Source organism: Peromyscus maniculatus, chromosome 21 (genome assembly GCF_049852395.1).
Source record: "Peromyscus maniculatus bairdii isolate BWxNUB_F1_BW_parent chromosome 21, HU_Pman_BW_mat_3.1, whole genome shotgun sequence".
Taxonomy (NCBI): domain Eukaryota; kingdom Metazoa; phylum Chordata; class Mammalia; order Rodentia; family Cricetidae; genus Peromyscus; species Peromyscus maniculatus.
This window is the reverse complement of record NC_134872.1, coordinates 36,651,536-36,770,003: the sequence shown is the minus strand read 5'-3', so window position 1 is coordinate 36,770,003 and position 118,468 is coordinate 36,651,536. Positions and strand designations below refer to the sequence as shown.

The window sequence follows — 118,468 nt, the reverse complement described above, 5'->3', positions numbered from 1 at the left end:
TCACTGTGACTGAATTACCTGACATACACAGATGGAGGGAGGAGAGGTCTGTCTTGGCTCCTGATATCATAGGGGTTGGCCCATCATGGTGGGAAGCGCATGAGGAATAGAGAAGTTCATGTCGTGGTGCATCAGGAAGCAGAGGAAGGAGAATTCCAGTGTGCTCCAGTGTTAGCCTGTCCCTGTTTGCTCCTTCACAGACACACTCAGAGCCGTGCTCCGCCATCTTCTAGACTATTCTAAATCCACTCAAGTTGACAGTTAAGATCGTACCAATGGAGCAGGTCATTTTTCTGTTTAGGAACCAGCATGATGTCCTTTGTGAAATGCCCGTTCAGGATGTTGGCTCACCCCCACCCCCCCACACCTCCCATTGTAAAAGCCACAGCATCAAGTCTCTCATGCATGTGTGAGAGTTCAGCACAACCTCGTCTACACTGTGTGCCTTTCTGTAGAGGGATCTGTAGAACGTTTGCGTCTTGCCTGGGATTCTGCATCCTCTGAACAGCAACTTCCTGTTTCCTTTGCCCAGCCTCTGGCAGGCACCACTCTGCCTTCCGTTTTGATGAATTTGATCATTTTCATACTGCAGACAAATTGGGTCTTGCAGAATTGGTTCTTTGACTGGTTAATTTCCTTCAGTGTAATGTTCTCAATCTCTCCTGGATGTGTTGTAGTATCTCACAAGTTTCTCTCTTTTCAAGACTAATATTCTGCTTCATCTGTGTACTCCATCCACTTGTCCATCAGTGAGCATTTAGTTTGTTTCCACTCGGTGGCTATTATGAGCTGCGTTGCAATGAACTGAGGGGTGTGGGTATATGGGGGCATTATCCATTCTCTCGGATAAATACTCAAAAGTGGGATTAACGGATCTTATGGCGGTTTTGTTTTAAAGATGTTTTTGTGTGTGTTTTTTGTTTTTGAGACGGGGTCTCTCTACATAGCCCTGACTGTTTTCATTTTTTCCCCTTTTACATTAAAGAACTAAGTAAAATATATTTACATCATTTACCTCCTTCCCTTTTCTCCCCTCTGATGCTTCCCAGGCTCCTTCCGACCCCTCCCGTCTTTCCCTCACTCCCTCTCAAATACGTGGCCTCGTTTTCTTTGATTATTATTGGTACATATGTATACCTAAACATGTGAATGCAACCTGCTCAGTCCACTTAGTGTTGCTTGTGTGTCTATGACTTCAGGTCTGACAGTTGGTATTGCATAACCAATTAGCAGGCTTATCCCTAAGGCAGACCAACTGCCCCCCCCCCCCCCCCCTTACGGCAGTCTTTAGTTGACTGAAGTTCTCTGTCTATGGATGGAGTCCCCATGAGATTTTCCCTTCCATGTTAGCATGTCCACGCTAGCTGGTGTGCTTCTTCAGGTCCTGTTTAGAGAGCCGTGTTGTTGCGGTAGCATGGGGGAGCCGCCCTCACGTTCTAGGAGACACAATCTCACAGCAAACTTCTCGGTCCCCCGGCGGTTACAAGTTAACTCTTTGTAGTATCTCCAGCACTGCTTATTTTCTGGTTCTGTTTGTGTTTGTTCTTAAGCAATGCCATGCTCGCAGGTGGGAGGCGATACATCACTGCATTTTCCGTTTGTTCTTCCCCGACGGTTAGCTGTGTCAGCATCTTCTCATGGTCACTCCAGCCGTCTCTGTATCTTCTCTGTAGGAAAGCGTAGTTAGGTTCTTTGCTCCTTTGAAAAGGAGGTCTGTTGGTTTGTTGTTGGATTGTAGGGGTCCCTGATGTATTTCAGATGTTAAGACTTTGCCCCGGGGTGCTCTCTGTTGCTGTGATAAAACACTTGGACCAAACACAACTTGAGGGGGTTGTTAGTTTAGGTTCTGTTGCTGTGATAAAACCCTGACCAACAGCGGCTTGCGGAAGAAAGAGTTCATTTCCTCTCAAAACTCCCGGGTCACCATCTGTCACCAAGGGAAGCCAAGGCAGGAATCTAGAGGCAGAAACTGAGGCTGGGACCATGGAGAAAACTGTTCTCTGGCCTGATTCCAGGCTCACAGTCAGATTCCTCTCTTACACAACTCAGCACCACCTGGCCAGGGGTGGCGCGGCCCGCTGTGGGCTAGGCCTTATCCTATCAATTAGCCATCAAGAAAATGCCCCAGAGATATGCCCACGAGCCGATTTGATGTTGGCAAGTCCTCAGTCGACGTTCCTTCTTCCCAGGTGTCTCCAGTGTGTGCCAAACTTTGAGAAAACTAACCAGCACAGAGAGGAAAGGGTTTAGTCCAGTGTGTAGGCTATGGACCGATAGTGAAGGAACCGAAGGCAGGAACGGAAGCAGAAACCAAGGAGGATCTCTGCTTGCTGGCTCACTCCCCAGCTCATGGCCAGCCAGCTTGTTTGTATAACCCAGTGAAAGGACCAAGCAGACACCGTAACAGGCTGCTCAGTCTTCTCTCAGAGATCAGGCCTCGATTTCAGTTTCCTGAGACTGAGCAAGCAGTCTCTGGGAGGGCTGTGAACAAAAGACATAGTCCTTGCAGTAGCTCCCTTTCTGCACGTACTCTGACTGCTCAAGGTTCAGCCAATTGTTTACGGTCTGGGACCCCTCACCCACTTACAGCTACGTGCGAGAGTCAAGGACAGAGCCTGGGCCACGGAGTCAGCCCCTACAATCAGTACATGTTAGGCCAGCCAGCCCCCATGGCAGCTCAAGGACAAAGCCTGGGACTTGTCCTGCTCAAAAATGGTAGCTGTAACCCGCCCCTCCCCCCAACTAACCCTAGCCAATTAAAAATGACTAACACGATTGCCACTCGCATAAACCAATCCTGAGTCTGTTCCTATGTAGTCTGTAGACCCCAAGACCCCTTTGCTTTAAAAACCCTGCCCCATTGCTACTTGGGGTCTCTCCTGCTCTGCTGCTGTGTCAGATGGACGGAGAATCCGGAGTTAACTTGCAGTAAAAAGACTCTTTGCTTTTGCATCGGATTCCATCTCTTGATGGTCTTTGGGGGACTCTAGGTACAACACCAGGACCACCTATCTAGAGATGGCGGCAGCCACCATGGACTGGGGCCTCCCACATCAATCATAATCCAGACGATTTCTCCCAGACATGGCCTCAGGGCAATCTGACTGAAGCAATTCTTGAGTTCCTTCCTCCCAGGTGGAGAGGAAGTCAAGTTGGCAGCAAGAACGAGCCAGTGTGACACCTTGTCAGAGACGCCATTTACAACTCCTTCCTCATTCTGTAGCTTGTGTTTCCTTCTGCTCAGGTGTCATCCACCGCGTTGGGGCCTTTTGATATGCCCGGGTTTGCTCTCACTGCCTGTGCGTTTGGTGTCATTTCCAATACGTCCTTGTCGAGACCAAGCTGAGGAGCTTTCTTTTCTCCTGTGTTCTCCTCTGTGAGTTTTACCTGGATTTCATGGCTAAGTCTTCAGCCCATTCTGAGTTGATTTTGTATGTGGTGTAAGATCAAGGTATGCAGACACACAGCTTTAAAAAGAGATTTGCGGATGAGACTGTCCTGTCCCATTGTGCCGTTTCAGTGAACCTGCTGGAGACTAGTTGACATATGTGAGCGTCTCTGTCAAAGCCAAACTAATTTTTCCTCTTCTCTTTGTTTCTACTCTAATCTTTTAATTCCCATCTTTCTAGTAACTGTGGGCTTAATTTCTTCTTTTTGGTAATTTGCTGTGGTGTAGTCTTGGGTTATGTATTTGTTCGTTTGTTTGTTTATTAATGGAGACAGTGTTTCAGTGTGTAGTCTAGGCTGGCCTTGAACTCACTGCATAGCCCAGGTTAGTCTCAAACTCACACAGCATGCCTCCTGCCTCGAGTGCTGGGATTACAGGCACCACCACCACACCTGGTATTCTTGGTACCCGATGCTGCAAATTTCCTTTGTTACTACTTTTTCTGAGTTCAGTAAGTTTTGATGGGTGTCCTGGTTGGTTTTCTTTTTTTCTTTTTCTTTTTCTTTTTCTTTTTCTTTTCTTTTCTTTTCTTTTCTTTTCTTTTCTTTTCTTTTCTTTTCTTTTCTTTTCTTTTCTTTTCTTTTCTTTTCTTTTCTTTTCTTTTCTTTCTTTCTTTCTTTCTTTCTTTCTTTCTTTCTTTCTTTCTTTCTTTCTTTCTTTCTTTCTTTCTTTCTTTCTTTCTTTCTTTCTTTCTTTTGACACAGGCTAGAGCCATCTGGGGAGAGGAATCTCAGTTGGGAAAATGCCTCCAATAGATTGACCTGTAGGCAAACTGCAGTGCATATTTTTGAGTAATGGTTGGTGTGGAAGGGCCCAGCCTATGGTGGATGTCCCCCCCCCCCCCCCCCCCCCCCGCGCGCTTCCCAGGCAAGTGACCCTGGGTTCTATAAGAAAGCAGGCTGAACAAGACACAGGGAGCAAGCCAGTGAGCAGCACTCCTCTATGGCCCGTGCTTCAGTTCCTGCCTCCAGGTTCCTGCCTTGATTTCCCTTCATGGTGGACTACAACTGTTAGATGAAATAACTTGTTACCACCCCCCCCCCAGCTGCTTTTGGCCAGTGTTTATCATAGCAACAGAAATCTGACTAAGACAGTGTGTTGTGTTTACTTTTTGTATGTTTTAAAGTGTTTTCTAAATTGTCTTTTGGTTTCTTCTTTGGCTCATCGGTTGTTCAAGAGTGTATGATTTCCATATATTTTCAAATTTTCTAGTTTCCCCCGCCCCCCGATTTTGATTTCTAGTTTCGTGTCATTATGATCAAAAGATACTTGATATAACTTCAATCTTCTGAATTTTTGTATTATTTTTCTTCCTTTATTTAAAATAGCTTTTATATATGGTACTATATTTACATCATTCCCCTCACCCCCTCCACCTCCTCATGTATCTCCACCCTGCTTCCTCTCAAGTTCATGGCCTCCTTCTCTTAATTATTATTGTTTTACACACACACACACACACACACACACACACACACACACACACACACACTAATACATAAGTACAACCTGCTGAGTCCACTCAGCATTGCTCATATATGTGTGTGTGTGTGTGTGTGTGTGTGTGTGTGTGTGTATTTATACACAACACACATACACACACAAATATGTATATATACATAGATGGGCTGATTATGTGATACTGGATAACCAATTAGGAGACTCATCTCTGGAGAAGTCTGATTCCCTTTTGGCAGTCATTTAATTGCCATAGCTCTTCATCTAGGTCAATCTTGTGAATGTTTCTGTCTTTTTGAAAATACGATACATTGTGGAGAAGATTCTGTGTTTGCTTGGGAAAAGTACATCTTCTTCTATTACTGGTAGGTAGAATGTTCTGGAATTTTCTATGTAGACCAGGCTGGCCTTGAACTAACAGAGGTCTACTTGCCTCTGCTTCCTGAGTGCTAGGGTTAAAAGCATGTATCACCACACCTGGCTTATTTGTCTTTGAGACAATGTCTCATGTAGCCCAACCTGGCCTCAAGCTTGCAATGTAGCTGAGGATGATCTTGACTTTCTCATCCCCCTGCTTCTACTTTCTGAGTATTGGGAGTATAGGCATGGGCCAACATGTGAGGTTTTATGAGTTTCTGGGGAACAAACCCAGGGCTTCATGCATGCTCTGAAAGTTCTACTACCAGTCTAAACTTGTATTTTAATTTTAAAACATTTATTATTACTTCTATCAGTGTGCATGTGAGTGTGTGTGTGTGTGTGTGTGTGTGTGTGTGTGTGTGTGTGTGTGTGTAGGGGGGCGATGTAGGTGAGGATGGCTGTGTACATGCCATGGTGAACATGTGGAGGTCATAGGACAGAATTAGGAGTTGATTGTCTTTTTCCACCATGGGATCTGAGGAATCAAAACCACGTCCTTGGCTTTATACAACAAGTGGTCTCAGCTGCTGAGCCATCTTGCTGTTCCCAAAGTCATACTTTAAAATGACATCACCCACTGTGATTGTGTTGCTGTTTTGTCTCTCTTCTTTTTTTTTTTTTTTTTTTGTGCTGTTGAGGATGGTACCCAGGGCTTTCTATGCTAAGCATGTGCTATCACTAAAGCATTGCCAGATGCTTCTCCAACTTTACACCTGTTATCTGGCCGCTTCGATGTTAAGTGCATATGTGCTTAAATGTTTTCCTGTGTTCCTAGTGTGTACTTCCTTTTATGTTGCGGTGATGAAATACCATGAACATGTCCATTTTTGAAAGAAAGGGTTTATTTTGGCTTATAGTCCTGGAAGACTAGGAGTCCGTTATGGCAGAGGGCGCAGCAGCAAGTAGCAGGCATGGCGGCAGGAACAGGAAGCTGAGAGATCACATCCGGAAGCCTAAACAGGAAGCAGAGAGAGCTACTTGGAAGGTGGACCAGGTTATGAATTCGCACAGCTCCACCCCAGTGATGTCCTTCCTCCAGCAGGGTAGCACCAGATACCTGGGCCTATGAGGACGTTCCCATTCAAACCACCACACCTGCTCACTGATCCTTTCAACATCACAGACTGCCTTTCCTTGTATCTTCTCAGGTGTTGATCTCAGTCAGGACTCCCGTCTCCTTCAGCCACTGTTTGCCCAGGGCATCTTCCTCCATCTTTCTACAAGTCTGTGCATGTCCTGGAGTCTAAAGATACCGTGGATGGACAGTGGAGTTTGATTTTCCCCCGGAAGTGTTTTGCTCACTCCATGTCTTCCCACTGGATAGTGTAAACCAATTACATCTAAAGCTCTTTCTGATCGGGAAAGACTTAAGGTGCTTTCAGTCTTGGAGCTTCTGTCCTTCTGTCCTTCTCTTGCTTACTTTTGTGCTTCACTGATTGTTTCCCCAGTGCTGACATACTTTGATTCTTTTTATACCTTCCTTTGTAGGTCAATCCCTTTCAAACCAATGGCAACTTTGCCTTGATTGCACACACCCATCTCACTCATTTGCACCCTCTGACCTTGTGTAATTAATGTCACCCATTATATCTTTTGGTATTGTATAGACACCACTGTTTTCTTGGCTCTGGTTATTTGTTCTTGTCTTTTAATTTCTTTTTAAAAAGATTTATTATTATTATTTTATTCCTGTCTTTGGGAGTTTACATGCACCATGTGTTGTTCTGGTGCTTATAGAAGCCAGAAGAGGATATGAGATCCCTCTGGGACAGTTACAGGTACTTGTCAGTTGCATGCTATGGATGCTGGGAACTGGACTCAGGTCTTCTGTAAGAGCAGCCAGTGTTCTTAACAAGCAAGCCATTTGCCTGGGCCTCCTTGTTAACATCTATAACTGAATTAAATGTGATTTTTGCACTATACCAGTATCATAATATTTATAGTTGTCTGTGTGTTTACATTATTGTCTTACTCACTGTTCTATTGCTGTGAAGAGACACTGTGACCATGGCAACTCTTATAAAAGAAAACATTTGATTAGGGCAGGCTTACAGTTCAGAGGTTCAGTCCCTTATCATTATGGCAGGGAGCATAGTGGCATGCAGGTAGACACAGGGCTGAAGAGTAGCTGAGAGGTCCACATCCAGACCCACAGGCACCAGGAAGAGAGAGAGCCACTGGGCCTGACTTGAGCTTTTGAAATCCCAAAGCCCACCCCAACTTTCCCCAACTTTCTCCAACAATGCCACAACTCCTAATCCTTCACCATTCCCTAATGACCAAATCTGTGAGCCTATGGGGGCCATTCCTATTCAAACTACCACACTTAGCTATCAAGCTTTATACTTTGGTCTGATTTCCTGTGGCTGTCCAGTGTCTTTGTTTGAACTCACTTTAGCATTTCTTGTAACCCGGTGTAGTGGTGACACCATCTTTTGCTTTGTTTATTCTGGAAACTCTTTTTTTCCCCCTTTATTTTTGAAGGGCAGTTTTCCAGATGTGGTATCCCTTTTCAATTATATCCCTTATTATTCTGAATATCACCTCTCTCCTTTTTGACCTGGGATGGTTCCTGAGAATCTTCTGATAGTTCTATGGGGGTCTCCCCTGTGCGTGATGAGTCATTTTTTATTTAATTCAATTGATTTTACTGCTTCCAAAATTTTTTGTCTTTTGACAGTTCAACTCTAATGTGTTCTGGAGTGAGCTTCTTTAGGCTCATGATGTCAGAGTCTGTTGCTGAAAGTTTTCCTGTGTCCCGCCCAGTCTGTAGCCACTCAGACCCAAGTAAACACACAGAGGCTTATATTAATTAAAACTGTTTGGCCATTAGCTCAGGCCCACCACTGACTAGCTCTTACACTTAAACTCAGCCCATTTCTGTTCATCTATATGTCATCACATGTTCTATGGCTTTACTTCTATGCCATTACATGCTGCTCCCTGGACAGCAGGATGGCGTCTCCTGACTCAGCCTTCCTCTTCCCAGAATTCTCCTTGTCTGCTTATCCCGCCTATAATTCCTGCCTAGCTACTGGCCAATCAGCATTTTATTAAACCAGTGTACAAAAGTATTATCCCACAGCAAGAGTCCACTGGGCATCTTAAAGTGGGGTGTTCATTTCCTTTTGCAGATCTGGGGAGTCCACAGCTATCTTTTAAGTAAGCTTTGCACACACCTCTTTTTCTCTTTTCTTTCTGGGGTCCCTACCGTGCATTTACTGTTGCCTCTTACGGTGTCAAATGAGTCTCCATCTCTTTTTTCTTGTCATTTATTTGTCTCTTGTCCATCTTGGTTGGTCCTCAAGTATGCTTATCATTCCATGTTCTTGATCAAGTCTGATGAACTTCTCTGGCACATTTTTTAATTATTTAGTTACTATGCTTTCAGCTCTAAATATTCTGATTTTTGTTCTCTCTTTGTTAATACAGGCTTATTTGATGATATTGCTTCTTTTATGATTTTTGATTATATAGAAATTCGGTTACATAGGTATATTAAAATACTTACTGTTATTACATATCTGATAACAGACTCACATCCATAGTGTGAAAAGATCATTTGTCATTCAGCAACAGACATCTTCCCACGGAGATAGGCAAATGGCCACCGAGTACTCGAGAAGGTGCTCAGCATTAGTCCTTAGAGAAATGCAACTCGAACTGTGATAGGCTACTACGTTCCTTCCCTAGGGCGGCTGCAATCGAACAGGCAGGACACACATGTGAGGAACACGCAAGTAAATTGGATTCTTCATCTATTGCTGATGGTTGTGTAAAACGGCACTGCCACTAGGAAATCGGTTTGGTAGTTCTTCTAATGGTTAGACACAGATGTCACCAGGTGAGCCAGAAATTCCACAGCTGAGCTTACGCTGAAGACAAAATGGTCACACGATTGTTGATAGAAGTGTCACTCATCACAGCCTGAACTGGGAGCTACTTAAATGATCATTGTGTGATAACTACAAAGATATATCCATACAATGGAATGTATTTGTCAGTGAATGGCTGTGAGAGGCTGGAAGAAAAGAAGGAACAGTTGTAGTGGGTAGCCATTCCAACCTTTTTATCTGGAAGTTCCAACCCCCATTGAGGCTTCGATAACTGTCACGCCTACAAGGCGGGGCCAAGAGAGGACCCTGAAGACGCGAGATCCGGATGTGCCTGCTCTCTTGGTTCCTGGACCTTGGATGCTGGAGGTAGACCGAGCAGAGTTCTCCAGAGAGAACACCGCTGGACTGTGTTATGTCTTTCCCAGACCCTGCAACCTACCTATCCCTTCATTTGTAAGTTACGCCACTAAATAAACCTCCCTTTTAACTATGTGGAGTGGCCTTAATAATTTCACCAATAAACAATTGCCAGTGCATTTGAGTTTCTTTTCAGGGAAATGGACATGTTCTAAAATTAGATCATGGTAGTAATGAACTATTTTATGTGTTCCAAAGTTCACTGGTTGCACGTGTTCAATAGAAGAATTTTATTGAATATATGTTATGTCTCCAAATTTTGCTTAAAAACTGCTCTGGTGCAGACGCTTTGCAAGACTTCTCAGGACAGCCAGCCCATCCTTTCCTCTGATCCATTGGCTTTCCTTGTCTCCTTCGGAGCAGAGTTAGAGAGGCTTACATCCGATTCCCCTGTCCTCAGACAGGCAGGGTGTTCCAACAGAGTATGCGGAGGGTCTGCTTTTAGCCTCCACACCCAGGTGGGTCCTGACATTTGGACAGTTGCCCCGTTTATCCTGAGGTCATCAAGACTGAAACTCAGGTTTACCTGGATTGGTGCAAACAGATGCTCCGCCTTCAGCTGCTTTGATTAATCCCTGGATTCTTCTGTCAATTCAATTGAAGTCTTTTAAGAAAGAATGTGTTGTGGTGTGTGTGTGTGTGTGTGTGTGTGTGTGTGTGTGTGTTATAATGCATGTGTCAATGTATTTGGCACTTGCACACACATATAACAGTGTAATATCAGATATCACATTGTGCCAAGTAAGCTAGGTGTCTTAGCCCTAGAATTTTTATTTACTGGGGATTGAATGCAGGCTCTTGTGTGTAGAGGACAAGAGCTCTACTGCCAAGCTACTTCTCCCTTAGAAAACAATATTGATTTGATATCCAAGAATCACTTTAAATTCGGAGCTCCTGACTCCAAGGGTGGCCCCGGACTGTAAGGCAGGGCTACCCACCCCATTCCACTCTTCCTCCTTTCTAGAACCCAGCCTTTCCTTTGTTTTTACCTTCCTCACATCTGTTTTCAAATGGAGGCTCTGCTCCAGTGTCCTTCAGGAAGCCTCTTGTCGCCGCTGGCCTCCTCTGTGGTATTTTAACTCTAACACTTACCACCGAGTAAGTTCTCTGGCTTTGTTTATTGATTCATTGTCTGCCTTTCCTTACCTGGCACATAAGCTTCATTGGACCAGAGGCTTGCTTATTTATTCATGGTACCTGGGAAAAGAATCAATCTATGACAAATACTTAATTTTGGAACATATTGCCATAAATTTTAAATCAAATATCCCTTTCTGGGAAATCTGTCTGCTGCCAGAATGTTAGTGGGTTTCTAACTTATCATCATGAGGGAAAATTTATGTTCCAAGATGTCTGTGGGTGTAGCTATTATTAACCCGGGGAGAGATGTGATATGTCTCTCTTTCTGTAAGCTCCACATTGACAAACGGCGCTGTGCCTTGGGGGAGATTCCTGTCTGTGCAGGGTCTCATCATTATTCCTATTTCCAATTATTGCTCAAGAAAGTACTGTGGCTAGTGTGCATTCCTAGGGAGCCTGTATTTTTGCTGCATCCTGAGTTTAGTAACCCCCAGCAGACACACAGGGTCTGCAGAAACTCAGGGTCTTCCCTCTCTTCTGATATTCTTGAGCGGCAGTTCAGGCTGTCCTAACGACAACGATTGGGGAAATTGTCTAGCCGTTAGTTGGAGTGAGTTGAAGTCCATAAAGTGTATGGTGGAATGACCTGTGGCAGTTCCAGAGGGTGGGTGACCCCTGTGCTCACATCTGTTAATGCCGCTTTCTCTTTGGCTCTGAGCTCAGCAATATGACTCACTTGGGCCAATGGCACAGGTATAAAACAAAGGTACTCCGCCACCCATGGACCTTGAGGAATGCTAAGTGAACGGTGGCTGTGTCGGAACTGGAGGGTCGTTCATGGCGTTACAGCTGCAAAGCAATGCACAGAGACGGCAGAGAACAAGCTTTGAGCCTCCTCTGCAGATTATTTCTGGCCCTTGGGTCAAAACCCCAAACTGAGGAGTGAGATAGAGAGGTTTCTTGCTTCTGTGTGTGATCAAACAGCAGGAGGCTTCTGTAGTGGGTAGCCATTCCAGCTGTGACCTGGAAGTTCCAACCCCCAATGAGGCTTCGGTAATGGTCACGCCTACAACTTAGTATGTATATATAATACTTTAGATAGAACATATTAAGTATTAGATTCAGGTTCTTTAGGATAGGACACCTTTTGAAATGATCTTTATAGCATGCCATTTACCTACACTCTAGACTTCTCTGGATTTTAGTATGTGTTTCTTGCTTGATATTGTTCGCATTGATTGTAGTTCCATCTTATCTAGGTCATCATCCTTTATTACTCCTGGACAATATTTGATAACCATTCCTTTGTATATAGTCTTGTATTAGGTTAGAACCTTCTTATTTAGACAAAAGGGGGAGATGTAGTGGGTAGCCATTCCAGCTTTGATCTGGAAGTTCCAACCCCCACTGAGGCTTCGGTAACTGTCACACCTACAAGGCAGGGCCAAGAGAGGACCCTGAAGACCCGAGATCCAGATGTGCAGGCTCTCTTGGTTCCTGTACCCTGGTTGCTGGAGGTAGACCAAGCAGAGTTCTCCAGAGAACACCACCAGACTGCGCTACGTCTTCCCCAGACCCTGCAACCTACTTATCCCTTCATTTGTAAGTTACCCCACAAAATAAACCTCCCTTTTATCTATGTGGAGTGGCCTTAATAATTTCACCAATAGGCTTCCGTATTCCACACTTACTTCCGTATCCCACACTTAGTGTCCAGTGGCGAATTGGACTCCAAGTGTCATCCTGCTAGACCAACAAGGACAGGGCTGTCTGTCCTCTCCTGCTGAGAACAGCTGCAGGCATGAGGCCAGTGGAGAGAGGTTGATATGACTGCACGGCACCCCCAACCTCCTGCCTGGCTCCACAGAAAGGCGCACTGGGAGTTAAACTATGACACTCCTCTGCGGTGGGGTACTTCTGCCCACACTCCAAGGCATGTGGCCCTAGTGGCTTGGCAAACCTAGCTACTGTCTCTAGGAATCCTTCTGGGTGCCTTTTGGTCCCACTCTCCGGGAACCTCCAGTCCAATTCCCATCATGTGGACAACCCATCTTAGTAACTGGTCATTTAATTTCCGGTACTGGAGACAGAGCCCAGGATCTTGCACATGCCACACAAGTGCTGCATCACCAGCCACATCCCCAGCGCCTCAATTTCTCTGTTCATTATTATTTTTAAATTTTATTTTATTATTATTTTTTACATTACATTCATTAATTAATTGTGCATGTTGGGGTAGTCAGAAGAGAACTTGTGGGGGTCAGTTCTCTTCTCCCACCATGTGGGTTCCAGGGATTGAACTCAGCCCCTCAGGCATGGCAGCCAGTGCCTTTACCTGCTCAGCCATCTCACCAGCCCTTATTGTAGCCCCACCCCCATCCCTGATGACTCAGCTGCCAACTGTCTGTTTCCATGTGAGCAAACAAGAGACAGGCAGAGCCTCTGGATAGCAAGGAGAGCATCGGTGTCTGAATTTGCCTCTAAGAACTTCTGCTTCCAGAGAGCTTAAGAACAGAGATGATGTAGTTACAATGGGGTCTAAAATAGGATTACTTCTAAAACTACTATGATGAATGTTTTTAAACAATCTTTATTTGAAATTTTAACTTGTGTGCTTATACATACGCACATGAGTGTAGTGAACGTAGAAGCCAAAAGAGGGTGCTGGATCCCCAGAACTTGAGCTACACGTGGTTGCAAGCGGTCTGACATGGGTGCTGGGAATAGAACTTGGGTCCTCTAAAAAAGCAGCAAGCATGCCCACCTGCTGAGCCATCTCTCCAGCCCCAAGGACAGAAAATTCTAGTGTGACCCAGTTCCTATTTCTTAACATTACTACGCATATAGGAAAATTAAATTCATTTTGTAGGTAAATCTAATTCACTTCATATGTGGAACTAAATGAAATTTAAATCATTTTGCATGTAATAAGAGACCAGTAAAATTTCTCAAGTCATTTCATTTGCTCCAGAAACCATGCAAATCATGAACTCTAAAATTCATTTTAAACATCATAATCAGTTGCAGAAAATATATCTGTATGGCAATGATACACAAAATTTCAACAACTTTTAAGATTCTGCTTCACAAAAGGAACATGGGTGCCTGTCATAGACATTTTTGAATTTACAGTTCTACCTCATGTTTTAAAAACTGGGGTAATGAACCAGGCATTTAGTCATTCCAGGGAGTACCAGGAGAACTCAGTGAGCTTCCTTTTGCCTGATGGAGTTTTCTACAAGTTCTGTTTGGATTGGGTCACAACAAAGGGAAAGAGAAACACCAACTTGTAGTCCTCAAACTGTATCTTTCTCTGGAAACAGCCAATCCTCACTCCTAATGAGATCTCTTCCATTGGTCTTCTGTTCTGTCCCCAAAGAGAACTGTCCAACAGGACCCAAAGGAAAAACAAGAGGCAAAAAGAATTATTCTCCAAATTAGTTTATAGTTTGATCAAAAGCAATTCCTCAAAATACATACAAACATAAAGTGCTTCATCTATTATATACATAAAATCTCTCAGATCAATACAAAACTTTAGGATTTAATACATATTTTAAGAATTCAAGCCTGTCTCCTCACGACCTATTCCAACAAACCACCTGGCATATTCGTGTTGATTTTTCTGCAGTAAGTATTTTCCGAGCTTTGGGGCACGTCAGATATGTGAATTACAAATCTCTGTCCATTGCTGAGGGTGATGAGGGCTTCTTGTCCCACGGGAAGGCTGAGTTTAACCGTGCTCTCGGTGGCCTTGTCTTCTAGCAATACCTGGATGAGCTGCAAGGCAGAAGTGTTTGAAAGGACACAATGTTTGTTACTCTAGTCCTGGTTGCAGAAGCCACCCACACGGGGACATATAGAAAGTGTGTGTATTTACTTTGCTCCTGCTAGGGGATCCTAATTTCTCAGGGGAGTCCTTGAGGTGGAGATTTCATGGGAGGACACCCAGTCAGGGGAAAAGGCAAGAAAGACTCATTGTCAAATGGATTGCCCTTAGGAAAGGGGTGACGGTCTGTAGTTTTCGAGAAACACCCAGGAGCTGACAATTTCCCATAAAGACCCCCTTCCACTATTCCACAAACATACAATTAGATGTGTGTGTGTGTGGGGGGGCTGTGAAACATTTGCCCTCCACTGGTTGAGATGACACTAGATTGAGAAGTAAGGGATTACAGGGGTTCACGGGCTCTAATTTAGCCCTTGTACCCTCTGTCACTGACCTGCCTACACCAGGGGAACAGGGAACGGGTGGGGGTGGGGAGGTGAGGGTGGGGTGGGGTGGAGGGTGGGGGTGGGGGGGAGCCGGTTGTGAGCCCCTCAGCTCTGGAGGGCTTGGAAAATTTGCAAAGCTCTGAGCATGACTTTAAGAGTAGAAATGAGTCTCTTCTTGGTCTGATTTCATCAGCAAATTCCCCGTAAGTGAATATACTTTTACAGAGATGTGCATGAGATAAACGTTAGATGCCAAGACTCACCAAAGTATCTCCTCTCCAGCTGCAACAATAACTCCCCTCCCCACACTGCACCTCAAAAATCTGTCTTTGGGCTAGTGAGATGGCTCAGCAGGTAAAGGCAGTTGCTACCAAGAGCCTCTGAGTTTGATCCCCGAGACCCACATGGTGGAAGGAGAGAACCAACTCCCTCAAGTTGTCCTCTGACCTGCGCATGAGCACAAGTCCGCCCCTCCCCCCACCACACATACAGGAAAATAAATGTAACAGAACAACCCTCCTTTATCTTTGCTCCCAGCATTGATACAACAGCCTCTCTCTCTCTCTCACTCTCTCACTCTCTCACTCTCTCACTCTCTCTGCTTTAAATCTGAGAACGTGAAAGTAAAAAACGAAATTTGTCTTTAAAAAAAGATTTTCCTTATTTGACGTCATCCGTACTTTTGATTTCTCTCTTAAACATGCCTCGGCATCTTAGACTCTTTGGAATGCCGCCACAGGACTGGCAGGTGGACGTGTCAGTCTGGAATGCTGACTTAGTTCTTATCCTAGGTGCAGGGCAGCGCTAAACTGTTCTGAGAAGGAGGCTGTCACAGATGTGCAGTGCACGGGGCGTTAACTCTCAGCAGATGAGTACAGATGGGACGCGTGGCGGCAGGGGAGGGGGAGGGGGCTTTTTTTTGTTGTCGATGATGAGCGCACATGCCGAATAATGAACGCAATGAAAATTAGAGGCGTGTAACTTTTCCGTGTTAGCTTGTTGAAGTCATTACAGCTAATTCAGCAGGCGTGGAGAAACAGAGAGGCTTTAATTAATCTCTAATGCATATTACCTTGGATTATCTGTCATTCATCTGCTTGTACTGCTTTATTACCAAGTTCAATTAAGTTTTTAATATCTTCTCTATTGTTTCCGCCAATTAAACATAAGTCAAACCTCATTGTAATGAACTTCCGGGGAGCTATGGGATTGGGTGGCGTGTTAAGGATGGGCGCTCAGAGCAGGAAGCTAGATGGGAAAATGACAATTAATAACTAGTGGTTGGTTGGACTGCAGTCTAAGGAATTTTCTAAGCATTTTCCAGTGATTGGCTTATTGAAACTTTATAGTCCTATGGAATAAAGCTGCTTGCTCTGGTTTCTCAGGTAACAGGTGAAGAGGCGAAATTCTGGAATTTATGTGCACGAATCACACACTTATCAAGTCACTGAATTTAGAATTAATCCCATCAGTGGAAGGCTCAGCCTGGGAAAGGGTGTGAACCCTGCACTCTACCAGTTCTCAGTGAGGTGACCTTGGGAAAAATCTCTCCTCCATTCACACGCCTCAGTTATCTCACATGTAACACACAGCTGGTGACATCATCTTTCTCATACAGCTGAGTGATTATCCATGCCTGTTCTCCATTCTGTTCAATGGTGGCTCAGGAGGTGAAAGGTCACCGTTCACCTTGCTGGCTAAGAGTGAGCAGCCAAACTTTGACATGATTCTTCTCTGCCTGGCCAAACTTAACTTTGAAACTACTTCTAGAACCATCTATGCACTTAAAATTTGGGGGAGATCCTACCACCCTTGATACTCTATCACCCTCTATATATGGTTCCTCACCCTTCACCATTCCCCGGAATAAAGAGGGTCGCCATGGTCTATCTTCAGGGACAATCCTACCAAGCTGATCTACCCAGAACCCTTCTGACGTCTGATGTCCCCTCTTAGTGATTTCCATTCACTGACTGCTCCTTGATCCTCATCTATTGTCTCCATGCTTTTGGAGTTGAGCAAGACCCTGTTCAGTGGTCCTTGTACCCACCACAGTGGTTTTGAACAAGGTGTTCCTCATCACTTTTTAATCAATATCACTGAATGATCCATTTTTTCTTTAACAAATTCTCATGCTGCAGCACACACTCTTCCCGGAAGCTGACTACTACAGCCCAGCACTAATGCTGGTGGTCCCACTGGGTTCTACAGAATCTCTAGAATAGGCTCAGATGGGCCTGCATAGACTTTCCAGAAGGTCATTGTCCAGGGAGAGTCATTCTCTTGGTATAGCCTTCTTCACAGAGGTCTGGGGCTCCTTTCTGTTGATGCTCCTGGGACACTGGTTCTAGAGCTTCCTCATCTGAGGCCCAGCTTCCACGGTAGTCAGGTGTCTGACTTGGGTCTATATTCATTACTTCTTGGCTCTCTGATTACATTCACTCACACAGGAGAAGGCTGCTCTCTTAGGGACACACATTGCATCAGGCTGACTCCTTTAACCACTGTTATGAATTGTAATAGAAATATCTGATATTTCTGATGGGCTTAGGTGAGTCCTATGAAAGGATCAGTGGCACACTGTTGTAATTCTAGGCATGGGGAGGTGGAGACAGGAGGACACACCCCCCCCCCCCCCCCCCCCCCCCCCCCCCGCCAGCCTAGCTGAATCAGCAAGACCCAGGTCTCAATGAGATACCCTGTCTCAAAATAAAGGTAGACAGCTCTGAGAAACGTCACCTGAAGTTAACTTGTGGCACACACACACACACACACACACACACACACACACCTGTGCACATGTACCCATCCATAAGAACATGCAAACATACACACATTCATACACATACATACACCAGGATAATAACTATCATCATCATCATCATCAATATTATTAAGGGGTAGATTTCAAGTGCCACAATGGGAAATCTCCAGCGCTGGCCTTCCATAGCTAGATTATAAATTAGAATAAACTCTGCACCAGCCTGTCTGCAAATGATAAAGATCCACAGACTGCCTGTACCTAATGGCAACATTAAAGACGGGCCAATGGCAGGGGCTTCATACCTGATACAGAGCTTAAGGGTAAATATGACTAGTGAGTCCTTCCTGGTGCTGAGCAACCAAGGCTAAAAGGTAAAGTTAGACATTATTCACCCCTGTCTTAGACACACTCTGGGTTCTAGGCCACACAGGCTAAAACAAAAAATACTGTGGTGAAATACTTCCTCCGTGGCTGGTCGGAATGATGGAATCCATTTTCATGCCCAAGCCCCACACCACCTGGGAGGAAGGGAATCCTCTGCTCCCTTAATAAAAACGACGACGACGAGGGACCAGTCTATGGGCCGCGGTCCTTTCTCTGCCTCGGGAAGCTGTATTGCTCCCTGCGGCATCTTTTCTACTTTTTTTTTTTTTTAATAGAATATATGTTTCAGACCTCGAGACTCCCACCCCCCATCTTACCACCGAGCTCAGAACGCCCTCATTCCTTGTAACTGCAATACAGTCTCCATTTCCCATCTCTGTCTCGAAATCCCTTCATCAGTGAGATGGAAGACGGACAGTGGGGGGGCTCGGGGAGACAACGGCACTCACAGCTTAGTCACACCGTGTGAGCACTGTGGAGGCAGACCCACCTTTCTCCTAACACCAGGCATGCCACTGCCGTCACGCCTGGGCTGACCAGCAAGAGCCAGACAGGCTGTCACAACTGCCCTTGACAAAACGACCACAACTGAGAGAGAGTTCTGGAACCCCTCGGCACTGTTCAGTCTGTGTGATCTTTATGAGTTTCCGAAGTATTATGTATTTTTACTAACTCAGTCTGCCTGTCTGCCTGCCCCCTCCTCTCTCTCTCTCTCTCTCTCTCTCTCTCTCTCTCTCTCTCTCTCTCTCTCTCTCTCTCTCTCTCTCTCTGTGTGTCTACCTTATTGCCTGTGGCGGTGTCCACCAGGAAGCCCAGCACCTGGAGAACCATGCTGCTCACACCCATGGGACTGCAGCTCTGGCTCATGTGTTTCAGCGTCACCTGAGGTGACTCCACACTCCGGCTCGTGCATTCCGACGTTGGCAAAGTATCCAGAGGGTGGAAAAGGGCCTGGTCCGGCTGGGCGAGAAACTGGTCATCTGACAGCAAGTCCTGGAGACTCCCCAGGTCCTCTTCTTCCTCTTCTTCCTCTACGCACGACTCCAGTATGTGAATCACATATTCCAAAAGCAGCAAGTGAAACAGATGCCAGGCGCCTACATTTAAAAAACATCATAAAATTTAAAAATGAATACATATGATAGACGGCGGACAGACAGGCATTAGTCAATCTCCACCAAACAGATGGCTTTTAATTCCTTGCTGCCAGAGAATCAACTGAATGGCTGGGGTGGCTGGTGGCAAAGGACCTTTGATTCTAGCAACAATCCACAGGCAAGGAACCCTGCAGGTCAGCCCTCAGAGAGAGAGAGACGAAGGCTAGAGCTGACTTCATAAGAAAGAACTTAAAACCCATGTGGTGTGAGGCAGGAGAAAAGTACTCCACAGAGGGGTGGGTGCTATCCCTTCTGCTCTCCCAGAGAGAAGTCTGCCCTTGATGTCTGCCCAAGAAACAGAATGGGAGATCTGGCCTGTGCAATCTTTAAAGATACTTCTTAAACAAAGGCAAAACTGTGGCTCGGATGTGATTTATTTAAGTCGTTGGGGAGAGAGAGGATGAGGGAGATGTTGCAGATGGATGGAAGGAGAATGGGGATTACTAAGCACAGGGCAGCAGAGGGGACTGGTGATGAGGTGTTTCACAAATAGACGCAGATGTGATCTGTTCTCTGGGCGGTGGTCAGTTTCACACGAGGACACCATCAATGCGCGCCTGTGTGAGTGGGAATCATTAGGGGTTTCAGCTGACTGCAGTTGACAGAGGTGAAAAATGGTGAAAGTATATTCCAGAAGCATGGACTCCATCTTCTTAGATCTTCTGTCCACATCAGGTAAGGCTTTTGTCCGTTTCAAAGCTTCCACGATTCTCCCTATCCAGTGTTCACCCATCCTTGGTGGATGCAGGGGGTTGGACACTGCCCGTGGGACAGTTGCTGACTTGTCTATATTAAACTTGTTCTGCGATGCCCAGCCTAACAAACCTTGAAGAGACTACAGTCTACAGGAAGAGGGGAAACAGCTGGTGTGAATGCTCTGACTCTGAATGACAGGCAGGGAGGGGAGACAGGGAGAGGGTCAGAACTGGGCATTCTTCTGGACTCACACATTGGCCTTATGCTACCTCTTTGCTTGGGATGAGTGTTTGCATAAAGTCTGGAGCTCATTAGAAGGGAGTGCCTCATTAAAAATGGGTGTCACCCACATGGCTACCTCCAGCAGCAATCTTCCAAAGAGCTACAGGGTGTTTGCAAGTGGACCTGGAAAACGGGTTGCCTTCTCCCTGCTCTGTCTATGTGGGGGCCAGGGCACCTGGCAGCTATGTGGGGCAAGGCCAGCTCTGCCTATTGCGTGGGTTGTAAGAGTGGCTTAGTCTGTTGTGTTAGTTATCCACAGCGGGCCTAAGCACCTGGCAGAGGCAGCCTAGGGGAGGGAGGGTTTGGCTCCCGGTTTCAGAGGGGTCACTCCATCATGCTAGGAAAGGCATGGTGGAGCAGTTCACACCATAACGCACAGACTCCCCTCTCCCCTCTGCTCAGTCAAACCCTCAGTGGTGGGAGACACACCACACGCTTTTAAGGTGAGTCATCCTCCCTCAGGTAGTTTACTCTGGAAACGTCTCCACAGACACACCAGGAGGTGCACCTCATCAATCTCCTAGGAGACTCTAAATCCACGGAAGTTGATATGCCATCTGCCCAGTGCCCATGAAAGTGCCCTGGACGTTGCAGGCAGAGGGGAAAAAAGAGATACCCTTTCACTGATTTCATCCCAGGAAACTGAAAAACAAAAAGCCCTTCCCCAAAACTCCTATATGTTCATCCTCATCAGTGACGCGGCTGGCTTCCTCGATGGAGGAAGACCAGTTATCGACCAGGAAATCTGCAGCGGCACTCCGTTCTTCTGTCACTGGCACACAATGGTGGCTTCATCAGTGGCTCTTCCTAACAGTTAAAAACAGTGCTCCAAAGAACGCGTTTCCCCTCCATCTCTGAGCACTTAGAATGTCCCAGTTTATGACCCAAAAGCAGGGATAGTCTTTCTCCGTGTCCAGCTGGGAGGGAACGAGAATGACACACAGTCCATTTACTCAATGGACAATCTCCTCGCCATCAGTGAACGGATAGCCACGGTTTTCTGTGTCTATGCTGCACGTTATTTAAAATATTAAGATTAGGATGAGTAGATTCCACACGGCAACCGTCAAATTTGTACCATGGTAACATTCCTCTTATTTATTATTTATCTTATCACTTATCTATTTATTAACATTTATCTAATAAAACATTTATCTACAGCCTTATTATGTCTTTGCTTTTCAGTGTTAGGGCTTGAACTCAGGGCCTTGTACACATTAAGCAAGTGTTGTCTCGGGGAGTCTATTCCCACCAGTGCCATACTGACACCTCAAACATGTCTCCAAGTCTTGAACTTACCAAAACTGTCTCTGTGGCTCAAGGTCATGGCTTTGCTCACAGCGGTGAGAAGGAAATTCCATCTTAGCTGGAAGCCGGCAGCCAGCCTGACAAACTTCTCTTTGCTTTTGCTTGGCTATTATTTTTGTGTGAGAGAGAAAAAAAATCTTGGCATTTATGATAAAATTAAAACAAAACAAAAAACCACCACCAAACCTCATGTTTCCAAATGCACATATTTGTCACGAGCAGACATTTTAAAAAGGAGAAAGACGAAGAGGGAGATGGGAGACAGCTGGGTAAGAACGGAGGCGGACTCGGTGTGAGGGCTGTTGACGTGTCTTACCGTGTTCTGTTTTATCATGTTTGGTTGCGGTCTCTTGGAGGCCTGCTCTTTTCTGAAGGGACGTGGAAGAGGAGTGGATGGGGGAGAGGGGAGGCGGGGGAGCAGGCTGGGAGGAGTGGAGGGAGGGGACTGTGGTCGGGATGTATTATACGAGAGAAGACTCTGTTTTCGATTAAAAACAATAAAAGAAAAATCAGAGGGAAGCAGGGGACCTATTTCCAGTCTTGTAAGGAGGACATACTGGCTGCTTTTGCTGTTCGTCCTGACCTTTCACTTGGACCTACAGATAGCCGATGAGTCCTAAAATTAGGCTTAAAGTTAGGCTCAGAAGCCAGCTGTTGGTAGAGTGCTTGCCTCATAAACAAGGGGACCTCAGTTGGGTTCCCAGAACACATGTGAGAAAAAAAGAGTCCAGCCAGCCTAGCCTACTGGTGAGTTCTTGGCCACTGGAGGACCCTATCTCAAGGAATTACCAGGGATGTCCAGGGCCAGATAGCAGCAGCAGACACAAAAGAGACCCTGCCTCAAACACAAGACAGAAGGAGAACCAACTCCTAAAACATTGACCTCTGACCTCCCCACACAGGCTGCATACTCACCTGCCACCTCCTCCCACCCTGCCATAACTTGTTTACAGTGTTTTCAGGGAAGTGGTGAGGTGTGGGGGAGAACGGGGGGGAGGGGGGTTACTCTGTCTCAAGAATAAAAAGGTGGACAGTGTCCGAGGCACCTGACCAACGCTGTCCTTTGGCCCGTACACACATGTAAACACACTGTCCCATCCACACACAAGTTTGCAGCCTCACATCTCTGCCTCCATTTGTCTCCTCTGCACTGAATCACGTTTTGAGGGAGTCCCCTTTGATTCCAGAAGCAACATGTGAGGTCGGGTAGCCTCTGTGACAAGAAAGACTCCCTCTCTGCCAGCAGGCGGTAGCAGCCATCTTATGACTGACGAAGCCCTGCCTGACTAACTCTGACCAAACCACAGTTTGATCAAGGCTGATTAATTATGCATATTTCTTAGCCACCCCCCCCCACATCCTTACCCCACCCAGTTCTGTTCTTTCCCTATATAATCTAGGAGTTCATGTCAGTAATCCAAAAATGGGCTGAGAAGGCTCGTTCCATCTCTCTCTCTCTCTCTCCTCCCCCCCGCCCCCGTGTGCACATGCACGTGTGTGTGTGTGTGTGTGTGTGTGTGTGTGTGTGTGTGTGTGTGTGCATGCGTGCGCAGTGCCTGTGGAGGCCGGAAGGTGGCACTGGATTCATTGGTGCTGGAGTTACCGGCATGTATTGCCCCATACATATTGCGCTAGGAACTGCACTTGAGTCCTCTGGAAGAGCAGCAAGTACTCTTAACCACTGAGCATCTCTCCAGGCCCTATTTCTCTCATTTGTTTTGTGGGATGCGTGGCAGGACCTGATTTGTTAGGACCACTGGAGTCAGGCCTAGGTCTAGGACTCTAGCAACAAGCTTCCTTCGTTTTCTGTGCAGATGGTTTTCTGGGGCAGAGCCCATTGAAAAGGTGGAGAGAAGCAGGGAGGTAGGAAATTGGCCTGTTTTATTTCCAGTCCCCACACCATTAGTAAAGCCAGGCCAGCTGTGAAGTGTGTTAAGTAAGTTTATGGGGGGGGGACACTGACTTGAACTGAGTCTTGCGCTGAGTCCCAACAGGTTCCTATGGATTAACTCAGGCTGACACTCTGTCACCGAAAGGAAACTAAGGTTTTTATCTGACCTGAGAAATCAGGAGAGAGGACTGGACAGAGGAGAGGAGGAGGCTAGAGAGGAAGGAAGGGGAAACTAGCCAAGGTCCAGAACCCCTGGCATGATCCGACTCTGCCTGAACCTTAATGGCCCATTGACTTTCCGTCCCGATTCCATCTTTCTTTAGCCTTTTTCTATCTACAGACACTGCCGACATGACAGAGGGGACCGTCTCTGGCTTTTGGGGGTTGCCCAATGCAGGAACCATTCTTTGCTCAAGTCAACTTTGTTCAGTTCATTTGCTTCAGCGGGTACCACAGAGAAGGGCTGCAGCACTGAAGTGCCCTGGAGGAGCGCCGCTGGTATCCAGGTCTGACTGACAGAGGGGCACAGAACCCCAGCACTAGAACACGAGGGCGCCTGTGTGGGAAACACAGCTCTGGCTGCTAGGGGTGTGAGCATCTAGGTTGGTGAGTCCCTGTCCTTGTGCCCAGCAGAACTCTGCCCATCTGGTGGCCCAGGTGGCTGGCACTAGCCTGGCTGTCAATAGGATGCTGCCACATGTAACTACGATGTCCTTTGTGTAGATGAGGAGCGGCATTGGGTCACATGTGACCCACAACCATGGAAGGCTAGGAACTTTCAATGTGTCTACTCTGGGAGTGTGCCCAAGCCCCTCCTAAGTCTCAGTCACACGCCATGTGGTCCAGGCATGACTGGCCACTACATGCCTTTGAAGAAGAGAGGGAAAGCTTGGCTGGAGATGGTGAAATGTCTTTTCTTCTTACTGCATTTCTTCCTGGCCCCCCACAGAAAACCTACATCTGCCAAAGCGTTTCTCTGAGTCTTACCATCTTCCTGACCACATCTCTCGCTGCTGCGTGGGCTCCCACTGGTGATCGAGAGTGGTAGAGTGAGAGTGAGGTTGAAGGATATTGTGACTGCGAAAACATGGGAGCACTTGATTGATCGATTTTTGAGGCAGAGTCTCATGTAACCGCACCTGGCCTCAAGCTGGACGATGAATTTCTGGTCTTCCCACCTCCACCTTGAAGGCCCGGATTATGGGGGTTGCATCACTGTGTGTAGTTTTTATGAGACGCTGGGGGATGAGACCTCATCTCTCCTAGGCAGGCACTCCCCCAACTGAGCCACATTCTCAGGCCACAGGGGTGGGGGTGCTCCCCCTAAAGGCACCTGGGAGGGAGCTCTGGGTGGCCATCAGCACCAGGGAGTATCTGTCCCCACTGCTGGGGCCCCAAGGCACTTCTTGTCTCTACATTTGGTAAGTATTCTTGGGTCCAAACTGAACAAGGTGAGAACCACACTGGACATTTTCCTCCGCTAGCATCCTGCCAGATGCTAACAACCAGAGGCCATTAGTCATCTTGGACAGGTCCAGGGCTCTGCACGGGCTGTTTCATGGACAGTCCATCTGTTTGTTTGTTTGTTTGTTTTAAACCAGCTAAACTATTTTATAGTAACGAGCCCTTCCAAGGCATTCTCTTGCAAAAACACCGTTTTTCTTAGCACGCCTCACTGGCGAAGGCTGCCGAGAGGGTGGTAGAGACGGGCAACACGTGGTGTTACACGGTGTCGTGTGGCTTGCCACGTGAATGAGTCAGTCTGGCTGCTGAGAGGCACGACTGGCGTTAAAGATTTCTAGGTTAAAGATGGAGACTGAGCGAATATACGGAAATACGGACAGACCCCAGAAAGCCTGCATCATTGACATGGTACAAGCCTTCAGCTGCCCAGCCCATCCATGTTCAGTACAGAATCTGGAACAATTATTATTACTTTTTTTTTTTTTTTTTACACAGGGCCTGGCTATGTAGCACAGGCTAGTCTTGAATCCACAATTGCTCCTGCCTCAGTTTCTTAGTCATAGGTGTGTACCCTCCTCACATGGCTTGGGGTGATTATCTTTTAAGAAGTAAAGAATGAGAAGAATAGTTGGAAAGGACTTCCAGGCTCTTTCCTTGGGCATTTTTTTCTGGCTCACCTTTTGGAGGTGCAGACCCTGGTCAGGGTTACCAAGAAGGCTGGTGGGGAGGGACAGGGAGGTGGTGGTGGGAGAATGCCTGAAGCCCTTTTCCAGTTCCCAGGCCCCAGGCTCCTGGCTATGACCTGCGGTGTCTCTTCCCGATTCCCCATGCACTCATCTCTGCCAGTGTTTCCTCACCAAACCTTTGCCCCTCTCTCTCAGCTGATATTCGTGCTGTGCCCCTTTCACACGTCACTTCAAGTCCCATGCTTTCTCCAAGGACCTCTTTGTCACCTTGAAGGTGAGTCCTGGATTCCATCTAAGTTCGGGTCCAAAGCCCTGAGCTGCCCTGCTCAACGGGGACCACGGGCATGGTGCTAGAACTTCTCTTTTGGCGTTCTTGGCTCTTCAGGGCTTGCTGTCCACTTGATTGGTGATGGAAGTCAAGCCCAGAACCCCAGCGAAAGGAGTCCCTAGAGGCACACCTGCCAGAAGAAGCAACCCACTCACATCCATTGGCAATCCATCTTGTGTGTGTGTTGTGTGTGTGTGTGTGTGGGGGGGGTGGCGGTCCTGGGAGTGGAAACCTCAACTTCACACATGTGTGTAGGTTCATACAACCTACACACAGCTGCAGCCCACCTTCCAGTTCATTTGTTCATCCTTCCTTCCTCCCTCCTTCCCTTCCCTTCCCTTTCTTCTCCTCTTCCTCGTACTCCTTCACCTCCTTGTCCTCCTTGTCCTCCACCTTCTCCCTTCTTTGTTATTTTTGTTGTTGTTTGTTATTTCTTGAGACAGGGTCTCTTTATGTAGTCCTAGCTGTCCTGGAGCTTGCTATGTAGACCAGGCTGGCTTTGGACTCATAGAGCTACTCCTGCCTCTGCCTCCTGAATGCTGGGATTAAAGGTGTGCGCCACCATGCTCACCCTTTGAGATTTTTCAAACTTTATTGGGACATGTCTGTAAAACACCCAGATGGACACTGCTATTCCCAAAGGCAGACCTTTCTTCTTCAACAGTCCCCTGGTGCTCACACCCCCTCAACAGTCCCCTCGGTGCTCACCCCTCACCACCTCTTTCTCTCTTTCAAATGTTTATGTGCACACCTACCTACATTCATTTCAAGACACATTCCTTATTCTCACATACATCTGTTTACCCAAACACATACATAACCATATATATATACCTTACATCCTCCTATCTCACACTTCCACTCACAGACATATATGCTACCCTACATTCACTCAAACACAGTATACACACACACACACACACACACACACACACACACACACACACACACACACACACAGACACACACACACACACACTGTGACATGCCACCTCCTCATTTTGTGCCTTGTCAGAGAGGTGAGAGGCCATGTCCCTATCCTAACACCCACACTACCCCAACATACTTAGGACCATCAGAGAGCCTCTTTCTCATGCCCTCAGGACAGCCAGTACATCAAAGGGATTCATTCTCCCAAGGCCTACTCTCTTTGGAAACAAAGGATGAGTTCTGAGCGAGTTTACCACCTCTATGGCCGTCAAGGCCAGAATCGTACAGGTAAAGTGGTGGGTACTTGAGGCTATAATTTAGCTAGAAGCATCAACACCCACTCCTTTTTTGTAAAAATGCAGAGTTTTGTACCTGGAAGACAAGCGCTTGGAGGTTTGAAGACACACAGTTCAGGAGTTCGGCAAGATCTGTGGAGGTTTCCAGCAAAGAAATCAGACAGCCCAAGCCTGCAAGGAGACAGAGCAGACTGCATGAACTAGGTACTCATGTCCCAGCAACCAAGGGGACAGACCAGAACAACCGTCCAGAGGGGATTCCCAGGACCTCATACTCATCGTGAACACAAAAGATCAGCCCTCTGGCTGGAACTGTCATTTTTGGGGGCCACCTTCTTGGTCATCACAGTCCTACCACCTCTGCCACTTGTTGGAATGGAAAGACGGGTTTTTGAGACAATAGCTCCTCCACCTTGCAATTACACAGAGTCTGGCTTCGGATGAGCTCATTGCGCGGTACAGACATGACCTCACCTATCCCTGACAGTTTCACAAATGAGCTAGTTTATTAGTGTCGCTGAAATGATGGGGGCATCAAAGGCAGTAAGCGCCTTGCCTGGGGTTATGTACTCACACAAGTGGAACCCCCCACCCCCTGTGTGTGACCTCAGGTCTGAGTGTCCCAGGTAGCATGGGTGGAGGAAGGGCTCCCCTTCCTTTCTGGGGCAACTACCCAGCCAGCGGAGTTTAGGTAAGCAGCAGGGTGCTGTGGCCCTGGATTCCAGAAACTCTGGGCCTGCAGACACCAACAGTAGCTAGTAATGTGCTGGCTGGACTCTGCAACCTCTTTGAGAGACACAAAGGGATGCCAGCAGGCACACATGTGCCCTCGGCAGGCCAAGAGGAAGTTTGTAGGATTCTGGGGCCCATGTGCCTTCACTGGGCACATAGATAAGTTGGGACTTGGCACAGTGTATGGATGCCCACCTGGGTTTTCTGGGGAAGCCAGTGCCCTTGGAGGGAGACCTTTAAAGCTCCTATTATTGGGAATTGATGCCCAGAGCTCTGAAGCTTGCTGGGCTAAGGGAATTGGGGCATTCCAGGGGCATCTGGATTGGGGACAGCCAGGGTCTTAGGGACAGGGGACGTAAGCGACTATTAACAAAAGCATGGATTATTTCCGTAGCTTAGTAACTAGCACAATCTAAGCAAGGTCACCTCTACTTCAAGGTCAAAGAAAAGATTATTTGGCAGGTGGTTTCTATGTTGCCGAATCCATGTGTCCATCTGGTCCCAGAAACTGAAGTGCTGCTGTGTGGCAGCGGCACTCTGGGTGGCCCACCCTGAGCACAGCTGACATCTTTGCAGGCAGCTTCAGCCACGGTTGGGGGGCTGGGAATTATGCCTTCAGAGGGAGAAGCTCCTAGATCTCCCTGGGGCATTCTGGCTGGAAGTGGAGGCTGGCACCCCTTGCCACCTTCTGTTAGCTATCAGTTCCCCTCCTGAAAGGTCCTCTGGGATGTTTCTCCGATCACTCTATCTTTCCCTGCCCTCCCCTCCCCCTCAAAAACAAAAACAAAACAAAACAAAACAAAACAAAACAAAACAAAACAAAACAAAACAACAAAACCAGTGTGCCACCAGCCACTGGGCCTCTTTATAGAAAAAAAAATCCCTTTCTTGGAAATGATTACAATTACCAAATGTCAAGTGGGAGGAATCTGGCTCTCTGTACTGGCTGTTTGTGGCGTAGTGCCGTGGTGAGCAGCCGGACCCCTACACTACGTTCGCATTGTTAGAATTCTACCAGGCTAGCAGCAGGTTAGCGGAACCTGGTGAGGCCCAGAGCTAACTCCATCCCATCACACAGGATGGGTTTGTGTGGATACGAGACAGATGCAGAAATGACCCCACCCCCTTGTTCCCCTGAGGAGGACATCTACAAAGAAAGGCTCATCTCTCTTGCACTCTCTCCCCAAACATGCATTGGCACTGACACCCTCTCTGACCCTCAGGAAGGCCCCTGGAGCAGATGCCATGGGGGACTTCCTGGGTTGTCTGTCGCCCCCTACAGGAAGACATGCGTTGAGCACATTCAACAAGGTAAACAGTACTCCGCTGTCCTGAGCCCTTCCTAGTGCCGGCCATGCTCGCCCCAAAGGGAGAGTGCTGTGAAGGAGGGTTACATTTCATCTCTGTGTGGCTCTCCAGATCCTCTTCATGGTCTGAGTCACCTGCCAGGACCTTCTTCGAAATATCCAAAGTGCCTTCGCTGATGATGGCACGCAGATCTGACTTCAAGAGGCCCACTCTCCTGCTGTTCTTCAGGACCATCTTCATCGTCTAAGGATGCAGAGGGAGAAGAACAGTTAATTCGCATCCTGCTACTGTGACAAATCCCCCTGGACATCACAGAGCTTCCTATTGCTGTTGAGGGAAGGAAACGTGGCCATGGGAACATCCATTAACATCAGATCTCAAGCCAGACCTCCCAAACTTCCTCTCTTCCTTTTCCTCGGCACCCCAAATCCAGGCCCAAGTTACCCAAGAAAGGAAACTGGAGGGTAATTGATCAATGTTGTCCTTGATACTAAGCAGATGGCTGCAGGGTTTCGGGAGTCTGCTTTTTTCCCCTCTCCCTTCTTCTGGGCGACAGATTCTGCGTCTTGTACACACCAAGGAATCACTCTGTCCCTGAGCTGCATTTCCAGCCCTGTCTCTGTGCTTTCTCTTGGGAACCTTCAAACATGAATGGAACCTTTAAGAGCTGGTTTACTGAGCTATCAGGCGGGGACTATAGAAACCTTTACATTTCATGATTTCATAGTATAGGTTGGCCGGCCTTCAACTGCACCAATCTCCATTTCCCAGAGGAGGAAGCAGCATTAGGCTGTTGAGTAAATATCCTCAAGGAGTCATACAAACAGAGATAAGGTTCGGAGAAGGACTCACTTTAGAATTCAAACATGCCACCCTGACTGGGGTGAAATCAAGGCCATACTACATCGTCACTGCCAGGCAGACCCATGAATGTGCATGTGCAGCAGAGCAGTGAGCCCAGGGAGGGCTGTGTGCTAGTCGGATGGGCTGGTTCACAGAGAACCCGTTAAGTTTCTCTCCAGCTCAGATGGACTTGGGGCACAGCGCCCAAGCTCTATCTAGATCTGCTGCTTGCAGGATTTCAGGCTCACGTCCAGAGGGCTGGCGTTATACCACTGTCCCTTGGTATCAAGCTGGGGTTGGTCCCTAGATGCTGTGTATGCCAGCGTACAGAGAGAGCGGAGGTGACTGGAACCTGTCAGTGCGTGGGGCGGGGGTGAGCTTCTTGCTGAGCACCATGAGACCTGGAGGCCTTCCCCAGCCAGTAGCCAGCAGGCGGGCTTTCCTGTCTACCTTCTGCTTGTGGGTGGGATGGAATGGATGCCAAGCTTTGTAGACGTTCAAGTCCTTACATACGTAGCGTTTGTGTGCAGTCCATACCGTGTTCCATACAGCTTAGACCACCTCTAGGGGACCTGGAACACCCGGTACAGCGAGTGCTGCGTTGCACGGTACAGTTGAGGGAACAGTGACAAGGAATGTCTGTCCACACTCAGTACAGGTGCAGCTGTCAGGGCCTTTGAATCCTTTTCAGTCTGATGTGAGTTGAGCCTGTGCGAAGGAACCTACGGACCCAGGAGGATCGAACTGCATCGCCATCCTCTAGCAAGTACCGCCAGCTACATAATCACCACGGAAGGCAAACGCTCTGTGCTGAGGAGACTGCAACCCCAGACACACAGAGCCCAGAGGCTGCATGTAGAGGGGGAGAGGCCTGTCTGTCTGCCCATCTGTCTGTCACAGGGTCTGCTGTGATGCCTTTCACCTTTCACCTCTCACCTCTGACACCAGCTGGTCCAGGTCTGCACCCCTGCGGGGCATCCCTCCCACGTCTGTTAAATGCTGATCTATTTTCTCTCCTGTGCAGAGAGATCAGAGGTGACCGGAGCCTTTCAGTACGAGGGGCAGGGCGGGTTTCTTGCATGGCACCATGGGACCTGGGGGCCTCCACAGCCAATGGCCAGCAGGCTCCCCTATCTGCCCTCTGACTATGGGTGGGATGAAATGGTCTCCCTCTTTCATGGAAGATGTGGAGCTTCACCGTGTGCCTTAGGAACATGCAGGGATGTTGAGTGCGACTTACCTTCGCCATGTTGGAAAGGTATGTCTTCCTTCTGAGTCTTTTGACAAATCCAGTGACTTCTGTGAAGAACAACACACGAGGCCATTATTGGTACTGCACATTCTAGCTCCTCCGTGCAGGAGGTGGGGGAGGGAGGCATCCATGGCTAAGCAGGAAAGCTGGGCCGCCTGAGTCTGGGACTCCATCACCCATCTGCTCACTCTTTCCTCAATGGCTCAGGAATTCTGGTAGGGGCAGCATGGCCAACAGAAGCCCATTGTGGCAGAGACTTCTATAATCTTAGCATCTGGACTGGGCTGCTACAGGCTGGCTTGCGTCCCCCTTATTCACCTGGTGAAGTATCACTCCACAGTGATGGTACTGAGAAGAGATGCCTCTGTGAGCGAATTAGTCATGAACATGGAACTTTCCCGAAGGGACTGGTGCTTTTAAGAGAAGAGAACTCAGGCAGAGTCCTCATCTCTTTCCCAACGTGAGGGCAAAGCAGACAGACTGCGTATGAAACAGAAAACAAGTCCTAACTAGACCAGATCTGCCACTGTCCTCATGCTGGACTTTGCAGCCTGTACAGCATCCACTCCTCACAAGCAACTGAGGAATGAATCTGAGCTGCCCGTGAGCACCTAGGGCATGATGTATGACCGCAATCTGAGCTAACTAGGACAGGCATTCTGAGAAGTCCAGAATTTTCACCAAGATCTCCAAATACCCCAACATTCTCATCTCTTTGGAAAAACTATTAAAGGGAAGGGTGGGAAGGGTGTCGGTGGTGGTGGTGGGGGGGCAGGTGCTCTTTTCCCTCTCCTCCTGAATGAACTCAGCTATTCATTGACAGCTCTTGAGGAGAGCACACCCAGGCAGTGTTGTGTGGTTCAGTCCGGGAACCCATCAGAAGCGCCAATGACAAAATCACCCAGGCAGACCGGGCTCTGCCTCCATTCCATCAGTGAGGGGCAAAGGGTTGTTGTGTACAACTGACCTCTGCATGGAGTTGCCCTAGTGGCAACATTCAGTTCTTCATCTTGCAGAATCTGCGTTTTGTGTGGAACCCTACCTTTGAGTTTGGAGATCTGTAAGATGGCCGGGAAACCTTCGAGAGCCCTGAGAAGCCACAGTTTAAATCTCTTACTAAACAGCCGGACGGATTTCAGGTACTGGATACTGACGTCCTCCAGGAAGTCAGGGAGGAGGATTTCCTCCAGGCCCTGCAGAGAAAGAATCCAACAGTATGACCTGGCCTGCTGCGGCAGGTGCTGCCAACACCCAGGGACCCGGTAGGCACGGCAGGTCTGAGCGAGGTCACTAATGCAGCTGCTGCTTCTTGTACAGGACACCCTGCCACCCTGGTGTGCCGGGACCGGAATCTGGATTTTCAAGTATTGATACTGGAATCTTTTTTTTTTTCTTTCTGATCCTGGGGATGGATTGTGCATACCAGGCAAATACTATGCCATGGAGATCCACCCTAGCCCCCGATTCAACTAAAGCAAACACACAAAAACCCAAAGCCAAGCCAAACCAAACCAAACCACAAGACCACCACCACTCTGGTTAATCCCAGGAGGGCCAAAATCAACATGTTTAAGGACCGAGTCCACTCCTTTCTTTCTGCTTCTGTGGTGAAAAACTAGAGGCACTAGACCCTGAAAACCTAAATGGAAAGATTTGTGATGAGCAAGACAATTTCACCACAGAAACGATGCCTGTCTGATCTTCAAAACCCAGTGACTGCCCCAGAGACCAGAGCTCCAGGGCAAGGCAAGCCCCTCAGGGGCTGTTCCAGAGTAACCATCTGCACTCAAAAACGTCTTTTCCTTTCTGAAATTGATTTGTTTTTGTTTTGTGTGTACAAGTGTTTCCCTGAATGCAGGCCTGTGTGCTACATGTGTGCAGTGCCTGACGAGACTAGAAGAGGCATTGGATTCCCTGGAATTAGAGTTACAGAAGGTTGTGAGCTGCCGGGCGGGAGATGGGAATCAATCCTGGGTCCTCTGGAAGAGCAGCCAGTGCTCTTAACCTCTAAGTCATCTCTCCGCCTTCCCCCTAAAAAATGCCTTTTTAAAAGATTGGCCTGAGAACACCTATGATCCCAGTACTTCACAGACTGAGGCAGGAGGATTGTGAGTCCAAAGCCAGCTTTGGTTACACAGTGGGATCCTGTCTCCAACCAAACAGCCAACAAGCAAAATAATTAAAAATAAAACATCTTTGGTTGATACATCCAGATATGGAAACTCTAAATTCTGAATCATGGGTCCTTATTTTCTTTGTATGAGAAAATTCAAAAGAGCAAAAGGCTCTGGTTCATCCTGCACTGGTGTGTGTGTGTGTGTGTGTGTGTGTGTGTGTGTGTGTGTGTGTGTGTGTGTGTGTAAGGGTGTGCTGTTCTGGGTTGGTGCATGTACTGGGGGCTGCTGTTCTGGGCTTGTGTGTGTTGGAGGTGTTCTATTCTGTGACGGTGTGTTTTGGGGGTGCTGTTCTAACTCCACCACTGGCATCTGTTTCTGGAAGGGATGTACAGGGGAATCAAGGGTCTGTCCACCTTAAACAGCTGCATGTCGTAGCATCCAAAGAGCTGGCGCACGTCAGGCAGAGACATGAGCATGACTGTGTCTTGCTGCAGAGATTTCCAGAAGGATGTGATTAAGTCTTCCACCTAATGTGACAAAACACATCATCAGAAACCCAGGCTGTGTCTTGTGGCCCTCACCCCCATACAGTCAGTGGTCCTGCAGGCTGTGCCTTGTGGGTCTCACCCCCATACAGTCAGTGACCCTGAAGGCCTGGAATACTTTGTACCAGGGCACACAAAACTTTGTTATCAGCCTCACCAGACATGTTCAAAGACTACTATATTTCATGTGCACTGGTGTTTTGCCTGCATGTGTTTCTGTATGAGGACATCCTGCATGTGTTTCTGTATGAGGGCATCAGATCCCCTGGAGCTGTAGTTATAGACAGTTGAGAGTTGCCATGTGGTTGCTGGGAATTGAACCCAGCTACTCTGGAAGAACAGCCAATGCTCTTAACCACCGAGCCATCTTTCCAGCAGAAACTACTCTTTTTAGCAACCAAAGCAGGCCTGCCAGGCCTTGGTCCCATGCTAGAAAATCTATTTCTCTGAGGGTGCTTCCTAGATGCAAAGCTGTTTCTGACCACCAGGGGGCTCCAGTTGACTATAAGACGATGGCCTTGGGCCCAATCAAGGGTTGAGAATAAAAGTTCACTGACTGACTTGACTAATCACTTTGCTCATTTTCCAGCTCAAAAAGAAAAGTAACAGCATTGCACCTCGGGCCTCCTCCTCAGCACCGACTGTGAAGTCATGGGAGCCTTCTCGGAGAGCAAGTGGACTACACTGGAGGGGCAAAGTGTCAATTTCCTCCTTTTCCTGTTTTATCTGCCCGTTTCCATTTTCTGAACCAAATTGGCTGTTGCTAACTAATAAAGATTGTCCCCTTTAAAGGTTTATTATTGTGTGTGTGTGTGTGTGTGTGTGTGTCTGTCTGTCTGTCTGTCTGTCTGTCTAAGTATGCACATATATGTGTTAAGCCTGCTGAGTCAGGAGAAGGTATCAGATCCCCAGGAGCAGGAGTTACAGGTGGTTGTGAGCCACTGTTGGTGCTGGGACCTGGACTCAGGTCCTCTATGAAAGCAGTGAGTGCTCTTAACCACTGAGCCATCTCTCCAGCCCTAAGATTCTTGTCCTGTGGGGTTTCCATGGGCAGCGATATCCTGAGGCATAACAAAGCCCTCCAAGGACCCCAAGCAGGAAGCAAGTCCCAGTTCAGGCTGTCGAGGGAGTGAGAGCCACGGTGAGGACCTTGACTTGGGATCCTGTTGACAGGAGACTTCTCCAAAGAGAGTCAAGGAAATGCTACGCTGGGAGTCTCCATCGAGTTATAGCTTGGTTGGCGACCCATGCTCCAAGTTCCCTGCTCCTGCTCACTAGTGAGTAACATTCACAAGTGTTTCTCCAACGTGTCCCTCTCTCTTTGATATCTGTTTCTAACCAAGACTGAACACCATCTCTTCTCACCTTGACCTTGATGAAACTTCTATCCAGACACATCCAAAATGGTGGCCTTCCCTATTCTCCCATTGGGTTGGAGCTTTGGGGGAGGGAGGCAGGAACTTGGCTAGTCCAGCCTCCACCATCATCTCCTTTAGGTATGGACTCTTTCATCATCATCTCACGCTGGGGGACATCTTGCCGCCTCTGCCCACAATGTAGGCTCCACCTGGAACCGCTTCTGTCCGGGCTCTGACTGCTGCTCGGCCTCTGCCTTTCCTACCAGCATTGGCAGAAGCATGGCCACCTGCTTTGGGGGTCCTTTCAGCTTTTGCTCTTCCTCTTTGGGCACCCAGAACATTCTAACTATGCAGACTGCTATGGTTTGTCCTCCTCTGAACTTATGTGGTGTGGGGGTGGGGGCCAGAGTTAATACTCATTGTGGAGAATGAAGGCATCAGTGTTTAGAGGCAGGGACTTCAGGGGACTGACCTGGACTATAGAAGGCCATCAGGGTAGAAGCCTGATGACTGGATGCTCATGGCTATATAAGAAGTGGAGGATTACAGGCAGACAGATATGTTCACACACACACACACACACACACACACACACACACACACACACACACACACACGATCTGCTGTGTTGCTCTGGGTTGCCAACAAGAAAGCTATCACCAGATGAAGTCCTTAAGACCTTGAACCTTTAAAACTGTGATCCAAAGTAAACTTTTTTTTTTCCTTCGTAAAGGAGCGCTTCCCAGGTATTTTGTTACAGTAACTGTTAGAGTTTGAATGTGAAATATCTCCCAATGGCCTATAGGCTAAAGACTTGGTCTTGGCTGGTAATGCTATTAGAAGGTGGTAGCGCATTTAAGAGTTAGACCTAGTAGGCAGTATCCCCGCCCCTGGGGGTGTGGCCTTTAAGAGGGTTGTGAGACTTCCTCTCTTCCTCTTTCTCCTAGTGTCTCACCCAGGAGGAACACTTTGTTCTGCCCCGCACTCCCCGCCTTCATATTCTGCCTCCTCACAGATGCAAAATGATGATGAGGCCAATCAAACACAGCCCAAAATTTCCCAAACTGTAAGTGCAAAGAAATGCCCCTTCATTTTTAAGTTTCTTATCTCAGGTATTTTGCCGCAGCTCACGGTCACTGACTAACAGGAAAAGGTGACTAATGAACAGCTCTGGGACTCATCAGACTTATTGGGCAACATTATTCCTTTCATTACCAAATGATACGTTTCTCAAGTTTTGGGGAAAATGCCTTGCTCGTCCCAGAAATGGAGCCTGTCACAGGACATGATTTACGCAAATATCTGCTGAGCGAGCGAGCGAGCGAGGGAAGCTTCCAGAGGCTGCAGGCAGAACAAGGGTGCGCTGGGCCTCTCCTGTGCTGTAATGCTCCACAGCACGTGTGTGCATGCTGGGTGGCTTGTCGCTCAAAGCTGAAGGGCTTAGATCCCAAAAGCATCAGGGAAACTTTCATTCGGGGGCGCCCTGGTTTCCCTGGGCTTTTAATCTCACACTTGGAAAAGCAAAATCTGGGCAGGCAGCATGGCTCGGTGTATGCTGCCAAGCCCGACTTCCTGAGTTCCACCCCTGAGCCACACGGTGGAAGGGCAGAGGTGACGCCTGGAAGTTGTCTTCTGCCCCGCACACATGTCATGCTCACACATAGAAAACGGTAACTTAAAAATTATTAGTGTGTGTGTGTGTGTGTGTGTGTGTGTGTGAGAGAGAGAGAGAGAGAGAGAGAGAGAGAGAGAGAGAGAGAGAGAGAGAGAGAGAGAGAGAGCCAGGCAGTGGTGGCGCACACCTTTAATCCCAGCCAGGGGGATCTCTGTGAGTTCCAGGCCAGCCTGGTCTACAGAGCAAGATCAAAAACTACACAGAGAAATCTTGTCTCAAAAAACCAATAATAATAACTATAACGATAATAATAATAGTAATAGTAATAGTAATAGTAATAATAATAATAATAATAATAATAATAATTGTGTTTTCCACAGGCAGTTCTAAACCCTCCTTCTGTAAAAGGGAGACCCCAGAGCTTCACACTATAGGTAGGGGATGTATCACCAATGCCACACAGACAGTTCTAGAATAAAATCTTCAATACCCATGCCTGATCACTTTCCTCAAAATCCTGTTTCTTTCTTTTTCTTTTTTCTTTTTTGGAGCTGAAGACCGAACCCAGGGCCTTGTGCTTGCTAGGTAAGCGCTCTACCACTGAGTAGTACCCAACCCTTAAGTCCTGTTTCTTTTTCCATGCCCTATGTTGATAAAATGGCTTCAGCATTATTGGAAAACAAGGAGGCTATTGCTACCCATGCTTTACTCGGGCTGAGTTGAAACTGGTTCTTCAAGCATTGTGATACACACATCAGAACCTTGAAGAATTTCCCAACGACTGTGCTGAGGCTAGACTACTTCCCAGACCTCGCCAAGGACCGGACAGTCACGTGATGAGCCGTTTGAGGCAGAGGGACAGCTCTGGGTATCCCTGGAGGGGTCTGATCGAGTTACGTGGTTGACAGCCGATCGTGAGTGCTTGTACGTTATAGATCCAGGCCTACCTTCTCCAGCTCTTGGTTCCTCACACTCTGCAAAACGTCTCGGCAATAGTTGCAGTACTCATCAGCGAGAAAGACCACCTAGGAAAGCAGTGAACGTCAGCTCTGCTGGCAGGGCCACTTCACGAGCAACTGTCCTGAGAGACCCCGTGGACTCTGCTCTCTGAGGCCGTTCTTGTCACCGCTCTGACAAGACTGTAACGGGCTTGTCATCCGGCCTGCGCTCGTTATTTGTATGGAGTCAGCACAACTTACTGACTGACAGCTCATGGAACTTCCGTTTCGGTGCGGCAGCTCTTCCATCACCAGGGTTGGTTCTACCGCTGTAACTTTTGGAGGTGTGTAGTGTGTTTTCTGTGTATGTGCACATATGTGTGTGAACATGCACATGTGTGTGTGAAGGCCAGAGGGTGACATCCAATGTCTTCATCTACAATTGGTTCACTTTAACATTTTTTAAAGAATTTTTATATTTACTTATTCATGCATGTGGGAACATGCATGCCACGGCACAGGTGTGAGGTCATATTCATGTGTGGGGGTGTATATGGGAACATGCATGCCATGGCACAGGTGTGAGGTCATATTCATGTGTGTGGGTGTATATGGGAACATGCATGCCACAGCACAGGTGTGAGGTCATATTCATGTGTGGGGGTGTATATGGGAACATGCATGCCACGGCACAGGTGTGAGGTCATATTCATGTGTGTGGGTGTATATGGGAGCATGCATGCCCCGGCACAGGTGTGAGGTCATATTCATGTGTGTGGGTGTATGTGGGAACATGCATGCCACAGCACAGGTGTGAGGTCAGAGGAGTTGGTTCTCTCCTTCCACTGTGTGAGTTCTAGGAATTGAAGCCAGTTCTTCAGGCTTGGTGGCAGGTGCCACTCTCTGCTGAGCCATCTCACTGACTCCCTCTTTCTGAAGTTTGTTTTTGTTGTTGTTGTTATGTGTGTGTGTGTACCCGTGCACGTTTACATAGGCTCAAGGAGGCCATCGGGTGTCCCTGTCTGTCACTTTTGCCTCATTACCTGAGACAGGGAATCACTGACCCTGGGCTGCTGATTGGCTAGAGTAGCTGGCTGACGATCCCAACGATCCTCCTGTCTGCAGCTCCCCCCCCCCCAGCACTGGGATTACAGACTTGAGCCTCTGTGCCATCTCTTCAAGGCCGCTGGGATCTGAACTCGGATCCTTACGCTTGTGCAGCAGGCTCTTAGCTGACTGAACCGTTTCTCCAAAGGCCACCAATTTTTGACACCTCTCTTCCTAAACACTAGCATCCTGCATTATTTCCCAATTCTCTGCCTCCTTTTTCTGGCCTCCCTTCTTTCATGGGGAAAAGCCCTCACTTTAGACATGAAGGGCATCAGTCCAAAGGAGCCTTGCACTAGCTCTGAGGGGCAGACCCAGGGGGGATGTTGGTCCTTACAGATCTGAGAGGAAGGAGGCGGTATCCCAGGTGACAACCACATCCCAGGCAAAATAGGAAGGCCCTGATGTAAAAACCACACAGCCTGAAAGGTTGATGTCCCGCAGGACACAAACCTACCAGCTTACAGGAGTACTTGTTAGCCAGCTCTTGTTCCCAAAACGGACATCGTCTGAACGGAGACACCGGGGATTCCATCGAGTCCGTCTTAACTGGTGAGTGATTTTCACACTGCAAGTCATTTAGACAACGGTTATTTCTTTAAAATAAAATGTAGTCACAGTCACAGGTATAAGTTACTCTATCCACGGTCTTGGATATGGTACTATTTCTTTAACTCCCCTCATATTCCATCACAATGATAGTGATTCCTATAATACTGTCATCTACGTGGCCACAGGGGAGGGGTTTAAGCTTTAATATTGTCTCAGTTAGGGTTTCTATTGCTGTGAAGAGACACCATGACCACGGCAACTCTTATAAAGGAGAACATTTCATTGGGGTGGCGGCTGACAATTGCAGAGGTTTAGTTATCACCATCATGGCGGGGGGCCTGGTGGCTGGGAGTACGGCAGTGTGCAGTCAGACATGCTGCTGGCGGATTCCACAACTCCATCCAAAGGCAGCAGGAAGTGAACTGTAGTACTGGGTGTGGCTTGAGCATATATGAGACCTCAAAGCCCGCCTCCGTGGTGACACACTTCCTCCAACAAAGCCACACCTCCTAACAGTGCCACTCCCTTTGGGGGCCATTTTCTTTCAAACCGCCACAAATACATTACCCAAACTGATGATGCTTGGGGGGTCCTGTGTTACAGTCAAGAGCTAAATAGTCGTGTTCAGTAAAAATACCCTCTATGAGCAGCCTAACGTCACTACATATTTCTGTAACCGACATCTGTCAAATTGTTGCTCCCTGCAATAACATGGAGTCCTGTCAGGTTCGTGCGTGGAGCTTGAGCTGTGAAGAGAGTTAGCTGTACTGGAGTAAATCCTGGGCTGACAGGAAAATGGCTGTCACGGGCTTCACTTTGGAATAACAAATTTCAGGCTAGAAGGGACGGGGAAAGGGCAGTGGTGGTACACGCCTTTAATTCCAGCACTCAGGATGCAGAGCCAAGGGGAATCTCTGTGAGTTCGAGGCCAGCCTGGGCTATAGAATGAGATCCAGGACAGGCACCAAAAACTACACAGAGAAACCATGTCTCAAAAAACAAAAAACAAAAAAAACCAACCCCCCTGTCAAAAATAAAGAAAGCACATGGGCTGTCCTCACAATGCTGACATCCGGGCAGGGGGTGGGACTGCTGCTGGCCAAAAGACACCAATTTTATTTAAAATGATTTCTTTGAGATTTCTGAAAGCTTTCCTTATAATAGAATGGGCTGAAATGAGTTCCACTAATTGAACTTGGATGCAAGGCCAACCACATGGAATTGAGATTTTTCATCTCTCTCTCTCCATCTTAAGGCTGTGCTCAGTTCTGGATCCGGGTCAGGGTTTCACACCCCACCCCTGGCTTCCTCAGGTCCTACATGCGCATGGCTGAACTCAGCTACTTGCTGCTCTCTGAGGGGTTTGGTATGTTGCTGTCCACCAGGCTCCTGAGGGTCAGTAGCTCCTTTGAACTCCTGGGCACTCTTCCTCAGGGCGGAGGGCTGTGCTCAGCCATCATCTCTCAATGTGCCACACATGACAGCAAACACTCCCTGGGGGCGTCACTTCCCCTTTGTGACACCCCTCGTTACTACTGAGTGTCACACTGAGGACCAGGGAGTTGGACATACCACCCAATGGCCAGTGCTGCTGAATTACTTTGAGCGTCTGGTAAAAAGCAGGTGACCCTGAACTTGGGGAAACGCATTCTGTGAGTTCAGTGTTTCCAACGTCCTGCATCAACACCCCTTCTGGAGTACTCTTGGAAAGCAGCGGGGACATCAGCATCTAGACACACACACACACGCACGCACACACACACACACACACACACACACACACACACACACACACACACACACGGCAGTAATGTAGAGTGGTGACGACGCTCAAGGTTTCTTTCTTCGGGTGCTGCCTGCATCCTGGTCCCAGTGGACACTGCTCTCTGGTTTGTGGGGGATGGGGAGATTGACCATCAGGAAGGGTCTGTTTCCCAAGGCTTAGCCTGACTACCGGTGCTTCTCTTAGGACCCAGGGAGCTCAGTTCCAGCTCTGGGCAGCTTTTCACAGTGAAAACCCCACGTATACCCACCATCTGCTCCAGAGCTCAGACCGACCTGGATAGAGCTGCTCTCTGGCTGCTACTGCTGTTCCCAAAGTCATGTTTCTCAAAGTGTGGTCCTGAAACCACACTTTGGTAACAGGGATCCCCAGTCCCAGTCCCCAGGGGTGATTCAGAGGAGGCCAGAAATCTAGCATTTCAACTACATTTCTAGCACACTCAGGTTGAGAACTATAAATCCGGTAGGTGTATGGGTGTGCACACACATGTGCTCCCGTGTAGGGGCCAGAGCAGGGTGCCCGGCACCTTCCTTCATTGCTGTTGGACTGGAAGCCCGATGTTTTGTCTAGGCTTGCTGGCCACTGAGCCAACCGGATCCACCTGTCTCTGCTCCTTAATGCTGGGTTTATAGGCATGAGCAGCTGTGCCTGGCTGTTTCTACGGGGGCTTGGGATCCAATATCAGATCTTCGTCAAGTACTCTTACTCTCCAAGCCAGCCCAGCCTCTCTAGCCAGACTTTCTCTTCTCTCTGTCTCTGTCTCTGTCTCGCTCTCTCTCGCTCTCTCTCCTTTCCTTTCCTTTCCTTTCCTTTCCTTTCCTTTCCTTTCCTTTCCTTTCCTTTCCTTTCCTTTCCTTTCCTTTCCTTTCCTTTCTTCCTTTCCTTTCCTTTCCTTTCCTTTCCTTTCCTTTCCTTTCCTTTCCTTTCCTTTCCTTTCCTTTCCTTTCCTTTCCTTTCCTTTCCTTTCCTTTCCTTTCCTTTCCTTTCCCTTCCCTCCCCACCTCCCCTCCCCTCCCTCCTCTCCCCTCCCCTCCCCTCCTCCTCCCCTCCCCTTTTCCTCCCCTCCCCTCCCTCCCTCCCTCCCTCCCTCCCTCCCTTCCTTCCTTCCTTCCTTCTCTTGCTTTTTCTTTCTATTCCAAAACCACAGAAGTTCTCTATTTCAACATGAAAAATCACTGTTCCGCCGTCACCCAGAAGTCATGTTAGGATGTAGTATCAGGCCCTGAAGGATTCTCAGTCCTAGCTTGGACTCCTGTATCCACCGCTCCTCGGGCAGGCTCAGGATGTGGAGAGGACATGAGAGCCAGAGGGTGGGGAGGATCACCATGCAATGCTTCCTCCTGGCTGTGACATGCTGCTGCACTCGTGATTTCACAGCAGCTGTGGATGCCTGCATACACCCACACAAGATGAAGCTACCCTAGAGTCCAGCATGGATGGGGAGGGGCTCACAAGGCCCTAGCTAAGGAGCCATTGGCAGCCGATGGCTGCTAGAGGAGGAAGAGTCGCTTTTCCTTGGGGATGTGGCCATTGGCAGGTTGTCCATGTTACGGGGAGTGGCCCCCCAACCTGTGTGCATGTGGGCAGAACAAACTGGACTGGAAAGGACCTGAAGTTTGGAGGGGGTGTGTCGGGAGGCTATCTGGAGGGAGCTGCTGAAAGGGAGTGAGGCAGATGATGAAAATATAATGTGTGCATATATGAAATTCTCAAATAATAGATTATATACAGATATATTATGGTGATTGTAAGAATATAAAAGTACTTCGTTATGAGACATCAAAAGGAAAACTCATGGGTCCCTGAAGGGTAGGACACTGGGTCTCTTCCTCTTCCTCCCCCTTTTTCATGTCACAGCTGCAAGGTGAATAGCTTTGCTTCAGCATACACACCCCACCATGATATGATTCACCTCAGCCCCAGAAGATATGGGGCTGCCCCATGATAGTTTATAAAACTTCCCAAAGTGCAAACCAAAGCAAACCTCTTTAGTTTTTAAGTTGATCAGAGCAGGTCTTTTGTCACAGTGACAGGAAGCTGACCGGTACAATGCTTATGCGTTAACCCTGAGGTTACCATGGGGATGACTTCTTACTCTTGCCGTGGCCCCCAGACACGTTCTGCCTTTCCTGAGTTACTTCATCAGTCCTCTTGCCTTTTCTCTTTCTGTGTCTTTGATCACAACCCCCCCCCCCTTCCCCATATATATATCCTGTTCTCTCTTTGGAGACACTTTGATGGTGCCCCACACTATCTTGAATGAAATCCAAATTCCTCAGCCTGGCGTTAGCAATCTCTTCACATTTGGCTTCTCTCCACCTTCCTCGCCCAAAGCACAAGGCCAGTCCATTCCTCACCGCCTCCAGACTGTTGGCACCATCCCCCAGGTCAAATGCAAGCTACACCCCAAGATGAATACCCTCCCAACAAGGATTCTGGGAATCCCTTCAGAATCAGTGATGTCGTAGTTAAGAGGCAGAGCTCTGGTGCCCCAAGATGCTCCAATCTCCAGATCCCGTGACCCTGCTGCTGTACATGGCATGAGGGTATAGGTGGCCTTGAGAAGCTGGAAGGCAGGAAACTGATTCCCTGGAAGTTAGAGCAGAGCTCTACAGACGCAGTGACCTTAGCCTGGTAGGAACTGATGGGGGACTTACGGTGATATTTTATTTGTACTGAAATGTGATTTTATTTGTATGTTAATAAATAAAGTTGCCTGGGGGTCAGAGCTGATAGCAAGCCATAGCAGAAGCTGGGCTGTGGTGGCGCACACCTTTAATCCCAGCTCTTGGGAGGCAGAGCCAGACGGATCTCTGTGAGTTCACGGATACAGCCAGCATGGAGACACATGCCTTTAATCTCAATACCAACCATAGAAGACCTGGAGGTCTGTACAGACAGGCAGTGACGAGGAGGTCATGTGGTTGGGTTTACAACCAATGAGAAGGCAGAACAGAAAGTCAACAAAAAGACAGATACACAGGAAGTAGGCCTCTTGCGGAGAGGAAGGACAGCAGCGGCAGTGAAGGATAAGGTTTTTAGCTCTCAGCAACTGCTCTGACCTCTTGGGATATTAACTCAGCATTTGGCTCTGTGTTTCTTATTGAATAAGACGGTTACATCTACAGGGACTCATGCCCTCCAGAACACCAGAGAACCGTTTTGTGTTGTTCAAAGCCACTGACTTTGTGTTAATTTGTTACAGCACCCACATCTTCTCTGAGGCTCTCCCTAGTCGGTCCTCATGGCTAAAATGAATGTCACGGCTAGAGCAGGGAGGTAGGGGGGCGGGTACAGAAGGGAGATGACCAAGAGGGCTTGCAGCTGGGTGTGAAATGGCCAAGCTGGCCGGGTAAGAGGATGGACAGGAACCCACTGAAACAAGTTGTCTGTCTCTAGCGACGCCCACCCCTGCCGCACACACACCACCAGCTCCACACGGCACCTTGCCCTCTCCCATAACTTCTCAGTTTTATGAATAGTTACACTTTTTGAAACATGGCTTCTTTATTTTGTTTTATGTGTTTGGGTATTTTGCCTGCACACACTGATAATACGTGCACCGCATGCTTGCCAGGTGCCATGGGTCCCCTGGAACTGGAATTGCAGACAGTTGTGAGCTGCCATGTGGGTGCTGGGAATTGAACCTGGGACCTCTAGAGAAGCAGCAGTGCTCTGAACCACTGAGCCACCTCTCCAGCCCTGGGACAGTTACATTTTTTTTTTTTAAATATATCCTCGCACCTAACTGTAACAGACATTCTGGATTGTGGGTAAGGACGGCTTGGCTCTTAAGAAAGCTTCTGCCTATTCCGTGAAGGGGAGGAGAAAGAGCTCACACACCAAGACTAGGAAGTCCAGATGCGTCTCAGTGCGCTCTCACTGTGGGGAGTGGGCTCGGCTGCTGCTTACCCAGTGGCTGAGCATCCCCCTTGATGGCCTGCTCCATCTACCTGTGTCCCGGGGTGAATCCCTCAGCAGTCCGGGAATTAAGACTACCAGTGTAATTAGGGGATCCATGAGGCGGGGCAGCCCCCATTCATAACCACTCTGACCCACCTCAGCCCCCATTCATAACCACTGTGACACACCTCAGCCCCCATTCATAATCACTCTGACCCACCTCAGCCCCCATTCATAACCACTCTGACCCACCTCAGCCCCCATTCATAACCACTCTGACCCACCTCAGCCCCCATTCATAACCACTCTGACCCACCTCAGCCCCTCCTGCCTTTCCAGACTCACTGCCATTCAGCACTGTCCCAGTCACCCCATGTCAACCGTAGCTCCCTGCCCACAGACAGTGCTTCTCAAGCACGAGGCCCAGGGATTTTGTCTTTATAACTTCCGGGTTATATCCCATGCAGCCCTCAACAGTACTAGTCACAAAATAGATGTTTTTAAAAAATGACTCTTAGTGAGATTGTATTGATTAGGGAGATTAGGGACAATGTCTGTGTCTCTTCAAATCCCTCTGCTGATATCTTAATCAAACTGTGCTAGAGTTTAGAAGTGGGACGTTGGGAGGTGATTAGGTCAGGAGGGTGGGACCTTCATGAACTGGATCACTCACAAGCAAGAGGTCAGAGAAGGTCACCACCCAAGGTCAGGAAGGGGAGCCTGCTGCTTGCACCTAGGCACAGAGCCCTGGCCAGCACCACCCAGAACCATGAGAAATCAGTGTGTTTAAACTGCTCAGTTTAGAGTAATTTGCTTTAGCAAACTGAGCATGCACAATCAAAGTGCTCTCATGATGTCTTGGCCAACTAAAGCAAGGCTCAACTCAGTGTCACCGATTAGCTGTTAAAAGTTCTGACGTCCCGATTCTAAGAGTTGGAAGAATACCACAGAAGCACATTACAGGAAATCCATCACTGACCACCTATGCGTCCTTTAGAATTGTACCTCAAGAAGCACAGCTCGACAGTGAGCACAGCTGGGCAGTGTGGTCTTCTGAGACAGGGCCAGGTCTGTCTTAGCTGAGTATAATGTATGCTGGACACTCAACAGTGAGACCAATGGTGGGTTAAGGGTTGTCCAGAACACCACACACAAAAAACAGTTGTAGCTCCCAGATACAAGCGGGTCCATTGAAACACATCTATTTTATACCATACTCACTCTTTCTTCCTGTTGAATAACGTTGTTATAATCAGTAGATTTTCCAAAGGTGACCACATCACCACTGCGGAAGAACAGACAACAGAGAAATCACGTGACTAAGAGACCTCTCTCCCAACACAAGAACGGAATTTCTTCTGCAGCAAGCTTATCTGTTTAAGGTATAAGTCTTTATCAAAAAACCCCATCCTCCAAGGTCCTATCCACAATATGGTGATTGTCATGTGCTTGGGATTTTTTTTTTAAATCTATTTCTGTATCTGGGACAACCTTGCATTTTAATTTTAAAATTTTTATTCCCTTCAGAAGCAAGGGTATGATACCATCAAGGTTACAACTTCACTCCTGTGGGAAAGGAAAAAACCCACTGTGAAAAAGCGATCTTTACTGCTTTCTGATTCGGGTGCTTTACATTGGCAACCCAGATAGGATAATGTCACCAGGTGATGGAGGTGACAGAGCACTGTCACAGAACAAGGGAACTGGGGGTTGGTAGTAGACTGTAAGCTTCACTTTGCCATGTTCGCTGAGCTGTGTGTTTAAGAGACATACAGCAGATCATAGATATAGTCCTATTGAGTGGCGTGGTATGTTTTCCCTTTAGTTATGGGCATAAGACAAAGTAGGGTACAGGGCCTCCTGCTTGCCCCAGGAAATGTGCCTTCTCTAGGTGTGAGAGAGGACAGCATCTTCCTCCCTGTCTGCCGAGGGCTGTGGCTGAGCTGAGGGGCAGGCATGGCTCGGGAGCTTTGTCTACCCAAGTCATCCTCCTCCTCTTTGCCTCAGAGTGCAAGGCTCTCTCCCCTCAAAGCAGGGAGCCATCATCACGTGGACACTCAGGGATTGAGCCAGCAATGGCTTTCACTGCATCCAAGAAGACTCCATCCCTGCCCAGCCTCCCAAAAAACCCTGAGGGCTCTCTTCTAAAGGTTTGTGTCATGGTGTCGTTCTGTTCTCTTGTCTGAGTCATGAAAACCTGGACAGAGTATTTGATATGTATCTGATAATGTTTCCACACAGTACTCTATTCTCTCCCCAAATGCAGTGGACAGACTGAAAGCCTGGACACCAGCCCTTCAGGGAGGCACACACCCTTCATTCTTTAGCGAGAATTGTTATCAAAACATCGATTTTACTTTGGACATTCCAGATGGTTCATGGGATATAGGTTCCGTTCAACCCAGAGATACAGATGGAGGAACTCTGCACATAAGTAGCTTGCAAATGCTAGAAAATGGAGAATTTGAAGAGTTTTAGGAGTTCCATTTTGGAGATGTATTGTGGACTGAGCTGTGTCCCTGCTTCATATACTGGAGTGTTAGCCTCTAATGTAGCTATATCTGGAGATAGACGTGTGTGTGTGTGTGTGTGTGTGTGTGTGTGTGTGTGTGTGTGTGTGTATGTGTGTGTGTGTGTGTAGTTATATTGTAATTTGCCTTTTATTTTATAAGGGCTCACTCACAGTTGCCTTGAGGCTGGGACAGTTGCCTTGAGGCTGGGCGTGGTGGCACACACCTTTAATCCCAGCACTTGGGAGGCAGAGACAGGCGGATCTCTGTGAGTTCGAGGCCAGCTTGGTCAACAGAGTGAGTTCCAGGATAGGCTCCAAAGCTACACAGAGAAACCCTGTCTGGAAAACAGAGAGAGAGAGAGAGAGAGAGAGAGAGAGAGAGAGAGAGAGAGAGAGAGAGAGAGAGAGAGAGAGAGAGAGAGATTGCCTTGAGGTCTTAGAAAAGACTAAAGTTTTGAACTTGAAACTCCGAAGATTATAGAGGCTGTTGAAGTTGGAATGAATTCATTTTGCATTATGAGACAGCCATGAGCCTGTGGGGCCAAGGGCGCTAGGCTTTGGTATCAAGTTGAAGAGGCTGGGCTCATGAGGGTGAACTTGGATTGTCAACCTGGTTGGCTTTAGGAACACCTGGGCCATTAAGGAACACACCTTTGGGTGCATCTATTGTGGGAATCTGTGGGAGACCAGCTCTGAACTGCTCCCACTTTTTGAAGGGTTTTTAGGTGGGGGAAGAGGGAATTAAGAAATGATAGAAAGAGAGACCTAGCCGACGAGAAGAAAGACAGAAACACAGGAAAGCTTCAGGATGGCCTGGGTCAATACCCAACAGCCTTGAAGTTTATTCAAAAGGGCTTTTTATAATATGCCAAGGGGAGAGGCAAAAGACCTTCCCCTTGCAAGATCAAAGCACACTGTACAGCCAAGTGTAGACCCTTCCAAACACCTGTTAAGGACGCCCGTGACCAAATCATCTCCTTATGCAGCCCTGCTGGGTAAAGCAAGCCCAGATTCTCTGACCCTGAGTAAGTTCTCACTAGGAAGCCTCTGTGGGCTCCCACAATCTGCGAATGTGTTCCCAGAACCACTGACTGAGGAGGGGAAACCCACCCTGGATGTGGTGGCACTATCTCCTGGGATGGGGTCTTGGACTGAATAAAGAGGGGGGAAGCAGAAAGCCAGTTGAGCATTTGGCGGTCCCCATTCTCTGCTTCCTGGCCAGCACCAAAGACAAGCATCCCGCCACTGCCGTGCCTGTGCCTTCCCCTCAGTGAGGGAATGTGTTACTCGGAACTGGGAGCCAAAACAAAGCCTCTCTTGCTTTGCCATTTTGTCGGGTACTTAGCCATGGCCACAAGAAATACAAAGCAATACATATAGATTCTGGAACATTCTATCAATTCAAACAAAGAAACTAATAATATATGAACTGTGAACTGATCCCTAGAATAAAACAAGACAGAAGTAAACATCTGAAGTGAAAATTCACCGAATGTCAGAAAAGGAACTTAGCCAGAAAACTATGGTTGTCTGCCTTTGGGGATGTCTTAAGAATCGTTACTGAAGCCTTTTTTCTTTTTGAGACAGGGTCTCATTATGGAGCTCTGGCTGGCTTGGAACTCTCTTTGTAGACTAGACTTGCTTCAAACTCACAGAGATCCACCTTACCTCTGCCCCTCAAGTGCTGGGACTAAAAGTGTGAGCCATCACACCTGACCCTAGGCTTTTTTTTTTCCAAGTAGGAGGAAATGCAATTTCTCTACAATTCTACATTATGTCAACATAGAATTCCCAGTATCTTTCCTATGAAAAAATAAATACAAGACCACAATGTGAATTTTAGGTCCATTTATCCATCCAACTATCCTTCCCTCTAGTCACCTAATCCACCCATTTATCTGTTCATCTGTCTGTTCAACCATCCATCCACCCATCCACCTATTCGCCATTTATCCATTTGACTATCTATCGATCTGTTTCTCATTCAGTCATCACACACTTGTTAAGTGTCTGCCACATGACAGGCATTTTGTTGGCTTTTGTCAGGCATAGTTGTGATTGAGACACACATCTGTTCTCTTAGAGGCTAATCTACTGAGGAAGGAAAACAAAATGTAAAGATGGTGAACGAGAACCATGGCAGCTGACGTGTGGGGCATCACGATGTATGTCAGAATAGTCCTATGCCTCTGTGAATTCATTGGTTCATAAACATGTCCACCTGCAGCTAGATAAGCTCACATGAGCTTCCTTTGTGATTAGCTAGCCTCATTTGGCTGAAACTTGCATAAGACACTGGGATAGTAAGAGTAAGCTTCACCAGACATTCCTGACGATATTCAGAAATAGGAAAGTGGCAGCTGGCAGATCTGGGTCAGACTGAAGGGAACAATGATGGACACGTCACTCCTCTCTCTCACCCCTCTCCCACCTCTGACTCACAGCCTCAGAGCAACTAGAACTGCTTATTATGGCTGAGTCAGGCCCTCAAGTATTTCCAGCTTTTACATGAAACTCCCCAATTCCTGCCAGGTGATTGGTGTTAGATGTGGGTTTAACTCAAGGATAACTGGAAGGAAAGTGGTAAGACCAAGAGAAGACAGGATCTGTGTGTGGCTGTGATCCTCACTATGGGAGCCATGTTATTCTTTAATGTTAATGAGGGGATTTTATGCATTGAAATTACAATTATCAGAAAGAGAGAATGTTTCAGCTTCACAGAGGGATGCGGCCATCCAAACTAAAATCCACCTCCTCAGACAAAGAAACAGCGGGGCTGTCTCTACCCTGTCTGGGATGCCCAATCAAGAGAATGTGGGTCAATAAATAGGTTTAGTGAGTTTGAACCAGTTTTTCTTCAAAACCACCTCCTTTTAAGAGCAGTGGTTCTCAACCTTCCTAATGCTGTGACCCTTTAAAAATACAGTTCCTCATGTTGTGGGGACCCCCCTCCCCTAGCCATAAAATTACTTTTGTTGTTACTTCATAACTGTCATTTTGCTATGGTTATGAATACCTGTGTTTTCTGATGGTCCTAGGTGACCCCATGAGAGAGTTATTTGACCCCCTCCATGGGGTCGCAACCCATAGGTTGAGAACCTCTGTTTTAGAGCCACATGTAAGCAAAGATGCACAGAAGAATACACGGGAACAGGGGTGTAGATCAGGTTAAAGTGTGTGCCCGAGATGCACAAGAGCCTGAGATGATCTCTATGGGTAGTGCAGATTAAATAAAATATACATCGAAGCGGAGGCGGAGCTATTTCAGGAGAGGAAGGAAGGGAACCAGGCTGGGAGGAAGGTAGTCAAGAGAGGTTAGTGAGGGGGTAAATATGAACAACACACATCATAACCATGTGGGGAAATGCCATAACAAAAACCAGGGTATCACCACTCATTTTGTCTTAGAATTAGTATATGCTAATTAAAAAGTAAAAAGAAACCAGCATGAGTTAGGACGTGAGCTGGAGACGACAATACAGTTGGGCCACAAGGCTGATGGACAGAGAACCTCTGCTCTTAAGGGTCCAGCCTTAAGGCCTGGCGTGGGAGCTTGGAGGTCTCCGCCAAACGACCTGGCGCAGTGAGGATCTGGTGGAGTGGACCTAGAGAGAACTGCAGACGCTTGCTGGGCTTGAACCTGGAAATCTGGGCTAGAAAGTAAGGCTGTGGTAGACCTGAGTCCTGCTTTCCCTGCACTGGAGTCTACCATCACCCAGGGGCCAGCCACAGCGAGAAGAAGGCCAGAGCGGGTCTGTCCAGGCGCCAGCCACAGGGCCTGTGTGTCTCTGGGCTCACTGGCCCCGGCGTCATTTCCCCAGTGCGGTTCTGATTCAGACCACCAGGACATTTATTAGGCTCCAAGCCAAAGCAGAGTCACTGCTAAACTATGGCCCTCGTGAAGCCACACACAATCCCCAGAGCTGGCCTTGCTGAGAAGGAAGGGATCCAGGTCCCCCGCTGGGTGTCGGAGGCCTGAGCAGTTTCCAATCACCAAAGCAGCACCAAAAGCAGTCCTATGGCATAGGAGTGGCCCTGTGTTCGTCTGTCCCATGAGGACGTGGGGTCCTTGTGGGCTGCCCCTCAGCTGCTGCATCCTAACCTAGGCTATTAGGATTTAATAGTAAACACTGGGCAAGGGGAAGGGCAGTTAGACCAGGGAAGACGGGAGGTCAGGGAGGAAAGACGTGGCATCCTGGAGCAGCATCTGATGGCTACGCTTCCTTCAGCAAGACTCTTGGGCTCTGGGGGGTCCTGGACAGGAATGTCGAGGGGTCAGATGACTCTAAGTCCTACTTAAGGCCCAGAGCCTCTAAATATTTGGTAACATGTGACCTCGGACGTCCTTTCCAGGCTCACCTATAGATTCTTCTGAGTCCCCTCAATGGAGAAGACGCAGGGAACCCTTGTTTCTTTGGGGACCAGCAAACGTCTATGTGCTTTATGTAGTAGGAAAATCACATTACTTTAATCAGCTTTCACAATCACTTGGCACGGAAGAGACCAAGACCCACGTCTAGAATACACGGTTAATCTTAAAAACATAGATAAGTAAGTAAATATGCCCACACGTCTTTCAAGTGTGGTGTTAGCTCTGGTTCGCCGCCACATTCTCGGCTTTGGCATCACTGCCGTTAATCTAGACTTCCATTACGTCACTCTGGCACCCCAGTCTCTCTCACACATCGCTCTAACAGTGGGGAAGACACCTTGAAGCAATTACAAAGGGAAGAGGATTAAAATGTAGTAAAATCCAATTCTCAGACCAGGCTGGTCGAGTGGGAGCACCGTCTCCCAGTCCCCGTGGGTCCTCCCGCAGTGCTCTCTCACCACAGGTGAAATAATGGGTTTTGATTGAAAGACGCTCTTCACAGATAGCTTTGGATATAATGTTGAAATGTACACATGGATTCATATAGGGGCATGCCATCACATCACAGCTGCAAAATCTGTGCGGTTTTGATTACACGAAATATGGGCCTCTCTGAAATACGCCAACCAACTTGTGTGGTGCCGTACTTCATTCACCCTAATCCTCAAACCTCCCTGCCAAGGTGGAAGCTAAGGACTGTTGCCCCATTTTATAGATCAGGCGGGAGAAGGAGAATTCAGAGAGGGAGGTTCTGATCTGAGTTCAGAGCGATGCCCTGTCATCCTGGTCTTTTAGGACACACAGGTGCCAGACAAGGTAATAATAATACAGGGGCTGTGGATATAGCTGAGTTGTAGAGACCTTACCTACCATATACAGAGCACAAGGATCATCCCTCCCGGCACACAGACACACACACACACACAAAGACACACAGACACAGACACACAGACACAGACACACATACACACACAGACACAGACACATACACACAGACACACACACACTGGTTCCATCCTTCCCAACACACAAATACAGACAGACAGACAGACACATGCACACACAAATGCACACTAGTTCCATCCTTTCCAGCACACAGACATAGACAGACAGACAGACAGACAGACACATATACACACACACACATTGGTTCTACGCCTCCCAGCACACAGACATACACACAGACACACAGACACACACACACATACACACACACAGCCAACCTATAGTAAGAGTATTTTGAAACTAAAAATGTGCAAGAATTAGGCTACTGGAAAAAAACATGCTGGCATGCTGAGCACCAAAGCTTAGTCATTTTCTTCATGGAGGGAGGTTGCTATTCAACTATTTAACTGTCTCCTGACCCATTAGATTTAATGAACAACTTAATTGCAAAATGACGACCTGTGGGAAAGCCTCTGTGAGTGTTGAAAGTGTAAGTTATCCACGGTTGCTTTCTTGATGCAAATTTCAGCCTCTGGGTGTGTGTGTGGGGGGGGGGGGGTCACATTTCACAGGCAGACAGCAAATAAGACCAGGCCTTGCAGTGGGTGGCTTTCCACGGAGACGGGCCAGGGAGGGGTCCTTGGAGCAAACCATAAGTTCCTGAGGATGTCAGGGGAGCTTGGGGCTGGGATCTGCTTCCAAAGCCTTTGCCGAGCCAGGGTGTCATCCAGGGCCATGATTCCTCATATACAAGCTTTTTTTTTTTTTTTTTTTTTTTTTTTTTTTTTTTTTTTTAAGGCTGCTAGAAAACAACCCGGTAATGCATATGTTTAACCTCAACAAGTTCTAACCAGCCCTGGAAACCATAGGGTGGACAGGGCCAAAAAAGCTGGTTGCAACTTGGACACCTCATTAGTAGGGAGACTCATCCGCGGTCGCGCTGGGGGGTCCTGGCCCAAAGGCTCTGTTTTCGTCTTAGCCCCTTCTTGTACACCCGCTGCCTAAACAGAAGGAAGAGAGGCCCTTCCTGGGTCAGGGACCTTCTGGCAGAGTGGCTGGGATCCTTGGGTGGTGGTGGCCACAACTGCCAGACTGCAGCTAACTTCCAGCGTGGTCGCTCCCCCCCAGGGGCTGGGGGAGGGGGGCTGGAAGAAGAGTGCTCTGCCTGTAGTGCTTTGCTGGTACACAGATCCAGCTGTGGACCCACAGCTGCATTCCACAGGCTCAGGCGGCCACCCCAGGGCAGTCCCCTGAGCTCATGAGCTGGCAAGAGAACAAAGGGACCAAGAACAAAGGCTCAGCGTTTGAAGGACAGCGTAGACACTTTCAAAGGCCTTTAGCTGGAAAAGCTGTGTGTGTGTGTGTGTGTGTGTGTGTGTGTGTGTGTGTGTGTGTGTTGTGTATGTTTGTGTGTGTATATATCTGTGTCTGTGTGCTGGGAGGGATGGAACCCGTGTGTGTATGTGTATCTGTGTGTGTGTGTGTGTACATGCCTGTGCGTGTGTGCTGGGATGTACATAATGTGTGTATGTGTGTGTGGTGTGTGTATGTTTGTGTGTGTACATATCTGTGCCTGTGTGCTGGGATTGATGGAACCTCTGTGTGTGTGTGTATGTGTGTGTGTGTGTCTGTATGTGTGTCTATACACATCTGTGTCTATGTGCTTGCAGGAGTGGAATGTGTGTGTGTGTATGTTTGTGTGTGTATGTGTACATGTCTGTCTGTGTGCTGGGAGAGACAGAACCTGTACCCATGTGCATGCATGTGCGTGTGTGTGTGTGTGTGTGTGTGTGTGTGTGTGTGTGTGTGTGTGTGTATGCTTGTGTGTGTATGTGTACATGTCTGTCTGTGTGCTGGGAGAGACAGAACCTGTACCCATGTGCATGCGTGTGTGTGTGTGTGTGTGTGTGTGTGTGTGTGTGTGTGTGTGTATGCTTGTGTGTGTATGTGTACATGTCTGTCTGTGTGCTGGGAGAGATGGAATCTGTGTGTATGTGCATGTGTTGTGTGTGTACACTTATGTGTGTGTCTATGTGTATGTGTTTATATTTGTGTGTGTGCACATGTCTGTGTCTGTGTGCTGGGAGGGACAGAACCTGTACCCATGTGCATGCATGTGAGTGTATGTGTGTGTGTGTGAGTGTATGTGTGTGTGTGTGTGTGTGTGTGTGTGTGTGTGTGTGTGTTGTGGCAGGGAGGAGGGCGAAGGTTAATTCCATTACATCTTGAAGAGAAACATGAGATTACATGTAATTCTTTCCAGAATTTAATTTAAATAGAATGGAAAAGGAGTTTTCTTTAAAATGTTTTAACTTGGGATTTAAGTTCAGCAGGGCTGCTTCCCCAGATATGATTAACACACACACACACACACACACACACACACACACACACACACACACACACACAGCACTCTGACAAGAGAGGGAGGCATTTTGTGCCTTGGCCTCAGTCTGACGGATTTCTAGGTCAGCAATTACACCATGTCCAGGTCTCAGTCTGGCTGCCTGCTAAACACAATGGGATCCTGGGAGGCCTGTTCCCTGCAAAATCACACTACCCTGGAGATGGAGAAGAGGGAGAGTTCTGGACTTCACAAGGGGGTCTTTTTCATATGGTAAGAAGCAAACAAAAAAATCTCAAGATCTTGATCAGATCTTGGCCTCTCCTGGATCTAGGGTGTGAGTTACCACACCCATCCCACCCCATAGATATTCATCTGTGCTCTGTCACCTCTGTGCGAAGTAAGCAGACACTGCATCCTGGTCCCCAAGATGGACCCTTTGCTGTATCTTGGGATACATTTCTCCTCCCCTGCAGAAGTATGGAGGAACGGGGTGTGGTGGTATTCCAAGGACTTGAGTGTAGACTGTTTGCATTGACGCAGTGGCTGTCTCAAGGCAGTGGGGCGATAGACAGACAGGCCTGTCTTGACACTGAATGTGTTTTAGCTAGGCTCTATGTCTCTTTGAAGTGTTTGGGGACAGTGGCACAATGCTGAAAGCCACTTTTCCCGTTCTTGGCCAAATCTCTGTGCTAATGCTGTGTGTGTGTGTGTGTGTGTGTGTGTGTGTGTGTGTGTGTGTGTGTGTGTGTTGGAGGGTGATATGTGTTTAAACCATCCTCTCGAACAGCCCAGGCACAGGTTAGCATCCCCCAGCTGCTTTAGAGAGCTTGTGTGCTCCACCCTAAAATGGTTCTGGGAAGAAATACTTGTCTTTCTCTCGGTTGTGGGGCTGTAACTCGGGACTGCTGGGCAAGTGCTCCACCACCGAGCGACATCTCCAGCCCCAGGCTGCCTCCCCAGGGGAATCTCTATCCTGCCCCTCGGTCAACAACAGAGCTGCTGTACACTGGCCGTCATTCCTGGACTCATAAAGGACCACTGGCCTCAGCGAGGCAGACAACTTTGGGGGGAACCTCAAAAACTCCCATCTAAAGCCTTGCCCAGGGCTCTCCCTTGGGTTTTAAATGCGGGGAAGCGAGTGTAAGCAGACCCAGCTGCGCTCTGTGGGGCTGATGACTTCCAGGTGTGCAGAGGGAGGCTCCTCCTTGCTGGCTTCCCTTTGCTAATGAGTCCAGGGCACCCACCCCCCAGATCTGTAGGAGGCAGACAGTTCTTCTGTCTCCCGGGCACTATCAGCTCACCTCTCATGTGGGGAGAAGGGCCAGAGAACTTTGAAGGGGAGCAAGGGTTGGAATGGCTGTAGCCTATACAGCTTTGAGAGCCCTGGCCGCCCCGAGGACTGAGCAGGGAGACGTCATGGGGCTTACCATGCCTTTTCTCCCGGATTATGGAGTTATGCTTGCTTTATTATTTTTAATTGAATTTTTACCGATGTAATTATAGATTTATATGGAGCTGTAAGAAATAATTAGGGGAGAGATCGCTTTTATGCTCTGCTATGTTATACCCGGTGGTAACATTGTTTGAAAACTGTAGTACAATCACCCCTTCAGATCTACCGGGCATTGGTTCCAGAACCCACTAAACCTCTAAGGAAACCTAATTCCATGGCTGCCAAGTCCTCATATGAAATGTATAGTATTTGCAGAGACCTTGCACACACCCCTGAACACTATCAATCAGCTCTAGTTGACTCACAGTACCCAGCACATTGGAAATGCTATGACAAAGCTGCCACACTATATTGTGTAGGGAGTAATGCTTAAAACAACAACAACAACAACAAAACAAAACAGTTCCTATATTCAATGCAGACAGATTTTTTCCCCCAAATAATTCCCACCCATGGTTCATCATGTCACAGTCTAGATATTGCCATTGAAACAACTCACCTATCTTACTCAAATTTTCTGTTTTACTTAATCTCTCTCTCTCTCTCTCTCTCTCTCTCTCTCTCTCTCTCTCTCTCTCTCTCTCTCTCTCTCTCTCTTCATTTAATGCACACACATACACACATGCATTTCTAAACAATTTTATCACCTTCGTAGGTTCATCTATCTCTCACCACAGCTGAGGTGTTGTTATAGGGGAACCAACCCATGGGATAAGGATGGAAAGACAGGACACGGAATTCAAGCAAATATTTGCAGATCACATAAACAACCAAGGGATAGTATCTGAAATAGGGAGAAGTGACCCAGAAGTCCAGAAATAACGATCCCTCAAGGGATGGCTTTTATATCCAGGCTCATCTCCAGCTTCCCTCGCCCCTGGACCGCTCATCTTCCCCTCGTTTGATCTGAATACGTCCCGTCAGTGGAATCATGCAGGGTGGGGGCTATTTTCCCTTAGCAAAACTCCACAGAGATTTATCCAAGTGTCGACGTGAGTCAACGGTTTGCGCCTCTTGACTGCTGGGTGGCCGTCTATGGTAGAGATGTACCTTAGGTAGATTAACCAGCCACCCGCTCGCTGCAGGGCATCTGGGCTGACTCCAGTTCGAGGCTGTTACCGCTGCAGCTGTTGTGAACATTCGTGCAAGGGTCTGCATGTGGACAGTAGTTTTCATTTCTCAGGGACAAAGGTCTAGAAGATCCACGGGTGGTTATACAGTACTCATGTGTCAGTTTTTATGAAAAACTGACAAACCGTTTTGTAGGGTGACTAATCATTTTCCATTCACACGAGAGATGTGGGAACAGCCCGGGTTCTCTGCATTGTCATCGGGATTTGGTCTTTCTGTGTCTGTTACTCCCACACTGTGTATGTGGAAAGGGTTTGCTGGGTGGGGGTGGGGGGAAGGAGGGTATTGTTTGTCTTTTGTTTGTTTTCTAATAGGATCGTTTTTTGAGTTTTCATACTATTGGGTTTTACATGCTCTTTCTAAATTCTGGATTCTAGTCATCTGACAACTGTGCGCATTGCAAATATTTTCTTTCTGTCCGTGTCCTTTCTACCCCCTTTTCATGCTTTTGAAAAAGCCCAACTAAGTTTTTTCCTTTTAGGGTTTTTGCATTTGGCAGTAAGTCTGGGAACTTTCTGCCTAGCCAAAGGCCCCATGAAGCTTATTTTAAATTTAATATTCTCATATTTTATGTATTTGCTTTATTGTTGTTAATTTTGTGGTAAGATTTTGCAAATATTACCTAGCATAATCTCAAACTCTTAAACCGTTGGGAACCTCAGCCTCCCTACTGGCTGGAGTACAGCTTTATTCTTTTGTGGGGGTTGAGACAGGGTCTTTCTACATAGCCCTGCATGTCCTGAATTTACTACATAGACCAGTTTGGCTTCTAACTCACGAATAGCTGACTGCCTCTGCCTCTTGAGTACTGGGATTAAAGGCATGCGCCTGGCACAGCTTTGTTCTTATCCTTATATTTTAAGTTTCAGCCTCTGACCTACCTTGAGTTAGGTTGTGATGTTTATGTTGAAGTTCATTTTTCTTTTGCATGTGGTTTTCTAACTAGTAAAACGCTACCCTCTTTTATCAGTTCTCAGCCCATGGGTTGAGACCCCTTTGGGGGGTCGAATGACCCTTTCACGGGGGCCACCTAAGACCATCGGAAAACATAGACATTTACATTACAATTCATAAGAGTAGCAAAATCACAGTTATGAAGTAGCAACGAAAATAATGTTATGGTTGGGGGTCACCACAGCATGAGGGACTGTATTAAAATATCGTCCCATTAGGAAGATTGAGAACCACTGCTCTTCTATCAAGTTACTGTGTTCCTCTGTCATGACTTGAGGGCTGGCAAGGTGCCTCAGTGGGCAAAGGTGCTCCTGCCAGGCCTGAGAACCTACGTTGGATCCCTAAAACCCACATTGTGGAAAGAGACCTCGTTCCCACAAGCTGTCCTCTGACCCCGACTGACACAACATGGCGTGCATGCACATATAATAATAACATGTGGTCACTTTAAAATTAAAAGGTAGTTGATCACATTTGATGAGTCTTTTCTCGATTCTCTGCCCTGCTCTGAGTTCCTATGCTACCAGTCAAACCATGGGACCCTGCTGGCTGCGGCTACACAGAGCACTTAGTAAGATGGAGTGCTTCCGTTGTCAGGCTGCTTCCTTGAGGTTGTTTGAGCTACTTGCCTTCCCGTACAAGGAGAGAAATTCAATGCTTTCGTAGTATATTCACGGACTTGTGCAACTGTGTAGATATAAGGTAACCCTGCAGGTCACGGACACCGAGCATTGGAAAGGCCTGTGCAAGGCTGCTCCTTGGCTGGAGTCTGGAAACTTGGACTGTGGAGTGTTCCCAGTGGCGGTTTGCTGGCAGGGGCGGCTCACGGTGTGGCGACTGTACAAATGCTACAGCTTATGCAGAACACCTGCTTTTTTGAGGGGGGTATTTTTGGGTGTTCTCTCTATTATTTAGACATGTGCTGGGCACAGGGTGCTGCATTATCAGCTCCCGATAAAAAACTTTGAATATCAAGTCTCTAGTGTGCTAACTCAGGCAAATAAATAAATAAATAAATAAATAAATAAATAAATAAATAAATAAATAAAATCACTCAACATATAGCTACATTTTGGTGGTTGAGGAGTGGGCTCTGCAGGACTGAAGACTGAGCTTGGAGAAAGATGACAGAGGGCAACCTCAAAGAGGTTCCCTCTACTCTGTTTCTCTGTGTGTGTGTGTGTGTGTGTGTGTGTGTATGTGTGTGTGTGTGTGTGTGTGTGAAAGCACACACACACACACACACACACACACACACACACACACGAGTGCACACGCATGTTCACCTGTGGAGACCAGAGGTCAGTGTCAGATATCTTCTTCCCCTATTGCTCTCCACCAATTTTCTTCTTTTTTTCTTTTGGACAGAGTCTCCCCCTGACCCTGGCGCTCACTGACTTAACCAGGCTTGCTGGACTGGCAACCTGCCTCCCAGCACTGGAACGGCAGCCGCATGCCTCTGCCATGTGCTGCTGCTGTGTGGGCCAGACCTCATGCTTCCAGCCTTTCCTCCTCTTCTCCGCAATCCGGCTGGTTATCTGTACATCACTGTCACAGATCTTAGCCACACCGCAGTCTTATGCCAAGTCCCAGGAGCCCTTCCACCTGATCCCCAAAAGTGGAGATGGTCTTGGGGATCCGCTGACACAGTGGTAGCAGTGATGAGGGACCCCAACTCAATGAGGCCATGCTATAGCATCATTTGGGTTAAGGGAGATGGACTAGTTGTTAGGAGAGCACACATTTGGTGTGATCATCTCTTACCATTGTATAAGGTCCCCTTTTTGTCCCAAGTGCCTTTCCTTATTCTGAAGTCTATCTTATGGGATGTGAACACAGCCACTCTTGCCTTTTTGAAATTATATATGTGTGTGTGTGTGTGTGTGTGTGTGTGTGTGTGTGTGTGCATGTGTATGCATATATAATTTATTATATGTTATATATAATTTTTGATATTTTTAATCATATGTATGTACATGTCTGGGTGCAGGTGCTTGTGGAGGCTGGAAGTGTCAGATCCCCTGGAGCTAGAGTTATAGGGAGTTTTGGGCCACATGTGTGGGTGCTGGGAATTGAACTGGGGCCCTCTTAAAGAGCAATACATGCTCTTAACCTCTGAGCCATCTCTTCAGCACCCAGTGATATGTTACTTCCATTTTTAAAAAGCTTTTAACTTGTCTATGTCATCAAATTTGAAGTATGTTTCTTGTCGGCAGTATTTTTCTTCTGAGTCATTTTTCTTTGTTTTAAATCCATGCTGCCAACACTCTCTTCCCATTGGTGCTTGGAGATAATTTACAATTAAGGTAATTGTTGGCATGCCGGCTCTTCATTTTCCCTTTATATGACTTGTCTCTATTTGTTTCCTTGGGTTCTGAGTTCTGCTCCTGAGTCCTGGCCTTTTGGAGAGTTACTTTAAGCATAGGATCCCATCTTGCTTTAATTACAGTGTTCTTGGGTACATATCAGTACCGTTCTCATGGCAGCTGCCTGAGTATTAAGTACAGCATTTACATCCGAATCCACAGTCTGGTGTTCCTGAGCGTCACCATTTTGGATGAAGAGTGGATATCTCTTTCCATTTAGGCCCCTTTCCTTCCCAGCTTTAATGTATCATTATATGGAGTGCAGGTCTTTGCTAAAGTAATGAAATACGACTTCTAAAATTCAAGGAGGAGGAGGAAGAAGAGGAGGGGGGGTGGGAGGGGAAGGAGGAGGAGAAAGAAGAGGAGGAGGAGGAGGAGGAGGAGGAGGAGGAGGAGGAGGAGGAGGAAGACAGCTTATTATATGCTTCTGTGCTTCCGCTCTGGCTGCTGCTTCTTCTTCGCGATGTCCCAGGATTCCTCCTGCCATCACCCCCTTGCTTTTTGAAGGATTTCCTTCAGCTCACCTTCAGGGGTGAGTTGGCTACTGGCAAGTCATTTTTCCCCCTCATCTTCTTTTTCCCTTCATTCCTGAAGGATACTTTTGTAAAGTTTTAAAGTGTGTGCATGCTTGTGCAGGCATGCGGCACGCACTCAGCACACACACACACACACACACACACACACACACACACACACACACACACACATCAGTGCCGGTGCTCAAGGAGGGCAGAGGTATCAGATTCCCTAGAGCTGGAGTTATAGGCAGTTGTGACTCTTAATGTGGATGCTGGTAACCAGGCTTAGAGCCCTCTGCAAGAACAGCAATGGTCGTTAGCCACTGAGCCATCTCTCTAGCCCCTGAAGGTAACTGTGCTGCATACAGAAGTTGGAGTGGACAGTCCTTCTCCTCCAGCTCTTGAGAACTATGGGGGCCAAATTCATCTGATGAGATGATTGAGCTTTGATGAGAAAGGAGCTTTTTGGAATCTGTTTCAGGTCACATGTCTCCACCTTGATAGATTTCAGAATTTTCCCTGATTGTGTTTTCTTTTTCTTTTCTTTCTTTCTTTTTTCTTTTCTTTCTTTTTCTTTTTTTTTTGTTTTCAAAGGCTTGATTTTCAGAGGCATCCCTGTTTTATTTCTGCTTAGTGGTTTAGCTGGTTCCTGCTAGTGCTGTTTGTGGAGAGGGCAGAAGGGCTTCACTGGCTGGACTTGGGAATCTCTTTGCACAGTGTGCTCTGTGGAGGAGGAGCTCATCTTCCTGAAGTGTCTCGGCTCTCTGGGGGAGAAGAAACTTGGGCTGTGGGGCACGTGGGCTTCCTATATCAGAAGTCTTACTGGATCTGGGTCTCTCTTGACAGACCGGTTCACATTCATCAGTTTTTTGCTTCTTTGTTTGTTTGTTTTTTTTTTGTTTGTTGGAAAGAGGTATCTCAGACTCCTGGAGAAAGGCGAGCGCTGCCTGGACAGTTCATTTTTGATGAGAATTCCTCTTAATCCCCAAGAGTCAGAGAGAACTTGAAAACCTTGGACTCTTGCTGGGTTGGGGTTGGGTAGCACTGCTTCTTGGTGTAAGGATGAAGGAGGACTAAGATGAAGATGTCCTGCTCCTGCCCTGGGCCTGTAGCCCTGGGGTCCCAAACCAACTCTTCTTTCCACCCCAGTCTCCCTTTGGTTGCTCTTTTCTCCAGGGTTTGAAGTTGTGCCCAGAGAGCAGGATCAGGGAGAAACAGGTCTCTATCTGCCTGACGTTCCAGTTGGAAGTCCAAACCACCACATTTAAAGGCATGTTTAAATGTACGATGCAGTTGGATAATTAAGCATTCTGCTAATGAGTAGCATTGGTTTATAAGGTATACACAGTTTGCTTCCTAAAAGTAACTGAGTTGGCTTATACAGGTGATAAGAGGATCTAGATTCTAAGATGGTGCAGATTTGTGCTACCTCGCTTCTATCCAACTAAACACCTGGAGACATTGGACAGACAGTGAGCAGTAAAAAAAGCTCTAGATGTTGTGAAGGAGAATGGGCAGCTGGGGATGTGAAAGTTGAAAGAGACCTAGAGGAGGAAAGGGAATTCTAGCACTCTCTCGGTAGCAGGACAGAGGCTAATAACTGCTGTGGAACATTAGTTGAAGATGGGTTACATTTGTTTATGCTGTGGAACATTTGTTTAATGATGCAAAGATGTATTGCATTCTTTCATGTTGCATTTGTTTAACTCTGTGAAGCTGTGTTACTGTGCCTGTCTGAAACACATGATTGGTCTAATAAAGAGCTGAATGGCCAATAGTGAGGCAGGAGGAAGGATAGGCAGGGCTGGAAGGCAGAGAGAATATATAGGAGGAGAAATCTGGGAAGAGGCAACCAGGGAGCTAAAGGAGAAGGAGAGAGGACCCCAGGGGCCAGTCACCCAGCTACACAGCAAGCCATGGAGTAAGAAACAAAGAAAGGTATATAGAATAGAGAAAGATAAAAGCCCAGAGGCAAAAGGTAGACGGGATAATTTAAGTTAAGAAAAGATGGCTAGAAACAAGCCAAGCTAAGGCCGAACATTCATAAGAAAGAATAAGTCTCTGTGTGTGTGGTTATTTGGGAGCTGGGTGGTGGGCCCCCAAAGAGTAAAGAGTCAAAAGAGTAAAAAAACAACAAACTACAGGTGATACAATGGCCGCAGCAGCAGTCTCAAAGTTCTAGCTGTGATAGCTCCTAAACCCCATCCAGGGGTGACCCATCAGCTGACTCAGCACCCATTCCACATCTGGAGCACGAAATGGGCAGGTTCTGCTATCCACAGGGGCAAGGAGAGCTAACAGAACCCAGGCCCACCTCCCTACTCAACAGGGCATACAGAGAACCAGGCCCCCTCAGGACCTATACCCCACAGTGAGGAGAACAAAGCCAGGTATTGGCAGATGTGCCAGAACACCCCAAGGATGAAAGCACAGGGTGGCATGCCAGTATAGGGAGGGGAGGAAGCGCCTGAGTGAATGTGTGCTCTTGACATTGGCACTGACTTGTCAAGGACTCCAGAGCCTCAGAATGATTTTTCACAGGAACCAGCCTGGCAGGCGAGAGAGCTGACTCCCGGGGGTCAAGAGAGTAAGAGAACTAGCCCTGCCCTATACATCACGCAGGAGAGCAGGCCCTGTACCCCGCTTGGGCAGCACACTAGAGCTGACCCTGTTGTCTGGTCAGAGGTGAGCCAGCCCTGGGGTCATGAGAGCAGGAGAGCTGACCCTGGTCCCCCATATACCCCCTACAGCAATCTAGAGAGAGGACCCTGCACCTTGTGTGGGCAAAACAGTAGGGCTGGCCCTGGCGACGTGAGTGAGGAGGACCTGGATCTGAGGGCCAGAGCGCAGGAGAACTGGAGAATGGGCCCCGCCCCTTGCTGCGGGCTGCTTCGGGTGAGCTAGCCAAGGCAGTGCTGGAGAGCTAGCCTGGGTAATGATGATGAGGGGAAGCTAGTGGGCTGACCAACCCAGCTACCACCCAGGCCCAGAACCAGGGCTAGGAGTTGGCTCACCCTAACATCCACCGAATCTGTGAACTATTGGAGCAGTTGAAGGGGACGAACCTACAGATCCAAAACAGTAGGATCTCCACAACACAGGACAACAACAAGATATCCAAGAAGAGCCTCAGTGAGAGCCCATTATCTGTGGTGTAGCAGAAACCAGAGTCCTTAGGCAAGACCAGAGCCAGACCAATGGCTCATAGCCATGAACACTTGCAAGTAAAGATGATCGGACTAAAGGGTAAACCGTGTGTCTCAATGGGCCACACTACAGCTTCCACGACAAGATTCTTCTTTTTGTTGTTGTTTTTATTTTTATCTTTGTTTCATTTCTTTGTTTTATTTGGCTTTTGGTTTTTCTTTTAAATTTGGTTTTGTTTTGTAGGTTTTGGGGGCAGAGGGTAGATGCAAGGGGACAGGGAGAAAAGTAGGGAATCCACAGAGAATCAATAAAAGCTAAAAAAAGAAAAGAAGGCAGGCTTATGTCCCACGACCAAGGTCTTCAAGGACAGACACTGACCTGTGACAGCTTTTTTTACCCAGGAGGTAGCAGTAATGGGAGTAGAAGAAGGAACTTTTCTTGATATAGATTCCATCATAATGATACCTGCAAAACAGAAGGTCTCCATTACTGGATGTCCAAGTACATGCTATTTTTTTTTTTTTTTTTTTTTTTTTTGCTTTTTGCTTTTTAATGAGACAAGGTTTCTCTGTGTAGCTTTGGAGCCTGTCTTGGATCTCACTCTGTAGACCAGGCTGGCCTCGAACTCACAGAGATCTGCCTGCCTCTGCCTCCCGAGTGCCAGGATTAAAGGCGTGCGCCACCGCCGCCCGGCTCAAGCACACCATTTGTGTGCACAGTTCCTCTCCTGATGACAGCAGGCAGGTTAAGTGTTCCCACCGCATCTCTGACCCATCGTAAGTCCAAGCCCATCATCCCACGCATTTCCACAACCCTACGAGAGGGCTGCTGCGTGCTCAATTCTGCTTTCTCAGTGTCAAACTTGCTCATCTCAGAGAGATGTACTGGGCAGGCCTCCTGTCCTACCATCCTTCCCGCCTTTCCCGGGACTCAGCCTGCAGAAAGCCAGACTCCTTCCTCAAGGCCTCATCTCCGCTGTGGAGTCTGTGAAACGACAGCCGTGTGCCCGGGCTAACAACAGAACCAGATTTCTTCAACTTAATTACTGCCAAGGTTAGATCTGGCAAACTCCGCACTGTCTCAATTTCTTTGCGGGCAGCCAGTCCTCCCTCTAATTGGCTTCTGTCCCTGCTCACTGATTTCCTGTCTTGATTGAAAACAAACAACAAATGACAATGATAACTGCCTGGCAATTATGATAAGGACACATTCGATGGCACTGGAATTTCCTGTTAAAACTGCCACCTTGGGCCCCAGCCTCTTGAGTATAACCTAACTGATCAAATATTTAGACAGTTCAGTTCAAAAAGTAATTGAAAACAATTGGCATTATTCTACGTGTGCAACTGTTTAAACATTTTAATGAGTGGCCGCATTTCTAAACGTTTAAAGTGTACATCGTGATCTTCATATTTTGATAAGATTTTGAAGCAAACAAATGCAGCGCTGCCTTGCGTGACCCCCGGCACAGGGACTCGGGCTGAACCGCGGCACCATTTGGTGAGAGCTGTGATGTAGAGCTTATTCCGTGTCACACGTTTTGTCGTCTGTTGTGATTTTCCCGCACTGTCGTTTCCACCACTTAACACAAAGCACACATCATAACTCTACCTGGCGCTTCCTCGTGTGCCCAGCCTCCGGGTGCCCAGGTCAGGAAAAACCAAGCGCACGAGCTGCGGGGACAAGCAGATTTTAAAGATGCAATTTGAAAAGGGAAAACAAACTCACTTTATCTATACTTACAAATAGTATAATAGATTATAAAAAGTATACATGTAAATGAAATTAGGGGGGCCTACCAGATAAGTAAAATATGTCACGGAGTGAAAAGTGCCATTTAAATAAACCTTGGTGTCCAGGCTGGGGTGTGTAACGTCCTGGCGTAGATTCCCAGCACCAAACCTCTAAGACAGTGGTTCTCAACCTGTGGGTCACGACCCCCATGGGTTCTCATGGGGGTGGCCTAAGACCACCAGACAACACAGATATTTATGTTACGTTCATGACACGTAGCAAAATCACAGTTATGAAGCAGCAACGATAATGCTATGGTTGGGGGAGTCACCAAAACATGAGGAACTGTATTAAAGGGTTGTAGCATTAGGAAGGCTGAGGACCACTGCTCTACAACAAAACTTTGTTTTAGGGTCTCAGTATTAATATGCGTTCTCTGTGTTTCTAGACGAAATCCCCGGCATCTGATAATATGTGCCGTCTTGCATTCTGTTCTCTTCAATGCTACACCACTGGCCGGAGTCATGAAAATTCTCTAGAAATTGGACTACCACCAGCGGCCTGGGTCTAGCCTGCGGGCTGCCACCGTTGTTTGAATGCTTTCTTCTTTTTCTGACGTCATAGTTATTTTCATGGATCACCCCTTTTTCTCATTCCCAAGGCTTTTACCAGAGAAGGGTACTAAACTGTCAAAATAACAGCTGCTTGGATTCAAATTCACATCTCGGGGCTGAGTTGTCTTGATGTGCTCTGTGTTCAGGGATGCCCAAGTTCCATGTATCAACAGGAATCTCTCATAGTTGCCTTATCAAGGGGTTAACCACAGGCCCAGTATCACATCTGCTAGAAGTAGAAATCTTGCATGTAGGGGCACTTTGGAAGCCAGAACAGGGAAAGCCACATCACTGCCAATGATGTCTGCATTTTGTCTGAAAAAATGCTCGGCCAAGCTCCTGCTGGGCTTTGTACACTCACCTCCCTTTTGTATTATCTTCCAGCAGCAGCCTTTGAGGGGAATGAGAAGGGGTTTCCTCTTATCTGACTTTTCATCTTTCTCTCATCCCTGTCTGTCTGTCTGTCTATCTTATAGTGGGTACCTGTTCCACCAATGACCTTGAGGTACCAGCCCCTAGGGTGTGGCCTTGGGGCTAGCTTAAGATCTGAGGGGCACATACACCTCTCTCTCTTCTCTCCCCCGGGGGCTTGGATGATGTGGACAGACTCAGGCAGCAGGAGCATTGTGGGACAGGACATCAACCTTCCAGGACTCTGCGACGATTTTGCCTTATTCTATTTAGTGAGTTGTTTTCTCCAATTTATGTCCTAATAAACTCCTTAGATCCCTGAAGCAGACCGCCTTGGATTTCTCGCTATACTACCTATCTACTTATTATAGGTCTATCTGTCTATCTTCTGTCCGTCTACCCGTCAGTCCACCAGCCATCTGTACGTCACTCTCTAATCTATCTATCCTTGCAGTGTCTACACAGGACGGCAGAGTAAAAGGAGGAAGAGAAGGATGAACAGTGAACCATGTGGCAACACAACCTGGGACTTGTATCTATGGGCATTTATTTATAAAACTAAAAAAAAAAAATTCCTGAGCTCATTCCTATACAGTGATGTGGAGATGAGGAAATGCACAGGGCTTCTTGCTGAGGGTCCGCCATCTCTGCTGAGAGGGGTGTGTGGGAAGGGTGGTCCAGTCGCTCCAAGTGTTTCCTACGAGGTCAATGCAGTTGCCATCTTATGACAACCCAGACCTCGTGTGGGTCGGGCAAGAAGGGCCTTGGTGGATAAACAGAGAGCAAGGCTACTGCTCTAGGTACTGTGAACACCACCCACAGTCTGCTCGGGCCAAGAGGGGCAAAGCACGTTCTGTGGCCGGAAGTCAGCAAGGTGTGAGAGAGCTGGAGTTGGGGAGAGCACTGACTTTTCCGGTATAGTTGCAGAACACAAGAAAGCAGGCAGACACCAGGAAGCTCCACCGGAAACCTTGTCTCCCAAGCCGAGGGGCACATATTGAAATGTGCTCAAGGCAGGCACTGAAGAATCCATCACCAATGGGTCCAGCTGGGGCTGGAGAGATGGCTCCGTGGTGAAGAGCACTGTCTGCTCTTTCAGAGGACCCAGGTTCAATTCCTAGCACCCACAGGGCAGCTCACAACTGTCTGTAACTCCAGTTCCAGGGGATCTGACATCCTCACACAGACATACATACAGGCAAAACATCAATGCACATAAAATAAAAATAAATATATCATTTAAAAAAAAAATGGGTCCAGCTGGCTCTTAAAAGAGTACAGCCTCGCTGAGAGGTGGTGGCACATGCCTTTAATCCCAGCACTCAGGAGGCAGAGCCAGGCAGATCTCTGTGAGTTCGAGGCCAGCCTGGTCTACAGAGCGAGGTTCAGGACAGGCACCAAAACAACACAGAGAAACCCTGTCTCAAAAAACAAAACAAAACAAACAAACAAAAAAAAGAGCACATCCTCTTTGTCCTTCCTTTCTCCCTTCTTCCTCCCAGAAAGGTTCAACCCACACCTGAAGCAGGGTGAGACAGGAGACAGGAAACAAGCCCCCACACCTGGTTCTTCGTGGCATGGCACAGAGCTGGGAAACGGGGAGCGCGCACCACTTGGAAGCTGCGCTAGAGTCTGGGCATTATATGAGGGTGGGCGTTTCAAGTATCAAGCTGCTGTGGCTGAGTGGACTAGGGTGACGAGAACTTTGCCTCACCCAGGGCTTCGAAGGAGGCCTGCTGCCTGTTCAGGAGCTAATCGGGGCAGGGGGAAACGGAGGAGCATCGGTTACACAGGAGAAAGGGACAGGAGAACCAGGTCTGTGATCACCCCCAGCTCTTGCTCTTCCCACAAGCGTGTGCGCATGTGTGCAAATGGACCACGCACGTGCCCGTACCTTCGACAGTGAGGCTACAGCCAGCACTGATTTCCCCCTTCTTAACACTTTTCGACGTCCATGTTGCTCACAAAGGAGAGGCAATCCTTTTCTAATCAGAAAAACATTCGTCCGTGTTATTTTAGCAGAGGAAGCCGGCCTCCGGAAACTCCCCAATCCATGGAAGATATCCTTTGCAGCCAGAAAGCGCATCGCACACTGCATGCCCATCCCAATCATCTGTGCAGGAACTCCTTGGGAATCAACTCAGCTCCCGGGGGAGGAGGGAGGAAGTGAGAATTGGATATTTTGCTGTTTCTCTTGTAAACATGCTTTGCGGTCATATCCCTTTCCCCTTCCCTTCTCCATTTAGCCACGGCTTTGGCACAGAGGACACATTCCCAACAATCAGTCCCATTCCACTGGCCTGTTCTCCAGGCAATGTGCCAACCAAACTTAAATGTTAGAACCTTGGCATCTTGGGGAGTGGACTCTAAGGGAAATATTAAGACAAAGAATTCAAAATACATGCAGAGGTCAGACACTGGAGTCTCTCATTTCTTTCCTTTGGAATGCTCTGCACTGTGAAACGAGGCGCGACAAGATCTTTTTTTTTTTTTTTTAAATCTTTTTTTTCTGTTGTTTGGTGCAGAGACTGGACACAGGGGCTCCCCATGCTAAGCAAGGGTTCTACCACTGAGCTATATTCCCAGACCCCAGATCCTAAAAGGGGGTGGAAGAGAATTTTCTTTTAGAACTGAACAAACTCTAACGACACCATTCAGAGAGATGGGAAGATGTCTCTGCAGTCTTAGCCCAGGAAAGAGCATGCCCTGCTGACGTCACCTAGTTCCCTCTGAGAAGATTGCTATGCCAGGCTACCCAGCACTCTTGCAGTGCCTTTGACAATGTTTCCTAAAATTCCGAGTGATGAAATCGCAAACATTTGGGCTGTGTGATAGCAGGTAGGAATTCCCAGCGGGCTGGAAAACCTTCCTGAGTCACCTCGTGAGATGTAGTGGTAAAGGGGCCTGGAATGGTTCTTCCTCTTTGGTTTTGATTCGTTTATTGACATGGAGTATTTACAGCTTCTAAAGCTGTCCTGGGAGACCTGCTTATGTGAGAAAAAAAAAAAAAAGATTTATTTTTGTTGGTGACAGATTTAAAGTGAAACTAAGGGAATGACAAGAAGGATCAAAGCCCCAAAGAAAAGAAGAAACAAAGGGAAAACAAACAAGAAAACACTCCTGCATCTGAGCATAGTAGAGAGGCGCTGGGTGGCATCCATAAAGCCACTTTTAGGGGGAATATCCACAAACTGAGGTCATAATAAAATGGGTAGGCAGGAAAGTGGCTTTAAGGAGCCAAGAGTAGTTGTGACCCAGGCAAGGCGGTAAGAGCGGTTGCTTCCCATATTCAAGCAGCTGTCCCATGAGAAGGCTCAGCCACCTATCACAAGCACAGAGTCATCAAAGCCTGGACGCTTCAGCTGTGAGGGCTGAGTTGGAAGCGCAGATCTACATAATTCAGTGTTTGGGAAAACACACCGGCATGCCCAGGATTACCAGTGGAAGGTAAGGGAGCTACTTGGAGACCAGTTGGGTCCCCACGACCACACACCTTGTGATTCTCCCCATGTCACTCTTGAGGTTCACGCCCAAGAGACGATCCTCACGCGCACACCCGAACACAGGCACGTGATTGGTTACAACAGGGACATCAGGGAACAGCCCAAGTGTCCACCCATGGTAGGGGATTGCACAAAGTGAGTGCAATATCATACAAGGATCAAAGGAGCTCTTCATATAATATTATCAAGTGATGAAAAGCTCACCGCCTGGCTAGAGGCCGGTAAGACCCCAGAGCCCACCTGTCTCTGTCTCCCCAGTGCTGGGGTTGCAGACATGAACCACCACATTCAGCTTTTCGCGTGGATGCTGGGGATGGGAAGTCAGGTCCTCACGCTCGCTCAGCAAGTCCCTTCCCCCGAGAGCCATCTCCCTGGTTGGTTCAGTTCTTTTGTCTTTATCAGGTTCTTTGCTTTTCTTTTTTTTTTTCTTTTTCTTTTAGTTTTTTTGAGACAGGGTTTCTCCGTGTAGCTTTGCGCCTTTCCTGGAACTCGCTCTGTAGCCCAGGCTGGCCTCAAACTCACAAAGATCCGCCTGGCTCTGCCTCCCGAGTGCTCGGATTAAAGGCGTGCACCACCACCACTGTCCTTTTTGTTGTTGTTGTTGTTTGGTTTTTTGTTTTTGTTTGTTTGTTTGTTTGTTTGGTTTGCTCTTTTGCTTTTCTTATCCAGACAAGATGATGAGGACGGTGACGAATTTTTTAACCATCAGGTTATACATTCACTAGTGATCAAATGACACCTTCAACCAATCCGATTCTGTGTGCACAAGGCCCCTTACAAAGAGAGCGGAGAAACAGAGTCAGCAGCTCTGTGACTCCCATCAGCAAGCTCCTGGTCACCCTTGTCACTTAAGATCAACCTGGATATGTGGTACAGGCTGTCAACTGTGCCAAGCCCCCTGATGAGGAGGTCAGAGATTTTCATGAGCCTGTGTTCTGTCGGTCCAACTACAAATCCCGGCGTGGGCTGTTTGTCCAGAGGAACAGCACCCTTTCCTCTGCAGAAATGTGCTGTTCTTCACTTAGCTTCACCAGAGAGGGCGCACTGTTCTCAATGACGTTCACAGCCAAGGGAAGGTGCTTAGAAGGCTCCTCTTGCTCTGGGCATCATTCAGACTAGGTGATCACCAATGTCTCTGTGCTCAAGGTTGTTTGTTTGTTTGTTTGTTTGTTTTGTTTTGTTTTGTTTTGTTTCTGGTGAAATCAAGTGGAAAGAACTCTGCACCTGCTTCAGGAGGCTCGTCATGCATTGTGGCCAGCTGTGGGACCCTTGGCTTTAATCACTCCAGGTTTATTTTGCTAGCAATCAAACAACACTGGTGATACCTGCCTAGGCCTGGTAGCCTGAACAACTAGAACGCAGTGAGGGCTGGATTGTTCTCTGTCAACCTCCCTGTTGTATTCCCAGCATCGAAAGCAGGGTCTACCAGGAAGCAGTTGCTCGGAAGAGCTGTTGAACGAAGAGGGTCTCAGACTGTCGTTTTGTTGTGTATTAACTATTCTCCGATGAAGTTCCTGGATGTGAGTACTAACTTCCAAAGCCAATGAGTCCCCTAAATCCAACTGAAGTGCAGGAAACATCAATTGCTGGGTACCAGAGTGACTCGGAACTGTGTTCTGAGAGCTTTGGCACTCTGGGCAGGAGTAAGTGCCCAGCAAACCAAGCTCTTTGGCGAATGTTGGGGTTGCCACAAAGAGAGTACTCCAACTATCCCCCAAACCGCTGTAAAGCATGGAGATGTAAATCAGATTTTCAATACAAATGGAGGCCACTGGCTGGTGCCTCCTGAGAACAAAGCCAGCTAGACCTGCTGAGACCCCTTTAAACCCAAATGCATGTTAGACTTTCCTCAGGGGCAATCAGCCGAGTTCTACATATGTGGGGTCCCATAAGGCTTTGCCATCAGCAACACTGTACCTATCTCTGTCTATATTTGAACAAGGATATACCCTAACAACATTTCTCAGAATGTATCTTCACACCTAAGCCACCCAGGGCTGTAACTTAAAAAAACAAAATAAAACAAAACAAAACCCAAAACACCCCAGTGAATACAGCTCTGCTAAACCTCCCTACTTACCTTCCCGAATGTTGCTGGGTTAACCTGGTTCTGAGCACTCTGCCCACAGGTCTCCACATAAATCTCATACATGAGACATCGAGGCACACTAAACCCTTCACAGACGCAGAAATTGTCAACTAGCCTGCAGAGAGAGGGGAATCAGAAAGAGGAAATTGGTGGCTACTTTTCTGAAGTAAGGGCACTCTGACAGAGCCAGTGACCAGGCCATACATGGGTCCAGCCAAATGACCTCTGTCTAGGTTACTGAATGGAGCAGAAGCTCACTGGCAGCCTAAAAAACGATCTCTTTTATCCTCAGGCCAGTGTTAGGAATATAGACTACAGGTTTTCAGTTGTCAACACTGTAAGGTTTGGGAGTTTATTGGAGGGGAAGTCATATGCTAAAAAGAAGTAGGTACTCTTGGATGAATCTTTACAGAGACTGTAGCCAAGATCTATGTAACTACAGGACAGAGAATTATTTACCCGGGTAAAGCAAAATAATACCACAGTGTACACTCAAGGAGTCAAGGCAGGTGGGAGGGTGTGGATGTTAATTGGTCCCAGAGGCCCACAGGCTAACAGCCTGGCCACTACCTTATGGTGTCTGTGGGGATGGTGGGACTGCTGTAGGGAAGTTAAGTCACTGGGGATGTGCTTTTGAAGGGGATATTGGGACATTGGGTCCCCTCCTCTCTGCTTTATGCCTGCCATTAGCAGCATGGCTCTCAGAGTCACACTCTTCATGATGCTCTGGCCTGCTACAGACACAAAGCAATGGAGCCAGGTGGCCCAGGACTGAAACCTCTGGAGGAGCCATTAGTCAGGGTGAGCCATTTTCTTTATGAACTTGATTTTCTCAGGGATTGCCATTTTTATCTCTCCCATCACAAGGCCAAATAGAAGCATGAAAGCCATAGGCATTAGAGGTGCAAGCAGACTGCCCCTGGGAGAGCGCAACCCCAAGGAGTAACTGGTGTTGGAAGTCTGACCTCTACTGCATGCGGCTCTGGGGAGAGGATGTGAGGCGACACTTCCCCAGGTGACCCAGGGTCAGGGGCTGCCAGTGTGCCACCAAAATGCCCTTGTGTTTAACCCGAGGTTGGATGCCGAGGCCCATCCCAGCCAGGACCCAAGCGTCTGTACCCACAGTACTGTGTCCATTCCTGTGTTCCCCAGTCCGACTGTGTCTCTTCCTGTCTCTGAGGTGGAAACCTCTTCTTTCCATTCCCCTAGACTAGCCAACATCCCCAGTTTTCTCCAGGGGATAATTTATCATGCTCAGATGACGAGGGCACCGACGTCCTAGCTAGGACTCCACTTGACTAATAGATCATTGTTGTTCCACCCAACAGACCCCTGACTGGAAGACACAGGGTGAAGTAATGCAGACACATGGCCCATCTTCCACTGGACGACAGTTGGGGCCTCTCTACTCTCTCCTGAGCTGACTGCCAGGGTTCCAGCTCTTGGTCTTTGCTCTCTCTATGGATCTATATACCGCTCCCTTTGGGGAGCCTGGTCCCTTCCATTCCAAGGCTATCTGTATTAGAAGTTGGGGCAGTATTTTGAATGCCAATGTTAGGTTTGAAGTCTTTTCTCTCAGCCCTGAAGGACACGTCACCAGAGGCCAACCTACCTAAGAATTCTGGGCATGGGACTTGATTTGAACTTGCTGCTAAAATATACCCTCTTGAAGATATCCGTTATCTCTGGAAGGGGCTTAGGGTACCTGCCTTGTCCCAAGCCACAAGCCACCTAAGGAGGACGCCCAAGTATTTTAAATTTTATAATCATTCTTTCTAACCTATCTAGCAACATTCAAAACCCCAGAAATGCAGTGATGAGCTGAAATAGTTAATTAAGGTACCAACCTGACTCTTTCTGCTAAGAAGGTGAGGAAAAAACAAAAAACAAAAACAAAACAAACAAAAAGAAAACATATTGCTGTTGTTTTTTCTCATTCAAGATGAGAAGGACCATAAATTTTTTTTTTTTGGAAGAAAGTATAACTATATAATTGTAAACATACTCTTCATTTTTTTCTATTCCTTACTCAGGTGACTCTTTAAAAAGAGTTTTCCCTGAGAAATATTTCTTAAAACTTACAAAAAGCCTACAAAAATGTAGGCTGATGTATAATAGTCACCTTATAAAGCCACGGTCTGAGGACTGGCTTCAATTATTTTCCTATTTATAAAGAGCAGCAGACTCTTTTGAGTTCAGTCCCACGGGCTGAGAGTATTTTTCTTTCTAGATGTTTTTTTTTTCTTTTTCTGTATTTAAATAGCCAAGAAATGAATTTCATAAATAATATGGAATGCATTGTTGAAGCTAAAAGTTGTTTTAAGTCAGGCACATCCACTCTAGAGCTCACGCCAGGAGGAAAAAAAAAAAAACGTTTCCTCCCTGGCCAACGCCTGCCTGCGTTCCAGGTCTCCTACCAACAGGCCTAGGTCGGGGACAAGCTGGACTGCTTCCCACGGGAAGTGTGACCCACGGGGACAGCCAAATGTAAAACCGGAGCCCGGTGCGGATGCGGGGGACCGCGTGTGTGGGGGGGGGGACCGGCGTCCTCAGCCCTGGCCTCCTGCCCTCGACCCAGAGGGGCTCCTGCTCTCCCTCGGCCTGGGCTCCAGCCCTGCCCGCGGCGACCCGCCCTGTGCCGCGTCCCCGCCGCCGCCGCCGCTCACCACTGGATGATGCCCCGGTGCAGGCCGCGGCTGCCCGCAGGGGAGGCCGGCACCGCCTCGGCCATGGCTCCGGCCGGCTGCAGCCGGGCAGCGAGCGGGCGGGCGGCACCGGTCCCCTCGGCCCTGTTTACTTTAGAGCTGGGGCGCGCGCGAGGGAATCACGCGGGGAGCCCTGCCGCAGCCAGGGAGGAGGATGCTGGGCCCACGCCCTGCACCTAGAGGTGCGGGTTAGGGTCGCCCACCCCCGGATCAAAGGTCTGAGAAGCATCCTCCCACCCCGCCCTTGCCAGCTTTGGACCAACGGACCAAGCCAGGAAACCAGAAAGAAAAACGGAGGCACGTGTTTCCAACCAGCTCGCGCCTTGTGTTTGATCATCAATTGACTGCAATTGGAAATTATTTGGTTATTTTGGCACTTTGGAGAAATACTGACGTCCAAGCAATACCTCCTTCCCCAAAGGGGTTCGGTATATCTGGGACATGGGGAAGGGCGTTGACCTGGGAAAAGCCACTCTCTGGATGAGGCTGTGTTCCAGGTGACTGAAAAGCTGAAACCAGCCGGGCCTGGGGGCCTAGAATCCCAGGGAAGGGGACCCCAGGTGAGGCCAGTGTGCAGTTTCAGGTGGGCTGCTGCTGCAGATTGATCCCCAGAGCCTGAAGTCAGCCAAGGCCTTTCTTGCCCTGCAGAGCCAAGTGTGTTTGTGTGGCTGTTTTGTGACTGCGGTCTCCGAAGTTGACTTCTTTCTTGGGGAAATAGGCGGCTGTGTTCACAGGCATGCCGTACTGCACAGCCAGAGCCCACCAACCGGTAGGTGACACTGGCCGCCCGCTGCTTACCAGTCTCCTAAGGATGTCTCAATCTAGATGAAAAACGTATTTGACAACCATAGTAACACAGTATCAAAGTTCAACTTAAAAAACGAGTGGAGGACATGAACAGGCCTTTCTCCGGAGAAGACACGCCTGTGTCCACTAAGTACCTGAAAAGATGCTGGACTTTAGAAAGAGATGCAAGCCCAGGCCGTACCCATTGGAATGACTCTTAGAAACAGAAAACAACGAATGTTCGTGAAGATGTAGAGAAATTGGGCCCCTTGTTTCCTGCTGGTAGGGATGAGGAGTGGAGCAGTTGCTATGGGAAACAGTATAGCCATTCCTCTAACCATGGGATTATCAAATGATGGAGTAGTGTCCAGTTCTAGATGCACACTCAAAGCAACGGAAAGCAAACACTAAAGCATGTGTGGTTGAGATCACAGCGGCACCATCCATGGGGAAGCTGTCTGAACGTCCATGGACGGACAAATGGGTAAAGAAAATGTGGTATATCCAAACCGCGGGCTGATATTCATTCTTCAAAAGTCATTCAATTCTGACACGTGCTACAATGTGGATGGATTTTAAAACCGTTATGCTAATTGAGGAAGACCCCAAAGGGTGCTCCTATTCATACGAGGTATGTCTGGTCATCAAACTCATAGAGACAGAAAAATAGATGGTCGTCATCTCGGAATAGTTGTGGAGGATGTTAAATAGGAATTCATACTTAACAGTAGTGTTGAGTTTCAGTCTAGCATGATGAAAAAACTCTATAGCTAGATGATCAACACAATGTGAATGTACTTAATGTTACTGAGTTGCGCAATTAAAAATGGGTAAAATGTTTGATGTGATATATACGTACCACTTTTCGAAACAATCTGCCCCCAAACACACCTATTTGAAAGCCCCTTCTGAAAGCAGGGCAGAAATGCATTAAGCATATGAAAGTGCCAACTGCCTCCCACATCCGGGCACATCATGGGGCATGGAAGCCTTCTTTCCACCAACATCATGGGTAAGGTTCCAAGGAGCAAATAAGTTCCAAAGCAGCAATTACAGGACATTCAAGGAGGAACCTTCACCACGAGGTGTGACTAGGTCACTGGAGCGGATAAAGGATGGCACCTGGGCCTTCTTTGGGACACTGCACTGCACTGAGGTGAATTCAACCTTGTCGTGAAACTGGGAGAATCTTCAGGGCTGGATTGGGTGGGGTAGGTGGGTGGGGGGTTGGAATAACCCAGTCAATAAGTGACCCACTGCCAATTTATCTTCCAAGCTCAGTTTCTGAGTTCAGGAAAGGCTGGTTTAAAAAGCCATCTGTAGGGACAAGTGGCCATGCATCATATTCTCGGAGTCGGGGGATAAGATGGACACTCTCCATGCTTCTAGAGAGCATCCCTCAAGGCAGGGAAGGTCAAGTGTATGTGTAGGTAAGAAGCAGGTTGGAACACTGGTCTCAAGCTCATCTAGGAGACACAGCTGGACGGGGAAGGGAGAGTAAAATACCAACTTCACTGAAGAATTAGCAACAAGAACCAAAGAGATGGGGTGCGGGGAAGGACTCGGCAAGGTAGCTGTCTCAGAGTCAGCCATCTTTCCCTAGTTGAGTCTCCAAGTGCAGACTGGTCCTTGCGCTTCAGCAGGAACATCATGGTTTTCTGATGTGCTTTCTCCAAGGGCTCAGATGCTGGGATTTCTGCAGCAAGACAGGTGGCTCCTACTCACAGGTTCAAGGAAACCGAGGGCAGGACTCCTCCACATCTGCCTTAATTAGGGTTTCTATTGCTGTGAAGAGACACCATGACCACAGCAGCTTGTATAAAGGAAAACATCTAATTGGGGCTGGCTTACTGTTTCCAGGGGTTTAGTCCATTATCACCATGGTAGGGAGCACAGCAGCATGCAGGCAGACATGGTGCTGGAGGAGGAGCTGAGAGTTCTACATCCAGGTTGGCAGGCAGCAGGAAGTGAATGGGCTTGAGCTTCTGAGACCTTAAAACCCACTCACTAGTGATATACTTCGCCCCCCAAAAGGCCACACCTACTCCAACAAGGCCACACTTCCTAACAGTGCCACTCCCTTTGGGCCAAGTAGTCAAGCACATGAGTCAATGGAGACCACTCCCATTCAAACCACCACGCCATCCTGAATGCTGCTTCATGCTCAAGCCAGCTCCCTTCCACTCAGGCCATGTCTCAAGACACCAGTTCCTGTCCCCAGAGACTAGACAGAGCCAAGGCAAGTGTCTGTTGGTCATTCCAGGTCTTGTTACCCCACTTGGACTGCATAATATTTGCCTGTGCTTCGAGGACCAGTACGTTCCTGGCATGGGGTTGGACTTCAGAAATACAAGTGATACCATGGCCGTTGGGTTGACTGTATGTTTCTGCTAGTTGTTACTTCCAGTGATAGACGCTATGAAATGCAAACATGACCTCATTTTAGCCCAAAGCTATTGAGGCCTGCTGATTAGAGCGCTCTAGAGACGAGGCCACAGGGTCCATTTCACAGCTTCTCCACCCCAAGGGCCTATTAAACTCAGCTGCCACCTGTGTCCTTATATGATCAAGCGTGTTACAGATTCAGACTTTGATTAGTTACATGCTAATCCAGTGACATTCTTAGAAGACTTATTCCCAGCCCGTGCCTTCTTCATGGACCAAATGTACAGAGGACACTTTCCTTTGCACACGACTTTTTATCAGCAGAATGTTTATGGCTTTTATTAGAGTCGGACATAAAGCTACCTAAGTGCTGAGTACAAGTAGGTCTACAAACCGTTTTCATTTCAAAGGATGATTCACAGCCACTGACACAAGGAAAACTTTGTCTTGCAGCCGAAGGGACAGCCTGACCCATGCCTACAACTCTGTTCTACTAGAAAAGCCCTACCTCTCACTCCATTTCAGCCTCTTCACTCTACCTTACACCACGGCAATGAAAATAGATGGCGAATGTTTCTGTCCCGTGGCATTTCAGTTCTGTAAGCTGTATCTTCATGCTCACAATGCCTTTCCTCCTCCCACTCAGAATGCATCTCTTCTTTTTCCTCCTTCGGGCTAATTGGTTTCTAGATTATCCAATTAGTCTCAATTCACCTTCTAAGAGGGCATCAGCTGTGCTTTATTCGCGTACAAAGCCACCTCTGATGATCCTGGGTGCTTAATTTTGTTCCGTTCTTGCAATTATTCACGCTCTGTGGATGGACCCAGGTGTCTCCAGGCAATGATAGGGTTTTAAATAAAGCTAATGAGGACATGGAATGCATCGGGTCCGGAATTCGCACGGAGGCAGGCAGTTGCACAAAGGGGCCATTGCAGAGACTGGCCAACTTTCACTGTCCATCTGGGCGTGCAAGACACTAAACCAGCAAGCTGCAGACTTTCAAATTGTATTGAGGTGAAACACTCCCATTGGAGAGAGTCAAAATCACTCCTGCGTGTTAGAGTTTTCATTGGTCTGCACTTACCTTTTGAGTGGCTGAGTGTTGTCCCAATTGAAAGCAATAGGAACACTGAAAAATCTAACAATATCCCTTCCTCCCCATGGTGGGGGGGGGGGTGTCTCACTATGTAGCCCAGGCTATCTTGGAACTCCTGGGCTCAAGGGATCTCTTTGCCTCAGTTTCCTAAGTAGCTAGGACTATTCAGGTTGTTAATATTCTGCACCGCCATGAGTCCTGACATAAAAGGCTCTTTTTAAGGAAAAACTCTGCCTTTTCCCCCATGCCCCCCGGCTTTTCCTCCAGGAGGTATGCACCCCTTGACCTCTCTCTCTCTTTCTCTCTTCTCCCCCTCTTTCCTATCTTTCTCTTCATCTCTCTATTATAATAAACTCTCCACGTGGATACAGCATCTGGGTTGTGAATTACTGGCTGCTGCCACCACCACCATGCCTGCATGGTGCGCATCTGCCCAGCCTGCCACTGCATCTGCCCAGCATGGCAGCAAGTGTCCTCCGCCCGCCCCAGCCAGCTGGGGGTTCCCCACATGTGCATAATTCATACCACAGAATGACTGGCTCCCTACCACTCTTAATCCGGGGCACCGAAGAGGCACCCACTTCCCATAGCGGTCTCTTTCCCTTCTGTTCCCATAGGGCATATGGAAAGCTGGCTCTGTGTGGTGTAACAAACAACATTATCTTCGAAGGAACTCGGAGAATGCTCGGAATGAGAAGAAACTGCCCCCATTTGTCACAGAATACAGAGCACATTACGGCTTGGAGCGTAACGTATTTGGACTCTGGTACACTGGAAGAGGACTTCTCTGAAAGGCTGATAGGAAATTAAGCAAAACGAAAATGGGAAGCAGTTGTTGCATGAGAGGTATCAAATAAGAGAGACAGTTAGGTACCGTTTCGATCATAACTGCCCACAAAAGCACGTCATTTAAAAATGGGTGAAAAAGACACTAAATCATTACTTTAGATGTGTATTGTAAATATTACTTTTAGGGGTGTAGAGGTTATTTTGTAAAGTGGTTTTTGAATGCTAGCACTGGGACGTCTCATCCTCGTCTTCCCTGACGCTCTGATCGCGATCGCTCATTGGTATGAGCACAGGCGAACAGCTGCTTGCTCCCATCATTTTGCACAGATTCATTTCCCCACACTGACCCCACTGTGAAATGCATTTTACTGAAGCAGCTTCAAACCTCACATGTGTTTGAGAGAGCTTCCTGTGGGTCATGTGATGCTCCTGCTAATTACCCATTGGGATTCCCCAGTGGAAGGAAGCCGGAAGGAAGCATTATTTACAAGGGCCTCTGCCTGAGCTTTGCTGGAGAACAAAGGTAAACACATCCCAGTGGATGTCTGCAGATGGTTACAATAAAGCATGCTTTAGAAGCCTGCCTTCATAAACACTGCGAATGGTCAGACTCCCTGGAAAGCCAGCCCAAGATGTAAATATAGGTTCAATTTCTTAACTTAATGGTGGGACCAGAAGAGTTTCTGACTTCAGATTTATTTATTACATCTGGAACATTCATACACACACACACACACACACACACACACACACACACACACACACACACACATATATATATATATATATATATATATATATATATATATATATATACCTTGAGGACAGGAGTCTAGTCCAAACACAAAATTTATATTTCAAACATGCCATAGACACACAGTCTGGAGCTGATTGTGAGAAGTTAAACCTGGATGTGTGAAAGGCATCCTATCACTGTTCAGAAAAGTTTTGGCTGTGGCGCCTTTCAGATTTCTGGTGTTTGGATTAGGTGTGTCCAGCTTGTATGGTCAAGGTCATCTTTTAAGATACAGTTTTCACATGCTGCAACTGTGCCAGGCTCCTGACAACAGCCTTCGCCATGGACATGCAGCTAGACCCCTCTACCTGTATCCACCCTTTCCGACCACTCAGCATGGGCATAGGTCTCAAAACTTTGCCCAGGGAAGCTGGGATGAGAAGCCACAGGAAGCCAGCTGGGAGACCAGGACAGACAGATGCCTGAGTGTTCTCTGGCTCCATGTAGCCCAGCTGTCCCTCCTGAAGTGAAGGACTGTGTGGTTTCTCGGTCTCCCCTGACAGACTGCCATTCTGATTCAGCTAGTTTGAGCAAGTTTACTTTCCTTTTCAAGTGGACGAACTTTCTAATATCTGTCGTTTGTCCTCCAAAGGGAAGGTTCTGGGTTTACTCCCACACCAGCTCTGAGGGGCAGAGCAGGGGCAGTATTCAGTCAACCATTCACATACCAGCTCCCCAGGAAACTCTGTGTACAATTTGTGTGCTAAGGCTGGGAGACCCCAGTCAAGGCATGCTGCAGTGTCTGTGATGATGCTACCCATGGTAACTGCCATCTTTCATAAAGACACAAGAATGAAAATATGGCTACCCCAACATATGCCTCAAAAATAAAGGTCATGTAGCCCAAGATCACAGGGATGCTACAGGTTCCAGCTGGACCCCCAGGGGCCCGTAATGACACAGAATGTGCAAGATTAAATCTGAGGTGATAGGAAGATGGGGAGTGAGGTCTAACCATGCCCAGTCATATGTATGGACCTGGTTACCATGGAGCAAGCATCACCCAAAAGAACAAGCAGTTAATGAAGACAACAAAGCCTCGGAAGGGATCCACATAGGTAGAAACTGCCTGGGACAGTGCCTGAATGTACCTGTCACAACTCCTAACAATTCTTACTGCATCCTTTATCCACTCTGGAGGGTGTTGTGACTTGACCTTTGAGTTACAGTTGCGCTCCACACATGCAGATCTAGCCAACATGTTTAAGAATATTTAGGGGAAACTAAGCATAAATCATCTCCTCAAATCTTGGTAGATAGGATGTAGCATGCATGGGCTGGAATCAGAAGTGGAGATCACTTTCAAAGGCTTTCAGCAATCCATGTCTGTAAGATAGACCACAGTCCTCAAAACATCATGATCCCCCCAAACAGCACTATCAGATGAGGATTAAATATTGAAACGTGAGCCTGTGGGGGACATTTGCCACACAAGCCCATGGGGGACATTTGCTTTTCAAACCATAACACCTGCTATAGTTTGAATGTGCCTCTTCCAAATTTGATGTTGAAACTTAATGCTTGTGATAGGGGTATTAAGAAGTGTGGCGTTGGGGGCCAATGGTTATCTTACCCTCATGAATGTTAGTGTCTTAACAATGACTAGCTTTGCCCTGGATATGTTTCCACCTTTTCACACTTCTATCACACACAGATACAGCCTTCAAGGTCCCATTTTGGAAGCTAAAGAGACAGACGGCTCAGTGGCTAGGAGCACTGACTGCTCTTCCAGAGGACCCGGGTTCCATTCCCAGCAACCACATGGTGGCTCACAACCATCAATAATGGGATCCAATGCCCTCTTCTTGCACTCAGGGATATATGCAGATGGAGCACTCATACCTAAAAAAAAAAAAATACATAAATAAATAACATTTTTTTTTTTTTTTTAAAAAGATCTCATCTTAGAAGCAAAGCCAGTGCTCTCGCCAGGTTTAAATATGCTGATTCCTTGATCTGGGACTCCCGATCCTCCGGGACTGTGAAGAATACACATTTGTATTGCTTGTAAGCTGCACACAGAGGCCAGGGCTTTGTGGCAGTGACAGAGACAGGTGACAACGGACGGGTGAAGACACCGTCAGCCTCCTGCCTCTCCCCTCCCTATTCCCCTCTTCCTCTACACCCACTTGCCACATCTAGAGAGGAGGGAAGTCCTGGTGTGCCCCATAGGAGCAGCATCTCTGGCTGACAAGCAAGGTTCATGTTGTGTTATTTCGCCCCGTTTTTACACACGCGGTGTTCTGATATGGCCACTGCGGGATCCAGAGTCCCTTTGGTAGGTTCTTGGACCTGACACAGACACAGAAGGGAGCTGGAGGACACACTGCAGAGAGAGAACAACAGGCAGGCCAGCTCTGAATCCTCACAGCTCGGAGGAGGAGGGAAAGGGAGGAAAGGGCAGGGGAAGGGGAAGGGGGACACTGAGTTAGAAGTCACTCGAGTCCAGCTCTGCAATGGAGTTTTCTGAGTAGCTGCATGAGGAGGAAGGCTATGGGGTCCATCTGAGCACATCTCATTAAGAGGACAGTGTTTCTTCCACTGCCTTATCTTGCCCCTAAGATACCATGTTGTATTGTATTGTCTGGTACTGTACGGTACGCCCTACTGCTGTGGGATAATGCTTTGGTACACTGGTTTAATGAAATGCTGATTGGCCAGTAGCCAGGCAGGAAGTACAGGCGGGATAAGCAGACAAGGAAGAGAAAGGCTGAGTCAGGAGACGCCAGCCTACCGTCCAGGGAGCAGCATGTCATGGCACACAGGTAAAGCCACAGAACACGTGGCGGCATATAGATGAACAGAAATGTGCTGAGTTTAAGTGTAATAGCTAGTCAGTGGTGGGCCTGAGCTAATGGCCGAGCAGTTTTAATTAATATAAGCCTCTGTGTGTTTACTTGGGTCTGAGTGGCTGCGGACTGGGCGGGACGCAGGAAAACTTTCAGCTACACGCTACCATACTGTACCGTATCATATCATATCCCACCATGCACATTACACTGTATCATATCACACTATAGCATACGGTATCATATTGTACTGAAACATACTGTATCTCATCATGTATCATATATCCTACTTCTTTACACATTCTTCTTTATGTTGCAAAGCAAGATTCCCTCTTTCACGTGGGAAGGGTCTTATCTCAAAGGAGACAGCCTTGATGGGAGGAACGTGTTTACATTGTAGAGGGTGTCACTGACCACCGACTGTGCCTTGTGTGAAGGGTACCAGTGGCATTTTCTCTCTCATCTGTGGCCGAGGGTGCCCACACATGGATACTCATCTGTCCTGAGTTGGCGAGGAAACAGACGGCTGCAGTGGGTTCTCTGGGGCCTCTCTTCCTGCCTCCAGTCCTGAGTCACCAACAGACAAATCCACATCCTCCCGTTTTCTTCTCAGCTAGCATGGGAACTAGCTCAGGGTATTAAAACACACTCTGAAGCCCCGACACACAGCACAAAGGACTTCCTCGGCTCTGGGAGATTTATTTTATTTTTTTAAAATCAGGAATAAGATAAATAACTTTGCAGTGAGTCCGACCATACCCACTCAGGGAATATGCTGGATCACAGAGTGCGGGGTTAAAGATTTTTTTTTTTATTCTTTTACCCAGCATACAATTGACCGACTTCTGCTTTGTCACCCTCCTGCAGTACAACCAAAGGCTTCTCTCTCTCTATCTTTCCCTCCCTCCCTCCCTCCCTCCCTCCCTCCCTCCCTCCCTCCCTCCCTCCCTTCCCCCCCCCCTCTCTCTCCTCTCTCTCCAGGCAGGCTTTCCTCAGTGGTTCCCCAGAGGCTCCAGGAGGCTGGAGTTCTCTGTGCCCTCTCTTTTCTTCTCCACTTCTCTATTCTTTCCATCTCCCATCACTCCTAGCGGTAGGACGATGAAGACCAGAATGAAAACAATGTGAATGCTGACTGGAGTGCTCCGAGATATGACTGTCTGTCATGACTACCCTGTCACGGTCACTCAAGACGCTCATCTAACGCTAAGGATGCAACTCCACGGCAGAGCACACACTTAGCGCCGCTTGCATCCTTAATGCCAGAACAAACAGAAACCCATCAAACGCTTCCACGTCTACCGACCTAAGCAGTAGGCATTTTTTTTTTTATTTTAGTCTTTGGACAGGCTCTCTCTATGTAGCCCAGGCTGGCCTCAAATTCCGGATCCTCCTACCCTAGCCTCTCAGTGCTAGGATTATGGGCGTGCACTCCCATGTCGGGGTTTGGATGTTTCTATTGTTTTTTAAAGCGGAGGGATCCTGGTAAATGTGAGCAGTTTGCTCAAGATGCATCATTTTACAGTTTGCTCAAGATGCATCATTTTACCATTTCAGTTTCTATTGTAACTACATCTGTGCCATCCCTCACAGTTCTATAACCTCCCTCAGTTTACCCAAAATAAAAACAAGGACATGGCTACACATTAATAGTCACACAGAAGTTGCTCAGATGTGAACTATTGCTTCTCTTGCCTCCTGTCATTCCTTCACCTCCTTCTGGGTCCCCTGAGGCTTAGAACCTGCAGGTCCCTGAGGAACAACACGACACACGTTTGCACGCTCTGGCCTTTGCATAAACTGCCCTTTCTGCTCAACATGGCTTCTCTTCCTCCTGGTTCAGTGGTACCTGAGCTACTTCAGCTCATCTCCCTGGGTGCCCAAAGCCTTCCCAGAAGCTCCCGGTCTCCCCCGACCCCCTCCCTGCCTGTGGCTCACGTGTGCAGGACTCTGACACGTGCCAGGTGCTTCACTGTCTTGTTCACCATTTTGTTGTTATTGTTGTTTTGTACGCGCGTGTGTGCATGTGCATGTGTGCGTGTATGCATGTGTGTGTGTCTGTGTGTGAATGTGTGCTTGTGTGCATGCATGTGTGTGTGTCTGTGTGCATGCGTGCATGCATGTGTGTGTGTCTGTGTGTGTGTGTGCGCGTGCGTGCGTGCGTGCGTGCGTGTGTGTGTGTGTGTGTGTGTGTGTGTGCACACGTGTGCGTGCTGTGTGTGTGAATGTGTGCTTGTGTGCATGCATGCACTTTTGCTGTAACTTTGTGGCTTCTGTTTCTCCGAGTGGGGGTAGCACTTTTGTTTGGAGCCACCAGGAGCTGACACTTGTCACTTGAACTTCCTGACTTTGTTGGCCCTGCCAGGCACACAGAGGCCTCTGCATTTGATTTCCTCTGGAAGGAAGAAAAACAAAACAAAACAAAAGTCTCAATTTATCACGGGACTCGGCACAGGAAAGCTTGCACAATGGCCCCCAAGCTCCCTGGCTTTGGAAAGCTGTCTCAGCCGAGGAAGAGAGGTCCTCAAATCCAACAAAGGCCGCTTGTCTTCCTGGAGAAAGCAGCTTTGCCAGGAGACATTCACAGGGAGGTGGATGGCTCAGTGGCTCTGTGAACCTGCAGGCCAGTTGAGGAAGGAAGGCTTAGGGTCCCCTGGAGAGCAGAGCCATTTTACTGGGGTCATTGGACGATGGCAGCTATGAATTACGACTTCTCTGGATAATGCATGTGTTTGAAAACACTGTGAGGTCATCAAATGTTTAGGAGGAAGCCAGAAAGCCCCGGGGACTCCAGAAGCAGTGAGATAAACATCTGCCTTATCTTGCCTCACCCCTTCCTATCTCCCCTCACCCCTCCCTCTGCTACAGTCAGTAAGGAGTACCTGTGACGGCCCCACCCACAGTCCCCACCCATAGGACCATCTGATGTCTGCTGACTTCATAACAAACCTTTAAAAACCTTACTCCATTTTCTTCCCGCCTTTTGGATTAACTTAATATTTTTATCACTTCATTTGGAGAAAAAAAAAATCCTTGAGTTGGATGGCAGTAATAACCTGCTTCTGCACTGTTAATAACGATCACAGAAATTATAGCATGAACGGTTACGTCTAAGTCAGCACAGCAGCCTCGAACTGACAGTGGACACACACAGACGCTCCATCTGCTTTTCCTCCTGTCTAGATGGAGACCTCATCATGCCTATCTTTCTCCAGCCCCAGTGTGGACAACAAAGCGCTGCTCCAAGTCACCCATCTAGTCTCTTTTCTTCCCTTGATTCTTTGTTACCACAACCCTCCATCCAGCATCGCTCTCTTCCTACCTAAAACTCATCCCTTACGACTGTCCTAATTGATAATCTTGTCTTGGAAAACCTAGATTTTGTTTCTAAATACGTCTTATCTTACCCACTTTCTAAGTGTGTTTACGCTGGTTTAAGAATTCCTGGGTGGCGTGTGCTACCTTCGGCACATAGATGATGGGTTCCACCGTCTTCTCTCTCTCATGGTTGACATAGAAGTCTAGCATCTGCTTAAAGGTAATGTGTGCTGTTGTTGTTATTATTACACCCCCCCCCCCCCCCGCCCGCCCACCTTTGGTTTTTCGAGACAGAGTTTCTCTGTGTAACAGCCCCGGCTGTCCTGGAACTCTCTTTGTAGACCATGCTGGCCTTGAACTCACAGACATCCACCTGCCTTTGCCTCCTGAGTGCTGGGATTGAAGGCATGAGCTACCACGCCTGGCTCCCCTTGTCCTTTTAATAGTGTGAGCGGCCTGGATTGTTCTCCGGTTTCACAATAATGGGATTTGGGGTGCGTTTCTTACACTTTGTTTAGTTTGGTGATGGTTAGATCTCTTCAGTCTGATAGCTTAGAGTCTCACTTCAGTTGTCAGGAATTCTCAGCCACTGTCTCCAAATATCTCCCCTGCCCTCTCCTGTCCTTTTGGAGCTGAGTAGATGGTTGCTCCTGACTTCCAGATCTTTAAATCTCCTTCATGTATTTTCTCTTACACTAGATTTTAGTTTTCTTTCTGTTTTTCAATGGTAGGAGTTCTGTTTGTCATTATTCAAGTCTGCTGTATCACAAGCCAGTTGTGGTACTCACCTGTAATCCTAGCACTCAGGAATCTGAGACGGGAGGATTTTGACTTAGAGGGTAGCCTGGGCTATGTAACAGATCTGTTCCTTATTTCCTGAAAATATGGGCTTTATGCCTTTTATAAGCTTTTTTTTTTTTCTTTGAATGAACTACACCACATTGTTTTCGATTCTGCCAGAGAGCTGAACTCTGAGACGTTTGCAGTTGGGTTTCTCTAATTACCATCTTATTGGTTCTTGCATGGAGTGTCTGGGCACCTCCCATATGTGTTTGATCTGGCTGTTTTTGCCACCGTTCTTGACAATTTGTCTTCGGGGCTTTCTCAGATAGAGGAAGGTACTTTCCCCTGGAGAAAGCCGGTGTTTGTTTCCTCCAGCAATCTTAGGACCTTATGAGTACAGGAGACGTTTAACTTCAAAACGTGAACTTTCTGGACCACCCAGAAAACACGGTTGTGGTCTGCCAGTCCATGCAGAATCGGGTTGTGGTCATGATTCTGTCAGGGAAGAGTGATTTTTTTCCATGCCTTGCTCAGTATTGATTGAATGTTCCTTAAAGTCTTTTTTGTTGTTGTTGTTGTTCAAGACAGGGTTCCTCTGTGTAGCTTTGCGCCTTTCCTGGATTTCGCTCTGTAGACCAGGCTGGCCTCGAACTCACAGAGATCCCCCTGCCTCTGCCTCCTGAGTGCTGGGATTAAAGGCGTGCGCCACCACCTTTTGATGGAAGTTTACTTAAGGAACAGCTCTTTGTTGGTTTTAGCTTTATGAGGGTCCCATGAGACCAAGGTCACTCTGATCATGTCCAATGTTGATTTTTATCCACTGTCCTGTGAGGCCAGATTTTTGGTGCTTCCAAAATACAAGTGTTAGAATTCCACTCACCCACTTAGAATTATGGTTTGGTAGTTCCTTACTCTCTTATCAGTTCTGTGATCTTTAATATATTTAAAAAATCTCATACGTTAGTTTTTATTGACTTTCAGCAAAGGATACCATTTTCCTGTATTTATCGAGAAAAATCACATGATGTTGCTCCTTTAAACTGGATGGCATGGTGTGGTCATTGAAGGAGATGTCCCCCGTTAAGTCCCTGGCATTTGAATACTTGGTCCCTAGTTGGTACTGTTTGGGGGATCTTAGGGGGCTTGGCCTTCCTGGAGGAAGTATGCCACTGCGGGTGAGCTTGGAGGTTTCAAGACTGGCACCATTCCCAGTGTTCTCTCAGCTTCTGGCATGGGACTGGAGATGTGAGCTCTCAGCTGCTGTTCCAGCCGCCCTGCCCGCCTGCCCGCCTGCCCGCTGCCCGCCTGCCCGCCTGCCCGCCCGCCCGCTGCCCGCTGCCGCGCTCCCCCATCATGCTGGTAGTGATGAACTTCAGCCCTCTGGCACTGTAAGCCCACGTCAACCCTCCTTCTGTAAAGTTGCCTCGGTTATGACGTTTTATCACGGCAATAGGAAAGAAACTAAGACTCAGCAAATTTTATGAGTTGTCTTTTTTTTTTGGAATAAACCTCATCTGGTCTGATATATTATACCATTAATAAATTCGTTTGAACTCTTGCTGCTATAGACTGTGTGTGTTTCTCCCACCTAGACGTGTATGCTCAAATGGAGTCCTTTGTGTGAGGACATTTTAATTAACCATTCATTCTAATGGTTAATCTGGGCTGTCAGCTTGATAGAATTTAGAATCACCATGGACATCTCTGAGCACGTCTGTAGGGAGAATTTTCTAGACTAAGCTAACTGACGCTGAAAGACCTGCACTAAACGTGGGTGACCCAGCCCATAACTGGCAACCTGGACTGAATAAAAAAAAGAGAAAGCTGGTTGAGCAAGCGTTCTTCTCCCTCTGCTTCCTGAATGTGGATACAATGTGACCAGCTGCCTCCAACCCCTGCTGCAGCCGTGACTTTCTCATCCTGATGAACTGTACCTCAGACTGTGGGCCAAATAAATGCTTCCTCCTTTCCTTTGCCTTTGTTGGGGTATTTCATCACAGAGCAGAAAAAGGGACCAATCCAGGAGGAGGTTAGGCGTGTCTGTGAAGCCACAGGAACAGGATTGGTGGCCTTATAAAGGAGACCACAGAGAGAGCCTTTCTCCCTTCCAGGGGAGGACACAGAGAGAAAGCCACCAACCCTCCTGTGAATCAGGAAGCTTCCTCTGTCTTCTCTGAGGCAGTTGTACAATATTGGCATTAACTTGGGAGAAGCCATCTGGGTCTGAGATGTCCCTGAAGGGCTGTAATCATAGTTCCAGCGTCAAAATAACTTCAGAATCAGTGAAGTTTCCTTTTCATTTTTTTTCGTTGCTACTAATTTGGCACATTGACCTTTCTTGGAAGGTTTTAGAATACGAGGTTGTTCACAATATTCTCTTGTCATTTTAAAGTCTGCAAAGACACCCCTCACCTTGTCTTCCTTGGTATTATGAACCTGTATCTTTCCTTTATTTTTTCTAATCAATAATTCTTGCCACATGCACATTAGTTCCATTAAGTTCTCAATGAATTATCTTTTTACTTTATCTTCTTTATTATTTGTTTTCTCTAATCTAATCTTTTATTCTCTGTTCTTTAAAAAAAAAATATTCTCTATATTTTGGGGAAGTAGTCTTTATTTTTTCCAGACTTTTTTCCCTTTCTATTTTATTTTCCCAATCTTACTATTTTGTAGTACTTGAAAAATTGTTATCATCGTGTGTGCATGCATGGGGTGTGTGTGTTGCACGTATGTGCAAGTATGTACAGCTGTGGATGTGTGGAGGTCAGAGGCCAACCTTGTGGAGTTGGTTCTCTCATCCCACCTTTTACATGGGTCCTGGCACTCCAACCCAGGTGGGCAGGCCTTCACAAACACCTCAACCCAGCCTCAGTTTTGTAGTATTTTATTACCATTTTGTGCTGACTTCTATTTTGGTTCATGAGAAACTGTCTTCTAATTACAAACAATATGGAGATTTTTTTTTTGTTGTTGTTGTTTTTGTTTTGTTTTTTAGGAGAGTATGAGTGTGGGTGAGACAAAATCTTGCTATGTAGCCCAAACTAGTCTTGAGTCAAGGATGCTCCTAGAATCATGGGTGTGTGCCGCCACCACCCTGACAGGAAATGTGTTTTTATGATTTATGTCAGGAACATATTATGACTATTATCAATCTTTTGAAATTTGATGTTTCCATCATGTCATGGTTGAGTGTGTCATGTGCTTGTCAAGAGTGTAAACTGGACAGGTTATTTAACAACGTCCCCATTTTGTTCTGTCTGATAAGTGCTTTCAGATTTCCCGAGTAATGTCCAAGTAGCAGGCATTCCGTTTTCATTTGAAAATGTCCCCACTTCCCAGCCCTTGCTCTTAAGGTGGCAGTGTTGTGGGGGCAGGGGGCATTTATAGTCTCCATTGCATGAGCCAGGCATGCCCCACTAGGGTGTGGAATCCTGCCTCTGACCGGATTTTGTCATTGAGGGATTTTGTTGTTGTTGTGTGGTGTGTGTGTGTGTGTGTGTGTGTGTGTGTGTGTGTGTGTGTGTGTGTGTGTTTTATCCTGAGAATGAAACCCAGAATATCAATTTTGCTTTTATTGAGTCTTTGAGTTTGGGGACTGTCTTCATTACGTTCCTGTTGCTGTGATAAGATATCACAAACAAGGCAACGTACAAAAGAGGGAGTTTATTTAGGACTTACAGTTTCAGAGGGAGAGTCCATGGCTATCACGGTGGCAGGGAGCCCTGCAGCAGAGAGGCAGGCATGGCTGGAGCAGGATGAGAGCTCCACAAGCAGGAGCCAGAGAGAGAGAGAGAGAGAGAGAGAGAGAGAGAGAGAGAGAGAGAGAGAGAGAGAGAGATGGGAACGGTGAGGGCCTTTGAAACCTCAAAGCCAGCTCCCAGTGACACACCTCCTCCAACAAGGCTACACCTCCTAATCTTTCTCAAACAGGTCCACAAACTGGGGACCAAGCATTCAAATGTATGCACCTTTGGGGACTTTCTCATTCAAACCACCACAAGTACCCTTTTAAAAGAGGCTTCATACAGCATGAGCTGTTAATACCTACCCTTCCGCTGTCTGCCATGTGAAGACACAGCACTTCTTCAGTCCAAGCGTGCAGCTGTATCTTGGAAATAGAAAGCTGTGGGAGCCCACAGTGACTCCAGTTGGTGGCGTGATTCCATCTTGACTCAAGGTCAGAGAGTTCAAGCTTGTCTTTGCTCCTTAAGGCTGGATAACAGAATGTTTGGCCAAAAGCATGGTTATCAGATGTCTTGAGAATGAAGGAGGTGTTTACACTTGTTAGTTCCTTGAACCGTGGTGTCCTTGAGAGGGGAAGGTCTTTTGCCTCCGTGCTTTGGGAATAAAAAGGCTGTGAGAAATAAACTCAGGGCTGCTGCGGTATTGACTCAGAGCCCTCCCTGTGTCTCTGTCTTGTCTTTCCTCGCTGTTTTCCCTCAGTCCTCACTCCCCTATTCAGGACTGTTGGATGGGTCGGGCAAGACCCGATAGAAAGCAGCCCTCACCAGACTACTCAACTTGTCAGTATCTTTATTTTGGATTCCCAAAGCTATGAGGGCATAAACTTCTGTTCTTTTGTAACTTAACCAGCCTCCAGTAGTTTATCATAGCATCACAAGATGAGTTTAATACCCAGGCTTCTACCTGCTGTCTTAGCAATATTTCCTATTGTATTCGATCTTGAATCTTCTTTTTTTGTTGTTCTCCATCTTTACACTGTTACAGTTAGATTGGGCTGATCACTTACTTGCTACCAGCCACCTTGCAATGGTTTACTTATATTTACTCATCATATCTAAAGATTAGAAAGATCGAGGACTGTGTTGTATTCATCTGTATATCTCCAGAACTTAAAGGTAGTATCTAATGTTTTTTTGGATCTTAATGAATATTAGTTTATCAGTGTATTCCTAAAGTGGGTTAATTCCTCCTGGTGTGGCAGGAAAAAAAAAATCAGAATACTTGGATAAGGTCAAAGCCAAGTTTGTACAATGCAGCAAGAGTAGATTTAGGAGCATGGTCAGGGTCAGACAGGACAATAGCTGCCCAAAATACCCACACAGGGCAAAGGAACAAACCACCAGCAAACAGCCAGGAAACAGGCACAGGCTGTGAGATAAGAAGGTAGGTTATCATTGCTTGTCCTTCAAAGAACAATGGGCAGGTGCTTTTAAATAATCATTTTAATTATTTTGTATCAGTGTGTGTAAGCGTGTGTGTGTGTGTGTGTGTGTGTGTGTGCACCATGACGTGCAAATGAAGGCCAGAGTTATATACATCTTTGTGGAATCAGTTCTCCACTTTCATGTGAATTCTTGGGATTGGCCTCAGGTCTCCAGGCTTATGTTTTAAACTTCTTTACCCCCTGAATGGAGTTTTGTTAATTTATTTTTCTTTTAAAATTGTTGTGTACACAAGGGTCTAGAGATCGATGGCTCACTGATTAGGAGATCTTACTGCTTTTTCCAAGTATCTGAGTTCATTTTCCAGAATCCACATTGAGGCCCCCAACTGGCTTGTCCTTGTCCTCCTGTGCACATGCCAACCTTCATATACACATAATTTAAAATAAAGTAAACCTGCCAGTGGCAGGTGGTGGTGCATGCTTTTAATTCCAGGACTGGGGAGCCAGAGGCAGGCAGATCTCTGTGAGTTCAAGGCCAACCTGGTCTACATAGTGATTTCCAGGATAGCCAAGACTACATAGAGAAACCCTGTCTCAATTAATAAATAATAAAGCAAAGCTTTTTTTAAAAATGCTGTGTGTTATTAGTATGTTACTTATCGATAAACAAGAGATAAATAAAACAGTTAAGGAAAATGTCCTTGACTCCAGGCCACACATCATCCTTCTGGTGACCCTCATTAGATATTGGGTGCTGGTGTGACCTAACAGAGCATGACCTAACAGAGCATGACCAGGGTCCAGGGTAGGTACTAGGTGACTGTGAATGGAATTCTGAACCGGGAGTTCATATCCTCCCCTGCTCAACCGTGATGAGGCATACTGCACCTGCTCCAGGGAGCACGCAGCTCACACCTTTCAAACACAGGCATTTAAAAACATGTATGTAGTGGGTAGCTGTTCTAGCTATGACCTTGAAGCACTGCCCCTAATGAGGTAGCAGGTAACTGTTACATCTGCCTATGACCTTGAGGTACATGCCCCTGGGGCGTGGCCGCTGGGGACCCTTAAGACCTGGGATGCGGGCGCTCTCTTCTCTCGCTTGTGGTTTTGGATGCTGGAGACAGACCAGGCGAAAGAACAGCGTGGGACTGTGCCTCAGCTTTCCAGGGCCCTGCAATAATTCCTCTGCTCTGTATAGTGAGTTTTCTTTCTCTAATGAGTTCCTTTGCCCTTTAAGGAGACTCCGTGGATTGCTAGCAATATCAGAACCCATTCCATGTACCCATTCCATTCCCTCTCGGGAGTTAAGGAAAGTAAGTGTGGTCATTTTTCTGCTTCTGCTCCCAGGGCCTGCCCAGAGGAGTTTCTATTGTCCAACCGACTCTCCTCTCCTGTATCTCTTTCCAGTGCAGCTTGCACTCAGCTTCTGAGTCAGTGTCTGCCAGTTATTAATTAATTACCTTAATTAATAACTTCATTCAAATTTATTTAATTATTACATAATTATTGCAAATGCCCTTGCGCCATCCATGTTCTGCGTTGGGCTAAGAGCTTCCTGTATTGGCTCTTGCTGCCTTGAAGAAGCGAATCCTACTTTTCATCCCATCCAAGTACTCACTGGCCTGACGCTGCTCAGCTTCAGACGAGATCTGGCATGGTCAGGGGGTTATACGTATGGTCATAGACGAATCTGTGTTTTTCTAACTCAATTATTTCTAAACAGGAGGGGCTATCTTCCTTCTTACTGTGGAGATGGGGCCTGTCCTCTGCATCCGGGAAGTGTGAGAAATGTACTGGGTCCTAGTGAATAGCTGTTTTATCCGTGTACCTAAGGGAGGTCTTGCTGTGAGTAAGGCATCGGGTTCTGGTGGGTGAGATGATTTGTCCCAGATGAACTGCAAAGGGCTCCTGTCGGATTTTATGTCTACTGACATCACTGAGCCATTCTGATACAGAACACTCAATGTCACACTCCTGTGAAGCCCCCGTAACACAGCACACAGCCTCTTCAGCCCGACAGTGGCTCCATGTCCCCCCGGCACACTCCCTGGACCTGGCTTCGTTTGATCTGAAAGTCTCCTGTGGCTGGCCCTTTGGAGACTGCAAACCTCTCAGGCCTGCTTGACCTAGGATAACACCCAGCAGAACTCCTGCATCAACTGGAGGAGGACTGGCCAGGCAGCAGGCTAGCTCAGGTCCCCCCGAGAGGCTCAAAGCCAAAGAAAAAGCTGCTGAGAATGCTGATTGCTACCCCGGATAACGAGGAAATCAACAATAGCACATTCAGGATTAGTACGGGTGGCGCAGTGCCAGGCAGGAGGCAGCCAGGGAGAGCATTTTATTGGGCTGTATCCCCCCCCCTCGTTTTGTTATTTTGTGGGGAAGAACTGGGGCCTCACTTGGTAGTCTAGGTTAGCCTTGAACTCTTGGTTCTGCTGCTTCAGCCTCTCAAGTGGGAAATAAAGGAAATAATGGAAATGTCCTGCTAGTTTACTTATGTGTGTCTTTTTTTTTTTTTTTTTTTAGGTTATTTTCTTTTCCCTTTCCTGCCCCAAACCCTCTCACGTACCTCTTTTTGCTCTCCTTTGCTCTCCTTCAAATTCACGGTCTCTTTTTTTCAGTAATTGTTTTACACACACACACACACACACACACACACACACACGTGTGTGTGTGTGTGTGTGTGTGTGTGTGTGTGTGTGTGTGTGTGTACATACGTACTCCTAAACACATAGATACAATCTGGTCAGTCTCTATAGTGTTATTTGGATGTATGTTTTAGGGATGTGTGGAGGCCCACAAAGGTTTCCTAGTGAGATCTGAGCTTGCTTTACCCAGCAGGACTGCATTAGAGGATTGCTTGACTACGTGCGTGGTTACGAGGTGATTGGAAGGGTCTGTACTTGGCTGAGCTAGGGGGAGGTCTTTTGCTCCACCACTTGGCATTCCTATAAATAGCTCTTTGGAAGAGACAAGGGGCCTGTGGATAAGGATCCAGATGCTCCTGGGGTTATCCTGTGTTTCTATCTGTTTCTCCCCCCTCTGTGTTTCTATCTAATGTCTCTTATCCCTCTCTCCTTAAGAGCACCCTGTCATAAAATGTGGGAGCCGGTTTCCCAGCTGGGCTCTCACAGGGGTGACCCTTCGGGAAATCCAAACTGGAAACCCAGCCAACTCCCCAGGGCTAGTGAAGTCCTGGGTCTTGGAGGAGAACCTACAAGCGTCACTTTACTGAATCAGCGCAATCCCTAACTGCATTCTAAGTGTTTGTCCTTCTATACCCACAGGTAAGTGGAGTCCTAACCCCTCATCATGGAAGCTTCTCTTTGCCACAGATGAGAGACTATTACAGAAATCCACAGTTCATCACAATGCAGAGCTGTGGAGCTTAGTCCCACCTGATACATTTACAAAACGCCCCTGCACCTAAGGCTCTGGGGTCACTGTGGGGGAGGGGTCAGAAGGACGGGAAGAGCCGGAGGATCAGGGAGCTCGCTGTGTGGTTGTGTCTCTTAGGAAGCCTCACCCATGAAGTCTCACCAGCGTGACTGCCCAAACATGAGCTGAACAAGGATGACACCAGTAGATGTGCCAAAGGGGATGGAGAAGACTCCACAAGGCCTCAACCCTCCACAAAGAACCACAGACACCCAAGGAATGCTGGGAGTGGGAGGAACAGTCTACACTAAGTGGTTACCCAGTACCAAATGGTCGGCCCTGAAAATCTAAGTGTGTGTGTGTGTGTGTGTGTGTGTGTGTTTAAAACATGTCACATGACAATGTTCAGTAGGTCAGGACAAACACAGAAGCCAAGGATTGATTCAAGGGCTGGAGATACATTAATAGTTGCGTGCAGAGAACTTGTGAGTGTGGTTCCATCCCAGCACTCTGAGAAACAAAGCCAAGTTCCATCAGACAGGCAGGGTAGGGTGTGCTGAGATGATATAGCTAAGAGAATTTGTTTTCCGGGGAAGCTGTAACAAAACGTCACACATGGGATGGCTTAAACATCAGAAATGTGTTTTCCTGCAGTTCTGAAGCCCAGAAGTCTAAGATGTGGGTCTTGGAAAGGTGGATTCCTTCTCAGGCTGCTTTATACATCCTGGTTCTCCCTCCCCTCTTCTGTCTCCATGATCCTCTCTCTGTGTGTTTGTCTGGGTCCTCATAACTCTCTTCTTAAGGGGGACTCATATCGGGTTAGGACCCACCCCAGTGACTTTATTTTGACTTGATTGGCTCTGAAAGGCCCTGGTTCCAAATGCATTCTGAGGAACTGGGATCCAGGCTTTAACTTATGAACCTGGGACACAACCTACAGCTCACCCTCCAACAATAAGTAGTGAATGAAAGTGGTTAATATCCTAGCAGGGCAAAAAAAAGCATTATTTTTGACATTTAAAATACGTTTTAATTTTAATTATCTGTATGCTTGTGTGTCTGTGTGTGGCTATGTGCAGATAAGTGTAGTGCCTGTGGAGGCCAGAAGAGGGCATCAGATCCCTTGGAGCAGTGGTTCTCAACCTTTCCTAATGCTGCAGGCCTTTAATACATTTCCTCCTGTTGTGGTGGCCCCCAACCACAAAATTGTTTTCATTGCTACTTCAGAACTGTAATTTTGCCACTGTTATGAATCACAATGTAAATATCTGATATGCAGGCTATCTGATACTTGACCCACAGGTTGAGAACCACTGCCCTAGAGCTAGGGTTACAGGTACTTGTGAGTCATTCAACATGAGTCCTGGGAACAAAGTTGGAGTCCTCTGGAGGAGCGGCAAGTTCTCTGAACCACTGAGCTATTGCTCTAGCACCGACATAACATATTTTAATGGTAGATTTGAAATCATTTGCAAATCTACTGTGTGAAGGTAAAAAGAAGCCCTGGACCATTATCAGCTGCCGTTAGTAACTCTAAGGAAGGTACATCCTTGGAACCAGCCTGAATCAGTTCAACAACGCTCCCAAATGACTCTGAAAGGAAATATAATCACTCTTTGATCGTATTTCCCACTCTTGCTTCCCCTTTTCACATGTATAACAGAATCAGTAAAATGCTAAAAAACACAGGAACGGTGATCAGTGAGAGGCTGGGAAACCAAGGAGCACACAGTGCACACTGCTCAGTCGTCAGCCTCGACTTCCACTCAGTGTGTCCCTCCAAGGTTAGATCTGCAAAGTTCACTCACTAACACTCAACCATATTGCTGGTTGTTTCAAGTTATTTGTGAATTTAGAAGTCATGGGCTGAGAGATGGCTTGCCGTTAAAAGCCTGGCTCCTCACAGCCATATGTAACTCCAGCTTCAGCCTCAGGGGATCCAATGTCCTCTGTGGGTACTTGCGTGCGTGCGTGCATACATACACACACACACACACACACACACACACACACACACTCACACACACACACACATACACACATACACTCATACACATACACACACATATACACTCACACACATACACACATGCTGGAGTGCATGCATGCACACATACATATACACACACATACTTAAGAAATAAAGTCTTTTAAAAATCACTATAAAACTCTCGTTATTCATTTATTAACTTAGGTGCAGACTGACCACTGCAGGTGTAAAAGACAGACTTAAGAAACAAACCTAATCTTTCCATAAATACTTAAGTTTGCTTAGTATTAAGAACAAGAGTTCTTCTTACACGGATGTGTCCATTCAATGATTCTGTCTCTCGGGACGGTAGGTCTACCGAGTCTGTCTTTTCTGCTAACACAGCTGGCTGAAACTGACTTTGGTGAGACCTTCAGGCTTCAGTCACCACCATGTCCCAAGTGGGATCAAATGAATGAGGTACTGTTGTTTTTTCTGTGGTTTACAAAGTGGAGATACTTTACCACCCATTTTTGGAACATTTCAATCACATACTTCAGTTTCACTTTCCATAGAACCGGGCTTCTTGATGCTTCTCTAAAGCCATATTATCCACTGTGTAACAAGCAGCATGTTTTGGTTTACCCCCCACCCCCTACCCCCTACCCCGTAAACAATAAGCGATCAATAAAAGTCTATAGTCAGCTACACACTGCATGGATCCTTGGTCTACTTCCCCAGGAATGGAACTGTTGAGTTACAGAGCGTGCGTGTTTAAATTATTATTTATTTTTCTTTGTGTACGTGTGTCTGTGTCTGTGTGAGTGTATTTGGTTATGAGTGCAGGTGCCTGTGGAGGGTTAGAAGAAGGAGTCGGATCCCCTGGAGCTGGAGTGACAGGAACTTGTGAGCCATTTTAACATGGGTGCTGGGAACAGAACTCGGGACTCTGTAAGAGCATCAAGGGTCCTAGCCATGGAGCCATCTCTCCGGTCCCGTGTTTAAAATGGAATGGCACTGTCAGATTGCCTCAATAAAAGGTTATTATTAGTGTTCTTGCCATACACCACTCAGATGCTTGCCCACTTCTGAACATCCTACTCAACAGTCTAGTGGACAGCAGGTAGTTTGGATGAGTCGTGAAAACCACAGTGGACATTACTAATCAGTGATCCCCCTCCCCCTCTTACTCCTTTGGCATGTGGCTTAGCTTTCGTTTTTGTTTTTGAGGTAGCCTCTTGCCTTATAGCCAACTCTGGCTTCAAGCTTGGAGTCTTCTCCAGTGCTGGGATTACAGGTGTGCTCTGCTCCTCCTGCTTCTGTTTCTCGGCTCTTACACATTCTTTTGTGAATTGATTGTATTTGTTCCCTCTTTTCCTCTCACTGTGGTTGATCTTACACTGATTCATAAAGACCTGCCTATAGTAAGGATTGTTATTGCAATAGTAACCCTTTCAGTTACAAACTATTTCCCCCTAGGGTTTTTTTTTTCTTTCTTTCTTTTAATTGATTGATTGTTTCCGTTTGGTTTTGGTGAGTTCTTGCCATGTACAAGCCATATATCTGTCATTTGTCATCATGCTAAAATAATTAGATGTTTTTAAAGTAATTTTTTTTTTTTTTTTTTTTTTTTGCTTTTTCGAGACAGTGTTTCTTTGTGTAGCTTTGCGCCTTTCCTGGAACTCACTCTGTAGCCCAGGCTGTCCTCAAACTCACAGAGATCCGCCTGCCTCTGCCTCCCAGGTGCTGGGATTAAAGGCATGCGCCACCACTGCCCAGCATTTAAAGTAATTTCTTACAGGGATGTAGGTTTCACCATTATCTGTATTCTGGAAGTTAGGTAACGATGCACCAACAAATTTAGCTACAAAACCAAAAATCAATTACATAGTAATAAGTGGTGTTCAAGCTAAGAAAACCAAGTTTGGCACAAAAACGAAAGACTGAAAAAATTCCAAGGATGTAATATAAAGAAGTAACATCCCTGTGTGAAACAGTAGATACTGAAAGGAGCCATTAGCTCATTCGGGACCTTTCTGCCAATGTAATTGATCTTGAAGAAGTTGAAGTCTCTGGAAAAAAAATAAAGGTTTGGGAAAGTGTGCTAATTTTGTTTAAAAATGCATGAAGCCCTTTGATAATAACGACCTGTTTGGGGAGATGCCAGGAACTGAGATTTAGCCACAGAACAGAGCTTAAGTGTCTTATGTCATGAAACAAAGTGAAAATGTTCAAAGGAGAATTCCATCGATTTCCCAGCTTTTTCCAAGAGCTTGCTCACAACCACAGCGCGGCAGCTGCGACCAGAAGTTATCTGGGTTCCCTCAGCACAGGATGAGAAGACCAAGGACGCCTCTGGGTTCAAACAAGTCCGAGTTCAGAGCCAAGAATAACTCAACTGACAAGCCAGGCATAAAATAAAGTTTCAAGCTAGCATTTAAAAGAATGAAATGGAGTGTGAATCTGTAGTCTTAAGAAAATTCGGGAGAACCAAAAAGATCAACCATGCTGTCGCCATTGCCTCTGAGTTTTCTAAGTGCCAATGGAAAATTCTGCAGGCTCCTCCTCAAGCAACAGGTGTTCCAGTGCAGCTTCCAGCCTGAAATCTGGGCTGATGCCAACTTCGCTCACCCTGATGTCCAGGCCAGAAAGGCTGGCGTTAGCATGGACACCCGTCGCCCTTCGTTTCCTGCCTTTTATCCAAATAACAGACACAATGTTTCCTCTTCTGGGCTTTCTCAACTTCCGGTGAAAACTAGTTGGTCCTTTGACGATGATGCTCTTCCTTCCTTTCTTTTTTTTTTTCTTAAAAGATTTTATTTTATTTTTAATGTGTGTGTGTGTGTGTGTGTGTGTGTGTGTGTGTGTGTGTGTGTGTGTAGTGTGAACATGAGTACAGGTTCCCTCATAGGTTAGCAGAGAGCTTGGATCCCCTGGAACGCTGCATGACATGGGTGCTGGGTACCACACTTGGGAGCAACAAATCTGCCTCTCCATCCCCTATCGTCTTCCTTCTAAAAACAAAGACAAACACACCCTCGTTTTATTATATTTTTCTTCATTTAGTGTGTACATGTGTATTCCCACAGACACACACCACAGCTCATGTGAAGGTCAGAGGACAGGCTGAGGAAGTTGGTTCTCCCTATCCACCGTGTGGGTCTTGAGGATCAAACTCAGTTCCTCTAGCTTGGCAGCAAGTTCCCTTACACAGTGAACCATCTCTCTGGCCCCGACCATAATGTTCAAAGAAATGTTTTTCTGTGATTGGTTTTATGACTGCTTGATATTTATTGATCTGTGTACACTCTCTCTTTTTAATTTATTTTATTTTAGTTTTATTTATTTTTAATACAAATTTTTTCATACAATATATTCTGATCATGCTTTTACCCTTCCCCAACTCCTCCCAGCTCCTCCTCACCTCTCCACTCACCCAACTTCAAGCCCTTTCTCTCCCTAAGAAAACATAGAAAAGCAAAAATAAAAACAAGCAAAACAACAACAACAACAACAAAAGAAACATACACATAAAACACCACAAAACCAGAAACCAAAATATTTAAACAAAAGACCAATAAGGCCAAAACAAAATGCCCAAACAAAGCAATATGAAACAAAAGTCTACCAAAACACTACTGAGTTTGTTTTGTGATGGCCAGCTACTCCTGGGCCTGGGACTTAACCTGGGGTGTGGTTACTATATACCCAGTGAGGCTTCATTGGAGAAAACTAATTTTCCTTTTGCCAGGGGGTATCAAATGCAGATATGTTTTTGGTTAGTGATAGAAGCCTGTGTCTTCTTTCCCCTCTCAGTGCAGGGGTCCTGTCTGGCTTGAACCTGTGTGGGTACTGTGCATGCTGCCACAGTCTCTGTGAGCTCATATGCACATCCTGATGAATCTGGAAGACACTGTTTCCTTGGAGTTGTCCATCTTCTCTGGTTCTTAGAATCTTCCCACCTCCTCTCTGCAGAGATGGCTGATCCCTGATCCCTAAGGTGAGAGGTTTGATGAGACATTTGATGATTTGTTTGATGAAGACATCCCATTTAGGGCTGAGTGTTGTAAAGCCTCTCACTTTCTGCACATTGTCCAGTTGTGGGTCTCTGTGTTAATAACATCTACTTCCAGAAGAAGGGTCTCTAATGACGGCTGAGCACTTAACTCACTTCATTGAATGAGCTCTTGCTGCATCTGTTTTCCTGACAATGACGTCATTGCGTCCTTTATGGCTGAAGAAACCTCCACGGCATAGAGGTGGTACCACATTTCCTTCATCCAGTCATCCTTTGACAAACAGCTAGAATAACGCTATAACTTGGCTTTGTGCACACTTGCCATATTAAAACGGATACAGTGATGTGTAAAACAAGAAACGTATCACTTAAAACAAGTATAGGTAAGTAAATCTGTAAATAAGTGTGTTGGAGCATGGTCCAAGAATAAGGCCATGTGAGGAGAGTTCTGAGTGCTCACAAGAAACTGCCAAGAAAACAAGACAAGAGTTTCTTGAAATTGCTGTTGGAATGTGTTTTCATGCTCCTCCCAGGTACAGTGGATAATAATGAATTTACTTCAAATTATTCCTCACCACTGGCTATTGTTATATGTTTATGTGCCTCTATGGAAAAACATGTTCTTGCCATGAGTGGCTGGTCCTTGTGATTGTGCCTCTTCTTAACCCTCGGAGTATAAACTGTCTGATGCTCTGAATAAAGTCGGCTATTGCATGAGACTTTAGTCGGCCTCATTTTTAGGCTCCGATCTCCCAGGCTCACACCACCAACTGGTGTGGTAAACATAAATGTACCCCTGAATTCCCTTGATAAATTTCTCTTAATAGCTAGCCAAGAGAGGCTGACAAAATGAAATAAAGACTAACGTTGTTCCTGTCTATTTAGACCTGTAGGGGAAGGGACTGAGACATGGCTATTTAATGCCAGAAGCCTCCATTTACCCATCATGTGGGGCTTGCTATCTACCGTGGGAAGGTGAGGAGAGCAGAGCCCTCACCCCACCCCACCCCACCCCACCCCACCCCACCCCCACGAACCTGAGTGTTTGCTTCTTCAGAGAGGGGGAAAACAATAGTCTCTGGTTGACCTGGGTTCTGGGGAGGTGGTAGTTTTTCTTGAGTGGACCAAAGCTCGTCTCCTTTAAGTTGTAGGGACCCAAAAGATGGCACCTGATTTTGGTTTGGGGGGGCCATTGTTTCACTGGGAAAGTAAATGGTAGTTGTGAAGGGGAAGAGGAGGGCCGGGGGGGGGGGGGGGGACTCGGGAAGCTGCTTCTTCTGCTCAGCCTGCTGAGAGGCCGTGCAGAGCTTGGAGACGGGCTCTGCTGCCTCTCCTGAGAGGGACAGGGGCAGCAAAGCATCCGACTGTCCGTAGCTGCAGTGCCCTGGTGTGGTGTGGACTCAGCGGCACCGTTTCTCATCTGCTGTGGCTGAGCCCCAAGGCTGCTTGATTCAGCCTTTGGGAGGGAGAGAGATGGGAATACAGAAGGGAGCTGCAATGTCCTCTTGTTTTCGGCTACCAGTCAGCCCTAACACAGTCCTCTGTTTCTCAGGTCCCGCCCAGCCCCGTGGTTGGGACAAATCTCTCTAACCCTTGTCCCACAGCCACTTGGTCCCAAGCAAACACACAGAGGCTTATATTATTTACACACTTTATGGCCTATGGCTTAGGCTTCTTGCTAGCTAGCTCTTATAACTTAACCCATTTCTATTTATCTATAAGTTGCCACATGGCTGTAGTATTACTGGTCTGCTGGCATCTTGCTGCTCCTTTGGCAGCGGCTGGTGTCTCTTCCTGCCTCTTCCTGTCTCTCTGCTTGGATTTCCTGCCTGGCTATAACCTAACTTGCCATAGGCCAGAGCAGCTTCTTTATTAACCAATCATAGCAACACATATTTACAGCTTACAGAAAGACATCCCACAGCACTCTGGGTTTCCCAAATGCTTGTTGTAATGCGGGATCTTTCTTTATCATTTTTTCCCCTTAAGTCCTGACTAGAACCCCACTCGTAGGGATGGGTTGTCTGTAAGTCAACCAGCCTCAGAGACTGCAAGGAATCTGTCTTCAACTAACTAGACCAACAGCCCATCTGTTGAGCACAGAGATGAACTTTTTCACTTCTTAGTGGGCATCTGTCTTAGTCTATTTCCTGCCTCTATAACAAAATACTGGAGACTGGTAATTAATACAGGACTGAAATTTGTTTGGCTTACAGTTCGGGAGACATGGCTTGAAGAGCATGGGTCAGTCTCATGGGAGGCTCTCTGAGACATCAGTGTCATCATGGGGGTTTTCTTTCTAGGTGAACTAACTCCCAAGGCCCCACCTCAAGGACAAGTAGCATGAATTTGGGGTTTAAATTTTCCAACATAGGAACATAGGGGGACATTCAAACCATAATAGCAGCTGAGGGAAAAGCATAAAGCTGCCACTGATGGGCTATCAGACCACGTTGATGCCAAGGCTGAGACCTTGAACACCTGTTCCTCATCATGCAAAACGTGTTCATTAATTACCTATAAGGCACTGGGCACTATGCGGGCACAGTGGTAATCCTTGGGTCTTACGTAGGTTCAGTGGGCTGAAAGTAATTCCTGGATAAGGAAAAACAAAATAACAAAAATAAAACAAAAACAAACAGTGTAATAACAACAATGGGGAAATCCCTACTTGGCTTTCAAATTAATTCGCTAATTCACTCATTCATTCATGAGTTCTGATGAAATGCAGAGATCCCAGGCACCACATGACAGACAGTCCTACGGCTCATGGAAGCAAGCACAGTGAGGCTTCTGTGGACAGAATACGACGAGGGCCCACGGGATGCCAACCAGGCCCTTGGGAGAAAGGTTTGGAGAAGGCAGAGTTTTGCTAGGATTAACCCCGCTTAGGGCTTAGCCTTGAGAGAGCAGACAAATAGATGCCATTTGTTTTCTCCTGAAAGAGAACTTGGGTTTGGGTTTTTTTTTTTTCCCCTCTACTACTGAGAGTGTGCTCTCTCTCCCTTTAAAGTCAGAATGCCTTTGCTCTCCAGAGCCTAGATCTTGCAGCACAGAGCTGGAGACCAGCAAAGGCTGATGGGACACAGAGACCAGTGGGAATGGAGGGTTCTGGGGCTGGCTGTGGGCTCCTTCCCCTTTGTGGATGAAGGCCTCCAGATGAAAGCTCAGTAGATCTGCGTGTGGACAGGGCATGGAGGACGGGAAAACCCGGGGGCGTCGCTACAGAGGCTACTAGGGATTTTGGCAGAAGCCTGGTCTCAAGGGAGACTCCCAGGCTAGTCTCAGGATGTGTGGGAGGGAACCAGAGAGGAGAGTTAAAGCCCTGTGAGTAGACAGTGTGCCAGCCAGTGGGTCTCAGGAAGGGTGCTGGGAGTACTGGTATCTCTGAGACCCTCCAGGGTGTGTGGCCAAGGTGTTTCCATAGTAACATGGAGCCTTTAATACCCTTTCTTTATTCTGTGAAGTATGCTAGGAGCCATTTGATACTCCATGCTTCGCCCCCAGGCTGAGTACAGAAACAGATATGAGGACCCAGCTGCCTTTTGGTAAGACAGACTTCAACAGATGTGCAGAAAATGTAAAACAATTTGACTATGTTTTCTTTTTCTTTCTTTTTTTTTTTTTTTAGATAGGGTCTCAGGTGTCCCAAAGTATCATCGAACTGGCCATGTAGCTGGGAGTGACCTTGGGCATCTGCCCTCCTCCCTCTACTCCCTGGATGCTAGGATTACAGGAATCCACCACCATGGCTGTTTGCAGTGCTGGAGATCAAACCCAGCACTTTGTGAGCCCTGCCGACTGAACGACAACCTCAGCTCCTAGTCAAGATTTTCCCCGTATGTCTTGGTGGGTTTTCTTTTCGTGGTAATGCATTACTTAAGTCATGGATTTGTTGTTGTGTTAAAGATTTATTTAATTACGTGTGTGTGTGTGTGTGTGTGTGTGTGTGTGTGTGTGTGTGTGTGTAAATATGTGCAAATGTGCTTGAAGGGGCCCACAGAGTCTAGAAAAGGATGTTGGGTCCCCTGCAGTTGGAGTGACAGGCAGTTGAGCTCCCCAGGGTGGGTATTGGGAGCCAAACTCTGGGTCTCTTAACTTCTCTGTGTCTCTGTAGCCCTTGTTACTTAAAGAGTAAATTAATAAAGGTATTTTTTCAAAAATCCCCAGTTCTGATAAGCCATTATCAACAGGTAGAACACACATATACACTGGTAGTTTAAATGAGAAACCCCTCCCATAGGCCCATGTATTGTGTGTATGTTATTGTTTTTATTTTGTCTTTTGAGACAGTCTGACTATGCCACCTTTGTTGGCCTAGAACTCACTATGTAGACCAAGCTGGCTTTAGAGTCACAGAGATCCTCCTGCCTCTGCCTCCCAAGTGCCAAGATCAAAGGCCTGTGACACTGCACCCAGCAGTATTTGAACACTTGGCCCTCAGTGAGTCATGCTGTCTGGCAAGGTGTAGGAGATGTGGCCTTGTCTCTCTTTCTCTCTGTCTCTGTCTCTCTCTCTCTTCCTCCCTTCCCCCCACTCCTTTTCCCCTTCCTCTGCTTTGAGTCTCCTGTTCAACATTGAGCAGTCAGCTTATTGCTCTAGTTGCCTGTTGCCACGCCTCCCCGCCATGCTGAACTCTTAACCCTCTGGCACCATAAGCCCAAATAAATTCTTCCTTCTAGAAGTTGCCTTGGTCATGGTGTCTTATCACGGCAATAGAAAAGTAACTACCCCACACACATAGGCATCTGAGCCCCACACTAACTCTCAGGGTGATTAGACTAAAGGCTTGATAACTTGTAGTGGTTATAAACCTGAACCTCTTTTTCCTAATTTTGGAGGGAATCTACATACACAAGGCCGTATGGGCTCTTCCTTCATCTTGATCTTCATAGAAATTCAGAGAGGAGCAAAAGACACACGTCATCTACCCACAACTCTCTTGGAAGCAATCGCCAGCCGTCTGTAACTGTATCAAGCATCTGAGGTCATCAACTTGGAGAGACAAAGAGTTTCCTTTGTCTCACAGTTTTAGAGACTTCTATGCCTGATTGCTTTGGTCCTGTGGTGATACACTATGGTAGAAGCTTGCCAGAGCCAGAGCCGAAGCCATTTCTCTCACATCCAGGAAGCAAAAGGGAGAGAGGGAGAGACCACGGTCCCACCATCCACTCAAAGGGATGCCCCCAATGACAGAAGACCACCAACCAGGTTCATCTCCTGAAGTTTCTACTACCTCCCCATAGGACCAGGCTGGGAATAAGTCTAACACATAGACCTCTGGGGAACACTCTAGATCCAAACTATAACATCTGGGTGTCCACAGTGTTCTGGTTCCAGGATTCCTCGGCATTCCCGAATGCTTGAATCTTAATATAAAACAGTGTAGTACTTGCATCTAACCTATGCATATCCACCTGTAGATCCGACACCATCTTACCAAACTCATCAATGCATAATGTGCATGCCAGGTAAAAAGCTGTTTAGAGAGTGTCTTAGTTAGGGTTCCTGTTGCTTCAACAAAACACCATCACCAAAGAACAAGTTTTAAGAAAGAGTTTATTCAGCTTACACTTCCACATTGCTGTTCATCACTGAAGGAAGTCAAGGACAGGAACTCGAACAAGACAGGATCCTGGAGGCAGGAGCTGATGTGGAGGCCATGGAGAGAAGCTGCTGACTGGCTTGCTTCCTCTGGCTTGCTCAGCTTGCTTTCTTCTAGAACCCAGGACCACCAGCTCAGGGATGGCACCACCCACCATGGGCTGGGTTCTCCTAATTGACTAATTGAGAAAATGTCTTACAGCTGGATCTCATGGAGGCTTTTCCTCAGCTGAGGCTCCTTCCTCTCTCTAGCTTGTGTCAAGTTGACACACAAACCCAGCCAGTACAGAGAGTAAGGATGAGAAAACGGTCTGTGAATGTTCAGTATTGATATTATTCTCTGAAAATCTGCTTGGTTGAGCCTGGGTATATGGAAGCTGTGGACGCAGTGGGCTGACTACATTGTTACTGTTATTAATGCATATCCAGCATTGTCCAGAAAACCAAATTATTGCCCAAAGGTTTCAGAGGCTGTCCTGTTTCCAGTGCTTTCCTGTTACTGGATGGTATGGTTTCACTGTGGGATGTTCCTTACAGGCCCCTATGACTGAACACTTGGTCTTTACAAAGTTGGGAAACTTTGGGGACAGACGTAGACACTGACAGTCACAGAGGTTGACTTGTGGATGGAGTTTATGGGTTGGAGTCTACGGGTTCACCTGAGGTCTCTGCTTCTGGCCCTCAGATATGAGAGCGCTGTCTCCTGTTCCCATCAACACAGATAGGAGACGTTCCTGTCAGCACAGAGCCAGCTGGCTTCAGCCAATATGACTTCCCTTCCATTTAAGGACTGTACTCTCCAAAACCTAAATCCTGCCTCCTCAAGTGGCTTCTTGTCAGTAATCTGCCCCAGTGACAGAAAAATAACAATCACATTAGAATAGATTGGTACCATTGTCACTGGGAGACCCATCACTCAACTTCCTGCAAACAGGTCCTTAAACTAATAGTCCAGGGATGTGTTCTCATGGGTTACCAGGTTCCAGGGTTGAGAAATGCAGCTAGCTACAAATGAGCAACGTGCTCAGTTGCATAAGACTAACAAACCGCCGCAGCCCCTTGAAGATCAATTACACCGTGTCTCCAAATGTTCTGTGGCCTTGGGCAGTGTGTGTGTGTGTGTGTGTGTGTGTGTGTGTGTATGTGTGTGTGTATGTGTGTGTGTATGTGTATGTGTGTATGTGTATGTGTGTGTATGTGTATGTGTGTGTATGTGTATGTGTGTGTGTATGTATGTGTGTATGTGTGTGTATGTGTATGTGTGTGTGTTTGTGTGAATGTATGTGTGTGTATGTGTGTGTGTATGTGTGTGTATGTGTGTGTGTGTATGTGTGTGTGTATGTGTGTGTATGTATGTATGTGTATGTGTGTGTGTGTATGTGTGTGTATGTGTATGTGTGTATGTGTATGTGTGTGTATGTGTATGTGTGTGTATGTGTGTATGTGTATGTGTGTGTGTATGTATGTGTATGTATGTGTGTGTATGTGTGTGTATGTGTATGTATGTATGTGTGTGTGTATGTGTGTGTGTGTGTGTGTGTATGTATGTGTGTGTGTGGTGGTGGTGGTGGTTAGCCTGCCCGGGCTGTCTACCACTCTGTGGCCCCTGAAGCATGTATGGGGCAAGCGGGTGTCCATGACTAGTGTGAGTAATGATTTTATTAAATAGAAACACCTCAAGGCAGAAGGAGAAACTGAAGAGAGTGTGGGGCTGCCGAGAGAGCTCAGCAGGTAGCGGCATTTGCTGCCAAGCCTGGTGACCTAAGTTTGATTCCTGAGACCCAAACAGTGGAAGGAGAGAATTGAGTCCTGGAGGTTGTCCTCTGAACTCACGTGCACTGTGATGTACGTGTGTGTGTGTGTGTGTGTGTGTGTGTGTGTGTGTGTGTGTGTGTATGTGTGTGGTATGTATACATGCACACACTAAAAAGTAAAAACAAAGAAACCTAGAATGAGAGCTCTCTCTCTCTCTCTCTCTCTCTCTCTCTCTTTCTCCTGGGGACTAAACTCAGGGCCCCTCATGCCTGCTAGGCAAACACTCTACCATTGAGTTATATGTCTAACATTAGCATAAGATCTCTAAGGTCCTTTCCGGCAACGCAATCTTGACACAGTGTATCCTCCAGCAGACCTGAAGTCTGCCCCCAGCACAGAAGCACATGTATGATGGTGCTGTGTGTCGGATGTTCACGCACTCCATCCCAGTTCATGTGGAGAGGACTTAAGTCCTGACTGGGCGGTAGCATTAGGTCACAGAGAGTGAGGAGTACATGATAGAGTTAATGTCCTTATTAAAAGAGAAAAAGACCAATGTTTACCATTCCTCCTCTACAGGGGCCACAGTGAGGTGTCTGTAAGTCTGGGAAGAAATCAACACAGCAGCACTCAAACTTGGACTTCCAGATTCTAGAGCAATCCAGAATAAACATCTGGCTTAAGCCACCCGTGCCCTGGTGTGGTGTTCTCTCAGCCTGCTCAGACTAAGGCAGCTGCAGCCTGAGCAGCCTCCTGTGGTGTGTGTGATGTCAAATCAGTTTGATTGTTGCTTTGGACAAGACTTGGCAGCCTTGTGCTGTTGGTTGATTGTAGCTGGTTCCCCAAGAGTTTTGCCAAGGGCTTTCAGAAGACTTGGGCCAACCAACTTGTCGGAACACATGGGCAACCTTAACCTAACCAGACGCCGCCCAACAAGGAGGAAGACGAGAGCGGAGGGCCATGGGGTCAGGTTTCTACTCTGCTGCTCTGTGGCTGCCTGATCAGGAAAGTTCCTCATCGGTGTTCTTCATGAGCTACCTACTAGTAGCTCACAAGAGCAAGGCAAAAGCAGCAGCACCCAGTAGGTACGGTCTATGTGCTCACGCATATCTTCCTGTAGGGGGCGACAGGCAACCCAGGAAGTCCCCCATGGCATCTGCTCCAGGGGCCTTCCTGAGGGTCAGAGAGGGTGTCAGTGTCAAAGCACTTGTGGGGAGACAGTGCAAGAGAGATGAGCCTTTCTTTGTAGACGTCCTCCTCAGGGGAACGAGGGGGCGGGTTCACATCTGCATCTGTCTCGTATCCACACAAACCCATCCTGTGTGATGGGATGGAATTAGCTCTGGGCCTCACCAGGTTCTGCTAATCTGCCGCTAGCCTGGTAGAATTCTAACAATGCGAACGTAGTATAGGGGTCCGGCTGCTCACCACGGCACTACGCCACATTTGGTATTCGAAGAACTATATTAAAGGATCGCAGCATTGGGAACATTGAGAACCGCTGATAAAGAATCCACAGTGGTGGTGCATGCCTTTAATCCCAGCACTCGGGAGGCAGAGGCAGGTGGATCTTTGTGAGTTCAAGGCCAACCTGGTCTCCAAAGTGAGTTCCAGGAAAGGTGCAAAGCTACACAGAGAAACCCTGTCTCAAAAAACCAAAAAAAAAAAAAAAAAAAAAAAAAATCTGCATGCAGAGGCCAGGGGGAGATGGATCCGGGGATGAAGAGTTTTCTTTGTGAACATGAGAGCCTGAGTTTGGAGCCCCTGGGCTCACATAAAGCCAGCTGTAGTAGTCCACATCTGGAATTCTGCAATCCTAGGGCAGCATGGGAAGCAGAGACAGGGCAATCTTTAGAAGGCCACGAGCCAGCTAGTCTGGCATATGCAGTGGCGAGCAAAAGAGAGGCTGTATTAAACCAGGTGCGGATGGACAGACACCCTAGGTTGTCCTCTGACTTCCACACTTGCATGATTGCCTGCACTCACCTGCATTTACCCATGAACATGTGTATATACAAAAAAAAGTAAGAACATGATCTTAAAGCAACAACAAGATCAAGCAATGGTCCATGCACTTATCAGTGTCTGTGCGCTCTGGCAGATCAGAACAAATCAGTGATGAAACACTCCTATCCCCATTCCCAATGCCTTTTTTGTTTAAATTCTGAGCGATGGCTGTGGTCACTGTAGACAGGATGTTCTTATGGTCATGTTTGCATGGTTGTACTGCTTATCCACCGTGTCGAGTTGTTTATTTGGTTTTGATTATTTTTTTGTGGCATCATACTAAGTTGTCTCAAGCTCACAGGTCCACAGGTCAGAGGTCCAGCACAGTGTGTCTCTGTAAATCTCCACACTGGGACACAGGGTCCTCACCTAGAGGCTCTGGGGAGATCCAGTTCCTAGTTCGTTTCTGTTCTTGTCACAAGACTGAGGTCCCCCTCCCTCGATGACTGCCAGCCAAGGCCTGTTTACAGCCCCTCAGACATCCACATCCCTGGCCACATCGGCCCCTTCCTCTTCTAACTAGCCATGTGTGTTAAATCCTTCGGAAGCCTTCAGTCTCTGGTTTCCCACAGCTTTGAACTCTCTGTTCAGACCTAAAGGGCTGGGATCCACACTGAATACATGGATCCCCCTCCCAACTTTATGTGTTCTTCTTCTTTTTTATTTTAACAACCCACTGGGTCCCCATAGATGCGTGGGTGTGGAACTATACACTGGAGCATGGTTGACCTTCCAGGGGCTCACATCCTCAAATAAAACTGGATCTCCCTCCCCTAGCAGCCGTAAACTGTCAATAACTCTTCATCTGGGGGTGGGGCTTACCCCCACCCCTACCCATGCTGGAATGTTGATTGGCTTGATCTTGTGAAGGCAGCCATGGCTGCTGGGAGTTCATGAGAGAAGTGTAGACTGAACCAGATTCTCTTTTGGGCTTTAAACTCATCCAGTACATGAGATTACATCCAAGACTGTCCATGTCTTCAACCAGTGACGTTGATATTCCAGAGGTATCGGGACTGTACAGCAGGCCAGTTGTGCTTCGGATGGATGTTTTTTAACAGGTCACCCTGCATGTGTGTACCAAAAATTCCTTCACTCAGGGACTGTGTGTGGCTGCGGGCAATCTCAGCACCTCTCAGGGTCCTGGGCCTACCATCTGGGTCTAAGGGATGCTTGTGGAAACTTATCCGGGTGGCCTAATGAAACTCACTGGATTAAGAAGTTGCTTGGGAATTCTCTGGAAGTCTTGTTTAACAAGTGACTCTAATCTCTGGGTGGATGAGCTGTTCCTTCCTCTGGCAGGAAGTGGCGGTCGGTTGTCTTCCGCAGCCAGAGATTCTTCCCTCTGTGACTGAGAGTGTATTAACAGAGAAGGAGCGAGCCAATCTCAGAGTCGGGCAGGTCAGCTAAGGTCAGCATGATTGACACCCAAGTCCAAGTTCAAATGCATTATTGCTTCAAGGATAGTCTGGTTGTTCTAAAAGCTATCCTTGAATATTCTGGCCCCTGCCCCCTTCTGGTGCATGGTAGGAATGTACTTTTCTGTACCCACTGAAGTCAGGCATGGCTGTCAGGTTGGCTGGGGCCACTGAAACAGGAGTAGAAACTGGGGGATTCTGTGTGATACTGCTTCCTTTTCATGCCTTGGCGACAATGGTGTGGGCAGAGAAGGAACCCCAGCCATGGGTTCCTGCCTGATTGTAGGAATTCCCCACGTGCATGTACTGGACATGGAGCACCAGGAAGATGAAAACTTTTATTACATCAAGTCACTAAGGTCTTGGGGGTAGCGTGTCACCGACATAGCACCTTGCATTTCCTGATTGACACCGACGACCAGATTGACACCAGATGGGAAGGGGTACGAGGCTAGCAGCAGACTTGGTCCTTTCGAGTGTCCTGGATAAAGTGGGTCATCACAAGCCAGAGAGTGACTCCCAGCTAAGGCCGGTTTTGCGGCACAGGCTGACTGTTGGTCACAAGTGGCAGAGAGGGGGTGACAGGAAAAGGTGACCTCTGAGGAAGAGGTTTGTCATGCCCCCGAGCAGTTTGACCTCAGGGACTTGCCCACTCTTCTGGACTGAATGAGTTGGCCATTAGCCAAGGAGGTATAACTCAGACTTCCTGAAGGGGGAGTAGGTGCTCAGCCGTGGGTGAGTTATCATCTAAGCACGCATGCTGAGAGGCCGAGGTGCTGGCTCTGAGGCCTCTCACACAAGACGGAGTTTCTTTCAGGATGGCCATGTGACCAGAACTTTCCTTCTACGACTGTTTGCAGTCTTGGGTGCTGAGCCTGTCACAGTGAGCAAATGCATCTCCTGGGCAGCGTGGAAGGCACACAGCAGATAGCTAGCAGCCGTGTGCCCCATGGATTGTGAAATACGCTGTCCAGGAGAAAGCACATGACGGGTCTAGGCGCAGTCTACGTAGACTGAAGCAGCTAGCCACTGAACCGGGAGTGAAGAGCCTGCTTCTGTACTCAAACACCTCTCACAGTTACAGATAAATACAACCCTTCCTTTCCTGGCTGGTGAGTGCAGGGAAATACAGAGTTGCCCGAAGTTCTGAATGCAACAAAGTTCTCAGAGTTCAAGGTCTTGGAACAGATCCTTCATGAAGTGAGTCTTATGATTCACAGTCCTGGGTTCACTCTGTGGTCAAACCAGAAAAAAAAAAAAAGAGAAGGAAGCCAGGTATCTGGAATGAATTAACTCTCCCTCCCTTCCACCCTCTTACCCTCCTTCCCTCCTCCTCTCCCTTTCTCCTCCTCCTTCCTCGCCCTCTCTCCCTCCCCCCTTTCTAATTATAGGGAATACTAGAAATTCAAACAACTGGACCTTACAATCAATCCTCTATATCTGGATTTTCCACACCAATGGTTTCAACAATAAGGAACAACAACAACAACAAATCTTTGGGAAGAACATGAGGACTGAAGGTGTAAGACTCTCCTCTTGTCCTCATCCTCTGAGGCATGGCATTCCCAGGGACCAAGAGTCTAAGGCATCTAGGGGTGACCAAAGCATCTGGAAGGTGCAGGCTGGTTCTGTGCAAACATGATGCCATGTTACCTAGGGACTCTGGCACCACAGGTTCTGGCTGTGACCACCTCCCCGCAGATGCAGAGAGATGATCGTGTTGTGACAGAGGTGTCTCACAGTGATAATGGGGCCAGGCCCATCTGGAGTTAGGGCTGCCCCTTCCTAAAGGGACCACGGTTTCTCCCACCGACAAAATGCTCTCATCTTCTAAGACTCCTTCAGAATCTACCTCCAGGAAACATATTACACAAACCCAGCACATTCGTAGCTGCCCGGGAATGGGCATGCATGTGTAAAGGAGCTATGCACTTTTTATTCGTTCATTATTTTTTGTATTTCATTTTTTTCAATTTCACTATATATATGTATATATATATGTTGTATGTGGTACTATATTACATTGACTGAATATTATATATTACATGTCATTATATATATATATATAAACGGTTTCATACACACATACATTTTTTAAAAATTTAACTACACATGTATTGTTTAAATACAAAGAAAAGCCCGCGTGGAAAATCAAATTCTACCTCCTTCATGAAAACATCTCCGATTCTGCATTTCTCAGTGACCTTGTGACCTCACATCCTTCTACCTGTGCCCCACCCAGGTCTTTACAGCTGACTCTTCCCTCGTTGTTTGGATTCGGTCCGAGCTCTCTCCGTAGAACAATCTGCCTCTACACTGGGGCCTCCGCTGAGAGTTGGAGGATGAATAACATCCTGTAATGTGGAGCCCTCACCGCAGGCCCGGCCGAGGAGGGGCGGGGCTGTGCTCTGGGCCAGAATTCAGGTCCCAACCCCCAGCAGCTTAGTAAGACGACAGAGCAACTGCTCCCGGTTCTTGCCGGTTCCCACACACCCACGCCAGGAAGAGTGAAGTGATGGGACATCCAGGAGTTGGGGGATCTGCAGCTCTTCCGGTGAGAACTGCAGTCTCGGAGCTGGGCCCCATCCCCCTGTGCCTGGGGAAATGGTTTTCTGGTCTCACCCTGGACATTTTTCCCAGGAGGATCCACTAGATGGCCTGCCACGAACATGGTGACTTTCAGGAGCCTGCTTGGAGGAGGGAAGGAGGGTCTCCCGGTTAGAAGCTGGTTTCTCTCTCACAGTTTGTTCAGGTAAAGTCTCCTGCACCGGGACCGTATGAACAATGGAACAACCTTTACATCTGACAAGAGACACAGAGCCGGGACAGGACCTCAGGGTTGAAACTGCTCTTTAGGCAAAGAGGTCTGACCCAAAGCACAGTCATTGATTTCTGAGTGTTGGCATTTTGTTAGTTACCACACCAACAGCACTGCACTGAAAGAAGTGATTAGTAAAATAAATCCAAGGCCTATCACTCAAAACCAGCTTGAATGATGAGAAATGACAGGACCTCGTATCTGCAGGGCCAGGGTAGCTCAAGCTCCATGGCACTTTGCGGGCAGACACATGCATCACTCTGCATGTAGTTATGGCTTTTGGAAAACAAAACAAACAAACAAAAAACAAACAAGCAAAAAAACCCGACATGCCCTTAGTTATAAAGCCAAAGATGGTTTGAACTCTTTGGCCGGGAAATTTCAAGGATTCTAAAGGGTAGAGAAAAGCAGCCAGCGTAAAAATGTTCATCTCTGCTACTCGTAGTAATGAAAACTTGGAAAGAACCCCAGGGGCCGGCCAACAGTAGGGAGGTGACGCAGCCAAGTGTGGCATATGGGCACCGAGAAGATGGCAAGTGTGAACTGCCCTGCGGCGTCTGGATACAGGGAAGTCATGCTAAGCGGGTGTTTTCTCCGGTTAAACACGAATTTGCCAGCTGAGGGATGAGTGAGAGAGATTTCTGTCCTAGTAAGCTCTTACACAGACAATGAGCGTTGCCACATCGGCGCTGAAGAAAGGTGAACTCAAAAGCTGCGCGTGGTGCTGCATCCCGCAACCCGTCTCAGGAGGCCAAGGCAGAGAGGGTCGTGGGTTCTAGGCCAGCACGGGCTACTCGGTGAGGGAAGAAGCAAACACACAAACAGCAAAGTAAACTCAACAGCCCTCTTCCAGCCGTCACCATGGAGGAAGTGAACTGATTCTGGAGTAGATCTGTGGGAGCAGCATGGTGTTGGGGTGGGGGGAGTATTTCAGTCCGTTTGGCCTACTGTGACAAAATGCCACAGACTGGCAGAGTCACACAGAAGCTTACTTCTTGACGTTCTAGAGGTGGACAAGTGTCACAGAAGTAATTCTGAAAAGAGGGTGGGCCAGTAATCCTCAGCCTGTCTTCTCTGTGTGCTCTCCCATCTGCTACGCAAAGATGTGGCCAGAAGACCCTCAGTGGACAGAAGCCCCTTGATCTTGGCCTCCTGGTCTCCTGAATGGTTGAGAAGGACATCCCAGGTTTTATAAACTCTCCAGCCTCATGTACTCTGCTATAGTCTCACAAAACAGACTATGAGGCTATGCATGAGAGATTAGGATTTGAGAGGCAGTTTTGGAGAGAAGGATGCCAACACTCAATCCGTATCAGGAGACACGTCCATCAGCGTGTTGGGTGGTACACAAAAATACCTGGGTCAGATTAAAACCCCAAAGCTGCTTTCCCTGAAGGCCTTATTGGGAGTGGTTAAGGCTCCGATGGGGGAGGTTGGGCACTCCTGGGCTAGCCCACACATGCTAAGATAAATTACTATCTACTCACTGTAGCACTGACTGACAACCATGTGCTTTTAATTTAGACCCAGCATTTGAACCTAAAGTCAGGTTGTTACAAGAGTCTGTACAGTCTCATCTTGTCTAACTCACAGTCTACCATTAATTCAAACCAGTCTTTCGTTTAACTTTAATTTGTTTTTTGTTAACAAATGTTTTTAGTAGTTCTTTGAGAATGTTATACAATGGATTTGGATCACATTCACCCTTTTCTA

General features: G+C 47.3%; 1 protein-coding gene across 2 annotated transcripts; it reads right to left on the bottom strand.

Moving 5' to 3' along the window:
* Positions 1-14,084: 14,084 nt before the first annotated feature.
* On the bottom strand, positions 14,085-77,534 carry Rfx8 (regulatory factor X8). 2 transcript variants are annotated; one of them, XM_076557422.1, is made up of 15 exons: positions 75,876-77,534; positions 73,201-73,324; positions 66,470-66,531; positions 65,237-65,323; positions 46,335-46,398; positions 39,333-39,443; positions 37,778-37,855; positions 33,726-33,839; positions 32,238-32,388; positions 31,184-31,242; positions 29,187-29,343; positions 27,137-27,231; positions 21,457-21,571; positions 18,803-19,119; positions 14,085-14,439 (listed from the first exon to the last, which is right to left on the bottom strand). In XM_076557422.1, the coding sequence occupies exons 1-15, from the start codon at positions 75,938-75,940 to the stop codon at positions 14,245-14,247; spliced, it is 1,794 nt and encodes a 597-aa protein (XP_076413537.1). In that variant the 5' UTR covers positions 75,941-77,534; the 3' UTR covers positions 14,085-14,244. The 2 variants fall into 2 exon arrangements, with proteins under 2 accessions (XP_076413537.1, XP_076413538.1); XM_076557423.1 differs by lacking the exon at positions 75,876-77,534 and adding an exon at positions 75,332-75,834.
* Between the last annotated feature and the right edge of the window lie 40,934 nt (positions 77,535-118,468).

Bases quoted from the DNA above. Each gene is read 5' to 3' on its own strand.
- Rfx8 (XM_076557422.1), bottom strand. From the start codon at position 75,940: ATGGCCGAGGCGGTGCCGGCCTCCCCTGCGGGCAGCCGCGGCCTGCAC. The intron at 32,389-33,725 runs GTGGACAGACCC...CTTTCTCTGCAG, and splicing joins ACGACATGCAGCTGTTTAAG to GGCCTGGAGGAAATCCTCCT. The intron at 29,344-31,183 runs GTAAGTCGCACT...CTGCATCCTTAG, and splicing joins ACCTTTCCAACATGGCGAAG to ACGATGAAGATGGTCCTGAA.